Source organism: Corvus moneduloides, chromosome 5, assembly GCF_009650955.1.
Source record: "Corvus moneduloides isolate bCorMon1 chromosome 5, bCorMon1.pri, whole genome shotgun sequence".
NCBI lineage: Eukaryota > Metazoa > Chordata > Aves > Passeriformes > Corvidae > Corvus > Corvus moneduloides.
Genome location: NC_045480.1, coordinates 40,832,415 through 40,954,310, shown reverse-complemented (window position 1 = coordinate 40,954,310; position 121,896 = coordinate 40,832,415). Strand labels below are relative to the sequence as shown.

The 121,896-nt window shown below is 38.9% G+C and overlaps 1 protein-coding gene and 2 long non-coding RNA genes across 8 annotated transcripts; 2 read left to right on the top strand and 1 right to left on the bottom strand.

The window, feature by feature from the left end:
- Positions 1 to 428: 428 nt before the first annotated feature.
- On the bottom strand, positions 429 to 91,169 carry RAP1GDS1 (Rap1 GTPase-GDP dissociation stimulator 1). Of its 6 annotated transcripts, none has more exons than XM_032110145.1 (15): positions 90,988 to 91,169; positions 59,045 to 59,152; positions 44,373 to 44,495; positions 39,273 to 39,398; positions 26,416 to 26,562; positions 18,489 to 18,617; positions 16,006 to 16,131; positions 13,315 to 13,458; positions 12,924 to 13,055; positions 12,383 to 12,517; positions 10,698 to 10,823; positions 9,586 to 9,725; positions 6,579 to 6,705; positions 5,188 to 5,316; positions 429 to 1,096 (listed from the first exon to the last, which is right to left on the bottom strand). In XM_032110145.1, exons 1-15 carry the CDS (start codon positions 90,989 to 90,991, stop codon positions 969 to 971), a joined length of 1,824 nt encoding a protein of 607 aa, XP_031966036.1. In that variant the 5' UTR covers positions 90,992 to 91,169; the 3' UTR covers positions 429 to 968. The 6 variants fall into 6 exon arrangements, with proteins under 6 accessions (XP_031966036.1, XP_031966035.1, XP_031966038.1 ...); XM_032110144.1 differs by lacking the exon at positions 90,988 to 91,169 and adding an exon at positions 59,365 to 59,395; XM_032110147.1 differs by lacking the exons at positions 26,416 to 26,562; positions 90,988 to 91,169 and adding an exon at positions 59,365 to 59,395.
- Positions 31,873 to 32,503, top strand: LOC116444607. Its single transcript, XR_004240402.1, has 2 exons — positions 31,873 to 32,163; positions 32,271 to 32,503. It is a non-coding gene; the product is annotated as an uncharacterized LOC116444607 (long non-coding RNA).
- LOC116444605 lies at positions 68,759 to 83,783 on the top strand. The gene is made up of 5 exons (XR_004240401.1): positions 68,759 to 68,846; positions 69,209 to 69,328; positions 71,202 to 71,473; positions 77,494 to 77,600; positions 83,324 to 83,783. It is a non-coding gene; the product is annotated as an uncharacterized LOC116444605 (long non-coding RNA).
- Positions 91,170 to 121,896: the final 30,727 nt, after the last annotated feature.

Sequence of the window (121,896 nt, the reverse complement as noted above, 5' to 3'; positions counted from 1 at the left end):
TGGCAGTTTTCCATCTCCCTTACCTAGGAAAGGAGAAAAAAGGAAGACTCTTGCATCTTCTGTTTCTCACTTGATGGGCTTCTGTTGAACAGCTGCCGCAAGATATGCCTTTAAAAATCCATCTATAAAACCCCCCAGTAAACAAAGAAGCAATCCCAAGCAAGCCCAGGAGCACTCATACGTACATGGCTTTATAGGATAAGGATTGTATCATGCATTGCTGCTAAAATGCATGATTGTTACGCCACACAGTGCCTCTGTGTGAGCACACACAGTGAAAGTGGTTGGAATAGTTCCTTTGTATCCACTCAGCCGAAAGGCAGTGATTGCATTGGGCCAGAGCCAGGAACAAAAACAACTCCTCACCAGTGCATGATGGTGCAGTCGCGGCTTCTGCGTGGGATTAGAAAAAAGGACAAACCACAGGGTAAAGTGAGAGCACTGAAATTTTTATTTATTACCTCTAGGTACCACGAGTTTGACATTAATAGGCAAGACCAGTGAATGAGCAGCAGTACATTGCATTCAAACCTGAATCTCCAAAGCACCAAAAACTGAGCTAGATTTACTTCTTAATCCTATAGTCAGCACACTAGTCTGGACTTGCTGCATCTCGTATCGTCCCTAATTTAGTAGTACATTATTATGCAGTTAGGGGGCATGAGGAAAGAGTCAGTTGTGTAGTACCACTTCTACGTCATCATAGGACTACAACATGCACATTCTACTATGTGGCCCAAGCAACAAGAATACAAGTAGAACAGTTACGGGTGGAGACAGGTTCATGTTAACACCACCTATGAATTTGTAGAAACCTTTTTGGACGGGTACCTACAGCAGTTCATCAATTTGTGTGGGAACGTTACACGCATGCACAAGTGATACAGTGGAAAACATAGCAGGAGCGGCAGCAGGACGGAGGACAAAGGTGAAATCTGTGATGGGATGCACTGGAAACAAGACCTTCCTCAGCTTTCTACAGCAAGTCTCTGCTCTGTTAGCGAGGCCTGCTGGGCAACAGTTTTGTTCTCATGGCTGCGGAGTTTTGATACGACTTCTAGAAATGCCATGCTCTGCACTTCCTTTTGAAGAGGTTCTGGAAAAGGAAATATTAAAAGAAACAGTGCTTTGTATGAGACAGGCAGAAGAACAGAAAACTGTGAGAAACTTTTCTAGTAAACCCTGTACACACAAGCACGTAGCTGTGTGTCCACAAAATCTGGTTATTTTTGAATTGCTTTTTGAGGATGGAGAGAAAACTTTTCAGGGCCTCCAGCACACACAGACTCCATGGATTTCAGGTAATGATGAAGCTGCTGCATAGCAGTTAAGAATATCCACCTGGATTACCTTTCAAAACAGATGCTTAGGAAGTATTTTTAGTGAAAACATTTTTTTGGTTTATTCTTTAAATTACCCTGCCCAAGTGAGCTGGCTGTGACAGGCTCACTGCATCATTTGTGTCAACTCTTACTGGTTGTATGGGAGTGTGAGATGGGTCCTTAATGGATGTGTCACCACCTGGTCACTGCCTGCTATCCCTTTATAGCTCAGCTCTGAAGTTAATACAAACACAACACGCAGAGTATTGCCCAGTGCTGTGCATGTAGATGTAGTGTTTATGTTCTACGCAAAACTAGGAGACACTGTCTGATGATTCGGATCCTGGACTGCCTGTTATTTTTTGTATTAATTAAGAGAGTTTGGCAGCAACTCATGAAATTGAGCAATTTTGTAAGAAATTTGACGGGTTTTCTCAAAGACCTGTACTCTGAACATCTCTCAGTTTTGATCTAAAACAGTTGGTTTTGGTTTATGCCACTCTAGTGAAATCCCACTCAGCAACAAATACTTGCATATAATTTTGCTTTCCATGTGCTGCTGGGGGCTTAATCTCTTGAACTTCTCAGGAGAAAACCCAACCACCTGTTTCAGATAGCTACGCTTTATGCTGTGCTATTTACTTTTTTTTTAATAGCAAACTTGGCATTCGTTCCCATCCCTACCTACTTTCTGGTTCACATGTTTTCAGTTTCATGCAGTTTAACCCCTACCATGTAAGAGCTGGAACCTCTCATGCTGCTGTGCACCTGGGAATGTGTATGTACAGAGTGATGTCAGTGAAGTTGTTGGGGTGGTCATGCTATGTAAGCACTTCCTGCTTTCTCCTGAGATACCAACATCTTTAAGCAGGCATTTCACTGTGCTTTACAGTGGCTGATAACATCCAGTTTCATGGAGACTTTTGCCTACAGAAGACTGTGCTAGCTATGAATGCTGTGCTTGGGTAATTCTTCCATTTTCCATTGTCCTCATTTTTCTTTCCCTACCCATTCACTCAGTTGCAAGAGGAACTTCCAGATGCAAAGAATCACATAAAAATAGGCATCTATTAACTGTTTAACACCATCTGAAGTTGAGCAAAGGCAAATGTGGAGTTCGGCACCTGGGGAAGAATAACCCCAGGCACCAGCACAGGCTGGGGGCTGATCTGGGGAAAGCAGCTTTGTGGAGAAGGATGTGGTGGACAACAAGCTGTCCATGAGCCAGCAGTGCCCTTGTAGCCAAGAAGGCCATCAGTATTCTGGGGTGCAGTAGCACGAACACGGACAGCAGGTCAAGGGATCCTCTGCTCAGTCCTGATAAAGCGACATCTGGAGTGCTTTGTCCAGTTCTGGGCTCCTCAGTACAAGAGAGACGTGGAGCTCCTGGAGTGGGTCCAGTGGAGGGCAGCAAAGATGATTAGATTAAGGGACTGAAACATCTCTCACAAGGAAAGGCTGAGGGAGCTGAGCCTGTTCAGCCTTGAGAAGAGATGTCAGGGACGGAAACTTATCAATGTCTACGAGTATCTGAAGGGAGGGTGCGAAGAGGACAGAACCAGGCTCTGCTCAGCGATGCCAAGCACTGGGACAAGAAGCAATGCACAGGAAGTTCCACCTGAACAGGAGGAAGAACTTTACTGTGCAGGTGACTGAACACTGGAACAGATTGCCCAGAGAGTTTCTGGAGTCTTCCTCACTGGAACTTTCTGGATCCAATCCTGTGCCATGTGCTCTAGAGTGGCTCTGCTTTAGCAGGGAGGTTGGACCACTGTGGTCCCTTCCAACCTGACCCGTTCTGTAAACCTGTGAACACACAGGTGTTGGCAACATCAAGTTAAATGTGATGCCAGATACCCCATAACAAAGCATAGTAACAACAGCAGTCATGGGAGAATTAAACTAAACCAATAGGTAAACCACTGGAACTGGTTCTAGGCCTTATCAAACTATACTGGGGTCAGCTACTTTAAAAAGAACTGCACAGGTCTGTTCACAGTAGAATAAGGAAACATGCAAATGCTCACAGCATGGAGATGGTAATGAAAAGAGTTTAGAGGCAACAGAGCTAGGAGAGGTGTACTTTAGTATTTCCCCATGTAAAGAACAACCGGTTCCTTGATCCTCTTCTCCTTGATTAAAGTAAAAATAACCTCCCCCAACTAAAAAGTCCTCCCTAAACTTAGAAGTTAATACCAGGGTTGCTTAGTTGTTAATCTCGTGTCCTTACTGATTTTACACAGGTCTGTTCATAAGGAAGCAGGACAGAACACGGGGTCAGTCAAATGCTGGGCCTTACCTTCCCAGCTGCATAATGCAGTAACACGCTGCTGTCCGTTCTCTGAGAGCAGGGTAAGGAGCCTTATGCCTAGGCAAAGCTTACAGTGTGGTGGCAGACTAAACTCTGCCATTTGGATAGCCATAAAATACCCCCCTAAGATAAGACTGGTCTGTACCCTGGTGGACTAGAGAGACAGGTATTTGACTTTAAATAACTCTGTCAGTCTTGCAGGTGACAAGATTCAGGAAGGGAAGATGCAACTGTCAGGCAGATTTTCTGAAGATGATTATTTTAGCTGGAAACAGTGGAAATAAAGATCAAGACAGTGAGGCTGACTGTGAAGCTTTGGCAAAAGGCTTCTGCTCTAAAATGAATGGATAATCCCAAGCATGAAATGGCTCAAGAAGGTTGTGAGTAACAACTAAGTTTACATGTCTTAACATTAAAGTGAGTGCTTACTGGGAGCTGAGGTTTGTTAGCACATTTTGAGCACAATCTTTGCACACTGAGATGCATATACTCTCTAAAACCGAGTATTTGTTCCTATAAAATGGCAGGAATACAATATGCACTTGCATGGATGTACAGGTCTTCAAAATTACACTTGCAGTAGGCATGGTGAACTCTGTTTAAGGAAAAAAGCATCTTTGTTTACAGAGACGGCACATGTTTAACTGTGGTAACTTTTAATCTATTAATTGAATTGCTGTAAACTCATCTGTGGAGTACCTTCATGTATTTCAAACTTGACAAGTTGTGCAGGTAGGCTCTGAGTTTCCACCTTTCTGTAATAATTCCAGTTCTTTGTCATCTTAGTTGTCTGTAACTACCTAAAACCTTTATGGAATGAAATTTGTTCTCCCTCCACAGATCCAATCTTTCTTAAAGAACTGAAGAAATGTAGCAACTTCTTGAAACCTTGAATGAAATTTCCCTGTGACACCTAGCTCTTTTTTGTTTTGTGGTTTGTTTCTGGTTTTTTGCCCATACGCATGTGGGAAGTTGGAATATCAAACCACAGCCTGCTCCAACAGCCTGTAAACAGCCTGACCTATAGCAGAGGGTGAGCTCAGAGAGATGAGAGTTTACAGTGTCCAGCACTGATGTGTGTTAGTGCACACTGTGCCTGGTGGGCTGAGCATGTGAGGGCTGTTGAGGGAAGGAGTCTTTTCTAGCAACATAAATGTAAGGATGCTTCCTAAAGCGCCATCACACATCAATTACAGGGAACTTGCAGCTAGAAATGAAAATAAAGTTCTTGTTATCTGCATATTTGCAAAGACAACTTGATACTGTACAGTTTTAAATGCTTCTCCTTTCTTTCCTGTCAAAGTTTGAGCTAGCTACATCCTACAGAAGCCAGGGGCAAGTTTCTGCAGTTAATATCCAAAACTGAGTTAACAGCCTCATCCTTGACACTACAGATAGACACTATAGAGTCATAGTGAACAGAACCTTTCTGTCTACATCCATTGTTGACAGAGAACCAGTCGCACTGTGTTTGCACATGCTCTGTGTTCAGCTGTAGGAGAGAACTATATTGCATACATAAATCTTGGGAAGCAGCCTCTCCTGAATACTCACCAGATCCTATAAGAGCACAGATCAGCACCATGGAGTTATATTTTATTTCTGGAGCGCTTCTGTCGTCTGAGAGCAGTCTGTGTAGAATCTGAACAAGCTGAGCATTTTCAAGATCCTTTTCAGCAGTGACTGAAATACAAGTGAAAATGTTTAAGTCTGGAAGTGCCACTTGCTTTGACGCTACCATGTGTTATCCCTTTACTGAAACATGATCTCTCACCAGAGTGAGAGTGAGGCTGTGGTACATAACTCATGGGTCTAAAACTCGAGCACATACTTGATGGTATGAGGACAGGAATCACAGCTCTTGCTATAAAAATGTGAAGTCATCTAACTGCTTGAAAGGACAGTCACAGAGTTTAATGATGAAATCCAGTCTTAATGTGCAGTAAGCTGATGATGGACAAGCCATGAGGCTTTCTAGCCATTTAGGCCAACACCTGGAATACTTCAGCTTTCAAGACTTCCATTGCCTGAATTTGCTTTTGGAAATTCTGTCTGAGTAAATATAGATTGTGTAGTTCTTGATTCCATGGTAGAGGGAGCTCTGGGTTCACTATAAAGGCTGTGGAAAACTTTTCAAGATCTCCATTTGAGTTACTACATCTGTAGCTTTCCAAGATACATGTATTGAATTTGGGCTCAACCTTTAAAATCCTGAAGACAAGACAAAGAGATGATTCATGTGAATAGGAACATCTTTCCTTTTATTTAAAACAATTCCTTGATGTATTGGCAGTGATTCAAAAGTTGAGCAGAGCATTCCTGGAGTACACAGTGGCAAGAGAAGTCAAGAACAAAAATATGTAAGGTAGTTTGTTTAGTTCCTTAGTTAATAAGCAAGCAAATAGGATAAACAAAACCTCTGTTGAGCATTTACTCTCCTGTTTGAAAAGCTGAAGTGCTACAAATGCAGGTCAAGACACGTAATCATGTCTGCCTTCATATGGCAGTTCTTGCACTTACTTTTGTGAAATTTAATGAAGACATGTTGGGGGCATTAACGACCTCTGTGTATTCTCTAGTTCTTCCTTACTAGATAAGCGCTCTCAAAGGCGATTAACATTCCAGTGTAGGAATGGGGTCAGGTCATATAATCTAAGGTACATTTATTTGCCTTCTGGGTTTTACTCCAAATCTGAAAGTGGAGGGCCTTTCTAGATCATACCATCACCTACCAGAATGATGGAGCAGATCCCATATAACCAGCACTCTCCAGTTTCCTGCATAACATGATGGCCTGCCTGTACTGCATGAACCACCACATATTTCCGTGCTACTGAAAGGCAGGTGGAAGGAGGAGGCTATCCTCCATTGCATTCTCCCTCTCTGGCTTCTCTTGGGCATGGACTGGAAAGGAAACAGGTGGAGTGAGCTGCTGGGATACTCACCTAACTCTAGAGCCGCTATCAATGCCAGTGCAACAAGAGCTTCGTTTTGCATTATTACATGTTCGCTGGTCGCCATGGTTACTAAATGCTTGATGCCACCGCTCTGTACAATGGTCCTAATTACATCCTAAAATAAATAATGCAAAGATGAAAAAATTCTGCATTGCATACAAACTGTATTAAATAAGGGAACTGTCAGGGATGCTGTTATCTTTGGGTAAGGGTACTCGTTGGCTTTATGCACATAGAATCACTTTATACATCAGTGTACACACATGTAGGCCTACACATTACCTGTTACAACTGCAGAGCAGTAAGGTACAGTGTGTTAAACCAAGGCAGGGAACCCCATGACTAAGTTAAGACACACATAATGAACTCTTTTCCAGGTTATACAGTGTAACTCAAGTTCTCATGCTGTGCCATCAATCACCAAATAATTAGGGGTTCAAAGTGTCCAACAAACTATATACTTAGGGTAAGGAAACTCAGTTGTAATTGTTATTAAATCCTTCATCTCTCTCCATGAATTTTCAGAGTTTCTTCAAAATGTTCAGAGAGGTGAGATCACAAATATTACACCTTACTATGCAACAGAAATGGTGTACATGAAAAGCTGTTTAGACATGGACGAGAAAATGAGCAGTGGTCTCTTATTATGGAATTTTTCTTCAAATACAAAACAGGTAAGGAAAGGGTAGGTATGGGATACCAATGTGTTGTTTCCTGTTTTAAATCCAGTTGTTAAAATGAACTGTTGCGCAGTACTGCTGCCCAGTATCTAGGAACTTAAAATGTCATTTAACTGGGTTAAATGTGTCCAAAGCAGATAAAAAATACACAGCGGGGATTCTGTTTTCAAGTCTAAAATTTGATCTGACTTACGTGACAAGGGATAAATAAAGATTTCTGGTCTCTACAGGTATTTGTTAGTTATAATTTCAAAAGTGGTTGTGCACATCATGTTTTCACCATCTTATGTCCCAAAAATACTTGCAAAATGTTTGCCTGAAAAATCATGTAACTTGGCAAGCTGAAAGGAAACTGTTCAAGGAAATGTGGATTGGGTTTTATTATTTTTTATTTGTCCTGTGAGTGCACAAAGGTTTGAAATAGCATTTATTTCTTGAAACAAGAATCTATTTTTTTTATCTGTATGTTAAAAAGAACCACCATTTGTTTAATACCATTTAAAACACACCCCCCTTTCTAACACCAGCCACAAGCCAAAATTGATAAACTGACGTGTGTTGAGAATGAACTATTTTCTCAGTTCTTGCGCAGGCTTTGCAGTGGTGCTGTTTATGCAAGGAAACAGACACAATATAATCATAATCCTTGAAAACAAAAATATTTTTAGATAATCATACTGAAGATACTAGCGGCCCAAAGTATAGCCTAATGACCCAAGAATATCATATTTAAAACCTTTTTTTTTTCCTAAATCACATAATGTATGCAAGCATTTAAGTATTTTTATTTTTCTGTACTTTAAATGATGTATTTTATTATTTGTGATTTTCTGCTGGAACTCCAAAGTAGTTTTGGGAGTGAGACAATCTGGGAACTGCTAAGTTCTATTTGAATTGGTGTGGAATTTTGGCTATATAAGTCTTAAGAACCAATCAGTGTCTTTGGCATCAAGATTTTTTATTTTGTAGGTGAACATCACCCTTTAAAAGGCAGTACCAAATAGATGACAGCCATCATGTTTGGTGCTAGTGTGGCTGAAATCACAGGTACCTACTCTGGTTTTTTTAAAATGACTAAAACTGACTGTTGCCTTTGTAAATATTACCCCAAAGCATTTAAAACTAAAAGCCAAAATCAAACCTGATCTTCTGTTAAGAGCCATACAGCCGTATTCATATTCAAACCTAGAGGGCAGCAAAAGCTTAAAAAACCCCACCCTTTCAGCTGTGTTATCCTCTTCCTGTTAAATTTCCTCTGAATACATGCACCACACAAAAATTAATTCACCTGTGATAATGCTGTTAATTTTTGCCTTAATATCTATTTGTATAGTAGTGTCTCCATATTTAGAACTGAATTCTGTTTTCCTACAGAGAATATTTATTAAATCTCACGTCTGTGGTGGTGTTTGCCATCCGTGCATGCATGTTGGGGACTGTGGGGAGGGGGGCAGAAAAAGTGAGAACTCAGAGTAAGTGAACCCTGATCAGTTTTAGAGGCTGAAATGGAGAATGGGTATTAGACAGACAGTGATATTAGAAATCAGCAAAGATTTAAATCCCTGTAAGGCCTGTTCATTTGTTCTTGGAGAGGCTCAATATAGATCAAGCCCCTACGATGTTTTTCACTTCATAAATGCCATGGATGAATGAAGACGTCACTGTTACAGTCTGAGTTCTCCAAATCACACTTGCTATTTAAGCTCAGTAATGCAGCCGGTGTTCATATCAGTGAACATGCTAAAGGAAGTCTGAGCCTGAAATAGCCTGTCTCCAGAGGAGATGTTTGTCCTTTATAAGGCTGCTTTGTCTAATACTCTGCTGAACAAGAGTGATGGACCTGGACTGCTTAGGTAAAGATATTGATTGATGTGAAGGTGATGGGAGGGGCAGATTAATTTTTCTTAATGTCATACCTTTTGCCATATACAAGTAAGCTTTTGTTAGAATTTGGAATACATTATCATTTCTAATGATCCATCAGAATCTTAAAACTCTGAAATATGCTGTATGAAGAGTAGGGAGACAGACTATTTCTGGATCTCAATTTTATATAAATATATAGCAAGATCCTAACAACTGAGTTCACTGATTCTTCATATATAGCATCATTAAAACAGAGAATGCAGCATGCTGAGCTTCTGCAGGATACATTAAAAATAAAAATGAGTCAAGCCTTGGGCAGAGGAGATGTAACACAAGAATACCCAAGCTGGCTCGCTAGAAGGATTGTAAGCTGGAGGGTTGGCTACCAACAGCAAGTGCACAGGTAACTCTTAGTTCTGACAAGCTGACCTTTTTCTCCACTAACTTACTTTTGATTTGCTGTGTCGTATAAGTGCAGAAAGTAGTCTGTTGGACTCTCCCATCACACCTGCGTGATCCTTGGCTTCACACCACTCCACCAATCGTTCCACCAGTTTTACATTTTTGCCCAGCTGTTCAGCTGCTTCTGCTACATGATGCCGGAGCCAACAACACAACAAAAAGGTTGTCACTTTTTTTAAGCAAGTGCTAGAAAAACAAGCTGAAAGTTACTAACTAGGAGGAGTTAGAAGAACTTCACTAGCTTGCACTACCAGTGGGAGAAGTCAAGGTTGCATTGAAGCAAGTAAAGCCAGTCAAAATGGAAAAAAAAAAAATCCAGAAAAACATTCATAATCTAGTTTTTGAAGCAATTTATCAGCCCAGTTAATGAAGCTCGTGCATTGATTAAGAGCAGGGAACATAAGATGATGTCACATCCCCAGCTAAGCTGTGAGCTAGGTCAAAAATTTAAAATCAGGCAGGACTGCTGCCAGAAGGGAGCACTGTGGTCAGTTAGATTGTTTGATAGACTGTAAGTCATGAAAGTTTCTTCAATAAATTTCTATTTCACATCTAATAGCTTTGCTAAAACTAGAATGGATCTTTTGAAAAAATCTGTAGGACTGAGTGAAAAACAAACACACAGCTAATTTAACTCATGAACTACTTCTGGTTTTTAGCAGACTCCTGATTTTATAAATCCTCATCCTGGAACAAAGTGTTAACTAAAAGGTGCTTTTTCTTTCTGAAATTGCAGTCTATCAATTAATAGAGTATTATCCTGTTCCAAGGACCAAGGTACAGCCAGAGAATACAGTAAGTGAACAGCAAAATAGGAGTGGTAGCTTAAAACACTCACGCCTCAACACATACTTGTAATGTGTAAAGAAGTTCAAAAGTAAATAAGCATTTGACACCTGTTTGGAGGGTTTCTGGTAGTCAGTTTAGGAGTTCTGAAAAAAAATCAACCCACATTCCTCTCCTTTTGTATATGTATTAGATTTATTCCATGACTGCAGGAATGAATTTAAAAAAACTCTGCTTCTTTTAAGAATCTTGGCAGCATATCACAGACTGAACCAAAGAGAATCACTTAACATAGAGAACAGTTTATTTTTACCTTGTGCATCTATTAACATTCTTAATGTTCCCAGCAGCTTGAACTGAACGGGGGGCATCTCCGATCTGAGAAATTTCAATACAGCTTCTGCAACACCAGCTGATAGCATCTTAGCCTTATTTACAACTGCATGAATAAAGAACAGGGATTGATCTCAAAAACATTTCTGGAAGATGCAGTTTATTTCTGAGCTGGTCTTGAAGCAAATTTTCAGACATGGTTTGAAAAAGAGGTTGTGAGCACAGATTTCAGGAACAGTGTGCGCTGGTGATACTGTGTTGTGGAAAAATGTCACGGTTCCTGTGAAATCAAGTGCTTTTTCCTAGCATGCACATCTAATTTTCAGTTCAGCTTGAGCACCAACTAAGGGCTAGACTCCTCCCCTTGGTCTAGGAAAGGCATCTTCCACAAAGTGCACAGGCAGAAGTCCAAGCTAATACTTGCACCCCCAAATATGAGGAAACTTCTCTGAGTCCCAATCACACTCTTCTATTTCTCACAGGCAAAGGAACTAAAGCTTCTAATTAGCAGAATAACCTCTTACCCAGTTCCAATACTTCATACAAACAACACTGTGGCCTGACATGTCTGGAGTTTGTAGTCTTTTGTTGCCTCCTTCCCCCCTCCAACCTCTCCTTCATCCCTTCCACTAGTCCATGTTCTCCACTTCCACAGAGCTCTGTGAAATACATTTAAGGCGCAAACCTTGCCCAATAGTGTACTTGGAAAAAAGTCTTATTAGGTATTTGAAATCGTGTTTTGACACACAGCTCATCACTGAGGTCAGTTCTTACTTGCTCATTTCTTTCTAACGATGTACAGCGAAGGTTATGTAGGTCTCTGGCAGACACCCTTCAGCATAGGCTACAGGGAAGCTGACTGATGGAAGTGAAAAGAATGACTCACCTGAGAAAGGTAAGCAAATGGAATACTGCTAAAGCTGAGTGGGTTCAGTTATGTATGCATGACCATTTCTAAAAGTTACTATTTGTCAAAACTGAAAATAGTAAAATAAGGTTAAATGGATGAAAGACTTATTTTTGGCTCGGCACAAAAGAGCATACATAAGTGTTGCAGATTTGCTTTGTTTTGTGCATGTGCTACCTTTACACTTGGTAATCAAAACTCATACAAATTAAGTTATTAAAAATGACAAAATTACATTCAGCTTACTGCCAAGAAACAGTAACTAACTGCAGTAGGCTGGCTATTCTGACAGTCTACCTCCGGCTCTAATTTGGTAATTTTCAAAGTCTTAAGTAAGATACAGTGTTTTAACGAAGTGGGCACTGTTCTCTGGTGGGGACCCTCAGCTGTGAGACAGATTGCAAATGAAGGAACCAAAAAGAAAAGTAAATATGCAGTGCTCTGGACAAAAAGGGTTGAGAAATCATATTCAAGGCCTCCTCAGTTCCTTGCCAATTACAAGGCGGTCTGCCCTTTGGTGGGGGATGCTGTGGGATCAAAGTGGTAAGGAACAGTCACTATGCCTGTGATGTATTCAGAACTGCTTGTCACAACTGCTGTGCAACAGACACAAAAGCAGCGATGGGTCAGAATGAAAAGCAGCAGTCTGACCTGCCTCTAGGACTGTCAGTGAGTTCTCCCACCCACATTCCCTGGGGGTTACAGTGGGAGGACAGAATTTCACCTTTATGCAGTTAGCAATGCAAAGAGAGGCTTACCAGGAATAGCCAGGTTTCTGAGAGCACTCAGTGCAGCGTGCTGCACAGTCACATTTCCATCCTCCACATGTCTGTCTAGCAGATCCATCAGCTTTTGAACTATGCCATTATCCACCATATGGATGCAGTTTCCGTCTGTGCGAGATGTAACAAGTCACTTGTGAAGGGAAGATTATTACTAAGATTTTTACAATAGCTTCTTATGAATGGAAGGGTTATTTCCTTGGTCCTTTCTAGATTTCATTGTTGAGAATTTGATCACTATCATCTGTAAGAATTGCAGTGCTCATGATAAACTTACAAGAGTGATAGAAGAAACACTGAAGAAGTCAGAGATCCCTTATACCTCTCTACAAATGCAAAATAAGATTTTTAAAGTAGGCTTAATACTTCTGAGGATTATAAAGTTTAAAACTACTCATGTTTCTGTGTAACTCAACAGCAGCTTTACTGCAACACAATTCTTGTTTGCAGCTGTACAGCTAGAGCATGATAGAGGGGCACACATAAAATTACATAAGCTATTATGGCATGTTCTTACCATTTCTGGCAAAATTTGCAATAGCCAGTGCTCCTGCAAGCTGTAGCTGATGACTGTTGGAAGGAATCCATGAAAGTACTCTTTGGAACACACTGCCTTTTCCTCCTTCAAATAACTTTTGCATGGATTCATCTGGGGTAAAAAGCAGAGAGAGTCAGCAAGCCGAAGGGTTTGTTAGGGGAACTTCTATATTTGTGAAGCTCTGCTGGTTCCACTACAATTAATCCAGTCCTGCAATGAGGGACAAAATCTGACCTGTTAAATATTTGTCTGGTGGGTAGCAGGTCCTCTAGGTTATTTAGAAAATTAATAAATAGTGAAATTCAGCAGCCAAACAGCATTACAAGTATCTGCTGTTGCTTTGCAGAACATAGTGGCAGCCCATACTTACCTCCAAGCAACAATAGAACCATAAGATCAGACGCTGTTTTAAGCTCTGCAATATCATCCTCTTTGTCACTGTCCACAGTCTTCTGGACGATCTCAAGTAAGCACTCCACCAAACCTGCTTCAACCAGCTGCAGTTTAATGACATCTGGAAAATAGCGTGGATAACAGGAGTCAGAATCAGGATTTTACATGCATCTATCATACACACATGCAGGACAGACTGTAAGAAATAGTGATGTCAGTGTTTTCACTGACAACTTGTGTACATAAAACTGCAATTTCCTTATTTGAAATTCTTATGGCCAACTTCTGTTATTATTCATCTAACAGGCTTTCCCTGGCTCTGGACTGCCTTTAGAGCTGAAGGTATATGGAGCTCTTCACTTCTAAAAATGAGGATATTTCTCTGTAGCAAACTTCTGGCACCTCAGTCATGGCACAGCAGACTCATAAGGACTGTGCTGTGTTCACACTTTCCAAACACAGACAGTATATCTGCCATTTGTTCAAAAGTCTGCAGGAGGAATGCAGAAAGGCCAAATCCAAAAGGTTCGGTTGGCAGAGAAGTTTGTTCTGGAAACTGATGAGGCAAACTAATTTCTTAGTTGTTATTCAAAACAAGGCTTGAGAAGGTAATAAATTTTTTTTTCAGATGATATAGAATCTGGGAACAATATTTTTTCTTTTGTTTCTAAAATAACAAAATACTTAACAGATCTTTCCCTTGGAGTTTCCTTTACATGCCTAAACTCCCTTTCTGTTAAGAGGGAATGGCAGGCTGTCTTATGCTATGTTAGGTCTTTTCACACCTGGAAGTGATTCCAGTAGATTTTGCATGCTGATTTTGAAAAACAGTTACAAAGCTCTGCAGAAGTGTGCAAAAGAAGTGGATCTCTCTCAGTTTTCTACATGAAATAGTGTTTTAACAAAAAGGTGTTTAACGCAGGTTAAAGTATTTTTTGGCCAGGGCTTTGGAAATATGTTTTTCACACAGTTTACAAGCCACATTTGGGAGAGGAAGTGTGTTCTACCTCGGGTGAAGGATGTGTCTGACTCTCAGGTTCCTGGTGTCACTAGGCTTTTTGCCTGAGTGAAATCTATTGTTCCTCTAAGAGCAGCTGACCTTCTCATGAACTTTGTAAGGAAATGCAAAATCTCCAGTTGGGATTTTTTTTTAAATAGGCCCTTTTGCACTGAGGTGCTTTTAAAAATACAGAATTCCCTTAGCTACAGAATACTGGGTTGCAGATGTTCTGTGATTAGAAATTGAAATTGCTACACCAGCATGCTTAATCAACAACTGAATTACAAAAAAAGCTTAAAACACTCTAACCACCAAAATCTAGACTCTGCAAATACTTCATTTAGATGTTTTTCCCTTCTGACCTATTGCTAATTATCTACAATCAAAAGCACCTAAACAGTACCAGCAAAGTGAACTCATTTAAGTATGCCTTGAATCCACAGTGGAAATGTTCCTCTCAACATGGAAGCATCTGAGCCAGGGTCAGCCAGCAGCAGTGAATTTCTCAAATCTTATTGAAACTAAAAACATACTCTAAGAAAAATTAAGCATTTGAACTGACATATGTCAAACACAAAAATTTCAACCCTATTCCGTATCAGCCTCTGAGGATGGAACTATCTTAGAGGAAATAGCTAATTATTATATAATAAATTAAAATATTTTGGAAAAAGATGGGCATTTTTAGAACTGAAAAAGAGGAATTGATTTTCCATGCCACTTAAAAGTCAAAGTAGCTTTTTAAATGGAAGTGAAAGTTTATCCTGACCTATACTATGTAAAACAGACACACACACAGTGTGTATGTACAACAGAGCAGAATGAAACATAAATCTGAGTCTGCAGTCCTATCTAACAATTTATTGAATTAAAACAAGCTTTAATGCTTTGGTGGTTAAAACAAGGTTAGAGAGCCATCAAATAACTGTGATGTCTTCCCTACACAACTGCTTCCCACATCAGTCCAACTCGACCTGTTAACTCCTTTCTTTATTTCCATTAAGTGCAAATGATACATTGTACAAGCCACCTTTGTCTGATCCTTTGGGAGGAACATCCTGGAGGGGGTGATCAGGTGCACATCAATTCCTGCTCTGGCTTGAGCAGCGAGTCAAACTCCCAGGGGCTGCTGGGGGCTACGTAAGATATGCCACCAAACACCCAAATTAAATTCATATAATCTCTCAATGAACAGTAAGGGCAGAGTGTTTAGCCCTTAGCTCTGCAATTGACATGCCCCTAGCAAAAATAATGTCCACAGGAAATGGAACAGCCACGGGCTCTGCAATTCCAGGAAATTATGTCCTGGTGCTCCAATGGTCTACGAACACTTGAGCCAGTATTTGCAGACAAATGTTGTGAAGCCCTCTAAAAAGCAGCTTTTTGATATTCCCGCTGTGGGCACAGGGCAATAAAATATAACATAATTGTATACAGAGTGAATCAGTGATGGAATTACCATCAACAATGTCCTGGCTCCTGTCATATGCTCAACAATTAAGATCTATTCACTTGCATGAAACTACAATCACAAGGATCAGCCATGGTGGCTTTGGAATGAGGCAGCTCGTTACTCTGCATTTAGTGCCTGAAAAAGATACTGATATACTGGAATACAGAATACACATAAGAGAATGAGTAAAAGAGTAAGAAAAAAAGAATTCTCACCATTTTCTGCTAGGGGGGCCAAAACTTCAAAAATCATCTCTTTTTTATCATGCTCTATTTGCTTCTTGAACAGTTTCACAAGCTCTTCAGCAATGTTCGTGTAGGCAAACTGCTCCTTACTTGACTCTGTGAAGCAAAAGGAGAAAATCAGCATAAAGTAAACAAACCACATCAAAAGGTAGAACTTCTTTTTCTCTTTGTTACCAGGTTTATTCAGTAAGATGACTAACTGCTATTTACAGACAAGAGCAATAGACTCATGCTTGTCACAAAATGAAAAGATAAATGTCTAACACTTTAAATGTGCTGACCTGAATTAATTATGGTTAAGGCTGTTAAAAATATATTATTATATTATTCAAGACTGCTGGGTCTGGTTTTGCCCAACAAAATGTAAGGTAGCTATAGAAACAGTAATAATACAAAAATAATAAGTCTTTGACTTCCCTCATCTTAACAGAAAGAAAGTTATATACCTGCCCCAGCAGGTTATATACTGCCTTTGCTATGGGAGAGATAAAGATTTGCACCAAATGCTTTAATATTTACAGGGTTTCATGATGGTGACATTTCTTTTGAAATCTGTGTGTGGCTGTTGCTGGGCTGTCTCATACTGCACAGATACAGCATAAAGCAGCTTTACAGATGGGTGAGATTCCTACCAGATTAGCCAGCAGATCTTCACATGTACATTCAACAAAAGCATCTTTTATTCCATTGCCTGTATCATAGTCCTCCTCACTGGCAGTATTACAGAGGATGCAGGTGGTAGGGCTGGTGTTCTGCGTTCTCCAGTTGCCACCTCCTGAGGGCCATCTGTAGTTAGAAAACCTTCCAGCACCTTTGCTATTGCTCTGATGGATGGGATTACTTTACTGTAGAATTGACCCCAAGGACTCGGGGAAAGTATGAACTGCAGTCCTAGACACTTTTGTGCACATTGTGTGTCATTATTGTTTTCTCTCACTATGCATGGTTGCATTGTATATTCTATGGGGATTTTTGATCCTTCCAGTATTTTAGCAGATCCATCACTGGTTTGTGCCCTGCTTTGACACACAGTAACAGTCATATAATGCTTTTCAAATCTGTGCAATGTTGTTGTCTCATAAGTGATGAAAAATGACAACCTCACAAAAAAATTCCCTGAAGTTACAAGGCAAAAATAAAATAATACAGTTACAATGTGATGGACTAAACTATTGCTTAAGAAAGAATAAAGTATTACAAAGTAAATTAATTTTGTGCCAGTCTTAAAGAACGAGCACCTTTTCAGTGTATACGAACTGGAAGGGAAGCAGCTGCTCTTGTGTTTCTTTCCCACAGTTCTCATTACTCAACAAGACAGAGCTGGATCTTTCCAAAGAGGGAAAGGAAATTCTCAGTGAGGCTACCATTTATTACATTTAATATCATTATGGTTTTGGTTGCATTTAAGCACTAGAACTTTCAGTGTATGACTCTTATACTTTCTGCTGTGCAGACTCAGTATATAGTGCCCATCTTGAAGACCTCTGATCTGTTGATTTCTTTAGTGCTACCTTGATGGCTCTTTCTGTTGTTGATTTGTTAAGACTTGTCTGCTGTAAATAAATGTGTTACGTGTATGATCAGACTAAACTAGGTAACATAATACTTTCTCTGGCCTGAAAATCTATGAACTCAGGCCACCAAATACTACAAACTCAGAGATATATTCTTCATATTTTGAACTGCTGAATGTTCTTAGAAATATAAGATGATATCCTAAGTGCTATGTATTATTTCCTCCAGTGCAAAAAAACCCCAACTCGTAAGACTAGAATTTCACCAAATAGGTTGGCAAAAGAACAGCAATATAAACCACAAAAGTTAATAAAACACAGGCCATAACAACCTGTTGATTTACACATGGACAAATTCCAATGAAAACTGATCCACTTGCAAAGACATTGGATCAAAGCAGGGCCACAAACTTCAATTTAAATGAAGTTGTAACTAAAATTAACATCTATTCATGATTTGTACATGGAGGTATTTAAACTAGAACACGTTAAAATTCTACACCTAAAATAACACTGTATATGCAGATTAATGAACTGTGCATGCCTCAGTTTCATTCAGAGATTTTCATGAGCCAAATTTAATCCTGATAAAACTTTGTGGAGCTACACCAGGATACAACATTTATATTATTAATAAATAATTCACATTAAGTAGCAGTGCTATGGAAATACTGTTCAGATGATTTAAAATGTGCTTAGTTGCACCGAAGCACAGTAACATAAAACATAAGGCTGAATTAAGTACCCAAATAAATTTCACTTACTGAAGGGGGAAAAAAAAAAGAGACAACTATATATTCTAGAGAAAATAAGCAAAAATTTCTTGTCTGTTATTATTGAATGTACCAAAAGGACTTGAATGAGCTTTTGCTAGGCTTTAACTAAGACTTAACATTATGAAAACTGGATGTAAATTTGAGAATAGTATCATGGACTTACCGAGTTCTGCTAAATTGCCAAATGCAACAAGGCACATTTCTGTCAGAGCTGCATTTTGGCAATGAATACCCAACAATTTCACTAACGTAGGAATAACACCCATATTGATAAGCTGTGACTGCAAGGTATCTACATAAAAAAAGAGTACAACAGTGAGTTAGCATTTCTCTTCATAGTTCTGTTCTTTTAACCAAAAAAGCATTTTTCACACAAAGCAACTTCTAAGCTAAGCAGCATTAAAATGTCTGTCTCCTCTACTCTTCAAACTAGGATTTGGTCCAGATTTGAGATATGGACTCATAATTCTCCTTGTCCCTGGCAATGGAATGTATTCCCAGAAATATTCCTTCCTGATCTGGTCATAGGGTATAGTGAATTATGCAGCTACTGACAATTTTGTGGTTATCAGGTTCCTAATACATGTCAGATTTGATTCTGGGCTCACTGAGACTAGCTGACTGAAATTGACCTGAACTAGGTCAGTGAAATAATGATTTATCTGAGATCTTTTTGTATATACTCTTTTTAAAATTAAAGATCAAAACTGGAAAATTAAAATCAGAATGAATATAAACTGGCACTGAAATAAACATGAAAAGTTTTATAAACACAGGAAGTCACAATGTAGATTATGAGGAGCTTGAGAAAAAAGAAAGTTTAATAAAGACAAAAAATGGAAGGTTTAAGAAAAGTCCTTAGAAGCCATTCTGATCATTTCTTGCATAGGATGAAAGCTTACAGTATTTACAAGTAAGAAAAGTATTGCTCCTAGGTGTCTGCAAATAGAAAGATGCTTTGATGGTTAGGCAGAAACATGACTGGTTTAAAAGATTATTTATAACAGTATTTCCTCTTACACATTTTACCTATAACATAGCAAAGAAGAAAAACATTGTTTCACAGTGAATAGAATGAAGCAGACATAAACACACCAGATGTTGTTTAGTAATTTTCCTAAGCATCTTTTTTCCTTTGTTTCTAAAGGAATTCAACTATGTTTAAATGTTACAGACTCAAAAGACAAGGAAGGATCCAAAGCCCAGTGAAGTCAAGAGAATTGTATTACTTCATTTAGCTTTTGGTCAAGCCCTATCGGGGAATTCTGAGGGGTTTTTTGTGGGTTTTTGTTTGTTTGTTTTTTGCTGTAGTTTTCTTGTTAAGGAATTTATTCTAGGCAACTGAAATCAGTTGGAGTTCTTATATCTGTGGCATCAGAGCCATAAAAATTTGCAGATTTTTACAGGGAGATAAAAACATATGACATCTGAAGTTTAGCAAATTTAGAATCATCTCATGCTCTTGAAAAACTCTGTGCCCTCAAAATTCTGCCAAGCATGTTTGAAATTTTCATATAATGAAAATTATTATATGATTCCAAAATATTTAGCTCATTTGTATTCAGTATAAAATAATTTGATAATAATTATGAATTTGGTATACTAAGTAAATAGCATAGTTATTACAGGTTATTGGGGATGAGCAGGAATCCTTATGGCTTGACATCTTTAATAAAACTGTATTACTTACCAGTAACTGAATTTCCTTTTTTGGGGGGAGGGATTACCTCTTCCACAGATTCGTGGTCTTTAGTGAAATTTATGAGAACGCCATGTCAGACACCAAAGAGCTGTTGAAGTTGTCAAATTTCAGGTAAGTACAAATTGTACTAGCGCATGCATTGAATGCCATTTTACCTCTGGCAGATGTGTGAGTCACTACTACACCCTCCTACTTCATTCCAAACTGACTGTAAAAATCTGTCTTTCAGTAGGAAAACTGGGGAGAGGGGGAGATGGAATGGTTCTATAGAGAAAATTATTGTGTAGGAGAACTCAAGTTACTGGTAAATAATCTGTTTTTGTCCTTGGCTTGTAATTGTCCCCTGCAAACACTTAAAAATTCTGAAGGAAAACTGGTCGTCATGGAGAGTGGGAGAACAAAGACACAAACCACAAATGCCATAGAAAATTATGTGGAAAGAAATTGCTTTGTTACTAGACGATACCTTTAGTCACTCTAAAAGTCGCTTTATCCAACTTTAACGGATAAAGAGACAATCTCTATGGACTTCATTCCAACATCAGAAGCCTAAACTCTCCATTTTGAGCAGGGTTTTTTTCTGCTGTCTCTTTCTTAACACAAAATATATAAAAAGCATGGAGGAGATGAGTGGAAAAAGGGAAACCACATAATCTTTGAAAGGAAATAGGAATCTTAAGAGCCAAATAGAAAGATATATTGTTGATCAAGAGAGCACAGAGTGCACTGACTAAAGGACCTCTAGAATTTCCAAATTAAAAAAAGAGGAAAGAGCCCCATATTCTAAGAAAGAACAATTGTACTGGGTCAAAAGTCAGATATTATACCAGACTCCATACCAGTCTGATTTTTCCAGAGTAGAAGGATGGCACCTGAGTACAGGAATTATCTATCTACAGTGGTAAGAATGGCATTACAAGAATTGTCAATAAAGTAAACATTGCCTTAACAGCAGTAAGTGCTAATTTAAAATTTATAAATTTTCTCGTTTCACAAAGACAGGGCAACCCTGTGAGTCACAAAACTGCACAGGAAGCAAGACCCTTGAAAATAAAAGGCTGCCAGCAGCTATTTGCTGTGTTTATACTTAAGCCTGGGCTTGCCATAAAAATTCTGGACCTGACATTTACATATGTAATTATCACCGATAGGAGGCTCATTCTCTAGCGAAGTCTATTAAGCAATTTAAGATAAAGCATTAGGCATCTCACTGGTACGGAGACCTACAGCACTTTTTAGTTCAGATAAATTAAAAACATCTAAATGGTTCAGTCTCACTCTCTCTGTGCCCTAGGAAAGACCTCAGACTGGGTAGCTCGGGCTGTGTATCTTGGCCTTTCACTGCAGAAAGTGTTAATGCCCTACTATAGCAGGAGACAAATTTGGGGAAACATGCATCCACCCTACAATCAGTTGTCTGACACAGGACTAAAGTGAGCCATGACGCCAGGCAACGTCGTGTTTAAGGATGGAACGGCACTTCTATCCACTTCCTAAGCAGAACTTTATGCACAGCAAGCAGGAAGCATGAAAAACTGAATGCCTCTTCTGAATTTATGACTTAGAGCCACATTTTACACTGCTATCACATGTTGCACTATGCCTGTGTGTTCTTTTGGGGTGAAAAGCACTGACAGTGATGCTGTACAGATGCATATACAGGTAGATAAAAGGCAATCAATACATGCGCCAGCACAAAGAATTACCTACCTAAAACTTGAATTTCAATGGCTCCATGTCCTTCGGTGACACACATGGAAACTCCAAAGAGTAAGATCTGAGGAGAATATTCCAAATTGAGAACTTTATTGGGGGCATTTTAGTTAAAAACGCTAATTTAGGTTAATTTCATTATTTTGAAAAGAATTTCAGAAAACAACTCATCATTTGTGTCCCATCAGTAGTTGTGATTATAATGCTGAAGGAAAATTAGTTTTGCACAAATTGATGGCATAATTTCATACCCTAGAGAAACCTGCTTGCAATCCCCACAGCTATGTTAAATCATGACATCTCATAAAAGTGATTGTATGGATTATCTCACTATGGTAAGGAACATACTTTTGATCTGCTCTTACATACTTTAGGTTACTTTGCATTTAAGTATATTTAGGTCTTGAAAGCATGCTAGGCATCTCTAGCTGTGATGTAAATGAAACAAAAACCAAGACAAGCATGAAAATTAGCAAAGGTAAGTCTTAGGAGGAAGCATTACTGAAGTATTGCTGTCAGACCATAATAATGGTGCCATAAATCTCCCATTCATTTCTTGTGTATTTACATAGCTTCTGCAGATGGTCAACAGTGCACATCAGACCCCAACATTCATTCCAGTTGCTAAGTTTTGTGAGAATAAGAAAACAGTTGTATGATTTAACATCAGGATGTCACATTTTACAAAGGTACTGAAGGCAAGACAATCTCAACAGACTGAATTTACTGTGAAATGAAATGAGGCAGCAATCTATAAACATAATTATTTTTATCTACGTATATATGCTCACATATATAAATGTATGTATACTTTCACACATGCACACTGTATCCAGTTAACTTCTGATCTCCAGTTTGACTACCTAATAAGCCAATTGGCCTAGTTCTTCCATAATTTCTCCGTTTCTTTAAAAAGCCTTCATGGTTTGTTTTAGAGGTCTTAAGAGACAATTTGTTACCTTACAGACTGATCCCATTAACTTGCAAATAGTCTTGGCTCACAGGATTATGAGATCTGCAGAATAACCACTCATATTTCTAACTCTTTTACGTGAGTGTTTGCATATGATTGTTAATTTTATTAGATTAGTTATTAGTTTTCCCCTCTTTATCCAAGCCTGCTTTGCTTCTTGCTCTTAAGCAGATTAACGGCTACACAGAAGCTAATAACTGAAAGCAGGGATGAGCTATTTGTGTCTGATTGAATTTGGGTAGTAAAACACAATTATGACAAGAGGGTCAAGATAACCTGGCTGAAGGCAAAGGGACATTTTGCATCAGAAAAAACCCTCTCGTTTCTAGCAATGGAATTAAATATCAACACTTTTTTTTAAAGCTTAAAAGAACTGCAAGAAATGCCAAAGTTTGAGTTTGTTGTCTTAACAATTGTAGTTACTAATGAAATGATAAGATACCAAGGAAGCAAAGAAAGAATTGAGACAGTAAGCAAAAATAATTCCTGAACACAAGCAGATGACACAAGAACCTTGTAAAAGGAATCCTAGTTTTAAAGCTTAGACAACAGTGTTATGACTGGAGTTAAAATTGCAAGCTGAGTATCCAGAATCAGGATGAGATACAAGAATGCCCCATTAATTTGCTCCGTTTAGGAAAAGGAAATCTTACTTGTAGCTGCTCCTTAGTTGCCTTTTTTGTAAAACTCATGTGTGATAAATCCCTTGAAGTACTCAAGATTGAGTCTCTCATGTTAAAAAAATAAGGCAGTTGGTAGTTACTAATAACGAAGTAGTAGCTATTGGAAAAAGAGGGCAATGACAAATTAGCTGACCGGGAATGACAAATTGTTTAGAATCAAATAAAACAATTTATATACTCTTTTGATCATAAAATGCTAATGACTGGAAAATATTAGGGTGTTCACAGATAATTAGATGCAACTAAGAACCAACTGTGCTCTAATGGTCCTTAAGTGGATAGCTAGTACAAATTAGAAGAGTGCAAGTCATTAAGAGGAAGTAAAGAAATCTTCCAAGTCCCCACCTGTAACTTTTTAACATGGCATGCCAAGCTGGAAAAGATTATAGAAACATGCAAAGAGAAGGTAGAAGTGCTATTCCAAAGACTGAAACACTTCCTCCTAACCTAATATTTTTTCTTTTATTTTTGTCTAATTGGTTTCCATAACTACAGACAAAGAAATCTGACTCTAGGCTGCAATCCCATACTCCTCATCCTTCAGCAAAACCAATGCAGTATTTGCCTTCTTTGTAAGTAGCTGGGATCAAACCTTTGCAAGTAAATCCCGAAAATGGTAATCACTAAGCTGTGAGCACAATTAACTGTCAGGGCAGTCTCAGTTTTCATGTTTAACAGGTCAGCAAAGAACTGTATTTAGTCAGAATATTATTCACCTGCTGGGGCAATGCATGGAAGTAAGTGGTTGTCTCGGGCTCCTAGTTGACATTGACTGCTGTCCTGAAAATTTATCATGGCCCACAGGTGATATTTTTAGATCAGCTCACAATTATGGTCCAATTGTACTCATGACCCTTAAAACAAAACTGGCAAGACAGGTCAACTACCTGTTTCTCCATTCACATGCTACCGTATGGTCACTGAGTTTTCTTCTGAAAATTTAGTCCTCTAAATCACTTTTCTTTTTTTTTAATATTGATTTGGCATACTATTTGGGGTTTAATTCAATTAATTGCCCCAGTCCGTGAGCAAATTCACAATGGAACTAGAGGACACAAATCTTACACAGACTACCCATGAATGCTGGGCCAAACACGAGCTGGGTTCCTACAAACAGGACCCTTCCTCATGGAGACAACCAAGCGTGTGGGGTAAGGTGGAGGTTTGGTAAAGCCCCAGCACTCCTCCCTGATGTGATGGTAGAACACGGGGCTGGTAAGCACCCAGATCCAAGAGCTGGGAATATTCCGGCATTTCTCACTTCTGACATTGCTTCAGTGGCTTCTGTGAATAGTGTATGTCTGAGATGAAAGATGTCCTCTAGCAGAGAAGAGAGCAGCTAGTGAATCCTGCTGGCTGTCACTGAACCACACAACTGCTTTATTGATTGCATCAGAATAAGCTATCTTACTAGATGGAATGAGTCATTTATTCAACGTTCATAAAATTTAAGCTGTTCTGAAGCTGCTTGTTTGGGAGATTTATCTTGTAATTAGTTTTCCTAGAGAAGATCTGCTTGGTCACTGAAGCAAAACTGATAACAGTATCTCTACACATCACTTTTGGACTTGCCTGTCTTGAGCTACCAAGTATACTGTATGCTTATTAGTCTTAATTAATACAGAGGGTAGCTTAGAGGTGAGAATATCTAATTTCCTCCAAATACTGCAACAAAGAAAGTACTGAATTAACACTATGAAATGTAATAAATCTGATACTCATGCAATGTGGTCAAGCAAAACAGTTCTTGGAAACTATATGAAATAAAAGAACTAGAAAGTTGCTATTTAAAGATGGGAGAAGTACTGTAAACAAGAATTCTTAGATAATGAAAAGAGGAGGAAAAGAACCCAATGTAAGAACAAGAGAAAGAGATGAGACACGTACAACAGTTATATTTGGAGCTGGATGAGTAACACAAAGAGCTGAGATCTCCAGAGAGATGGCACAGAAAACACACATAGTAACTATGCTAGAAGAGATAAAGCAGATCAAAAATGTATACAGTGAAGCCTATGGACCATCCTGAAAAGTAGGAAAGTTTTGGGGACATAGGAATGGAAAGTGAGTTACAGCAAATGCTGTCTTTCAGGAAATGGTAAGTAACTAATCAAAAAGATATTTCTTCCTAAGATAAAACACTGCAATTCAGGAAATGGGCATGATTGAAGACAATGTAATTACTAACTATTTGTAATCTGTGCCATTGCAAGTCAGGAGAACAGCCTCTCTGTAGCCTTCCTAACATAGTCCAATTTTCTTCACGTTTTGAAAACTTGAAAATGTGCGAATGTTGTAAATACACTTTGGCACATTAAAGCACTTGTGTGCAGAAGCAAGCTAGGTACTAGGGTGTACAACTAATGTAGAATGGTATTGTGTTACTCTCAGTGGTCAAGGGTTTCTCATTTTATATACTCTCGTGTTTTTATCCCAGTCCCTAAACATTTCCAATTAATGGGACAATGAACATAAACTTATAATTTGTAGACACAGAACAGTGTTGAACATACCTATAAATGATTCCCTATTTATCTTAGAACAATGTAATACACGGTTTTATACACATTTCACAAGGAGAAAAATTATTAACTGTTTGGCATTTATACCCTTAACTAATTAACAACACTGCATGTCTGCAACAAATTAGTCTTAAGATGTTATTTGATACCAATGAGAAAGAGAGGACTTAATGTAGCCTTCTAATTAACTTCTATAAATGTGTATGATACACCTTTATGCTTTGCTTTTAGACAAAGAAGTAAATTCCAGATGCTGATCTTAAAACTATACAATTTATGTTATATGGAATTGTGTCAGGAATATATCTAGTATTTTTGGGAATATAATTTTACTGAAACAGAAAATTGTATACGTGAATTGAGGTCCCTGATCTCTTCAAGAATAACTTAGTGTTAAGCATCCACAATGTAAACCTACAGACGACTTTAACTTTTTATCTTTTTTTGTTGGGGTTGTTCTCCTGGTAGACATAAAGCAAATTTTCGGTGTTGTTTACCATTCTCATTGCTATAGTTCATCAGCATGCCACAAAAGACAGTCAAGAGCTTCTCACTGGCTGGATCTGTTTTACTGCACAGTGACCTTAAATGGTCTACTACAATATGTGCACCACCTGCATGGTCAACTGCGTTCCTGCCCTCATCTGTAAAACAAAGAATTACATTAAAAAAAAAAATGAAACCAAACCCCACCGTCGAATCCCGAACGTAACAGTAATCATACAAAATGAAGCTTTTAAACAGAGTGAAGTTATTCCTCCAGTGTTGTCAAATTCGCCTAGAGAGATGATCGAGGGCCAGCTTTTAGTGCAACAGAGCTAGGAGAGTGAAAACACCTACAAAAAACCAGATTAACCACCTAGCACTAATACCTTTGTAAAGAAGTTCAGTGTTTGAGGCAGAGCTGCTGGAGCTGATAAATAATATTCTGAAGATACACTGAGTTTTGCCAGAGGGAGGTACTGAGCACTTGACATAGCCTAGCTCATATGCAGGTAAATTACTCTTGCTGTTATGCAGATCAAGAAATTGCAATACAGAAAATAAATTGCTTGGGTTACTTAAAAAGGGGAATAAAACAGACAAAGCAGACAGAGGTTCTAGTTCCGAGTGGCAACTGTTCATGCATGCACTCTGCCACACAGCATGTTCTCTGTACTTCTATAGCTGAAATTTAATACCACTATCAGATTCTTTCTGTATGCCTAAAAGAAAAACTTGATCTGCATCTATAATAGACTACAACTTTCTGAAGGGTTGTAAATAATAGATCATAAGCTTTGTATGGAACTCTTTCCATATAACAAATCAGATTTGACGCAACAGTGTAGGAATAAAGGAAAAATAAGCCTTCTATTACAGTAATCATCAATACTGCTTCCTTCCCCAGCAGGCAGTAAGCAATAGACAACAGTCAATAAACTAAATTCTGGGGCTTCCAAAAGGAGAGATTTCCATGTGAGCTACCACTGGACTCAGCTGGAAAATCTGGATGAAAACAAAAGCTTGGGGGGGCAAGGAGGAGGCAATCACTAAAGTTTTGCAATATAAAGAACTCCAAACCCTCTCCTCCATTTTTAAAATTCTTTCCTCAAAGCAAATCTCCTCTTTTCTTTGTTATTCACCATTCCACCATCACTCCTCTCTCTCCCCATTGTATGTGGAGGTCAAGCTACCAAAGTTTTCGTCATTCTGCAACGTATTCAGCATGAAACCCAAGGCTGTACACATTTATAATACAATCTTCCACTGTAAAGTGTTTCAGAGCTCTGCAAAAAGAAGCTTCTAAATCTTCCAATTCTTGTTAATACTATTTATGAACTATATATACCCCTTATACTATATATAAAAAACCAGGATTCTAATATTGCATATAGGGACTTTAGAAAATTTGTCGAATGGAGCTGAAGGAAGGGTAATTCTTGCCAGGTCTTAACTTAAAATTATTACCAAAGCAGCAAGAGTTTTGCAGAATAAATTCACTGCCACGACTGTTTCCACCTTGGACAGGATCAGGATATCAGAAAACTGTGTTTCGCTGCAGGCATGTCTATCTCATTTTGAAAAAGGAGAAACTGTGATCTAGTTAATAGTTAAATTCAAGGTAGGACTCTGTGCCAAGGAACAACTGTTAAAAAAAGGACAAATAGAAAAGAAATCACTCACATCCTTGATGTCATAACAAACATAGCTATAATGCTGAAACAAAAGGAAGTCCTACATCAAAATATAATAAAACAATATAATCAGGTGTTTAGACTCAGTGCTTACATCTACCAAATCAGCAGAGAATAGAAAGTAATTTGGGTTGGAATATTCAAGCATTCTGCTTTATGTATCCTTTTCTGGTATTTTTTAATTAGAAAATTTATGCAAATACATGATTTTGTATTTGACTCACCTGTTCTTTGAGTCAAAACAGGTGTGCAAAATGAAACAATCACTGATTCTGGATCAGATGGACTGAATGTGGTTCTCAAATTTCTATAATGCAACTGAAATCAACAAACTAAGATGATAAATTCAGGTAAGAATCACATGTCAAGCTCAACCCTGTGTCCTGATGTTGAAGAACAACATGTAAAATATGTAAGCAAAGAATAATATAAAGGTAGAGTTGGGTGATGGTTTGGAAGCAAGTGTTAAAACACTAAAAAAAAAAGTTACAAGCCAACTTCCTTACCTGGACAGAATTTGGCAGAACTCTACTGAAAATTACTGTGGGATGGTATTTTACAACAAATCTAAGTAATATATCCTTTAAATTCCCTTATCTCTAGTTTGTCAAAGAAGTTATATATTAAAAACTGCTGTATAGTCTCTCACTTCAAATACATGACAAACTCTTATCCACACAATGTTTTTGTTAGGTAAACAGATAACCAGCTTCTGCTGTACAGACAGAAAAAGTAAAAGCAGGAAGATTCAGAGACAAATCTCACTCCAAGAAATGTCTGTCTTTATGGTATACTCAAAAAGTTAGGTACAAAGGAACCTCAGGATCCCTCCCAAGAAGGCAGCAGGCTGTGAGTGCCAGCCTTTGACAGGACTACATAGGATGGCAGACTTGTAAAGGAGATGCCATAACTGAGTTTGTTACTCTCCCTCTTTCCCATGCTGGAGCTCACCCTGCATGGCTGCTTCTCTGCCCTAGGCAGCTGAGTGAAGAACAGACCTGAGTGAATGTTATAATTAGGATCTGCTACTGCCTTCTTCACCCAAGAGGATTAACTCAGCTCATTAGTGCAGGGCCACAAAGAATCCTGTGCCAGATGTAGGAGGAAAACCCTGAAGGTCCTGCCTACCCACTGCCAGCACTGCTGTGACACTCCACTGCATCCCCAAGCAGAAAGTGTAGTCCTGACTCAGAATGCTTGATGTGCGTTTCACCAACTCGCTTCTCACTACTCCTCTGTCACTAAGGACCAGATTTTGCACACAAGAATACTCATCAAACTCCAAATCATTTACAGTCAAAACAAGCCCACAGCATGTTGCTGCGTCTTGTTCTCAATCCAACTATTACCTTGCAGTTCAGCAGCTCTAGGAACTCCCACATTTAGCATGCTTCCAAGCCTCCCAGAAGCTGTGTTCAATTATTTTTCCTGTGACCTTTTTAAATACACATTTGCTATTCCTAAGAGAACAATGATTGAACAGTTTAATGAGAGCATTCACATTTCTGCTTCAAAATGCTTCACTGCAGCTCACAAAGGGCAATGCTGTTGTATAGCTTTTTTAAAGTACATGTAATACTGTCTAAAGATGCCAGAATGATAACCCAAGAAACCAGGAGGATTTTTTCCCTATAAAATGTACAGTAAGATTTACTACAGAGTGAGTTATTACTTCCACAGTGTTCTTTAGCCCAATTCAACACAACTGTCTCTAAGAATTAGGACAGTCCCTTTTTCTATACTGAGTTGCTCAAAGGAGTTTCATGCAAAAAAAGGGTTTAAGTGGATTGTCAAATTACTGTGACTGTTCACATTCCCTCTATGAATAGGTTTGTCAAATCTTCCTGTTGCTCAATCATGCCCAAAGTCAACAACCAAACTTTTTTTAGTGTGCGTGATTGTTAGATGTTTACAATGTAGCACTTAGAGTAGTTTCAGTTTGCTTTTCCCAAGCCATTTGCATCAGTTTCCCTTGAGTTTTTGTCCCTAATTCTCCAAGTCCTAAAACAAATCACTAAGTCACAAAATGCTAACAAGAAAAAATCTAAATTGGGAAAAAAGGGCTGTGCCATAGTAGAAGGAGATATTGGAAAATATGTAGGCTTTAAAAATACACCAATTTCTCAGTAATTTCAGATAATCTGCTAGAAAACAATTTGATGGCATTTCTTAAAAATAATCTTTTGGGCTTTAAGTATCAGATTTATACTTTGAAATGTTCTGGTTTTGTCTTGCAACTGGAAACCTGAATTATCCTTTCCCCAATTCATGTCCTGCCAAAGTTTATTGGTGTAAATAGTTGCATTGATATAAATGGTGCAAGTCAGGGAGGGAAAGGAAGATCTGCATTATCAAGGTCCCTCATTTGCATAAACCAAATTGCCAAGACAGCAAATTTGGGTGACATGGGAAAAATATAGTATTTATTTTAAAATTCTTTTTACTTGTGTAATGATCAAATCATTTAAGTGACATACTGCCATTTTACTTTAATTACTTCATCTTTATTGCATTTGGGTACAATACTGCATTTTTTGACCAAATATTGCTTAGATTAGACCAGTGCTTTACAGATAACTCTTTCTTGTTTATCTTAATTAAAAAAGATGAACTCATTTACATTAGCCCAAGTTGGGGGGTGAGGCTTTTCTGTCTATATGTTCTATTTCTGTTTTCCCCTGTTTTTTTAATTAGGTCTTCTTCGAAGGCTTTTGTGGTGAGGCACTCATTTGCTCCTGCTGCTTATTTTTTCACCTGAAACCATAATCATCTGTGATAGCAAACCGGCTTCTGCAACGAAATTATGATGTGACAGAATATTACCAACATGTGTAAGGAAAAAACTGCAGGAGTAGAACTCCAAAGGAAAAAACATCCTGGTCACATGTGGAAAAAATAGAGAAAATATTCAAAAACAATGGCAAACCCTGAGCTAGTGTAAATGACATTATCTATGTAGACACTAGGAAAAACACTGCCACTTACATAAACTGGGAGTTTACCTTTTTTTTTCCTGTCTGAACACTGTAAGATTAAAACTTTTTATTAAATGCTGTCATTCAGTTTTAACACTTGACTCTACTTTTTATCCTGGTTAGTGTAGGCTTTTTAGTCACTGCCCCGTCAGCTCTCTGACTGAATGACTACAGACTACAACCCTGTTACACAACATATAGTAGCATTTAATTAATTTTATTTTTCAAGGAAAGTAAGCTTCATGTGATTATACTACACTACTATTATTTGCTGCTTTTTCCATGTCTTCTGTGCACTTGTCTAAAAGGGACATTACATAGCAATACTGTATTTTGAGATTCATGTTTTAATAATTTGAAAGAATTTTTGGGATTGCTCTATCTTGTACTGAAACTTCCCTTTCCTTTATTAATTCCTTGAGGAATTATAAGACTGATTACCAGAAGTACAGTTTTGTTTTATTTGCTTACTGATTAAAATCAATCAATATAACCTTAAAAGTTTTGCTTCATGAAGAAAAAAAACCAATCTTGAATTAGTTATGCTTGCTTCAGAGATAAACAGAATTGTCCTGTAGCCAGTTCATCTTAAAATGCTGGCAGCTATCCTTAGCCCAAAGGGTAAGCATTGAGGATACTGTTTCATAAGTTATTCCTTTAGAATAATTGCTAGAATGATAAACATGTAAACAGTAAAGTAGAAACACTAGCACAACATTGTCTTTTAATACAGCCCCTTCAAGGACTGAAAATAGGTAGAGTTGATCTTTTTGGATAAAATTGTTGCCAGCAATTTTTTTGGCTAATGACAACTGCTGCAGCAGTGTACTTGGCCCTCTTATGCAACTAGTTTATTCTAACAAACAAATACAATTCTTAAATGTATCCAAATAAAGATCTAGGGACGTTTTTGGTAGACTCTTCATAACACGTTCAATGTGTGGACCACAGGATATCAATGCCAACAAGCCCTAATCTCTTTCATGATTTCTTTTGTCTACAGAGTCAGGAGCTTGGCAGAACATTTGAAGGGGAAGGTAAAGTGTGCCAGTATTGTAATTTCCCTAATGCTATGCTGAGGCAGCAGTCAAATGTAAGCTGGATTCAAGACCACCATTTAATTTCAATAAAATTTGCTTATTTGTCATATTCCTCTTATGTCAGATAAATACAAGAAAAAACATGTGTTTCTGATTTCAGACAAAAGAACAGTGATGAATTTACTGCTCAAGACTTCAATAATTCACTTCCAGTCAAATGCTACTAGTGGATCTGAGATTCCAATAGAGCAGCAACAATGTTTTTATCAGCAACAAGACGTACAATACTACCAGACTCAGTATTGGCAAGTCATTTGTTCTGGATTCCAAGGATACTTCAGTGTGTAATTAAAATGTAGTAATTACTGTTACCGAATTCTATTTGAAATTAAAGAAGCCAACTAGAAAGAGAATGTTCTACTTAGATATACTAAAGTCAGGTAAAGGTCCTCAAAGCTGAATGTAGCACTTCCCTTTGCCTTCCTTTTCATATGCAATATGCTTACAGCAGACTCTTCTCTTGATTTTGTAACTCTGTGAAACTCCTTAGCAATTCCATTGCAGTCAAACAAATTACTCTAGTAACGAGAGCGTAAGTCAGAGCTGAAGCCAGCTTAGTATTTCATACAGCATGAAATAAATCATGGAAGCCAATTACATGGTAAAACAGCAGCCAGTTTTTCTACACTGGTAAATAGGCATTTATAGCATCTCATGCTATTAACAGAACAGACCTGCACACCACAATTAATTTAGAATTCCTACTCCCAGGCCTGCAGTGCAATGTTGTCTCAGCTTCAAACTCTCCAAAAAGAAGAAGGGTGCGAAGTGAGCATGGCATGGTCACAGTCTGGTGCAGAACAGGGGTATGCTGCTGGCTGCTGCTCAAAGGAGTTTGGCAAGAGGCTGAGCCTGGTACTGTGTGACAGTGATGCTGCTATCTGAAGGAGCCTGAATGAGCTGTGGGTCTCCACCAAAGCAGCCAGAGGAGCAGTCTCAGAAAGTGTGAAACTCATGGGGATTTGGAGTAGGCTGGGAAAAGCCCAAGAAGGAAAAAGTAAAACAGAACCAAAAGAATTCACCATAAAGCGTATTTGTGGATTCTACTAGGGTACTTTTCTTTCTCTACTAGAAAAAGAAAGAAAATTATTCCAAGAATTGAAAAAGTAGTAAGTGGACCTGGGATCTAGGAACAGCTGAGGCAAGTCCTGGGTTTGGAGTCAGTGCTACTTATCCCTAATAATGAAGCCTAGGAGGAGCCTAGCCTGAGAATGAGAATTCATGGGTTTTGCATCACCTCTCAAATGGCTTTTTTCTGATGCTCTAGAAAGATTTCCTCATCATTCTGATTCCATTTAGGCCAGCTGTAAAATAAGGAATTAGAATAATATTGTTTAACAGCTTCCTAAGAACATTGATGATTAATTGCTAGTAAGAACTCAATATTACTGAGGAAGTATATGTTGGAATACATACACTCTAGTTTCTAGCTGATGCAATACTTGTGTGCAGAGCCTTGGAAAAAAACCTGCACTATTCAAGGACTTCTAAACTAAAAATGCTATGGTTTTCTAAGACTGTGACATGCCTCAGAGAGGACAGATCTAAAGGTAAAACACTATTACTGTACAATCAAAACCTTGAATTTGAATTCTCTGCAAGCAAAACACTCAGTTTTCAAGCAACAATTTAAGGACTCTGGTCTTAATTCCATGGTACTTCTTGGGAAACAGCTTAGTAGGTGGCATTTGCATTTGGTAGGATCTAGTACAATGGTAAGTGAAAAATTGTGGTAAGATGCTGCCTAGCTGCATGAATCAGGGTGACCTTCATAAAAAGGATTAGCCAGTAGTGTGCCATTATCAACAGCAGTTGTGTTCTAGGATTCTGCTGGTTTTCCATGTGGTAATGAAAAAGGTTATGCCATTTTTTGAAGAAAACTGAATTTGACTTCTTTCCAGTATGGTTTAAGTGTCTGATTTTCTCCTGTAGATCCTGAAAATAATCCTGTCTCCTGAGAGAACGTAACTGTACAACTGAGCAGTTTCTTTCTTTTTACTTAGCCTTTCTTAGAAGATCCCTGCAAGAGATCTGTACATTCTTATAAGACAGGCAGCTGAGTTTACAGAATTTATAGCATGTATAAGATCTTTTTAACAAAAAGTGATAAAATGTACATGTTCTGAAGTGGAGGCTGAGATGAAGAGGGATCTGGTTTTATGTGAAAGGCCACATAGCTGAAATTCAGCTAGGAGTCTTGCCATCAATACAAGCAAGTGTGCATAGATAACAAAGAATGTACAGCTTGGGAAATGAGAAAAGGACCCAATAAATCTCCTGCTGAGAACAGTAGATAAGCAGCTGTCAGAGGAGAGCCATTATAGAATGAGCTGGCATTTCTAGCTTCTTTCCAACTCTGTAAGATATTTATATACCAAGTATGGTTGCTAAGAACGTGTACCCAAGCTGGTGGTTTCATGAAGAAACAGGGCTGTGGTACAAAAAGAACTAACTTCTGGATTCCCCAAGGAGGTCTCTAAGCACTACCATTAATATGTATATTATGGAGGGGCAGAATGGGAAATTTTTAACTTCCATTACAAGATATATGGAGAGTTTACCTCCCTTTGCTAGCTTTCAGAATATGTGAATGCTCTAAACAGCAAGAAGGAATTATTTTCTAATGGATAAGAGCCTAATCTAATCCCAACTGAAGTCAATCAGAATGACTCCCTCTAGTTTGTAGGGCTACTGAATCAGGCTCTAAATATCCCAGCCTTTTACTTCCTCTTAGAATTATTACTTTCATAGCATAACTATGGCAGCCTCCATCATGTGCACAATGCTTTATAAAAACACAGGAAAGTACTTTGGCCACCAGAACTGAAGTATCTAACAAGTCACCTGTGGAAAGATCACTGAGATTAATATAGCGTGTGCATCACAAACTTCAAGATAAAAAATATTGTGAGGCTATTATTAGCTAAGAAAATAATACTAATTTAATATAGCATCATCTTCCATTGAAATACTTGATAAAATTTATTTGGTTGGTGTGATCTTTCATCTAGACAAACTGCACTGGTATGGGGGGCTGTCAGAGTAGGACAGAGACCTGGCTACAGACAGGTTTTGTCTTTCTCCCACATTGTCTTGTTGGTCTTGCAAGAAAGTAGGCCTAAGTTGAAAATTGTAGCCTCAGTCTCCCTGTCCCCCATGCACTTGATCAGCCACATGAGTCAAGTCATCAGACTCTTCCCAGTCTACTGTGAAAAAAGCCACCATACAGAGCCGAGGGGCGTACTAATCACCAGGGTGTTCATTATGTGATCACGAGGTGCAATTTGGATAATGCTTTTCTTTAACTTAATACCCCAATGGCCAGAGCTGATGGCAGCAAACAATTCTTAGGCTTTATCTACAGCAGAATTAGCCATTCTGCACTGAAGTAAGACACTGCTTTTTGCCGCAAAAACCATATTAAACATAACCTTTTCCAAACAACGGAGATGAGATCTTTATGCTGCATGTGGAGCCAAGGTGTAGGGAGAACTCAGAAGTATCCCTTATTTGTAATGTCTGTACCTCTGTAATATCCCTTAATGAACAAACTTATTAAAGAAACAGCACTGGGGAGAACAACAGGAGGGGATGGACAGACAGACAGTAGAAAGGTACCTTGAGTTTGACTCATGGCTAAAGAGTGGTGAAGCAGCTGGGATAGCTGTTATGCCCTGACTGGAAAATGCCTAAGTATTTAGCTTTGATTATAAGCAAAACCACATAACTGGTGGTTAAAAGGAAAGAATGGGCTAGGAGCTTTGCATCTAATAATACAGTTCTGATAAAATTCTGCCATGAGTGAGGCTGAGGACTCTGTTGTCTGGGGATTCGGAAGTACAAGCAGCTGTACTTGGTACAGGCTGTAGATACAGTGGGGGAGAAAGCAGGAGGGAGAAGAGGAGATACCATGTCTCCATTTCTTTACTTTGCACTTTCTGCTTTGATGAAAATTTGGGGGCTGAGGTGCATGTGCATGGATAAAGCATGTAGAACAATTACAGGCTGTACAGGAACACGCAGTAATATATCTGTTCTTAAATTGTAGGGCTGCACTGAACAGTCTGCATACAGTTGCTTCTGACAGTCTACAATTCATTACTTCTGGCTTAAAATCTTTTTATCAGCCTCAATTGTTTCTTTCATCTCTACATACAAGAGGAAGGCTGGGAGACCAAAAGCCTCATCAGTACTAACAAAGCTTCCTTCAAGTCTGCTCTGCAATTATATTTGCCTGTATTCTTGATGTTCAGAGATTCACATAACACAAATTTCTTCAAAACAAATACTTCAAAAAGGATGCTCTCAAGGCTGCTTGGTATAAGTTTGACCTAGTTTTTCCCCTTTAACTGTTTATGTAATGCATTTAATTCTCTGTATTTTCTTCCATGCTCAAATAGGTGATTAAGTAGTGTTTTAGAGGGCTAGCACTGATGAGCACCCAGACAATAACATGTCTACCTCAAACCTAACAGACAAGAAAAACTGTCAGTAAGTCAACAGGTTTTCATCTCTTGTTTTCTGTGAGGAAATGCACCTGTTCAGTGAGGTCTTTGGCCAGGTGCAATTCCTCTTTTATCTCATGGAAGGTACTAAACCTCTTTCAGCACAGGGACTTAGTAATGAATTACCTTTCCATAGCAGCTGTGTTCCAGGAGTAGCCACTCCTGAACTTAGGTGGAAATGGTCTTGCCTTCATGTAGCAACTCTGGGATCTGTGAACACTGAGGAACCACTGCCATCTTCCTTTAATTTGGAAAAACAATTCAGGCAATCCTTCTCTTCAAGGCCAGTTTTAAGGGGCTTTCCCTGCAGAAGCAGCTGTTTGTCCCACAACTTTCATCCTGCACCATGCTAGCTTCTCTCAGAAATAGAGACCTGATTAACTCATTTTGGCACAAGCTGTCACTAAACGAAGTGATGCACGCTTGCTGGGATGAAATATAGGACAATTGGGGCCTTCAATAAATAGAAATGTTGCTATGAGCCATCCAATATGGGCTTTAATGCACGGTCTCAGCCTAACACTGATTTAGAATTTAAAGATATTCCTCATTGCTGCATGTTATAGTTACATGGGCAGTAGAAGTACAAAAAAAGCTCATGTATATGGAAAAATATAGTTACTGATGTATTTCAAGTTCTTATACAAATCACAATTACTAGAAGGGTAACAGCTGCTTTTTTTTCAATTGAAAAGAAAAACTACTATCGATATGAAACATTTTTAATTAGAACTACTGGCCTCCACATCTTGTCTTTGCTATACTTTATATCTCCTTGTTAGGGAAAACCAATAGAAAAAAATTGAAATATATCAAATTTTCTAGTAATAATCATAGTGAAAGTATTTGTCCTAAATAAGAATTTAGGATAGAGTACATAACTATTTAATAATTACACATTAACATAGAAAAATGTCAGATAGGGTGGATGTGACAACAAAGCACTGTAAATAGCCTCTTCTACTCAAATCCAATATGCTAACCTTGATTTTTGCCACATTGTATTACACTTTACTTATTAATTTTATTCAAATACACAGGGAAGCTAGTGACTCTCCTCCCACAGGAGGACATGACACACAGAACACATCACTGCCCACTGTAGATTTTATCAGTGCCAGCTTTGCTCCACAGAAGGACAACACAAGGTGAGTAATACAGTTTTCTGTACAGGATAAATCCTGCACTGTAAAAGCCAGCAGTAGTCCACAAAACCTCACACTACAAAACCATTTCTGTGTGTCCTTACCGTATTTCATAAAAAAATGTGGGATGAACAGCGACATGAACAGTTACAGAGATTTTACTTATATGAAATAAACCAGTGCACCTGAGTGCGACCTCGATCTCATACATAATCCTGAAACAGAATATAGTAAATAAATTATGTTATAGGAAGCTTAACAGCTGCTATTTGAAGTTTCCATGGGGAAGCAGCTGTTCAGTTGATTGGTCACCTTAAAGAAAATCCTAAATGAAAGAATTATACATTAACATCCTCAAGCAGTAGTTGTTTGTAACTGGAAATGCCAATATACGATTAACTTCCCTGAGGTCAAAGGCAAGGTAATTTAAAACAACATAAAATGTAAATTTCTTAACTCGGATGAGAAAAAGTAGCAAGGAGAAAGGCTACAGTCAGTATTCATACAGCAGAACTTTTGGTAAATGCAACATAGTATGCAGAAAAATTCTCACTATATAAAATAAGGCATTAACTCTCAGGACAACAAAATGATTTTACAATTTCATCTCACTTCCCATCTGCAGACATCCATAGGCTTCTAATTCCTTCATGTGCATTAAAACATGTTCCTGGTGTCTCTGCTTCTGCACCATATTTATTGTGCACTGACTTTTTTCAAAATTTTAAAGTAAGAGATAATGAGGCTGCATTTTCAAAACACTGCAACCGCTGGTTTGGTTTTGCAGATGACACAGGCATGCATGTAATCAGCACATGGAATCCCAACTGCATTTCAAAACTCAATTGCTTCTCAGTGTAAAAATTCATTGTGCCCATAAAAAGCTAAAAAACCTCACCAACCTCCTCCCGCCACCACCCTTGACTACCAAAAATAATAATAGGTAATCCTGGAGCAATTGATTGGCCACATAAGAATTTTGAGAATCAGCAACATAACTCAGGCATCATTCCAGCCACATATGCAGCTCTGCACAGATTTTAGACTGGTTAGAATATGAATATTCCCTTCTGACTCTGTTCCCTTCCAACACATTCTGTTTAAGGAAAAATTAACTGTTCAGTGCCTCTGCATATGTAGCATCTGCTCCTTGAAAACCTAGTTCATTACGTTTGAGAAAACCCCTCAAAAAAACCAAGCCCAGGATCAGAAAGCCTTCCAATTCTTATATCCAACTGTATCACAATATTGAAGAGGTGTTTTATTCTTTCTGTCACAAAAGCATTATGCAAGTGTGATGTTCAATTTTCCCATACAATCAGAAGAATCGTGGGGTAAATAAAAACCGAGAAAAGAGGAAAATGACCCCCCAGGACACAACAGACGGAACACCAAAACATTCCCTCCCTTCCACAGGAGCATGTACAAAATACAGCAGATTTCAACACTCACGGCTATCGTAGCATATATTGCCCAGGGCACGGCCTGTTTGAAGCAATACTTCCTGGTCTTTGCAGTTTAACAGCTGCACCAAGGGAGGGATCAACCCAGCATCCACACAGGGGTTCCGCATGAATTCTGCCAATAAAGCAAAGCCTATTAATGCAAGGCCAGCTATTTCCAGTTTCATCAATTCCAGCTACACTGGCCTGGCAACTGGGCCTTTTGTGTGCCTAAACACGTGCACAGACAAACAGTGTAAATTCTCATGCAAGTTTCTAGAGAATAAGCCCAAGTCAGGATTTGGGCTTAATTCTTTCCATTATTTGCTAATTTAGAAGGAATTAAGGGTATTTAATTGACTTCCATGGAAACTAATTTAACACAGTTCAGACTAACCATATTTTTAGCATCACAAAGAAGTGCTGAAAAGAACAGTGAATTCACAACAAATTCAACATAAACTAGAATTACTAAATAACACAAAAGATGACTTAAAACTAGTATTCTAGAGCAGCATTTTTTTTCTCTCTATTCCCTTAATTAGAGTTCTGGAAAAGCTTTTGCTTTAAAAGAATTTTTAAAAAATTAATTAAAGCTCAGTAACAGGCTTTTATTTGGAAGGTGAAGAAAGGAATGGAAAAAGAGAATGAGAAATACAAGAGTTTATGTGAACCCAAAGGCCTGTAGTTTTCCACAATCTAACACTGCCTACCATGGGAGGAAAGGTAGAGGATCCATCCACTGCAAGTTCTCTGCCCTTCCCTCCTGCTATGCCACAGAGAACCAAGGAATTATTTCACATCTGTGTAAGTCATAGAGAACTATCCCGGTGTTAGAGACATAAAGGGATGTTCTCCACAAGGAGATATAGCTAGGCAGGCATTGTGCTGTACATTTTAAAAAGCAGTTTTATAGAAGGAACCACCTGATACACCAGTGTTACTTTACAGTTTACTACAGAGCACCCTTTAGAGATGTAGTATTGTAAGGCAAATGGTCAGCATGCTTTTGATTTGTTCTGAACTACAAATTATCACAGACTCAGAGAGTGGGTAAGATTGGAAGGGACCGCAATGGCTCATCTGGTCCAACCTTCCTGCTTAAGCAATGTCATCCCAGAACACATGGCACAGGATTGCATCCAGATAGTTCTTGGATATCTGCAGTGAAAGAGACTCCACAACCCCTCTGGGCAATCTGTTGCAGTGCTCGGTCACCTGCACAGTAAAGAAGTTCTTCATACACTGGTAAGGGTCCCTCTCTGTTGTCTCCTCTCGAGGCTGAACAGGCCCAGCTCCCTCAGCCTTTCCTCATAAGAGATGCTCCAGTCCCCTCATCGCTCTTGTGGCCTCTGCTGAACCTGCCCCAGGAGCTCCATGTCCCTCTTGTGCTGAGGAGCCCAGAACTGGACACAGTAATCAGGATGCAGTCTCAGCAGGGCTGAGTAGAGGGGCAAGTTATGTCACTTTCTGAACCTAAACAATATTGGATCTTTCAGAGTGAGTTTACCTTTGTGTTACTTAGTCATTTATGAGACAGAATGAACCAGTGTGTACAATCCCCCTAAAAACAGACAAGAAAATTTCTCTGATTCTGGATCAACAGAACTCCTCATGGCAAAAAGACTTCATACAATGCTTGTAGTACAAATACATCTTCTTAAGTACTCCTGTTGTTGCACCTATTACAATGTTCTTTGATGTTTCAGTAGCTACAAAATCTAGTCTCTTTTGTATTTAATCCTGCAGTGTTGTTTTAGCTAAAGAATTGTCAGAGGTAAGCAATTCTCATGTGATGATAAACTCTGATACATCAACAAGCAGATTACGAAGAATCAGCAGTATCTATACACTTGCACAGGTCCAAGGGAAGACAGTTGTGAGCACAATTAGCCCACCTTCATGAAGTACTGGAACATTTTAGAACTGTGGCCAGATGCTACAGTGTGATAGATGGTGACACTATCCATTGTAATGAATGTAACAAATATCAGATACATCTGGTCTTTAAAACTGGTCTTGCCATGTCCTTGTAATGTTCAGTCTATTTCTTTATTACCGACTTTCAACTTCATTGCAATATTTATTTACTAGACGTATTTAGTTTCTTCCTCTGTATTCTCTGTCCCCTCAGCCTCTTCCTCCCAATTGCCTGTAAAAACTCTTCTCTGTTCCTCAGCTACCCCTGCATCACTTTCCTTTACACCCACTAATTTACCAGTCTCTACATCATCAAAGTCAGATTTTTTTTTCTCCTAGTCTGTATCAGGAAATGAAACTTGTTCTCTCCTAAAAGACTGAGAGATTTCAGTCTGTTCTGCTGTTTGTTTAGGTTCTTCCTCACATGGTAAAAAGGAGTAAGAAACCCTTCCTCCACTCTCCCTCCATTTGGAGTGAGCAGAAGCTTTTCTGCAACAAAATCGTTGGTCAATATGCTGAGCAAACCTGTATTTATCAAGGTCATGTAAGAGCAAGAAGTAAAAGAATTGGTGCCATATGTATCAAAATAGATCTGTGAAACAGGAACAAAAATATGGTAACTGCAACTACTTTTGCAGCTGATACTACACAGAGGTAATAGAAGAATGAGAAAGTGATTGACAACATAGTCTTTAAAAGGTTTACACTAGCCTGGGAGAGAAATGAAGCAGATCCTTTGAAGGAAACAGTGAAGAATCGCTTAAGAAGTTAGGAGGAGAACCACTGAGGACAGAGTAACATAAACCGAGAGAACAAGATTTTGAAAGAGAAATGGAACTGTGTTGTAGTACTACAGACTGTGAAGACGATGTTCTCTCATTCCTGCACGTGGTAAAGACTAAAAACCTTGGAAGAAGGTGTAAAAGGTCTACAGTGGAGAGAGAAACTCCACATAGCAAGTGCATCTGAGCCTTCATGATGCTCACATGATGGCTGTAGTTGGAGAGACGTATGTGACTAAAGGGAGTTTTGTATGTTTGGATGTTTAAAATAGGAGAGACAAATTTGAGCTCAAGCTGGGAGGAGGAAGAGTCATGTGAGCAGAAGAGGTGAAACAGCAAGAGCATGAAGAGGTGAAAAGGAAGAGATGAAACAAGACAAAACCACTAAGGCAAGTAGAGAGATTCGATGTGGTCAGATGTGTTTGTGTGTAAGATCATATGAGGGGAACGTGAGAGGAAAACAAGAAGTGGGGAAGGAAAAGATGCTCTTTTATCAGTAACGCCCAAAATCAGAGGCTCTGCTCCCAGCTCTGGCAGTAGTGCATGGCATGACCACTCAGAGAATGGGTTTAATGCCTACTATCCATAGAATGTTGATAACACAAATTTCTCAAAGGGCCCTGAAGTTTGTTGAAAACAGGTACAGTATAAGCATTAAACTCTTGCATTTTTATGCAATAAAACAAAGAAAACAATAGAATTCAAATGAAGTATTCCCCACTATCCTGCTTAAGTAACTATTTCAACAGAGTTAGAAACCAATGAGAAATACCCAGATGATCTCAGTCTTGAAAGCACTGGGCACCTTAAATAATTTCTGAATATCTCCACTTTAACCTTGGCTGACAGAGGTCCCAGTTATACCCGCAAATGACCCTAAGAAAAAGACAAAAACTATTTTGTATGATGAACCAGGTAAAATGTCAGCTTTTCTGAGAGTGTACATAAATCATCCGTTTAAAACCTGTCAGGAAAAAGGACACATTAGAAACTATTCAGACATTTCATGTGTTATTTCACATTTGAAATATACTGGCTAAAATGCGCCATAAGAGAGTCTTTGAGGAAACAATACATAGTAATCAGTTTAGCTACTGTGAACATTGATTTTATTCATAACTTTTCCCCCCTTGGGTAGGAGCTAAAAGGACCAACTGTGAGGACACATGGTTGACAGTGATGTTCTACATGTACTTGTTATGAATTCATTAGGTACAGAAAAAAAAAGCCTGTGATACATTTGCCTAAATCTCTATCATTCTGAAACATTTCTAAATTTAAATTTCTATGTACATATTTTTTACTGGCTCTTTATCTAAATAATTTTAACACTTAGAAACTAAACATATATCTTTTCTCATTAATGTTGTTTCTGAATAACCATATATAGCTCTGTCTCAAAACCAGCAAACTGGGTGGAGGTCACCATGGGGGTATCAGTAAGAAGCTGTAGTTTTGTGATTCCACAGAAAAGGTGGAAAAGGAATGTGAAAGTAGTCAGCAAGAATGTAGCCCTTTCCCTGAAGAGGCATCAGCAGGAGATGGAGGGGGATAAGGCTGCCAGGACAGCAGTTAAGGGACATCGTACTCTTCTCTGTCTGGCCTGCAGGGAAGGAAAGTCCAAAATGGAATCTGTGCCTCTTAGGCTGGGACAGCAGCAAGTCCAGGAATGAGAAAAGTCAGCCACATACATCCTCTACCCTCATCACAGGGTCTGCCAATAATGTCTGCCTGCAAGTATGAGGCCATTCTTCTGAGCTCAAAATATGCAGGTATTTGGTGAGGTTAATGATAATCCTGTCTAAAGAAAAATTTAAATAGTTTGTTTATTATCTCCTATGTTATATTACATACTGTATGTATATAATCCATACCAAAATGGACCTGATTCTTATTTGGGACTTACTCTAACACAGATAATGCTCTTTAGGTAGGACTAATTGGTTTCAGTGTGGTATCAAAGGCCTCATAATGGTAATAATCTTATGAAAAATCTCAGACCAAAGAAATTATCTACTATCCTTTAACCACTGTATAGATCCTACTGCTATAACTATGGGCACTATGCATAACTGGCTGCACACATTGTGCATGTCTCTTTCTACATGCTGTTCATATAGAAATGCATTTCACCAGTGGTGGGCTATTTCTGCCCAGTAAATTACGTTACTGTCTTAAAAACTAAACAGCATGAAAGTAAGAGTAAAAAAAATTCCAGCAGCCAAATGCTGTTTTGATTGTATTAAAAAGTAGAGAAAAAAAATTAGGCAAAACAAAAAGAGTGAAAGGGAGGGACATGAAAGGTGTCTAAGCTATAAAATGAAAACATAAATGAAGTAAAACATACTGACAAGTGAGGTGAAAAACTGAAGATGTTCCAGCAGAAAAGTTCTTGTAGAAAACCTCACCATTTCTGGCTACTTCTGCTATGATGTTAGCTACTTTTGCTGTGCAGGAAGATTGTGGCATCAACAGACTCGCGAACACCTGAAGAACTCCACTTTTCTGGATTTTTTCACTTGTCTCCGTATCTGAAAAACACATCACACAAAAATGACTAGTGCATCAAATTATTTTGGGGAAGAACAGAATAAAAAGAAGAAGGGAAGTCTTCTCAAAAGTAATTATGAAAGTCATTATTTCCCATATAAGAAGACAGGTGTTATTTCAGTAACAATACTTATTTTATCTGATGTACTCATAGAATACTTTGCCATTTCAAATCAATTGATCTTTATAAGGTGACTGCTATATAAGTATATACAGATAAATACTCACGCTTACATGGGGAAAATACTGGAGAGACTGGTAGAAAGACTAAAGGTCATAAACTGATATGCAGCAGATGAAGGTATTATATAAAAGTCAAGGAATGACACTGCGAAGAGATGTATTACTGGAAATGTTCAAGGAATGATGGGGGAAGTCCTTACAGTTTAGGGTACAGCTTAATGCAGTGTAGGAATCAGAAACTGGAGAAGAGGGAGAGCTAAGATGATCCTAGTTCTAGACTTCTCTTGCACTCACTTAAATATCTTCTGTTACTCAGTAGTTTCAGTATAGCCTCAGTAGAAGTGAAAGGGAAAAACACTGAGTTTCCTGTAGCAGGTATCAAATATTCGTGACAAAAGCTCTCCCACTTCTGTACGTAATAAGAGGAATTGTGCAGCTGCTCCCTGACAGGGCCCCACCTAACATTGCTGGCCAACAGCTCTGTAACAAACTGAAAACCAACATTGGTTCAACTGCAGTTAAAGACAAGGTACTAGATGCCATGACATATTTTCTAATGCTTTAGAAATGGCTTATTTGAGATGAATATTAGTGTGACATACTAATAGTATGACTAGATGGCAGCTATCATTTTAGAAAGCAGCATGACTCCTTAAGCCATTTATAAGGGAAGTTATTTGCATTCTTCAGAGTTTACTGTGAGATGCTCCAATTGTTGACTTTTGCAAAGCAGAACAAATCCATCTGAACGCACTTTGCAACCACTCTTTGGCTGTGCTTCACTTGTGAATTGATAACGACATACCACACCCTCTCTCCTCTTCCTCCTCCCTTTCCTTACTCTCAGGGCTGCAACTGAACTCCCAGCTGCCTCTGGGAGTGGGAGAGATCCACTCAAGCTGCCCCTGAACAGAAGCCAGCACAAGCCCGGCAGATGTGACTCACATTGGTTTTGTGGCTCACACACAGTATGTACATGCTTCAGTGTCTCAGAGTTCGTTATGTCTACATGACAGAAAACAGACTAAAAAGTGAAAACTTCAAGTCTGGATTGCAGTTATGGCTCCCATTTCTGTATATAATTCCAATTTGGGATGTTTGGGTAGGACCACTCAGCTGCAATATGTTGGTGATGACATCTGATTACAAACAGATTTGGTATCAATAAAGATTAACCTTAACATCTCATGCATAATATAAATGCTAATTATTATTAACTGTTTGCAATCTAGTTAACTGGAATTTTTAAAATACACTGAAAAAACCTCTCAAAAGATATAATGCAAAGGAGCTTATGGATCATTTGGAAGCTTTTATAAACTGACATATAGCATGTACTTAGCAGCAATATTTTCCAATGGATATAGGCACGCAAAATGAAAGTTTGAATTTAGAGAAAATCATAGCAGGACTAAAGACTGGTCCAGACATCTTAGATATCTATTAAGGAAGAGCCTCTCTCACCTTTAAGTTCAAAACTCAAAGTACAGAATTCAAAATGCAAAATATGGGTATGTGTGAACCTGTATTAGTAGGCAGGAGACATAAATGCATTTTCTCCTGTCACACTGCTGAGATATACAGTATCCAGTTGTATTTTTTTGGTCTGTAGTTTGATGGACTCATTACTGCGCAAAGCATAAATTACATAAGTACAACTAAATATATCCTGCAAGAAGTGGGAAAATAAAATTAAGTGCTTCTCCGGGCAAGTTGTGTGCAGCAGATACACCCTGATTTATTTTATTAAGAAAAGCAACTGAGCGCCAATGAAAGCATAGCCCTAACAGACCTCTCAGAAATTGGGAAATCAGCTGGGATCACGCAGATGGAAACTGACCAATGACTTGTTCTTACTCTGAAGCAGTAGAGGAGGCACACCTGCATATATTCATCCTTTGAAACCGACATCCTAATGTTTCTTGTTAGCCAGCTGGGTATCAATGTCAAACTTTTGCTAGTCATAAAAGAGGGAAGAGTAATTCATTTAACCAGCAGTGAGTGCAGAACACCCCTGCTTCTACTCTGCCCTGGGTGAACGCTCAAGCATCATTATTTGGGGAAAAGCACATTACTCTGGCATGAGGCAGAAGAATTACTCTCAGCCCACAGCGCTCTCTGAGGCATTTTTGCCAGGAATTGCCTTAGGTGTAAAAAATGCCACAGGGTGCTTCAGCTTGTCTACTCCAAGTCTAAGTAAGCACTGCTCTTCCTCTGCAGAACACATACAATTTACACTTGGTGTAATACACAAATTAATTCAGTTTCAAAATAGATGACAGCATGACACAAAATCTTTGCAAGTAGTTTATAGTAGATCCTCCATATAAGGCATCCTAAGAGAATGTGCCAGGAAAATTACTCTTCCATCCTCATGCACATTACTCTATTTTGTATCTGCAAAATAAATACATTTTTTTTCCAGGGATTCTGTGTTCGTCATATTAAAGTTCTAATAAAGAAGGTGGGAAAAAAAAAATGTACTGTAATATACAAATTAATTTCTTAAGTCACATATAATTAGCAGATATTTTTGTTATAGGAAACCAATCTTTCTGGAGTTTTGAAATGCTTAAACAGGGAAGGGTATTGTTAAATATAGCATTTTTGCTCAGTATTTTTTATATTCTTTCAAAGGAGGAAGGCAAATGATGCACAGGGCTGCCCTGCAAAGTCCAGAGGAAGATCTTCAACCACCCTTCACCTGTCTGCAGAGTCAACTGTACGCTCAGTTCAGGTACTAAGTGTTAAAATGCATGTCTGTAGATGAGAATACCAAGGTGGAGGTCTTGAGGATGATTTCAGCACAGCTATAGATATATAAGCATTGCTTATAGTGCCTAAATGGGACAATTGTTTCACTTGCAAGACACAAGCAGTCCAGTGTGTGACTCTCCTTTGTGCTCAGCTTCATATAATATGTGTCCTGTATAAATACCTAAAACATACAGGGACATAGGAACAGAAATGCAGGGAAGTGTGTGTCGTGTTATTCTTTGGAGTGGGCAATAGATTGTCAGGTTTATGTAGCAGTACTTTCACTATGATTATAAAAATCATCAGTTGTTTTTGATTCTGCAGAACCTGAGAGACTGGGAGACCACACACATCAATGCTGCCAAAGTGCTGGTACCCCTACCACTGCCTGGCTCTAGGAGAAATAATGTAGAGTTTGCTGAGAGTTAGAAACTGCTAGTGGCTTCAGCATCGGCAACTCTCAACTCTTGCCTTTATTTGTTCTCTTCAGAGGCTGGAAAAAGCCCACCTGGCTTCCTGTCTCTCTGTGTGTATGCACTAAAGAGGTATTATTTATTAAGGATATCAATCTTCTGCATACTAGTTTCATTCTGGGCTTCCTTGTAAATTATTAAGAGGCTAAATTATTTTGAAAACTTATTTCAGTTGTCATCTTTTAAATTGCTATATCAATTGTAGTTGGAGCATGTAAACCCAAAAAATTTCTCCAGGAACAAGAAAGACCTAGGCAAATCTCTACCACATATTCTCCTCCTGTGCTTTCTATACTGGCCAAAAAAGAAATCACAGACAATATTCCTTTAGCAGAATGGCACCCCCTTTAAATCCATTAAATTTGTGTCTGAAAGAAACCTAGCAATCTAGATAGCCTGACATTAGGGTGCCATATCTGAAAATCCTTTTGCTATCTGTGATTTCAAATACTTTCTTTCAAAGCCTGATTTTCAGTCTGCTTACACCAGCCCACCCCTAGAGCTGTCCCCTGTCTTAAAGCAAAGAAGCTATAGGACTGTAACAATGCTGCATTAAAAACAGCCCTTTTGCACACAGTCTAATACAGCATCACTGGAGGGGAAAACCCTCTAAGGTTAAGCCTGCTGCTTTAGATGTCTCCTTGTATCACTAGATATCAAGACAAAGGTATGTCAGATCACATAGTGTCAAAATCTTATTAATGTCATAGCTGAGTGATTAAAATGTCAATATGCTTGCTTTTTGTGGTTTTTGCAGTGCCTGAAGTCAGAATAGTTAAGGGTGTGGGCAGGAAAATCTTTAATGCCACAGATCAGAGCTGGTGAGCTGAGCACCATGGCTATCAGACTGGTTAATTAAGTAGCAGAAATCATAGGAAAAAAATCGAATGTGTTTAGAATTAAATTCTACACTCTTTTCCCTCTCAGCTCTATTTCCTCTGAAATTTCACTTCCCTTTGTTCACTCTTTTCTCCTCTCTGTATTATTTTGTCCACCTTCGAATGAAAGAAAAGGCAGAAAGGGGGGAGGGAAAGGCAAGGCATATCTATCAGCAGTGCCTTGCTAGCAGAAGAAAGCTAGAGGCTCACCATTCCTACTCCCTATGAACAATGAGTTTAAGTTACACTATTATTAGTAACCCGACAGTAGTGGGGGCTAGCACTGCAATAATTCCCATGTTGTGGAGCTTCACATCACAGAATTATAAATAAACAGCTTTGTGAGGGTCCCCTTTATTAAGCAAACCATGTTTGCCATGTACTCTTTTGAAAAATGCATGTCTTTCCAACTGCAAAGATGTTTTATAAACCTACTGAAACTACTGCAGAAAATTACCTTGCTTGATAATGTTCCTCCTACATGTACTCTCATCAGAAAAAGAAAGATGAACACATGAATAAATAATGATGAACCACATATATCATGAAAGGAAACTTCCATCTGCTCTTTCAGGAGGCAGAAGGGAAGAGAAGGAAGGGAACAAGGATATCTTTCGAACTAGCACATGCTCCTAACCACCACAATAAGAGGGTTCATGTGACCAAGCATAAGCACTGATGCTCTCTCCATATACAGCCTCCCTCATGAAACATTGTCCCTCTCTCCGCAGCCTCCTACTGTATTTTTCAAACCACAAAATGAAGATTTTAGTCTGGCTACAAAAGCACAAAAAGTGAGTTGTAAAAAACCTCAGAGAAACAAATTATATGCTCTCATGAAACAAAGAATGCACCACTGATAAGGATGTTTTGCTTAACAAACCTTAACCAAAGAGTCTGTTCTAATTATTAAGAGTTATTTTTATGTTTTTTATGGGGGGGGGGGGGGTGGAGGGGGGGGGAAATGTCCTTTAATAATAATAATTTCTGGATAAAAATAACTGTATACATTTGATTTCTTTTTGGCATGCTCCTCCTCACACAAGGAAATCCCCAAAATCTGCTTGCTCACTTATCCTTCAAATTAGACACCTATGAGGCAAGGAGGGAGGATTCTTCCTTAGCCATACAAATGTTTCCATCATGGTGTTTGCTCTGTTTTGTCTCTGTCAGCAGCTACAGGGCAACTTCAATTCCTATTTTTAATGGAGACACTACACAGATGTTTGTAATTAAAATCTCAGCTCTAACAAGGAAGGAAGGACAGATGGAGAAACAGATTTATCAATCAACTAGCTGCATGAGACTCGATGATTAAATTCTCCAAAAGCTACATCCAAAGTATAAAAGTGAATTTCAGGATGAGATTCTACGCATTGGATAGCCTGTTGCAGGTACCAATAGAAGTAAAAAATACGTGACATCTTTGCCTTCAATGAAGAAAAATGCACACCAATACTTCCACGAATAGGTCACAGCACAAGGCAGCATATTAAAGTTAGGCAGCTTGGAACCCCTGAGTTCCTGAACTGGATCTGGTTCCGAGCCCTGGCACATAGCTGGTGGATTTATCCAAGCTGTTCCCCTCCTCCCCCTTTCTGACTCACCCTCTCCAGGATGTAACCACTTCAGTAGCAAGGTTGCTGAAAGAGTTTGATGTCAGTGCCTGAGCTGCCAAGTTTGTTGTTTGGCGTCTTAATACAAATGTCATACACTCACATCTTTGTGTTTTGTATTCAGCCATTCTGACATTTTCCCCTGCCTCCTCTCTTACTTGTACTGACTGAACTTAGTACAGGTCCCAGGGTGAAGGGTATTCTCAAGCTTTAGTTTTTCAAAATGTATAACAAATGTTAGTCCCATGGAGTAAAATCCTTTTTCCAAATTTGGTTTAGTTTATTAACATCAAATCAAATTTGAAAGCTGATAATTTTATATGCAGGAAATGGAAATGTTTCATGTTCCTTTTAAGCAATCTCTTAAGAGTGCTCTTAAGTGAGCTGAAATGCCTGCTGTGAAATTCCACCCTTTGCTTATTGAAAGAGTACATCTATACAAAAAGGAATTCTTTAATCTACTGGTATTTTCAGTGAGCTTTGCTATCAGAGTAGCTTCAAGAAAACCTGATCTAAAAAAGATCACATTTTTAAGTTATAAGGGACTGGGGCAAAGCTAAGAATGAAACTGCAGACCTGAAATTGTGAATTACATGATCTCTAAATATAATCTTTTTGGTAAAAAGTAGGCGTTTTCCTTTGCATTTTTGAAATGCAATACAGAAGCAAAAGAAAAGGCCTGCCTTCTGAAAATGCAATACAGAGGCAATCTAAAAAAAAAGATGTGTCAATTCTATTATCTGGAATTGCTATTCACTGATGCCTTCCGCAAAGAAAAAAAATGTAATAGTTAATCTTTATTTGACACATTGTGTATTCAGTGAATAGCACTTGGAATTTAACACTTGGATAAACATTTAGCTATCTGGCACTAACTAAATACATCACTATTAAGGGGAATTTATGTAAAATATAATCCCACTAAGCAGCAGTGATTACCATTCAGTATCATTAGGGTAACCCAGTTTACTGGGAAATAGTCCAACAAAAAGCAGTCACCTTGATTTAGTATAGTTATACTATAATAATATATTATATACAGCACTTAATGAAGAAACATTTCTGGATGATGTGTGTACAATATCATGACAAGGCAACAGCCCATGAGCCAAGATGCAAAAAACATCCTTCTTCAGCAAAAAGAAGGAACACTTTATAACACAGTATTTGAGCCAAAACTCCCTCTTAAAAAATATTCATCAGGATCCCCAAAGTTTAGCAGGCCATTTGACTAGAAATCTTTGCAGGTAAGCTTAATGGCCTGCGATGGGCTTGACTGACTGAACTGGCCCAACTCAGTTTGAACCCCTGGCTCTTTTACAAGAGATGATCTGTGTCAGAAGCAGACTAGAGATTCTTGCTGGTCTGAAATGGGGGGTTTTGGTTTGACTGCTTCCTAGCAGCCACTCAGGTACCTGCATTTAGCTTGTTCTTTTTTCTGTCAAAAATTTTATCTTTATATCTGTTTCTCCCTTCTGCTATTTCTCTCCTTCCTCTAAAATAAAAATCTTACATTCCACTGTGTTCCTTGTTACTAATCTGCTTAGTTTTATTTCTTCCTTTTTCATTTCTACTCCCTCTCCCTCCTTCGGTTCGAATAGATATTAAATGCATTATGCCCACTCCACTGAAGTCCAAAGATGCTGAATCAAGATTTAGTAGTAGCTAAACAGACACTAGTTCGTATCTCCAATATGTAAAGAAAACAAGTCCTACAAGGTACTGCGGGTAGCTTAGTGCTACTCTTAATATTTTTGTAGTCTCCAAGCCAAATCAGGAATAATAATAAAGTCCTAAAATCTTTGTCATAGGCTAAGGACACCATCTTCCTAAAGAATACTTTAATCTCAGCAGAGAGCCATAAATTTCAGTAGACAGTTAGCAATGATACTGTTTCGTTTTTATCTTATTGGAGGAGGATGTTCTAGCTTTCATCTGCATATTACCTTTTCATGGATAATGCCATAAATGTCTGTTGCTTGTTTGAATGTCCAGGCTGAGACACTTACATGTCAGGACTAACATGCAGGCCCATGCCTGCTGGGTCTGAGTATACATCCATGGGTGGCCCCCTTCTCCTTCCAAGATCACAGGTGGGAGACATCTAACAGGGTACGCTGGAGAGCACACCCGAGGAGGATCAAAAATCCTCCTGGAAGAAAGACAGCTGCTAAGAACAAAGGGTGATGCTAAAGATCAAAGAGGAATAAGAAAGCAAGGAAATGCTATTTGTCAGTGAACTTAATTCTACTAGTTACCAGTTGTTTTAATAGGCCACTAATCCAATTAGTACCATTGCCTACTCCATTGGTTGTGCTAAGCTCTCTTGATGTGCTTATGCACTGCCTTGTGTTGTCACAGCTTATGTTTGTAAAGTGTGTTAAAGCTGCAGGGATGCTGAAAGCTCTTTTTTTATTTATATGAAACAAGTGTGGCTAGAAGTTAGAGGGTCAGAATAGGGCCTGTAGACAGTTACTGTTTTAAGCTTTAATACTATGCAAGCATTCACATTCAGGAAAGCATTGTTTGTTGGCCACAATCTGCATGAAATGACAGTCGCATCATTTTATTCTGCTCAAAGAGTTTCTCCAAAACAGAGAAAGGTTAGTGTGCTGATGTTTAGGAACATTTTTGCTTGAGCAAGCTCTGAAATGTGGAGCTTTTTCTCTGTGCTCCATTCCATGAAAGGGAATGGAGAAAGCTTAAGATGTCTAGCCAATGGGAAAAAATGAAGTGATTTCAGTTGTTTGTGCCTTAGAATAACTCTGCTATGACAAAAGGTTCTACAACTTAATTTTTTCTATGTTTGGGGCAGGAAGATAGATATTTCCATGCTAAATGTGAGAGGGCTGTGGAAACAAAAGACGAAATGAATGCTTCTTAATCCTCTGTGTACTAAAGAGGTACAAGGCTTCACTGAATCAGATAGCACTTAGTGTTACCAGTTAAGCAGACAGCTGCCTACCTGATGCTGCAATCAATAAATAGGAGTACGAACACTATCAAGAATGTCCAAAAACTAAATAGATAAAAATAGGCAAAGCTCGATTTTTCTGCTACAAATCAAAGGCACTAATAGGTTCAATAATACATTTTAAAATTTCAGGTTTTTTTTTAGTTGAGCTCTGAATTAAAGCATTATAAATGTCTAAACTCTCCATGATTTTTCTGCTCCAGTAGAGGAACTGTTCCATCTTCTATGGCCAGTAAAGATCAGGAAAAGGAACATCAAGTATAAGAAGCACGAGTACTAACTAAATTCAACAACATATGGAAGCCACGGCTATGAAGAACAGAATAAAATTAATTTCCAACTCAAATATAACCTCTGTGTAAACATATGGTTGTGAGAACTGGAAACCCACCAAAATAATTAAAGAGAGAAACTAGATGCCTGTGAAAACAGGTGCCTACCAAAGATTCAGGGCATTCGATGAAAAGTTTCACCACTGAGGAAGGAATGTGAGAAATCTGCTGTCCCTGCAGATATCCAAGATTTTCTTAAGCACTCCAGATGCTATTACATGCTCCTCTGGGGTGCCATCAGATACATTTCAGAAAACCCACTGGTGACTTTCAAGAGAAAAACTGAACAAGAAGCTTTAGGTAGGGGGGATGAGCCCATGGTCCTTACACCATAACGCTGGAAGAGCAGGAAGTGATGGCAAAGGCTTACTACAAGTTGCTCAAGGAATTTGTAACAATGTTATTTTCTCTAATACAACACAGCCAGTATATGTATTCTAAACAAAGAAGGCTCCAGCATACAGCCAAAATACCTTCTGGGGAAAAGCAAAATACTATTAAGAAACTGTGTGCATTATGGGAAGAAAAACGACATGCTAAAGTAGCCTTTGAATAATGCTGAGATCTCCAGTTTCAAGCATGAATTTAAGATTTTCATGTGTCATGTGATGGTTCTTTGAGTAACCAGGTATCAGCAAAGCTCAACAAGCAGGAAACAGGGCATCTTAGCCAGCCACATCTTTAAGGTAAGGTGCATTATTTCAAATCTTTCCAATGTTTCTAAATCCTTTTCAAAACTGGGACCTTGCCCTCTTGCTTAAGCTTTTCTTTATTGCTGTGATTTTGCTTAACCATTTTTACACACAAACATGTAAACTCATTCTTAGTTTCCTAAAAAGTATATGTAAAAAAATACTTCAAGTGCCAGCCTTTGCACTTCAACTACATGTCAGACATTTTCAGAGCCAGGTGCTGAAATCTGGGATTAGTGGGCATTTTCAGCCTCTTACACTGAGTACAGCAGAGCCAAAAATACCATTCTGATTTTTCAGATTTCTCATTTATCAAAACTGGGTTATTTATGTCTGCTATAACTTCTTGTATCTGAAACACAGCATGTCTGCACTAGCAGTAACTTTTTGTTGTTGTTAGTGCAATAATTATGTCCCAGAGAGCCTGCTGTTTAAAAGAAAACCTCTATTTCCTTTTTGCTTTCTTTCTCTCTGGCAGTCCTTTCTTGTGGACCTCTACCTGGGGATCCTAGGATATGTGCACTTTTTTGATAAGCATAGTATTTATGAAATGGCTCTTAACAGGTATAAATTCATGTACGCTGATTGAAAATGGTGGCCAATATGTTTTCTCTTGTAATTCCTTATACAAGACAATTAACCAATTATTCCCAATATCAAATAGTAGTACATACCCATATTTTTCTTTGGGTGCAAGATACAAAATAAAGCAATTATACTTCAGAATATGCTTCATTCCAGAAATGTAAGCATAAGATCTTTCAAATTACTTCTCTTCAGTACGTGTCTTACTTATTCTTTTGAGCAGGTTTGTGCCTTTTCTGACTGTTATGATCATTCTACACTCCTTCCAGTCTGCTTCCAGATCAGCAAAATTCTTTCTAGACAATAACACAGCAATCCATGTCTGTACAGAATTAATCCAGATTCTATGGAGCAGACAATGGAGTAACTTGTTTTAATGCATAGTTGTTAAAAGAAAACGCATGCAATACATGACTTTCACCTCTTCATTGAATCTGGTTTTTGCTGCTAATAATGCTTATGGATCATGTACCCCAGCCTTTCCTTAAAAACCTGAACTATGCGAAGTTTAGCAGATGGTAAGCGCTTGCAGGTGGAGAGAGATCACGTATTTGTGTTTTTCTTTCAGAAGCAAGGTGGACAGCATCTCAGCTTATGTGAATGAGGTAGATCCACAGAGGTGAAAGGAGATCTTACACTACCTGTGAATCACAACTAATGTTACTGCAACCTTACGGCTCCAAAGTCCCCAGATATTCCAGTCAACTTCACTGGGAATGCTGAGGGAACTCCACACAAGATGAGGTATGTCATTATTCTAAAGCATTTCTAATGCATGTTTATGTCTTATTCTTCTGTCATTGTTGTCTCTTTCATCTTAACCTCCTCAGTTTTCTCTAGTGCCACAAGCTAGACCATATATGACTGGCCTCAGACAGAAGTGCTGGTGACAGACAAGAACTAAAATATCTGCATAAATAGGAATATTTATTGGAAATAAATAGGAATATATATTGGAAATATACATTTCCAAACAATGCCTCCTAAGGAAACATCTGTGCAGGATTTTCAGATGATTTTTCAGACCCAGATCTCAGATGTGGAGAGCTATGCAATTTTCTCCTAGACAAACTGTAGTTAAAACAATTTGAATTTGGCTTGCCAAATATTTGCCAGCAGTTATCACACTCAGCTGAATATTTGCCTCACCCTCCTGTAGTATAGCATATGTGTGTGCATGCACCTTAATTTGACTGGTGTGACAAATGGCAGAATAGCTCCTAAAGTCAGGCAGGAGGTATCATGTTCCAGGGCATTACACCTGTCTAGGATTATCAACAGATCAGCTTTGAGAAGGAGAGTGAAAACCAAAAGAAAACACAGCAGGTTGCATAGAAAGAAACAAAAAGTTACAATATTCATCATACCTTTGTCATCTCTTTCTATACCGCAGAAAAGATGAGAAGAAAGTAATGTTTTAACATAATGAAGATTTAAAGGATTGTATGCAGAGTAAATGGAACTGTAATTTTCACTGTATTCTTAGAGACTAGAGAATTTAACTGACGTTTCTGCAGCAGCCACAAGCCTATGTTGCATGCAGATAGCAATTAAAAACAGCGTAATGGTCACTGAAACATTCATGTGTACATGCAGTATGCAAAACTGAAGCTGTCCTTTGCTGAAAATCTCAGTTTGTTGTAGTAACATGGGGTTTAACTACTGATTTTGGCTGGCAGTAGATGGGAGTGGGTTGCATTCGCATATTAGTAATGTACTAAATTTTATATAAGATAAAATAATATTTTTATCTTAATGCAGTGAATAAAACTTTAACTTCTGTGATTTACAATACTACCATGAACTCCCAACAAAATCACAGCGCTATAAAATTCTCTTAAAATATTCCTTGCATGGCTTTTTTTCTCTCACATTAATATGATGATTTACTGAGCTATAATCTAAATGTATACTTCCTTAATTTAATCATACACATGGAAATATGCTAAAAGAGAGCACAAAAATTATTTGCAAAATATTATTTAAATTATCTCTACATTACAATTAACAGGTACTTTAATATAAACAATTTTTTCATTTCTAATTATTCTTGTATAATTATTTATACACAGACACAAAGGTACAGTGTATCTCATAACGAGGTATCATGAATATGGTAATATACCCTGTAACTAAAAATCAATCAGTCAAATCCATATTAAGATGTTAACTGGATGGATGAGAGCTATGAAAAGGTGTTTAGAAAGCTGCTTCTGTATCTATTTGTTGAATCAATCTATTATATGCAATTTACCTCGGTTTCTGAAGTCTTTTGAATGTACTGCTATTCTCATAAAATTATCTCAAGCCAGAAGTCTGTTCCCCAGATCATCAGACAACCTTGAGAACTAAATCCTGGTGTCCAAAGAAACGTGGCAAAACTTAGGTATGGAAGTGTCCAGTTCCCTTGAAACAGAATTGATATTCTAGTTCCTAAATTACCAGCAAACTGTTTAAAAAACCTGTCCTATCTGATCCATCTAATTTTCAGTGCATTATTTTAGTTGCCCTCAATCTTGGGCAAATGTAAATATGTGCAGATATATATCATGCAGCAGCTCAGCAGGGCTATATCCATGTTACTGACTTAGACACAAAGATCATGGGAAACTGTGGAGAGAATAAATTTTCTAGAACTACCCCAAAGACAGAGGTCAAAATCCTAATAATCTGTTTATCTGATATGGCAGCTACAAATCTAGAAAAGAAAAGATTTTGGAAGGAAGAGCAAAGCCCTAGACTGAGACAGAAGAGAGTCATCTGGTTGCACAGAAGCATCAGTTAGTTTGATGTTGTGCTGGTTTGTTACATCAGTAAAATTATTTTGCATCTGCCAGACTTCTTCTGTGACACAGCTGTGTCACCTTCATAGGCAAAAATAGCAAACTCTGCTATTTACACAAGTAAGTTGCCACTTTTCATACGATCTTTTTAGTACTTATTGTTTAAGCATTAGACTTAAAAGTAGTGGAAATAAATCCAGTTGGAGGTTGGATTAAAGTATTGGATATACCTTATAAATAAATCCATAATAAAAATGATTCAGCATCTTCAAGAAATGGTTTATCTAAACCCCAAAGATTTTATTACGTTCTGGCTGATATAGCCTTCTAAAATAATGAGAATTAAAACCAGACTACTACTAAAGTAGACACTGTTATAATTCATTTTTGACTTGATCTGGATGGTGCTTATACTCAGTTGTGAAAAACCTCATGTGAAGTATTTTAGACCAACTAATCCAAAAGACTTTGATTTGTAGAGTACCATCATGTGAAATAAAACCAAGACCTAGTAATAGTATGTACTAGTGTATTGCTATTTCCAAAGAACTAACTTTTTTTAAATAAATAATTTTTAATCATGGCTTGTACCTATCCTGAGAAGTTTTTCAACCTGAAACTGTACACATTTTTCTTCTGGCATGATCTGAAGCACTAAGAAAGTTAAACTCAGAAAAGTCTTATAAACTGTCATCTTCATTTACCTTATCTTTCTGTCTACTGGGAGTGGGGACAAGCATTCTAAAGTTTGCGGTGAAAATGACATCTTGTTCCATTCTGATATTATTTTCACCATAATATATATCAAACTTGGACCATCTTTGGATATCCAGCCTAGTTCTGCTAACTGAAACTCCTGGAATTAAGAAATCTGTGATCAGAAGTGTGAGGAGAAATATATTACAAATGGGAAACTATGCTCTTTCAACCAGAATTAGCAAGCAGCTCCCTTATTGTTCCCTCCATCTTGTCAAGCTTATTTCTCCATCCGTGTTCCTTTTTTCTTGAATAATCAATTCAAAAAATAATTGTGCTACTTCATCTTGGAAAAAGGAATGGACCACAGCTGTTCCAAATATTCAGGTATTTACCTGTCATTGTGTTTGTTGCTACTAGAATGTTACAGACATATGGGTTAAAAACCCACAAAACTCAAGAGAGCCAATCTAGCAGCCTACTGCTTGAGTCAGTCTTTCTACCACATTTTAATTCGCTGATCTCATATGATTTAAAATTTGAAAGGTCCATACAACTTACTGTTTTGTGCCAGAGCTTGAAGCAGACAGTCCAAGCATCCCTCCAAGCTATCTGCTGTGCTGTCAGTGGATGTTATCTTCAGCTTTTTCAGGGCTTCACTTAAATTATCTGCTTGACAAAAGAAAAAAGAAAAAAAGAAATCAGTGTCCTCATCAATTGGGTAACAACACTATGGTCTTGAATGTAAATAGTTGGTATACAGTAAACAGTTCCTGTATCAATGAAGAAGACATGTATGGGCTGTGTACTGAGGATACAAAAAGCCAGGAGTAAAAGCTTATTATTTTAATTATTACATTAAATTTCAAATTTATATATACATTTATCATTTTGCATCTGAGAACAGGATATCACAGCAGTTGCTTTATGAAATGCCACTGAACAGCAATTTATCCATCAGTATTTTCTCAGCCTTGCTGGTACAGAAAACCAGCAGCCATTTCTTTGCTTCTCCCCTTGTGCGTGGGAATAAAATAGAATGGAAATAAGCATATCTTAATCTTCTTCCTCAACAGAGGCAAAGTGATTGAAAATGCCAATTTCTGCATGCTGTGTAGGCTTCCATCTTGACTATTCACAGATGCCTAGTGCTAAGCTCACAGCCTTTTAAGAATTATGCCATTTTCCACCACAATGTTGCAAGCATCATTCTTAATATGAATTGTGTTAACTCTTTAAATTCAACTGAACCATAAAAACAGATGGCATCTTCTTGAAATAAGAAAGTTCCGTTGTGGATTTCAGGTAGTTAACTCTTCCCTCTTTAAAAAAAACCCACCACCACCCAAATGCAAATGACACTACATCATTCTCAAAGGACACCTATCTTCCCAGTAAAGGCTGGGGTAGTATGATCGTGACCATTTTGAGGATTCTATCTACTCAAGAGCAAGGTTTAAGTGCTGGCAGCTGCCGCCTGAGCCTCTGGTAAGCCCACTGATGACTAACCTCACTCTGAATGGACTATTCTTCTAAAAATGAGTGCTGATTCAGTTTCCATGCCAACTCTGACAGTAAGGAGAAAGTGTTACTCAAAACAAATAATGTTAAGTAGTGTCTCACTGTCTTTTATTCCCAGTGGCTGATCAAAGAGCCTTGAAGCAAGCCCAACACAGCCATAGGTGGAGTTTCTTTCCAGTGCATCACTGGTATCTTCTGAGCCTGACTGGCAGCCAGTGCTGCCTTAGAGCTTCACACCAGTGTAGGAAGCCTCCTTCATAGGTGAGCTGGCACCTGCTGTGCTTTGCCTCCTCCTCACTTGCCTACATATGGGATGGTGCAAAGGAAAGGAGTGGAGACACAACAGGCATCTCATGAAGAGGGCAGAATCTCACTCCTGGAGCTGCTTTGCTTCTCAGCCAAAGCTGTGGCTTTTGTTCCACCTCCAGTTTTTATTAGCATATGCTTTTGTAGTTCAATATCCCATAGAGATAAAGGTAAGGTACTTAATTTTGAAGTGCTCAGTATTTATATATGAAATTGATTATATGTCTCTATGACGAGGCAGTTATTTTGTCTATTCAGTGATTAACATGTTCTTAGCAAAACTACTATAGCCAGGAGTGTCAGTAGTCCTAAATGCAGACAGCCAGCAGCGTGCTGGCAACTCTGCAAAAGCCTTTTGGGCAACCACACTTGGTTGTGGCTCCTCGAGATCTTAAAAAGCTTCCTCCCTACTACCTCCTCACTATGCTGAACTGCCACCTTCTGGAACAAGCTATCAGGGAAAAAAACCCTAAATTTTATTCCCCCTCATACATTACTCTCTAGCAGGGTTACTGCAGCACTTTTTTTCAATCACATTTAGCCTACATAAAGTTGAACATGCACTGCAAAGTCTCATTGCTTAAAAACATTATTCAGGAGGTAGCAGTGTCAATTGTCACAGGTGCAGGGTACTCAATGACCAGCCCCAGTACTACAATTAACATTGTGCATTCCACCTCCTCTTATCCCTTCTTCACCTGCCTCCTTCTCATATTCTTCTCTTCAGTTTTCTGCTAATACAGCACTAATTCTCTTCCCTCCTTACAGGCATCTCATCTCCTTGTATATTCACACACTTAACTTTGAAGCTATAGCAACACTTACAGTAAGAAGACTCAATCTACTATATATATAAAAAGCAAGGGTTCCTATAATCTGGAGAAAAAGAAAATGCAAAGATAAGAAATTCACTTCACACCAGATTTTGCAGACTGTGAACTGAGGCTATTGTCAGAGAGCACACCCAGACTTTACTTCTCTCTTACATCCATCTTCTACTTCACTTGTGCTCAATAAACCCCAAGATCCCACTTATTACTTCATTCTTCTGAGCAGAGATGAGTGCTTTATATCAAATACTTGTTACTTCTTTCACCCCATGCCACATCAGAACCTGCAATAGTGTTAGGAAAGTCTCCCTAGCCTATTTTCCTACCTCTTCTTTCTGTTCAGTGCCATGGGAAGTTTTCCTTGGGAAACTCCACTATTCTAATACTACACAATTACAGATGATATGCAAAATTATGCATGTTGGGCAAAATTGTCCAAATGTGACTATCCAAATATTTCATTCCCTAGGACAAACAGCTCAATTTTTCATGGTACCAAGCATGTGCACATCCCACTGACATACACGGACATTTAACTGCAACTTTAGACACACTTCAACTATCAGTGGGCACTTGCGGCAATGGTACATATGTGGCCACACTACTTTTAAAGTATCTTATGAAACTATGTTGCACCGTGTGCCAAACTGCCATTCCACTAGGTATACTTGGGTGCTGTGAGTATTTTTAAAATAACATAACAGTAGAGATTAATTTAGCAACCATATGCATAAAATGTGCTTTGAAAATAAATTACAATAATCCTTGATTTTCTAATAAGCCTACAACTCTAAACTTCTTGCAGCTTGATACTTAATCAAACTGTGCTAAAGAAGAAAACAAAATAGGAATACTGTAGAAACAACAGATCTCTTGACACAATGTCAGAAGGCCAAGAGCACAGAGGGAAGAAACCATCCTTCAAGAAAGAACTTATTTGCTCACTTTGGTTTTTTCTGTCCTAGTCCATCTCCTTTCTAAACTGACTTAATACCTTGAAAGAGACAGTTACTTTTGAAACCCAAGAATCTTGGACATGTGCAAACACATCTTCAGCAGATTCAGAGGTTTGGTTATCTTTTTAATCTTTTTTTCTTTCTCGTCCTGAAAAGAACAAACCCTTATAGCCCGAGATGACATTGACAGGGATATTCAGAGAGAAGTGCTGTAGTGTTTCAGAGGGCTCTCACCATATAATCACACAAGGCTTCCCGACTCCTGCTGTTTCACAGTTGTCCTAAACCCATCATTTAGGGAAGAAGCTGCAAACGCTTCTCTTCCAACTACAAAACTCCCTGTTGTTTTCTTGTGATCATCTCCTGCTTACTTTTGTGTGTCTTCCTCTCCATCTATAGAGGCTGTTTCCAGGCTTGCAGCTGCACAGGCTAATCAGATTCTCGGCAATAAAACCCCATCGAATAAAAGCAATATAAGGAATTTTTTTGGCTGAGTATCCGAGAAACATGAATAGGTACATTTTGTCAACATGCAAGTCATGTGAAAGCTCACATTACTTAGGAAGATCTAAGGGGGCAAGATTACGATGGTAGAGGTAAAAATTGGCTAGTAATGTCCCTGTGGTACAGCTGATCAACAACGTGGTATCATGTGTGTTTGTGAGGCATCAAGTCTGAAGTTCAACAAAAGTATCAACTATTTTGTTGATGACCCTAAGCAGGGAGTCCCTCATACTTACATCTGGCTTACCATATTGCTTTCAGAAAAATTAGTTATTTTATCCGGACAAAAAGCTCTGAATCCCACAGACCTTGATCCTATATGTTATATAGGATCTATAGACCTATATCCTAATGTTACAAACTGGTAAGTTAGGAAGTAGAGTCTGCCAAGAGCTGTCACACCTGTCTGGCCCCTTCCACCTACGGTTGCATTTTATTTTCACCAATAACTACTCCTGCACAAACACTCATAAAAATGAGGCAGTTTAAATACTTTGATTGCCCACATTGCTTTTTGGTAGCACAGTATTACTACTATCTCTTGCAGCCTTTTGCTATCTCTCGTGCAGGCATTTTTATGGAGAAAATTAGTCAGAAACTAACATTAGTGAATGTTTTAATACTCCATTTCATTTCACTGTACTCTTTTTCTGACAGCTTTTCTGTGACTCATTCCTATTTGCAGTCACTGATTTGTTTTATACAGAAGAACTGTTCTTTCATCTAGTAAAAATCTGGTAGTTGATCAGGGCCACAGAAGTGGTGGTTAAACTGCAAAAAGTTTGACAAGGTACCCAACAGTCTTTCTAGTAATGCAGCTTCTAAGGGTAAGAACCAACTCGCCAATTTTGCTCTAAGTCCACAGCATCTTCACCCAAATCACAGGAAAAGCCCTATTTCCAAGAGTGATGTTAATAAAATATTTAGAATGTCTTAGCTGAGTACTTAGACGGTCAGCTTTTGTCTAGACTGTTTTTCATATAACATTTTTTCCAGTATAGATATTTTCTCTACAAAATTAAGACTTTGAACATATCATTAACATTGACTGTATCTTTTGACTGACACTTTGTAGACTGTTGTTATTAAAGAGTCCATTACATTATACATGCAACTTAACAGATAAGGAATTCAAAATTAATAGATAATGGAATGAGACATACTGAAACATGCTGATCAGATAAAAAAAAGAAGTTTGAGCAGTCCTGCTATTGCAGGGATGGTGGCTGTATTAACATCTGACCATTTGGAGTCTGTTCTACTGCCTTTCAGGAAACAATGAGATGTCAAACTGAGCAGAAGGAATGGTGCCATTTTATGGGTCTCCTTGTGTTATAATAGCATAAATGTCTTGAAAATATAAGTGCATACATGCACATGGGCTAGACTGCAGAAACCACTTAATTTTCTTGTACAGACTTGAACTTACTAGAATTTCAGTCCCAACTAACCCATAGGGGCAACCCACCCCAGGTTCACCACAGTTGTTTTTGACAAAAAGTGTATTCTGAGGTGATATTATATGAGAATCTGACACAAAGATCAGACACATAACCCATTTGGGTGAGATTTATGTATTTGGCCTGAATTACTTTTTGCAGCAGAAAGCCCAGCAGGCTGGTGACATCTGTAGCACAACTTTGGTCTTTAATGACCCCAGATGCTACTTCCCCAAAGAAAACAGAAGACTGGCACAAAATTATGAGAGCCCTTTAGCTTCCAGGATATTGAACAAGCTGGCAAAAATGTACAGGTCCCTTTTGAACCTATATAAACTGAGACACTTCCTCTTGGATAATTTTTCAGAAGATACCTACTCGCATACAAATGTTCACATTGACATGCAAAATACTCCAAATACAGAGTTTGAGGACAGAAGAATCTTGTTCTCACATTTAGCCCATTGCAAAGAAATACTCCATCCCCTCCTGTCTTTGTAGCAGCTGCCCTCAAGTGTTCCCAAGTGTACAATGTTTTCTGTCAAACCACCCAAACCCATCATTAGAGACAACTATTTGCTCCTAGCCCATCCAGGAAATTTTTAAACCTGGCATCTAATCAGGAGGTACCTATATGCTGTCAGAGGGCAGCAATGAAGAACTAGTTTTTGATTAGTAATGTCAGAAGACCTGGTACAGGCAGACAAGATCAACATCTTAATCAGGAAATAACTTTTTTGAAAAAAAAAGAGGCCTGTTTCAGTCCTACCATGTTCACTGAGGTGGGTTAACGCTTTTTTCCCAACAAATTTTCTAGTTCCAGGGATATAATGATGGATCATTAACTGCAGGGCTCCTTCTGCAACCTGTTTTTTACGTAGGTACATTTGCTCTACTTTTCTAGCATAGTAACTAATTTTAATGAGAGTGTCTATTTTTGACAGCAGTTCAGCTGCTTCATTCTTAAACACTTTCTGAATCTTAGATATAGGCCATCTGGTCTTAGAGACTTGTTACTCTTTCATTTATCCACTTGCTTCTGCATCTGTTCTTCTGACATGGGGCTTCATTTTTATTACCTGAAAGTACTGACACACAATGACTCACTGCCACCTGAGCACTAAACTACCTAATTAGTTTTGGTAATTATCAGGTCAGCCTATACACACAAACAGCTACTTAGTCAATCCGTATTGAAAATCAGGATAGAAACCTAAACAAAGGGGCATCAGCCAGCAGTTGGTACACTTGGAATCTCTTGCCAATGCAGAATTTTCTGTTTGCTTTTTATTCCCCCCCGGAGGACATTTGATATCTTTGAAACTAATTTCATGTATTATTTTTACTGTAGTCTCAGACAAACAGTAGATTCTAATATAAAAAATATATTTACACTATGGCAAGGTACATGGATCTGTAGCTGTTGCTATTGGCTTCTGCTCGTTAATGATCCTCTATTACTTAAATCATGACTTGCAAAGGCTGGACTGTAAGAATGACATTTCAGAAGATTTTGCAGAACCTTGGAAGATTTTTTTCTCTTTCCTAGGAAAACGTGGTACAGATTTAGGTATCTTTATATTTCATAATTAAACACTGCAGATCTGGAATTATCTTAAGTTCTAAAGAAACCAATCAAAATTCAGTGAAATCAACATAACTTTACTGCTTAAAAAAAAGTCCTAGAAGATTTTGCTTAAAATCAGTCCTAGAAGAATTAAACAGATTTTTTTCATTTAATAGAAAATGCTTGATAAAGGGAATCTGTAGTGGATCAATTTCATTTAAAAAAATCACCTAATGATAGAAAAAGGAATAATTTCAAATAATTAGGCTCTCAGTTTATGGAAAGACCTTTTCTGGTACTCCATTACTAGCAGTAGTTGGAAAAACCATCAAGATGGCTACCAATTTGTAAAGAATTACAACTTAACTGACAAGACTGTATTTGCACATTGTATTTTTGTATAGCTTTTTTCCTCCAGGTGCCTGATCTTCACTGAGTCATATTACCAAAATGGTTTTAAACAACACACAGAGTTCCAGAATTAAATCAACCCACATATATTTCACCATGTAAAATATTTACCATACAATACAGTGCATGCCAGGATGTACACATGAAGAATACTGTTTCATCCAAGGGACACCTCTCTCTTTCAGGACAAATGTTCTGTCAAAGAACAGCTGAATGTCTTCTCATATCCTCCTTCTTGGCAAGTGGTTCTCCTTTTATTTACCAGATACTACGAAAAAATGCAGGATTGCTTCCTTTCCCACTGGCAATTATAAAGTTACTATCATTACATTATGTCATCATGCTTCAAAGATATGAATGTGCTTGCTTTCAGAAGGCATTTATAAAGTACAAGGAAAGGAATGCACTGTGTAAGTGAATGGGAGAACTGAAAATTTAGGGTTAAAAGTATCTGCGTGGGAAGTGGGGTTTCCAACATGAGATTTTCAGGTTCCAGAATTACTGCACACTCTGGATTCTCTAGGAGTCTTCAGATGCAGGTAGAGATTACACTCAGCACTTCTATAAAGCAGACCACAACACACCATGGGCAGGTATTGGGAAAGCGTCAGGTATCACATGGGGCAGAAGGGAATCCAGTTCTTCGTGGGAACACTCATCCATAAATGCTTCTCTATACATGCCCACCCCGCTTAGTTTATGACACGGGTTCAAAGTACTGCAACATAAAAGGCAAGAGAAGGTCTCCTCTACCAGATTATTCTGGATTACTGCCCTCCCTATGCACAGAATGAAAAAAATTTAGTGGAGGAAAAACAACAGGACCAAAATGACTACTGTTACTTCAGACAATAGCTCAAACCTGTTTCTTGTTCATGCTAAAACAAAAACTCTTCAAGCAAGTTAAAATGGACAGCCTAAAGTAGACACTTGGAATAGAATATAGCTCTTTCTGAAGAGTCAGTAAATGACTGAAACAGGATCTAGGAAAAAAAGGAGTAACCTAAATACAAATCAAATCTATCATTCCCTACAATGCTCTATTACATATAACCACCATATGGAGCAGTACAGAAGAGACAAGCTGCATGTCTGCATGTGTCTATGCATGCACACACACACACACACACAGAGCTAGCAGGACTTGCATCTCTCTACCGGCTCTTTTTTGATTTATTTTAGGTGGTTTATTATGTTCTTTTGTCTTCTTTTCCTTTTTTGCTCTTCCAGGTAATTTCTGCCTGAAGCGCTTTTAATCTAGTAAGAGTCACTTTGTCAAGCCAACACAGCAAGAACAGAGAACAGGTGCTAGAAAACAAACAGAAGAAAATCAAACGACACAAAACAGTACAGTCTAGAAACAGCACATTTAAAACTAAATGTATCAAGCTTTTTCAGCTTTATCTTTTCTTTGAGATCATCTTTGCTTACACTACTGTGTCTAACCTTTTCTGACTGTATCTACTCTAAAAGTCTTGATCCTAATGTGACTCAAGTTAGCTGACTAAAAATGCCAATCTAGACATTACACAAACAAATAAGAGGAAAACACCTTCCTAAAGAGCTTTTTAATTTTTAAAAAAATTATTTCCCTTACTATATTAGAACACTGATTTCTTTTGTTGCATAATTTAACAAGGCTGCCAATTCTCTGCACTTTTTCCAAGTTCTATACAAAATATGGCTTATTAAGCAACAAAATAACCCATAGGTAATGCCAGAAGTTAGCCTGAGCGGACATTTGTAGGACATTACAATGTGGGACAACAATTTATACTTGAAGTATACATTCCGAATCAATCTAACAAGCTTACTTACTCTACTGTTAGCTTTTTGGATAAACAAGTTAAAATTACTTTTTCTTCTTACTGAGCCTAAAAAGAAAAACAAATACATAAATAAATAAATTAAAATCAGGCAATACAAAGGTGAGAATACAAAGTTCTAGGACTGAGAAAAATTCTCTTTGAGTTCACAAGCTCTGGTTCTAGTCTTTGGCCTACCCTCTGCAAGAGAGTGCATATCAACTGTACGAGTACACAGTGCAATATCTGTCATAACTATACCTATGATACCAGCTTGAGTTACTGAACAAATACAGGATTTGATTCTGTATAAAGCCCTCAGGCACATCTTTCACCAGCAACAGTGAAAATTTTGTCTGGGTAAGATACCCAGGCTCAAAATTGGTACTGCTAGCTCTAATTGTATGTCACATCAGTGTTCTTCTGTCAGATGTTATGAAATACTGATCTCTGACTACACAGCACTCTTCTAGCTATCATGAGTTCCCTGAAAATCTTAAATATGGAAACACACACCTGAAAGGAATAGGGTGAACCATGAGACCACAGAATGTTACAGATTTTGTTTCTTTTCTTTTAAGCTGTCTGGTTTGAAGGTCACAGAATCATGGGCTCATTAAAGCTGAAGAAGACCTCCAAGATCATCAGCTCCACCCTCTGACTGAACACCACCATGCCCACTAAAACATATTGAAAAGTGCCACATCCACTCATTTTCTTCCAGGGATGGTGACTTTACCACTTCTCTGGGGAGCCTTTTCTTGCTTCCAGTGAAGAAATTTTTCCTAATATCCAACCTGAGCCTCCTCAGGACAACTTGAGGCCATTTCCCCTTGTCCCAGTTACCTAGCAGAGGCCAACCCCCACCTTGCTACAACCTCCTTTCAGGGAGTTGTAGAGAGTGATATGGTCTCCTCTCATTCTTTTCTCCAGACTGAACAACCTCAGGTCCTTCAGCTGCTCCCTGTAGGACTAACGATCATCCTGTGATTTACTGGAGACAATTGAGATTCTCGGTTTTCAGGTATTTCTTACTGACAATAAATAAATCCATGATGATGCCAGAAAAGGAGGAGTCACATAAATTCACATGGTCTTAATACATTTACCAGGATTCTTAAATGGAAATTTGACATCACTACTGTCAGTGGTTACTGATATCAGTAATTTTTTAATACTTTGTTATTTTTTGTTCTTTTTTATAAAATACATTCTTTAAGTCTATTTTTCAGAAAGCCTGCTTCTAAGTTCTGCTTTTAATATGACCACAAATTGTATATAAATTTATGTATAAATTGTATATAAAAACGCCTTTCTGAGATTCACTAAAAAGTTGTGATACTTAAATTACCATACATCTCATAACTCTTCTTATCTACCTTACAGAAATGACAACCTCTGAAGCAGTCTTCATCTTTGCATTAAGGGAAGGTATATGTGTAATTTTGTGTAGTAGGAAAGTACATCAAGCTTTCTGACACATCCTCTACAGGCGTTTCAAAAATAGTAAGTTAAGAAACAAAATCTCAGCCCTTGTCCTGCCGGCTGTTAATAAAATTCCATCTGGTCACTTAGGAGCTGTGCCAACATTACCACACAAAGAGCTTTTAAGCTGTTTGAATGTTCAAGAGTCATTTAACAGCTTTTTTATTTACCTTTTTTTTTTTGTCAAATATGCACCTAATAGTATACAGATGGCTAGGTTCTAACAAGTTTACTTGTATGCAATCTTGAAACTAACCTTGAAAATAAACTGCTGAGGTTTTGTTTTGGGGTGTTGCTTGGGTTATACTTTTTTTCTAACATTTAGGATTGTTCAGTCTACTGCTGCTCCAAGTTCCTTATTAGGCAAATACAAAGTGAAAGTGAAAACTTGGTGCCTGGTTTTTCTAAAACAGCAAACATAGTAAGAATCTGCTCAGCCTGCTCAGAGCCAACAGAATGGGAGTAGGGGACAGGGAGCTGAAGTCTCAGTAGACAGCAAGCAAAAGAAATGTTCACTGACAAAAATCTTCACAGGGAAAGAAATCCCAAGAACCACTGTGGGCAATGAGAGAGACTTCAGCAGCAGATGGAGACTATTCTCAGTGTATATTATCTGTGTATCTTTCAGTGCCAAAATCAGTTCTAGATTTATTCTCTCGACGTTGTGATAAATGGTGTGTACTTAATACAGAAAAATAAATTTCACACTGTAATTTATATTCAAATTTGTATTGGAAAACCAAAATTGGTTTGCAAAATAACCCCACCCCCATTAAAAAAAACCTTCTGAGTGACCTGATCTAGCTTCAAAGTTACCCAGCTTGTCACAGGAGGCTCTATTAGGTGATGTCCCCAGTGACTTCATTTTTTGTGTGAAGCTATTAGTCCATGTGATGAGCCTGTGAAAATCATAAACACGTAACACTGAATTTGCTTGGCCTGGTCTATTGCCTTCAACTATCATTGTAATAGCCAAATTATCAGGGAGGATTCCAAATGTTGCAAGACTTGCTGGGGTAATGTTGGTCATTCACTTCTGCGTAATACTGACCCAAAAGGGACAGGTGAAGCAACACTGAATGGTCTACCAGACTGTCAGCTCAAGGATCAATCATCTGGGATGTGAGAAATGCACAGTCAGACAAGAATGCTATTTCAGTTACAAGAAGTGGTTTAGCAATGCTCTCTCCTCATCCCTATCCCTCGACATCTTTTAACTGAATCAAGTATAAAATCCGTAAGTTAAGTGAATCAATTTGTATCTTAAATCTCTGTAGGATAAGCACTCAGTATACATGTAAGGGTCCAATTCTGTCACTATTTAATGATGGGTAACTGAGTAGTCTTACACATCTGCTTAAACTCTAAGGTCCTGACATGCAATGAGATAATAAAGGGAATAAACCAGTAAAAATATAGAGTATTTTTACTGTTGTTTTAATTAATTTGTGGGCAATTCAACCAAATGAAGTTTTGGAAAGGATCTGACTAGAAAGATCTTGGCTTTGACTTTCTCTTTCAATTCTTTACTCTGGACTTAATTAAAACAAGCTACTCCAATCTTCAAAGCTATAACATATATGATTAGAACCCAAAGAGCAATCTACTACAGAAAATAAAATGGGTCTGAGCAGTGGAAAATAGAGACTAATCTAGGAAAAGCGGTGAAGATTTGAGGAAAGACTAGTATAGATCTAAGAACATAACGATGTTTCTACTTATATTCTGTGTGATGTATTTTTGTTTTCTTTAATGCTATATTTTTAAAGGTATCTTGGCACCTTAAATAAAGATGTAATTGAAATACATAATTTATGGGATCTCCTTTGTACTCCTGGTCTGAAATCTTAGATTTTGATCAGTTAATAACTTGAATTTCCCGATCCTTTTCCAGGCAAAGAAATTGTCTTGTTTGTTGGACCTTCAAGCAGCTCATTTTAAATTCAAGGTTGATCAGAACACTCTAGCAACCCATTTTCTCCTAGTCCAGCTATCAACTTGAGTTTCTTTGTGGCAGCTGCTACCACAGCGTCTGGTGCTGAAAGAGCCCCCTTTGCATGTCAGCTCTGAGAGAAACCTTTCTGACGTCCGACACAGAACAGATATCAGATATTGAAAAGCTTGAGGGCTCACACAACACAGTTCAGTGAAACCTCAGCAAGGAAAGTAAGTATTTACCCTGATAGAATTATAAAGGTCATTTGTTTAACACAGAAATATAAATATAAAATAAATTTTAAAAGGTAGCAATTAAATTAGCTCAGCAGTTCCTAATTAAAAAGACATAAGGCATTCTCTTATGCAACAACACTCATGCAAGTTCCATTTTCCTTCTTGACAAGACACATATCCTAAACCAGCTGATCTACTACACTCATCCCCGCAGCTATCTTTTTATGGAAACATACAGTTTCCCCCAGTTCTCTATCCCAGCAGAAGGCTGAATTGCAGCCTCTGCATCTTGTCAGACTGGGGGACTTCACAATGATGTTTCAAAGGGTACATATGCCTTAGATATAAAGTCTTAATAGTTGTTTATGTTGGTCACAGAGGACTTCAAAATTTGTGTTTAATTTGGTTTTATTTATTTTTCCCCAAATTACCCAGAAAGTCCCTACTTTTAATTACAAACTGCATGATAATTACAAGCCTATTTTTAATTACAAACATGCATGAAAGTTTTAGCCCTGAAAATACACTGAATTTGATGAGTATGTACAAGTAAGTTCCTAATGGAAGCGACCTGCCATTTGTATTATTGTTAGGTTTTTAGTGAAAGTTTCTTAGAAACAGGTTGCCTGCAAATCTAGTAAGTGCCTCTCAACCCTTTTATTTACATATGTCTTACAATTAAACAGTCATATGGTTATAAGTACTTGTTTGCCTGCATTATCCTGCCTAATGCTACTTTCGTCAAAGCATTTTTGTCCCAAGGAGGAAAGAGAGGAAAGACTATCAAATAAAAATGCACTGTTCCACCTGAACACACAACTGTTAAAACCTGTAATTGAAAAATTCCCTTTGACCACCGAAGGGCCAATAGACGTATGACAGTCTCCTCATGCCTTGGAGAAAAAGGCTTTTAATGTTCTCTAATGTTGATGAAGGATACAAAGGAAATTAAGTCCGTTTTGGAAAGCCTTGCTTCTTGGCTGGTGAAATGCCACTAAATCCTGCAATTTAGCAGTTTAGCAAAAATTACTAAAACGGCGCCAAATCAACAATATGCACTTTGTAGGCAGATTGCAGTGCCCACATATCACAAACTGAAGGCTACATTGTCAGCATCATTCGTCTATAAGCTTTTAGGACCAAAATGTACTCTAGAGTTTTTAGTCTGCTTTTATAGATATCATGTATGGTTTTAAACCTGGTATTACTAAGATTAACAGACATCTGTGGTTAATCCTTCTAGAGATAAATAGTTGCCTATTAATGCAGTTATTTATTTTTACCTAGGAATCCATAGGGTATAGAGCATCAATAAAAACACTACAGTGATAGGAGCAGCTCAGATCCTCTCTAAAGGAGAAGGATTCAAGTGAGTTTTCATGTAAGACTGACATAAAAGCAGAATCAGATAGCAAAATTAAAATGGTGCACAAACTGCTCAATATAACCCTATTCTAAATAAAGATTTCCACAAAACCCACTAGTATTCGGCATGACTGCTGTAGTTACAAGTGATCATTAACCTCTGCACAGCCTTTAAGAGCTTTATTTAGTAAAATTCATAGAAGAGTGACAATGCAGTAAACATGACACTGATGTTCTGAGGCAGCACATTACAGTACATGGGCACAGCTGGGTAAATCACAGTCTGAATGTTACAGCCCTCAAGTATTACTTCAAATCACTATGAAGAACATTTGAATGAGTGAGACAATGCAATAGGTATCCACTGAAAATATGGTTTTGAAAAGAGAAAATCTGACAGTGCAAATCAGGGCTAAAAATCTCCAAAAGAAAAGGCTACTTTCTATGTCTTAAATCTCAGAACTCTTAATTAAACTATTAATCCCCCATTCAATCAACTGTGTTTGGGCAACATCCCAAAAACAAGTGAAATGCTCCCAAGAGACACATATTTACAGGAAGCTCAATAAAAAAGGCAAGTAAGACTTTTTTTCTTTTCAAAAAGAACTATATCTTTTAAAGACAAAAGATTTCTGCAAAATGCCACTTGCTACATTAAATTGCAAGTCATTTGCTTCCCCCACAAGCAGGATCTGACTGTGTGCAAAGCGAAGGAGTGCTTTGCTTTCACCGCTTAATAACCATCTCTCAGACTAGGTAAAGAGTCATATTGACAGAAACTGAAAGGACTCGGGTTCCGCACACAATGTGCAGGTCTGAAGGATGAAGGGCAGATGGGAAGTACAAAGTCCTTGGGATACATTTCACAAGGGATGCAAGGATCTGTGTCAATTTGTTACAGCTGCATGTGCTATGTCCCCAAATCAAGAATGCCCACTGTACTCTCAGAGACATTTATCCCTCTGATGACCACGAACATCTTGACTGATCCTTAAATCACAGGGGAGGAAACAAATCAGCTTTATATGCAGAGATGACTGCAGGAAGCCTACCTCCCACGGACTCATTCACCAGACATCAGATTCTGGAGAAATATAACCTTTTTTCCTTTTAAGTTTCACATGCATTTTGCTTAAGCCCAAATCCAAAACTCCTAGTTCTCTCAGGCAGCTTAATAACCAAATTCATACATTAGTCTTATTGGTATCTCTGAGGGTATGGCTCTTCTAGGCCCTGCTTCAAATGTGCCCTGTACGCACAGGCAACAAAGGAATATTTGGGAGAAAGATTCTAACACAAAGCACATGGCAAAAATGTGAAAGTGCCTTTTGCACATTAGCGTGAACATAAAAACAAACCAAGTGCTATTCTCTACCTGAAAGGATTTAAACAAAATTTCTCCAAAACATACTCAAATCAGATTTTTGTATTTTTCATGTGAGCACTGAAACACCTCTTACTTCTTCTGTTGAGATATATTTCATATTGGATGGGGCTTGAGTAACCTGTTCTAGTGAAAAGTGTCCCTGCCCATGGCAGAGGGCTTGGAACTAGATGACCTTTGGTGTCCCTTCCAACCCAGCCAATTCTATAATTCTATATTAAACAGTCATTGCATAAAACAAATTAATAGTCACAGGAAAAAGTGCTGGAACGAAAACCCTTCACCTTTTACAAAATATGCCTTAACTAACAGGCTATGAACACATACCACTATTAGGTCTTATATCCTGGTTGATTTGAGGGTACAGCTTCAATTTCAGGCAGAGGAGAAGCTCGGACTTTTGGAGCTCTTTGCTGCATAAACACGTGCCTGTCCCAAGGAAGGCAAAGGTGGTAACCCAGTTGTGTCTCTTCCTCCATTCTCATTTGAAACGAAAAAAGGTTTCAAACTTTCTTAGAAAACAGGCAGGCATCCAGCTCTAAGAAATAATTTCAAGCCCTGGGCTTAAGGCAGAAATCATGCTGATCAGAAAATGGCATGCATATTAATTACGGGTGATTTCCCACTGAGCTTGGTGGTTCATCCTATTCTGAATTCTCCAAGCACTTTTTATTTACACAGCCAGAACTCTTGGCTCAGGTTTCTGAATGCCACACTGGAAACCACCCCAAACATACGCATAATGCAGTCTGCCCCTAACCAGGCATCTATAGAGAAACTGCCAATGCAGTATTTCAGGATATTCATAGTATTTATTTTATACAGACTCTTAGGAGGACTGAGCTACTGATCAGCTGCCAGTCCTTTTGCCAATAGGAATGAAAGAAGCAGTGATACTTCAGAAGGAAGACAGAGAACAGCAGTCAAAACACAGCATGATTTTTTTGACCAGCTCCTGCATGTAGCGAGGATGTTGCAGCCTTCGGCATAACTGAGTGCACTTAAGAGTTATTTATGGACTGCTAAATAGTCAAGTGGTACTAAGAATCTTTGCAATGGTCTGTCAATAGTCTGAAAAACTTCAACAATGTGCCCTAGCCCATCCTCCACTTGGCATCTTGCACCAAACATTAAGGAACAGCACAATCCTTTCTATATCGTATGTTTAGTGTTTACAGCAAGGAAATTTGTCTCGTTCAGCATATAAAACTCCCACAGATGCCAGCCACAAAGGGACCACAGTGGAGGTAAGAATCCCTCTCCTACTAAGTTTCATGGTTGTTTTCTTTTTCCTGAAACTTTATGTTCGCCATTATAATTGGTCCTTTGAAAGTGGAAGAAAGAGGAAGAAGAGAAAACAATAGTTCAGAAGTTGTCACATTTCTTTTACACAAGGGGTAAAAACTTAGAGATGTTTCATGGAGTAAATGTGCACATTATGCATTAGCCAAAAGCTGTTGTCAATTTTAATTACCGTAGATATGCTGATATTTTAATGAATAAATGAATAAAAGAAAAGGATGTTTCTGTATCAGCAGGCATAGAGCAAAGCAGCTTTGTTGCTGACCATATCCTATTTACTCCCAGAAGCTGCACATAAGAATAAAAATTTAAGAGTATTATCATGTGTAATATTCTTCCTTTCCATTTTATTAACACATAAAAGCATCACATGAAATGTTATTGAGATAATATTAATTAATGCAGTAATCAATTGATCCTTAAAGCAATATTTATCAGGAAAATTGATAATTCAGCAATACGAACAAGATAAAAAAAAAGAAGTCTTTCTCCTTCCTCATGTTGCTTTGAGCCAAGCAGCTAGGCACAATGAATAGTAGTTTGGTTACTGGTGATAATTTCAAATCTGAGATAAACCAGCAGAAAGGACACGCTTAGTTCCTTCTATATCTCATCTAGGTATCAGAACTTCTCAGACTAAGCACTCCCCCAGTCTAAATCAGCACTTTCATGTGTAACCAGAGCCAGACTCCTCTATAGAAAAGAGTAGAGGAAAGCCCAGAGAGAGGGAACTAAAAACTACTAGAGCTGAAAAATCTAAAATATCCTAGGAAACACATCTGGTCACCACCACCCTTTTCTACTGAAGTTTGTCTTCCCTGTGAATAGCATCCACTGTGATAATCTCTTGAAAAACAGTGCAGTTATGTCCCACTAGAGAAGTATTAAATGCCTCTATCAAAAGGAATTATTCTCTGATCTAGTTGAGCAGAACTTTTGATTGTCCTACAGGTCTACACCATAGGTGCTCTAGAAGGATAAAAACCAGAAGACACTACCAAGTAACTTTGCAAGGATAGATTCATCTGTCTTGTAAAGCTTCCTTTTGCTCCAGGTTGATAAAAATTTACTACCTAAGCTAAAAAAATAAATTAGTAATAATACACAAGTAAAACCACGATGTGTTGGGATAAATGAACCTAATTTAGGTAGAGGCTTTTACCTCTCTAGTTAATAGAGATGTGGCCCATGACAGACAGACTATGGATATGACTGAACTGTGGGATTCAGGAGAGCTTGTAAGTGCATGTTCTGGCTCATCGTATTTCATGCCAGAGAAGGCTCAAGGTATGCACTCTCCTCTGCTTAGCTGGAAAGGAATATGGTCATGTCATAGAATCATAGAAACAGCACTGAAAGCTGTACTAAAATCCAAAAAGATTACATCAATGACATGTAGACAGAGCAGGAGATCAGTAGGGCTTTCATGAGAAAAGCTGGGAGATCTGGACCCATCCGTTTCTCATTAATTGCTGCTGCAAGTCAATCTCAATGCATTTCTCATCAGCTAAATAAGTAATGTAGCACAGAAAGAGCTGAAATCCTATTTAGGCTACACCTGATAATCCATCTTTCATCCCCAGTGTGATTCTGCAGAATTAAGTCTGTTGGGTGTGTACAAACAAAGGTCTGCCATCCTCTAACCACTTGCATTAACTTGTAGTAACTTGTAGTAACTTGTGTTCACTTGTAACTATGGTCACTATAGGGCACTAGCAGTAACTAAGCAACACTCCTATGGAATTTTTCAAGTATACAGACTTTAACTTTCCTGTATAAATAAATAGGTTTTGTATTTTACATATAATAAATAAATTAACTTTATTTTTCCTGGAGTTATCAAGAAGTCAAACATAAATCTACCAGCCTTATTCAGACTGGCCGAACAGCAGATCTTGAGTATGCACTTTGTGCTTGAAACCAGTATAGCCTGAAGGCAGATATGCATTTGTAATCTTTGCAGACAACACTGAATCTGGAGGAACAGCTGGCATACCGAAGAGGAGTCCAGAGGCACTGTCCAGAAGCCTGAGGACTGGATCAACAAAAGTCTCCTCAAGTTCAACAGGGGTAAGTGTCAAATTCTGCAGCTACAGCAGAATAACCCCAAGCACCAGTGCAGGCTGGGAACAGACTGCTGTGAAGATCTAGGGGTTACAGGGAATGCCAAGTAAAACATGAGGCAGCAGCATGTTCCCAAAGTAAATAAAGCAAACTATACTTTGGTTACATTAGGAGCGTGACCAGCAGATCGAGGCTCTGCTTGATGCCTGCAAGGATTTGTGTCTCCCCCAATTCCATGTCTGGTTCTGTGTGTACCAGAACAAGGACACTGAAAAACCGGGCAGAGCTATCAAGGTTGTCATGCTCTCACAACTCGTGATGTGTAAGAGGTTGGGGGCCTCTTTAGTCTGGCAAAGAGGAGGCTAAGGGGGAAGCCTGAAACTACCTGAAGGGATGCTACAGAAACTAGAGAGGCTTCAAGTAGTAGCTAGACTAAGTCATAGCTGACCTGGTTCAACTGCCTCAAAATCCTTCCAAATGATGGTTCTGTATTTCTTCTACAATTCCATGAACCTGTTTCAAATTTCAGCTCAAAACACTTTCACTGTTTCTACCACAGTGTCTCCAAGTAGGATGTGCAGGTATGTCTAAGTCTTGCTGTGTCACAAATGTAACTGCTTGGTCCTTCTAAAAATTAGCAGAGCACAGATTGGAAAATTCCTCATCTGACTATTCCTGCTCTCTAACTTTCATTTAGCACATCTTTTCCTTTTCTTTCCGAACAGATTAAGTACCCTTTTGCCCTACAAAACAGGTAGCAGTTTGGAGCTCATGAAGAAAAGGTCTCAAACACAAGTAAAAATTCTCCTTTTACATCTAAAATTATTTCACTTCACTTGCTAACAGACTGTTAATTTTTATTATGAGATTCTTCTATGGCACTTACTCAACAGTATATGTAGTTTTGGTACTGCCTGAACTCCCATGGATACAAAGGTGGACTGTGATTGTCAAGTACCAGGCAAGCTAAGTTGTACTACTGGGAAAAAGCAACTTGGTGACTATGATGTAAAATTATCTTGGCTTGGTAAGTCCCTCATATTACTCCAGAAGGATCTGAGCACAACTTTGAAGAACAGGGAAGAGGGACTCCCTTTCACTGTGGTCTTCAGTTGTAAAGGTAAAATAAAAGGAGCTTGAATGAGGCTTGATTTCTGTTACAATGTTTTAATATTGAGGGAAGATTACTAATTATTTACATATTTGAAGAGAAAAAGAATGCATTAAAAATGTGAATTCAGGTTTTGAAAAAAACCCTCAGAATTTGTGAGATGACAGTGTACATGAGACAAATGGAACAGAAGTACCACAGAGGCTATTTTGTGAACTGTTTACTAGTAGAGTTGCAAAAGTATATTAACTCTCCACATTCCTATTAAAGCAAGCATTAGGAACTTCACAGCTTATTAATTGTTAGGAGGGGATGCATATATAATGAAATAATACCTAGAAACTTTATATTTTGAAGTGAGTAAGGAGTTTTGGTCTGAACACAGGCCTTTGAAAATGCTGAATTAAACTCTAGCTGTCGTTATGACACATTTTGCACCTTGATATCTCTTTTAATGACACAATGTCACATTAGAAAACGACATTTTAGGAGAAAATGCTTTCATATGTATCAAACCAGTATTTCTTTTGCATGGCCTGCCTTTCATTTGTTATGTTACTTGTTTAGTTTTACATTTCAAAGTTCAATTAATTGTTTTCACTTAATTTCTATTTCCCTATCTGGGTCAATCATGACCTTTTGCAATGTGCTAGCTTTAAATCCTGCACAAGAATGGGAGTAGAAAGAAAGACAACTTTTTACAATCCACTGTCTTGGTCTTGTTGTTTTCCCTTTTTTAAAGAAACAGATGGGAGGGGGCTAAATTTAATCTTGGTTTTATTTACTTGCTCCACTTTTTATGGAATTAAACACTATCTTCACTCTTACAATTAAAAGGTTATTTAGATGAATTAATATTTATAGATACCTCTTCAGAGGACATTTTTTTTTTACAACAGAGCTGAGTGCTCTTATCTTTTCAGCAGCTGTTTGTCACCCATTGCTGGCATGTCTACATTTTCTCTCTAATACACGAGAAGTCAGATTTTCTCATCTTTATCTGACAACATGATACACTGAAAGGACTTGTCATTTGAGAATACAAGTAATTCCCCTGTGCCACAAATTCTACAGTGTGCTAAACATCTGCAACTTTTTCTGACTCCCACAGATGTGAGTCACCGCAAAAAAAACCCCCCTCCGTCTGTAGATCATAAAGCCATTAATTCTACTAAACCATGATGGGTATTTAAACATGAAACTTCACCAAGTCATTTCAAATATGAAGGCACCACGTGCCATTTTAATATGCATCACTTTATTACCTATTATCCTATGACCATATATGCTCAGACAGAATATAAAAGCTACAATTTGGCCCAAATATCATCTCAAATCAAATATGCAGTCTCTTTATGCATAATACAAGCAATGGGGAACTGAGGCTGTAATCTGACTACACTGACGTTTCAGCAGCAAAGCTGGTTTCAACAGATTACCTTTTCTAAATGCTCTGCAACCAGGTCATTTAAGGCATTGCAATACAGCATCATTTAAGTCTACAACACACACGTAAACCTGTCATTTGATAGAGTTTGCTGTATTCAATTTGAAGAAGTCGTGTCTCAGCACTGAATATAAGTTTTACTTTCATTAAATTAATGCCTCAGTGCCTCTTTATAAGCTCTGTTTAGCATGCAGATCTTTCATGTCAAAGCAACTGCACTTTTTTGTCTGATGGTTTTACACTACCCTTGCATTACATTAGATGAAGCAGCAGAAACATCTAGAATGAAAAGATTGAGATGATATGCTGAATTCTGGGAACAAATTATTTCCTCAAATACAGAGCAGAATAGTATGCTCGCCTATCTAACAAGCAGAACTGGGCTTCTAAACTTGAACAGAGCCTTGGAAAGTTAGAACATAACACCAAAGTCCAACACCAACACATGCTACACGATCAAAGCTCGAGTGGTACAGAATCTGTTACATAAACGCAGCACCAGAGTGGACATCACAGCCCCATTCTGGTTGTTCTTTGAGATGCTGACAAGAGAGTGTTAAAACATAAATATTTTCATTCCAAATTGTGACCAAACTCAGAAGAGGCCTTTTTGTAATAAAGCTGCTTTTGCAAGAAGTCAGGGAGCTAAAAGATATTAAAAAATCAGGGGCTTGCAAGAATTTCTGAGTTTTCAAGTTTAATATCTACTCCTTGAACTCAGATTTACATCTCTGCCCAAAGAGCGTCTAATCTTAATCTGGAAGCAGGCTCCTCAGCATATTTCTGATTGTAAGAAATAGACTTCTGGTGATGGGGAAAAAAAAATAACAGGCTCATCTATATATTTTTTAAGAAATAAAAAGGGTCAAGCAGAAAAGCCTTGTGTTTCAAAAAATCTGCCAAAACGAAGTCATTTTTAAAATGTGCCTATTGACCAGCCTTCAAAAATCCAGCAAGTTCTTTATGTACAGCCAAAGATGCTGTTTTGTTGATGACAACTTCTGATTTTAGAAATAAAGCAGTTTAAATCGTTGCTAAGAGTATGTTCACTTCCAAGAGATACCTCACTGCTGTGATCACTGAAGTACAGAAAACTGTTCAGAAGTGGCAGAGCTAAAAGTGGGCTAAAAACAATCCAGTAGTCCACAGCTGTTGCTTTTTATCAGAAAGCCTATACGATACCAATTTAAAGAAAAAAAGGAAAACATCAAACAGGCCACCCCTTGCTAAACTGAAGTGCTGCATTATCTAGGGCATTTCTCTCTCCAGCCATCTGTTTTGAGCTGGGTGCATGCACTGAACTCAAATTTTATGTTCACAAGAGAACTCTACCACTTTCCTCCTGAGACTGCATGAGAAGACTTAAATTCTACCTTGTTCTCAACAGCAAAAAAAAAGAACCATGATACCTTGTAAAGGGAGAAGTTATGGCCTCCATAGCTAAGCAAGCACTTCAGATCATGTCTGGGATGATGCTGCATTCCGAAGAAATCTACTGACTTGCTTTTTGCTAGTTTCCATCATTCCTGCCTTCGGAGAAGTGTCCACACTAATATATGTGTGATTAGAAGCATAATGTGTAAAAGTCTTGCAAAGAGAAATTCCTAACATTTTCTGGGACTATCAGGAAGCATCAAAAGTCATCACCTAATGTTTACAAAGTGAATTTTATTCTGAAAATGCAGTATTTCCTTTTTCCCTATGCTGCTATAAGATACAACAAAGGTCACTGTATGTCAATTAATAGCTTATGGCACTGTGCTCACAGTTCCTTTTACAGGAGGATGTTCTAACATGATGATCTCCATGTTAAATTGGTTTCTCCTTTGATATAACAAATTATGTAAACTACATAATTCCATCAATTTGAAAGAAAAATCAAGTTTACCAAATAGTTTTATCTGTCATCAAATACAGCTCTTTCTTCATTTAGCGAGTTCCTTCAGAGGCTATGTATTAGTATAGCACCATATCTAGGAATAAAAGACATGTTAAAAGTGCTTCTGATGGTCAAAATCAGTCCAATGTCTGCATTCCTCCCCCAGCTGTTAAACTGGGGAGCCAATATTACTATTCCATGAAAGGATGGAGTGACACATGCCATTTTACATGCTTTCACCAAAATAGGACAGTTTAAGCTGTACTACAGCCAAGTCAAAAAGCAGGAGCCCAATGACTTCAGTGGTACTCAGTGTGGGCTTTGTGGGGGTACAAGAATGCTGTATAAATAGCACTTACACAAATAGGGCTCAATTCTGTACAGTTTCTTTCCTACAAGATACATTCTTTCATATAGTCTCACTTCTTGTACATTAGGCAAAACTGAAGCATGATTTTAAGCTGGTTGTAAATAACTAGCTATTTAACTAAAGAGAAGAACATTTAAAAAAACCAAAACACTTCAGCTCTTGAAATTACAAAGCTGAGCACCAGTTTTTCAATTCCTTCCTTAACAAAGATGGTGAAAAGGGTATATGGTAAAAGAAGCTGTCACGTATTTAACTAATAAAGAGATAGGAGGGAAGATGGAAAAGAGTACATAACTGGAAGAAGATGATGTAGAAAACTGGGCAATGAAATAAAGAAGTCTGAAGGAATAGGAAAGCTGTGAAAAGAGAGTACAAAGAGTAAAAAAAGAGTATTAGGCAAAACAGAAAAGAATTGAATAAATACATGTAAGTCAGCTACAGGTATGTGGGCTTTGCCTGGAAAGTGCACACTTTATTTTGGGCACTACTGCACATAAATGTATTGCTTACTATCTTTGATTCAACTGAAGCACTATCTTGCTGTAAATGGATGATGGGATTTTCATTGCAAAAGCTTAAAAAAACCCAAAACAGAGCCAACCCTCCTGCCTCCCAAACCTGCTTGGTTCCTGTCAGCAACTCCTTACATACATGTTCCTCCTCTTTCTCTCAATCACCAATGCTTTCCTGCTTTTCCTGTAATTCCATATGGCAGGAGCCAGGATGTCTATATATTCTCCCTGAGCTTCGCAAAGAAACGGGTAAGAAAGCCTGGCAGGCTTTGCAGGATGAGAGCAAATTTGTATTTGTATAAAGTGTATTAACGGATTTCTAAATTAATTTGATTCTACCAGACATCTTTACAACAAATGTGTTCACAGACTGGTTTTCTGTTCTCATTGTCCTTTTTTTCCTCCCACAGAACAACACCCTGATCCTAAAATCAGTTCAACACATAAGCAAGGAAGAGGAAGGAGGAAAAATTGTGGCTCCCAGTCACTTAAGGGAGAAGGAAAAAAAGAGAGAACAGTAAGTGTGAAAATGCCTCATAACTGTTACACTGCTACTGCCACTCCTCTTGATGGTCAGGTTCACTCGCTGCATTTCCTCGTAACTGGCTCACTGAAGTTCAAGGCAGGGTGTCTTAGATGTAACAGGGCTCTACCATGACCAGCGCTCCAGTGATGTCCATTGTGCACCCTGAAGGACTGCTGAAGGAAGTGGTAAGATATAGAAGATGCTATCACCAAGTACAGCAGACTCAGAAGACTGACTTCAGTCAGTTCCACCAAAGGCCCAGGAGGGGTAAGTTAAACGTTCTGTGGACAGGGAAGATTTAGGTAAGAAAGATGTGTACAATCCTGCTTTGGTTTAAAAACCCTTTTCTCTTCCCATGCTTTGTTCCTGCTGTCAAGATAAAACAGCATTTTGATTTAAGGAATAGTTCCAAAGCCTTCATGTAGCAAAAGTAGCTATTTGGCAGTACTGAACTCAAGCTTTGCCTGCAGGGTACTGGGTGCTGTTGACAGTGAACACAACGGGATTTCTCCACAGAAAAGGGATACTGGAATGAACTTAGCAAGGCTAAAGGAAGGAGAAGGTATGCTGCTGGTCCTGTAAATAGTGGCATGTACTTGTAAGGTTGTATTTAAGGCTAGAAAAGTTAAAATAGTCTAATTAAAGTCACTGGACTGTCATACTCAACATCAAAGACAGGAAGCATTTCTAAATATGCTCCCAAGAGGAGTTCCCAGCTGCTGGAGAGCAAGGCACCCTCAGCAACAGGCAGAGCTCCCCAGCCAAACACTTCACTCACCCTAGAGATTATAAAGGCTTGCAGATGTTTATGTTGTCTGATTTTGATATTTATGTAAAAGATCTAGGCTAGCAGCATTTTCAGCTTCCATTCACAGAAGTAATTCATATGGTACAATTTTAGTTGCCAGGCTGTGTATAATTAAGGCCAAAAGGGGTAGAACAGAGTTTGCAAAGTGCTGAGTATAAGAGCTCTCTTCCAAGTGTGGACCTCAAATGTACAGAAGACAGGACGAGAGAGAGAGGAGTACTCCGTTGTACATGGTGTTCTTTCTGGACTGACATATTCTAGAGGTAGAGGCAATTACTGAAAGGTAAAGAAGGCAATAAGAACAGGGTTTTCAACTGCAGGTTTTGTACCCTGATGCTCCATGCTAGTACCTCATGAAGGCCATAAATGTACAGGCAGCCGACAGTGAAAATGAGAACTCAAGACTACCACAAGATGCTGTCACCTCCCCAGATCTCCCAAGCACAACCCTGTTCCCCACAGGCTCATTGGCAGCCCTGACAAATTTCTAAAAGGTTTTGTTCAATTCTCATCACATCATCCATCCTATAATGCTTAGCTGCTCTCCTCCATCAATCCCAGTCTTCTCAGTCTCCATCTCTCTGTTCAGTCTTACTTCCAAACACATTTGCAGAGCATAGGCAGGAAGCCTGAAAGAAAAGCTGCTATTCACCAGGTGAGTTTAAAGTACCTGATTAACTGGATTTAATCAGATACTGAAAAGACTTGTAAAACCTGAGACAACTGATAGGAAGGGTCAACAAAAAATTTGAATTATACACAAGTTTTGCATACGTCTTCAAAATCATTGTGTCTGTCCAGCTGGTAAGTATCAGTGGACAGAACCAACTAATGAATTCAAACACTGATTAACTTTCATGAACCTCCCTGAGTTATCACGAACACAATGGGCAGCTCAGTGTTTTGATAAAACCTCAGAACTGACAAATGCCTCAGATGTTCCTATAACACACAACTAGGAGGCAGTAAGCTTGTAAGAGCTGTTAAGTATGAAGGAAATGGGACCTACTGTTGAAATGGATCACTAAAAATTTTCCTGTATGAGAGTGTGATTTTTAATTTTATTTTCCCTGATTTTTTGAACGTGTAAGTATGATTTTTATAATAGGTTTCTGTCTGACCTAGAATGAGAAATCATGAAAGCACTTCATTTATTTTAAACTGCAGAGTTTAATACAACTTTATACATGCATCCACACTGTCAATTTATGCATACTGTTAATTTCAGCTACTTCAGACATACATACATTTATTCACTGACATTTCTTATCATAATTTGTGAAGATGTATCTGAAAGTGCTTCATGTCAGGGATATTTCTAAGACACATGCCTTGCCCGTGCCCACTTAAACTTGTACAGTTAAGGCATGCTTTATTTATTTGCAAGTCCCAAAGCATCATGTACTAAATTCTGTCCTCTACCTGGAGATAAAATGAGCAGCAGTTATCTGGTTTATAGATTTGACAAATTCTTCTGGGCATCTGCCAACTTTGTAATCTACTTGAACTATAGCTTAAGAACCATATGAGATAACCAGGGTTTCTGCACCACTTCAAAGCTCCCTAAGCCAGAGCCATGCAGTTCTCAGGCTGAATAAACGTCGCCAGGCTCTGTGCACAGCTTTGAGGCTCCTTGAACCACAGCCACTTGTTCCAGAGGGTTTACAAATTCTATTAGGCATATCTGGAGCACACAAATTCTAATTCACATCAGCTATGTTTCTGCACTAAAAGGAGCTTCAACATTCAGAAATACATGGCTTTTAACTACCATTTTACTCTACCAAAACAAATTTCATTTGGTTGCCATTATAAAAAAAAAAATCTGTAAACAGAAACAATTTTTTATACCATATTTAACAAAAAGAGGCCCTGGGAGATTCTCCTTGCAGTGAAAGTTGCTACTTATACAATTCCTTAGTAGGAAAAGCTCCTTGTCTAATTAAAATTCAAACGGTCATTAAAAAAATTCTCCATTAGCTGGAGAACACATATTAACATTTTAAGACACCTAATTTCCAGAATCTTAGATGTAGTTCCTAATCTATTTTAATCTGGCAACACATTAGAATCTGAAACTTAATGCCTTCAACAGTATCAAGACAGCAGGAATGCTCATTTTCTCAAGAACAGCATGTGAACAGACCCAGGTGGACTAGTCAACAGTGAAAAGTGGGTTTTCTCTTACATAAGTAACTAGGTCAGTCTAATGCCCCTTTGTTATCCTAAATCATGAACTTCATCCTGTGGCAGAGTTAAGAAAGGATAACAACCAACCTCCTTTACAGATGCCACAGAAGAATCTCCATAGCCTTCTCTCCCGTCAAACATTAATGACATTATTTTCCCTTTTGTTGAACAAATACTTATTTATGCTAATCTCTTCTTTTTGTTTCATGTATTTGCATATAATTAAATTCTGAGAACTCCGAGAAATAATTCAGCTTTACTTGAAAAAGATGGAAAACCATTACAAGTCTTCTCAAGGACTGTCAGCAGCATACAACTGGTACTATTAAAAATAAAAACCAAATAGAAAGTAATAATTATCTGATTTTATTTACATTATCCCAGCTATTTTCTTTATATTTTGGAGAGGGACATGGAGTAGAACTCCTTCTTTCTTCCTCCTATTTCTGTCCTCTGTTGTTCTATTCATCCATCTTTAGTTCTAGTATTTCTCTCCCTTCATGCATTTCCCTAAAGGGATTTTTGTTCCCTTCTATTCTTGTCTTGGTAGCTTTCTCATTTCCATTATTACTGCTTTTGTTTCCTTCAGGTTTCAGCTGTTCTTCTGCCCTTTCCTCTTTCCACTTTTAGTTTGATGCCACAGAAAGCCAGACATTCCTCACAGACTTCTGAAACTAACTCTGAATCTTCTGTTCTCAGGAAACATACTTGTGAATTAAGCCTTTAACCTAAACACAAAATTGATTGGTTTCAGCCTCACACAGCAACAGAAGATCACAAATACTGGCCTGATCACAGGAACAGTTATTCATTGAGGAAGGTCAGTCAGAAGCAACCTAACCCTTCTGGCTGCTTCAGCAGCACACTTCAAGGAACATTACTGAAGCAAGAGATGCAGTCTAAAAGCAGCTTCCTCTCTGTTTATGTTTTAAAGAGAAGACTTTTGCCAAAAGCAGCCTCATTTTTTCAAAAATGCTAACACAACCCTTTATACTGGCTTAAACTGGTGTATTCCGATTGGCTAGAACTAATATGCTGCTGGTGTTAAAAGTCTCATTGTTTTAGCAAAAACTTTAAAAGAATTACAAATTATCTTCTTGCGCAATTGACGTAACTCTTCTCCAAGCAGTTTGTCAGACTTGCATTTCATGTAAGAAAACTTGCAAAAGAGTTCAAGATGGAAGACTTTTTCTCTATTAATTTTCATTTGTGTCATCTGAAGCTACTGATTACACTTTTTTTGATCAAAAGCATGTTGACCTACTCTATCTTCCCAGAAGCAATATTGGACACAGCCATGCCTGAAGCTTTACATCCTCCTGCCTTCTCTATTTCATGAACCATCATCCTGAAGACAGGCACTGGTTTGTTACACCCTGCTCTGTGGTTCAGTTTGAATTCAGTGTTTTACAACCAGCAGGCTGGTTGCATGTGCTAATTCTTCAGGAAAAGTGGGAGAGAAAATTGAGTATATCTGGGAGGAGAGCAGTAATAGAAATCTTTGTTCTGACAAGTGAACGGACAGTACTAAAACAAATCCATGTACATTACAGACTGGGAATCTTACATATTTTTGTCACCGAGCCTTTAATGTTAGGTATTGTAAAGAGAGCCTAGCAGGCTGATTTTGCAGTTTGTTGCCCAACTAAACACTTAAGTTAGAGCAGAGGCTGCCTTCCATTTCCTGCTAACAAAACCAGGACTCTCAAAATGGAAGAAGGTTTTTATGAGCTTTCACTATTACAGACTGTAACTAACACTTCAAACAAAGTGATAAGTACCGTAAAACAAATGTATGCTGTATTTGTATTCTGCATACAAACTCCCACACGTGGTGTTTTTCCATCTTTTGGGCTCAATGGATTACTGCTGAGTGTTTAAATTGTTACAGAGCTCCTCATTTTTATTTTATTAATTTACATCCAAGGAATAATTGCACCCTGCTTACAATAACTTCCATAGGCCACTGCTCTAAAACGGAAAGATTTTCTTGGATACAGTGTGACTGCATGAGTTTACCGGTTGTGTTTTTTGAGGTTAAAAACAAGAATCAACTGAGGAAAGGGACCATTCATTGTGAAACTGAAGCATTACATTAGTAACTGAAAAGTAGAAGCCTGTAAGTGTTTTTATAACAACAGAAATAAAACGGTGGTGGTGCACACACCAACTAAAGTATTGAAAGTTCTCTACTGCCAAAACTGCTTAAGGCAACCTACCTCTCAAAGCCAGACGTTGAATAGTGTTTACACTCTACTCAGACACAGCTTTACAAACTACGAATGCAAGCAACAGAAGTTACAATTTTGGAAAGAACCTGTGTCAGTGAGAGGAAACAGCTATCCTTCAGGAGGAGACAACTGCCATGATAATGTCTTCAGAGGAACACACACATGGAAACAGTGTAGCAGAAGAGATATTTCTATACTATAAAGATAATACAGATCCATGTGTACATAAGTATTTTTAACTACAGAAATCTTTTGATCGGACTTAGAATATATCTGCTTGGGCTTCCATGTTATATCTTTAGTATACAAAACCAGTTAATACTACGCCAACCTTCATAAATACAGAACAGACCATATGTTTAGCCGTAAGATATCACTGCACTCTCTGCCACAAACACTTGTTTGTTGAGCACGATTTCTGGAAAGATATAAAAGCCATTGGAAGAACAAATTCATCCTTGATTTAATTCTAAGGATTTTCAGCTTTTATGCTATGTGTTACCAAAAAGAAAGCTAAAACCTGAATGAGGGCATCTACTGCATTAACTGTATAAGCTTAAACACAGATCTTAGACATGAAAAATCATTACAGTTGTCAGCCAAGGTGAAACTGATTTCAATCCTTGTCACTCACAAGAGCTGCTGCAGAAACTACTTAGAGTTTGCTCTGATTTTAGAGACAGTGGAATCAGACCCTGATACATGAAGAACAAAAAAAGCCCAAAAACACCCCTCCTTGGTATTTTCACAAGTAATCTCGCTGGGCAATTACAGACAGGTGCTGACAGATTCTACAGGAAAATTATTTCAGTCTTCCTGAAAGTATAATTATAACTACTCTTTTGCAGCAAGACGTAGCAGATTCCCAAGCTATTTACAAACTTGCCTGGAACTGAAGTGTAGTTTCCTCTAAAAAGGAGTGATGTGCTCATTCTGCACCAGCTTTTCTGAGCAGGTTTCAGCTGATGCCCTGAAGTTATTATTTCTGGAAGCCAAAATAGCTACAACTAGACTTTGACCAGAATGATGAGATTAATAGTCTTACTCTGTGAACGGAGACAGGAAGCACAGGCAAACTATATTTTGTTATTTTGCCTTTTCAACCCTCATTAAGAAGAGATTTTCACTACATCGTTAAGAGTTTTAACTAATTCTGATGAAATCTAATAGTTATTCCTCGTGTCTGACCCTGGAAGCTTCTAGCTTGAACCATTCTCCAAAGGTTTCCCAGTGCTTTAAAGGAGTTAAATAAGCACTTAACCTCATTTGACAACCAGAAAAACTGAGGCATGGCAACTGCTTCCTTCCATAGAAACTTCTAGTTAGAAGTGAAAGATGCATGTGATCGTCAAAGAAACTACTGATATACCTAAGGCCACAGGAAATGCTGATGTCAAATCCCCGCGCCCAATTCAGGAGCTGCCACCTCCTTAGCCTGGTTGTAAACCACAGTTCCTTGCCCTCTGGACCCGCAACCTTGATCCCACCATCACGTTTGGCAGACTGGCTGGGTCTTTGGCAGCTCAACGTGGGCACCTCCTACCCATCCCTAGGATCTACATTACAGCCAGATTTCTGGAAAATCTGTTGTATGGTGGCTTTTCATACCGGGAGAGCTGTAGCTTTGTGCAAGAGGATGAGGTGGAGGAGGCAAGAGAAATTCACCAGCAGCTCTGTTAAGAAAACCCAAATACCATGCTTCCTGGTCTCGTGCGGTATTTGATGGACACTCCATACAAGCGCCAATCAGCGTGAAACTACTAATTTATAATCTTAAGACAAAAAAGGCAGAGGTAACATGGCTGCATTTCTAGGCACGATTAATGCTCTGAAAGACGGAGAAATACGAGGACCCTTGTCTTCCTCAAACAATGAGCGGAGATTATAAAACAATCTAAACGTACTACCCCAACCTGTCTCCATTATGCAAACAGTAACTGGGAAAGCGTTCTGGGGGTGCCTTACATAACTCCTTGCTCTGAGTCCCCCTTGGCACCCGGGGAGTTGATCTTCCCCCTAACCCCAAACGCAGCCCCAGCTCCGCGAGTGCCGTGCGGGAGCTCCCCGGGCTGGGCGCGGGCGGCAGCAGCGCAGTGGCAGCCGCGGAAACTTTGCGCCGCAGGGGCCGCGGCAGCGCCGGGGGAACCGGGGGGGCTCGGCAGAGCCCCGAGCCTCCTCCCCGGTACTGGGAGGGAGGCAACCGATGGGAAAGTTGCACCAGCCACCTCTTCCCGCCCCGCCGGAGACGAGGGGGCGGCGGCCTCCGGGGACAGAGGGGTGGCGGCAGGAGCCGCACAGCGCGGGGCTGGGGCGACTTACCCATGGTGCCGCCGCGGCGGCCTCCTCCTCCTGCTGCTGCTGCTGCTGCTGCTCCTGCAGCCGCCGCCTCTCCGCCGGCGCGGAGGGAGGCGCCGGAGGCGTGTGCGCGGAGCGGGGCGCGGCGCGGAGCCTGCGTGCGGCGGGCTATGAGTCAGGGCAGCACATCCGGGCACGGCCGGCAGACACCCCGCCCGACAGCCCGCCCGCCCGGCAGCACCGAGCCGCCGCCGCCGCCGGGGAAGGGCGGGAGCCGCGCAGGGAGAAAGGAGGCGGCGCGGGGCCGGCGGCAGCGCCCCCGGCTGGGGAGGAGGCGGCGGCGGGGCAGGTCCCGCTGGCAGCGGCGGCTGCCGCCCCTCGGGCCTCCTTTGTTACAGGGGCTGGGGTGGGGCCGCCCGCCGGGTACTGGGGGCGGCTGCGGGGGACGGAGGGGGAGCGGGTGCGGCGTGGTGCGCCTTGCGCATCCCAGCACATCCCCGCACCACCGTCACTGTGCGCCGTTCCTCGGTCCGCGAGGAACGTGGGGTGGTTTAAACACGGCGAGCGCCGTGTTTAAGTTCATATTAGTTATATGGACTCAAAGGAGGAGCGTTTTGCAAGAAGGAGGGGATTATGCTGGATGGATAAGGGGGGTTTTTTTTAGGTGGTCTGTGTGAGGAAAAGGATCGGTGGAGGAAGCGGCAGGTGATGTCCAAGTGCTGCACGTTTTGCTGAACCAACATGACAGGTTTTACACCCGAAACTGAAAGGCACAAGGTAGTTCGGTGTGGAAGGCATTTTTAACAAGGAAACGGATGTCTGTGCTCAGTGGTCCCGGTTCCTTTCTGCCCTCGGGTGTTCAGTATCCGTAAAGTAAGGAACAATACGGAACTGTTTGCTGTTACAGTTCTCATAGCACTTTCACCGGGAAACATTTGAGGGGGAAGGAGATGTTGAATTGAGTAGCTTTTGTGGCATTTTCCAGTTCTTCCCATGGTCATGTATTCATGGTTTTACCGGAGCAAATCCTAAAGTACGGTTACATAGAGTAGGATCACAGAGCGTTTTAAGAGGAGTTTGCTTGCTGTATAGAAGTGGATGGGCCAGGGACAATTCTGATTAGTGATGCAAAAAAAAAAAGTTTCAGTTGAATCATCCCCCACAGTGGCTTCACAAGTGACACCAGTAGTCCCTCTCACCAGCAGTCAGCAGCTGCCAGGGATTTCCTCTCTGGAACAGGTCCCGGGAGCTTTCATGCCTGTAAAAGGGCAGTGTGATGTGACAAGCAAAGAATAATTCATCAGTCTTTCTGCAGAGCACAGACTGAACATGTTGGGGTTTATCCATTTACCTTGGTGTAGCTGTATGATTCACCACCTCTTTCCTTAGGACATAGCAGAATTTTGTAGTTGACTTCAGCAGGGTTAACCACTGTCCCAGTATGCAGAACTTGGCGCTGAAGATACGTGATTTTATGATCAACTGATACTGCAAATTAGTATGTTTTTATAATGGCTAGACAACTCCACCAGTCTCGTTACTGTTTTCATTGCACTGAGACTGCAGAAAATTCAAGCCAGAACATGTTGGTTTTTTAACTGCAGGGTTTATCTAATTCAGTACTTTTAAAAACACAGGGTTACTTAAATGAGTCTAAGAGGTGAAAAGCTGTATTTTTTTCTGCTTTCATCTATTTTTAAATCTTGTCTGAAATTCGTCTTTGTCCTATGTTTTTACCTCCTTATTTCTTTCACTCAACAATAAATTTTGCTTTGGCTTTTTAACTGTGTCCCAAATGTTTCCTCTAATTGTCCGGGGAAAAAGTCAATGAAATTCTCTCCTTACTGATCTGTCTTTGAGGGATCATGGAAGAGATATTCCACATATTATTTCATGTGGGATCAGTCCCACCTAGGATAGACTGGAGAAACCTGTAAAATGCTGAGGTTTCTCTAGTTTACTTACATCTCCTAACTGAAATGCACATGTATACCTTTGCAAGACCCAGAAAGACAGGACCATTACCTGCTCCAAGAAAGGATTTGGAGGACAGTCACTTCTAAAGAGGTCTGCTTTCAAAAACACCGCCAGAAAGAGACTACAGAATGTCTTTGATTGTAATTTATTTCAGTGGATTGAAAAGAACTGTACAAAACTAGGGAGACCTTTTTTTCTTTTGACTTATTAATTCTAGAACAGAAAGAGAAAGCTCCAAAGAAGCTGATGACTTGATTTTTGTCAATCCCTTAATTAGGTACAAGTTTACAACAGAACAAAGGGGTGTTGTTAAAAAAAATCCAAATCAAGTCCTGCCATTCTTACAGTTGAATGCAAGGTCATCTATGTATGGCTACACATGGAATAGTTCAAAAGGGAGTGGTATTCTCACGAGAGGAATGTTCATCTCCAAGAGACTACATAGAAGAATTTTGGGCCCTTAGGCTTAGATAACATATGTGTAGAAGATAATACACAAAATCAGTGTGCTGGTTTTTTTAAAGTGGTCAGCACCTGTGAAGTGTGGTCCAGTGATACCCGTGAGAATATCTCATTAAAAACAATGAAATTAGGATGCTCCTGATGTATTCATGAAGGAAAAAATTAATTAAAATCCAAGTTTTTGAGAAAAACTGGCAACTAGAAGTAATGTATGGAATTACTGGTGAGATTTGCAGTAGAAATTGGGAAGAAACCTCTACAAGTGTGTTCTGTGGATTTCAGAAGATGTTGAATTTTGACAGTGGTGGAAAGACTGAAAGATTCCTTCATAAAAATATCCTTTAGAACAGCTTATCACTGCTTTTTTTGTGCACTTCTAATGCGGCTGTGAAATTTGAGTTGTAGACTGTGGATGCTAAAAAGCAGGAGCAGAAGAATTTTCCAGCTGCCAAAGCATTTTGTGAAGTTTTCCTTTCTCATGCTTTAGCTGCGAAACAGTGAAAGACAGTTTTGTAAACTATTTGCAGGTGCAGGCTGTTGTGAGAATGCAGTGGGTATTGTTTTGGTTCACTGAAGAAAATATTTTGAAATAGGCGTCGTAGCATTCAGCTAATCACTCTGGGAGGTGTATGGTCAAGCAGCCAATAATGTCATTTCTCTATCGTGAACCAAGTTATATAAACGAGGTGATAATTAATTAAATAATCCCCTTCATCCTGGACCTGAATTCAGGTCATGATTATCACTGTCCCTGGGGACAACAGCAACAGTAGACTACAGAAGTTAGGAAGTTATTAATAAGTGCTTTCTCTGCACTCTCAAACATTGACTGTGTTTGCTGTCCTGCAAGGAAATGGAACATTTTCTTTGACCAAGTGACCTTCCAATGCTTACTGCTTCATGAATTTTCTTTCTCAGATCTTATACCAATTTCAAATTCTCAGCACATCTCCTTGAAAATCTTCTCGCATACGTTATATCGTTTAATTTGGCACAAAGGCGTGTGTAAGGAATATATTTTAAATTGCCTCTGTACTGATGCTAGAAGGCAACAGGAGCATGCTGGGAAACTCAAATACATAAGGAAATACGATATGCTACTGTAATTTAGTGGAGTTCGCACCATCTGATGGGAATGGGCTGTCAGAACTTGTTCCGTCAGTCATGAAGGGCAAAGAAAGCAAAAGTGTGGGGAGCACTTAACCCCGTTAGAGGCACAGACAACCTTTTGAATCCTGGCACCCTGAGAAATCTCCGTTCTTGTAAAACTAGAGGTGGAAATAGTGCAGGGCTATCTGGGAGCTTGCACATGGAAAATAGGACAAGCTACTTCTAGAGACCTTCCTGTGGTATGTGAATGGGGAGATGATAAAAGTGTGCAGAGGGAAGAGTATTGCCAAGGGATGAGTGGCAAGTGGCTGGTAGACTTCTCTCTGGAGGTATGGTGCCTCACATGTTCCATGGGATAAGAACAGTTATTGTTTCAGAAGCGAACACCTTACCTTCTTCTATGATAACTCGTTCATGCTCCCTTATCTGCTGTGTAAGTGTTCATTATAAAGCCTTTCTTGTAAGTTGAAATTAGAAAAAGCCAACCTAAGGTACTCTTTCTATCTGTGAGTGCAATTTAAATACAAGAATGGCTGACCTGGGAAAGTGAAATCTGAGAAACTAACTAGTTTTTTAATCCCAAACTTTAAAAAAACAAAGCTTTAATCTATCTGAAGAAAAAAAGCCTGCATCTGAGTTTGTATGCATTGTGTATCATGCTGCAAGACTGCAGCAACCCTTTCTGGCCTAAAAATTTGGGGCTTTTTCAGTGAGCAGTCTCCATGTGTATTGGGGACAGTAAAAATGGCATATGATGTCTGGTACATTCATAACACATGAAGTTATAGTAGTTGTAGGTTTGACTCACACTTCAGAGCTGAGAGAGATTTCCTGTATAGTCAAGAAAGAATTTCTTCCTCCTTCCCCTCAAATTCAACTAGACAGTTGTATTATTTTTTATTTGCTTGCTAGGGTTTTGTATTTGTTATGTCTTTTTCTACAAACCTCAAGAAGATATAGGAGAGCAACTGGAGGGTAAAATTTTTCTAAGATTATTTAGTCTGTTTGAAATCTGTCTGCATGACCTAATCATAAGATCTGGACTTGGGAAGGACTTTGCTTCCAGGTGAGATTGGTAGGGGTCTCGCCAATATTTGCTTTTCCCTTCACTATGGAGGTGGTTTGCCAGCTGGACTCCTGTCTGTAAATCTCACCTAACCAGCACCCAGTCATGCAGCTGTCTTGGGTAGGAGAACTTGGTGGTTGCTGTTCCTCAGTGATGGCACACAGCTGAATTTGGCTAAATCCCGATGGGGTTCAGGTGAGTAAAGTCAGACTAATTATGAAACATCTAGGTTAAATTGTCGGCCCAATGGCCTCTTCTGGCATTGTGTTAAGGAAGAAATTCAAGACAGCTGTGAGACAAAAAGTTGAAAAGGATGAAGGGGTTTTCTGGTTTATATTCCTGCTCAAGGTGGGTGAGAATTCAACTTTCCTCAGCAAATTTAAATACCGTAAAATGAGAAGAGTTAAAATATTCACCAAAAAGGGGGATGGTCTACAGACATCTCCAGCTTATCTCTAAGTATATTCTTCCCCTGACTGACTATCTCATGATTTTAATAATATTCCTACTTAAATCAGAGGTGTGCAAGATAAACAGGAAAAAAAAAAAAAGTTTTATTGATTCACATTGCTATTTCTGAGTAAGTGCTATCCTGTTCTTGTGTAAAGGCTTATTTGGGGGTTGTTAGATGTACAAAGCCATTATACAGTGCTCTTTATTTTTAATTGTATACCTTTAGTATACAATTGTATACCTTTAGTTTCTTCATTTGTGTAAATTACATGGACTTAACCTAGTGAAGGGACTATATCTGCAGCAGAGTTTGCTATAGTGAGTTTTATTTTAGTAGTATGAAGCGTTTTGTACTTAAATATTATTTAGTACTGCATAAACAATACTCTTCCATTAGGATAATTATGCCCTATTTATTTCTCTGCTTCCCTTAATTTCTCTAAGGCAATTAAAAGTAAGCTCTGTAAGTAATTTCTAAATTGTGGAAACTACTTTAGATGTGATAATACCGATGGAAATAATTTGAATTCTACCTGAGCAATAATAATTGCAATAGCAAAGCTGTAGCTGAGTAATGCTACTGTGTTTGAACGTTAGTAATGCCTCAACTACAAGATTACAATACAAGGAAAAGAACATTTTAAGGCAGAGTCACAAAAAAAATCTACTTTGAAATATCACCTTTTTACTTCCTAGGTGGTATGGGCAAGTTGCTTTGGTCTGTGATTGTATGGTTTTGAGCGTGCCCATTCAACAATTGAATGGACAGTGATCTGTTGTTTAATGCCTGTATTTTGCCAGAATCAAATAGCCAAAAACCCCAAAAGTCCAAGAAAAATCCTACTATCCCTCAGGGCTAGACAAAATGCTGCAGAGTTTTAACAACATCAGTAAGCTTTCAGAATGTAAATAAGACATTACAGCAATTTATACGCCAGCCTTTCTTATTTAAATCTTTCTGCCATTTTTCATCACTGCAATTCAGTGAGCTTGGGCTTCCCTGGTGCTCTTTCTTTATTTTGGCTCTGTTTGCTTTGTCCCTGTCAGGAAAAAATTTTGCCACACCTGATGACTGAACTAATTCTGATTGAAGTTAGGGAATGAATAATGTATTTGCCAGATAACTCTCTTCAGAGGAATTTGCAACTCTGAGGCAGTGACTTGCCTCATTATTGCCCACAACATGCTAGTGTTAATCTGGAGAAAGGAATATCCAACTGCCTGGACTGTGTCCTGTTAAAGCCTGTCTTCAGTTGAGGCAGATAAAGTATGAACTCTGTAGTTTATTTCATTTTTGGTTCCTTAGTATAGAAATTCAGATTATATCTTAAGGTAGCAAAAATTGTTTAGTATGTTTTTACGTGAAGGACCCTGTATGTTTTGTGGTTCCTTAACTGTTAAACTGGCTATAGTTTTCCTTGAATTTCATAAAAATAGCTTCTACTCAATATATCATCTATCCATCCTCACATATATTTAATGTATATGTCTATATACGTGCACAAAAATATGCATACATACATAGCTATTTCTGGGATATCTTAAAAGTATGAGTTGCATATGAACTGTAAAAAAGGGGTTTTTTGCATTTGTAGGAGCCTGAAATAATAACTTTGAATACCACAGACAAAATCCTTAGGCTTGCATTTTTCTATGCTACAGAATCATTTTCCCAAATAAGTTACAGTCTTCACATTCCTGTTGAAGACAGCATTTTGCTGCAGCTGCATGCTTTCCTCCTTTCTGGTTTTTTTTGTGGGATTTTTTTTTTCTTTCTATGCCTTGAGCTACTGCAAGTCATATTTCTCTGACTGAATTCCAGAATGTAAATAATTAGTTGCATCTTGTTTGCTCTGGGTCTTGGAGGTAGAGCCCCCTCTACAACTAGACAACTCTGGATACAACCTGGTGATTGAAGTAACTTTCCAAGTTGTCATTTTTTCCCAGGCAAGTTCTCAAAATTCATGATGTATTTGAGATACTGCAAGAAACTTAGCCTGCAATAACATCTGTCATTTCTATAGCTCCAATCATGCAGTTGGGCAAATCTGAGAAGACTGAATTTTCAGATAGATGTTGCGTTCTGGTCTGAGCTGCTCGCTCTCATGTTTCTTTTTTTTTTTTTTATTATTTTTAATTTCCTTAGACCATACAGCTGAAGAAAGTTGGGGCGGGAAAGCACCTTATGCTGTGAAAGTGATTAATGTGTACCAGCAAAAGCAGGGGATGTGTCTGTGTGTGTGTAAAACGTGCATGATGGAGCTATAACTGTAAGTGCTGCTTTAGGCAGTGAAGATGCTGGTCTTCATGAAGGGATGAGTAAGTGTCTCAGATTGTGAATTTTGAATTTATTTTTTAGTGTTGAAGTCTAGGTACCAACAATGATATTAACAGTAAAACCCATGATCATTATAGCATTAAGAATAAACTGTGGCAATTCTATAGAAAGATATTGTCTTCCAAAACTAGAATTGGGGAAAATCTGCACCTAGGCAGCAGCAGTGGGGCCGTTATCTCCTCTGAATATTTTAGCAAGTGCTTAGCAAGCTTGCCTGTTCACTGAGGCTGAGAATTTCAGAAAGGCAATTCTGAGACACTCAAATGCCCACAAGAGCTACTTTCAAGATGTTGAAGCATTTCACCCTGTCTGGCACTGCTTGAAAAGTTAGATCTAGATGTTTGATTCTCCAGATTTCTTGGGATTTGCATCCACAGAGAGCTTTATGTCTCAAAATGTTGGTATCAGTTTCTCCTTCCTTAATGACCTTTGCTTTTCCTCAAAAAGGGCATTAATCTACATATACAGTAGTAGGACATCTCAAAAGTTGTCAAATGTGCTCAACTAGCTTCACTGAGCCAGGTTTATCACTTCTTATTTTTTGCCTTCCTAAGGTTTGGTCCATGTTAAAAACTAAACATAAGGATATTCCAGGCTCAAAAAATATTTTTACTTTCCCCAGTGGGACTAGAAATACAAAAAAAGTATTGTTAAAAATCATGCCTATGGGAGCATGTTCAGTTGCCTTTGGGTTGTGTATAAGGCTTGTGTATTATGTCTTGTTTTCCTTGGGAAAGATGGAAATTTCAATACAACAAGCAGAAGAATAATACAGGGCATCAAGATTGCTGATGAATGTGAAAGAGGTGTTGCTTAGTCTGGAATCTTTGAGATGATATTTGAAAGGGCTGTGAGGATGATTTAGCTTGGTGGATGATGGTTCCGAGATACAGCAGTGGCTTGGTAGCTGATGCAGCAGTTGGACTAGGAAGGAACTAAGGAGTAAGACAGACTATGAAGAGTTAACAATTGTAGTGCAAAATTACACTTGAGATCAAGAAAAAAAGATTATTATCTGTTATACTCCAGGTTATGGGAGAAAGCTAATCTGATACATCAGGAGAAAAGAATGCAATAGAGAGACTAAAAAAATCTGACACTTAGAAAGCATGATAGACAAGGATTTGTGGTCAGCAGTAGTGTTCTGACATGTAGGGAAAGCTGCTAATCTAGGAGATATCCAGGCTATAGCAGCATTAAGAGAGGATCAGATCATAGGCAGAATTGAATGCCAGTGCAATTAGAAATTCAGACACCCTTTAATATTTCCATGCCTTCATTATCTCCTGAACAAGCTACTAAAACAAAATAGAAAAAAGAAGTAAATTAAAATAATTCAAAGCCATACTGTCAAATCATTTAAAGATTATTTTAATCAGTATTGTAGTCTGTGTAACTCCTTGTATGAAAGCCTCAAAATTGGTATAACATAAGGAGGTTCAAGAACAGAAAGTTTCATTGTTCTTGTCCTTACTGAGAAGACTATTGTGGGACAGATGGGAGACTGTGACAGATTTACATTCTGATTCCATGTGTAAGAACTTGGACCTTGTTTTCCAGGAACTGTACAGGTGTGCTCCCAATATTTGGGACAACTCCTAGGCATGCTGTGTATGAGCATTTAACAGTGTAGATGTAGACTATGTATTGTACGGGTGCACTTGTCTTTACAGTCACAGCTTTATTTCTAAAAACTGCTAGATATGTGCTTTTCCTAATAACAGGTATTAATGTACTGGTTTTACTCATCAGGCTTTCTAATTTTAAGAGCTGATTCCAAGCTGCCCTATTTCAGTGCTGTGTATCTCTGATAGCATGTTTTTCCCTCTACCTGTGTTAATTTAGCCTGTCAGGCATTGTGACACACTGCAAGACTGTGCGGGTACTTGTCATGGCAGTAAACTTTATCCCAGACGCTGCAAGTGGGGGTGGAAGTCACAACAAAGGTAATTACCACCCATCTTGATCTTCGGGCAATGGAGCTTGTGGTTAGGAGTGATTTCCCTCGGGGGAGAAGTGGGAGGTAGGAGTCAGCAGTGCTGACTCGGTGCGCTCTGAATGGTTTTTGGCATGGTGAGGAGAGCTGCAGCAGCACAGGACCTGCAATCGGTAAGAGGAAATACAGCCCATCAGCAAGAGCGGGGACACACTGAAGCTGGAGGGGAGTTGATGGGAGGGAGAGCAAATAAAGAAGATTTTAAAGGGAGAGTTTTATAAGAGGTGTGTTACATTTTAGCCTCACAAAGATAATTTTTATTTAAATGGCAGTTTTCCAGTACTATCTACTAGTGCCTCTGTGTTAGAGCCCTGAGCTCCCCATCACCTCAAATGATACTGTGGTTTGCCTGTTGATAGTTACTGTATAAAACAGTCTTTTATTTGATATTAGTCTGAATTCAAGGATACCCATATATGTACCCATATCTTAGTATTTTTAGTTATAAGGACCTCTGGAGTTGAAACAAAAACACTGTTGTCAACAACAAACTGAGAGGCCTTTGAAAAATTAGCTTTGAAGTCTTAAACTTCTTGCTGCAGGGCTGACTACAGCTGCACCACTTGCACTTCTTGATGGCAAGAACTGCAGGAATGTTTAAGTGAAAGAAAGGGTTTCAAGTAATCTTATTGCTGCTTTGTATTGCTGAATTTTGAATTTTTTGATGCTACATTTGAGGTTGTGTCCTTTTTCTTTGTATATGAAACTGCTAACTCCCCAAGCTTTAAAATTTAAATCAGCTTAAGATCTCTTAATTAACAGCCCCCAAGCCTATTTTTTTTCACAAACCTAATTATTAAATCAAAAATTAGCAGCAAAAAAATTTTAAAAATAATAATAAGTCATGAACCAGTGTAGTTAAAATGGCTATTTGCTTCTCTGTTTCCTTTGATGTGTTTGTCCTGTATGAGTCTTTACTGACTGTTTTATTAGAGGAAGTTTTCTAAGCTCCTGTGAATGTTATCGTAAGTGGTGGCCCCAGTGAGACTGCTGCTTAGTGAAAGCATATTTCCCTCCTTTCTCGGGTTTGCATTAGTGATGATGAGTTTCTGGAGCTTTCAGAGCTCTTGCCAGAAAGATAGGGCTATCGTGTCTCTGCTGTTGTTGTTCATTATAGTCACCACTGCTTGGTGATGTGCCAGGAATAGTTCAGGGATTAGCTGGAGCTGGGCCTGTGGGTACACCTGTGTATTATGCTAACATTGTGAAAAGAGTGGACTTGGAGGTGTAATTCACAAGTACATTCAAGTGAAGTACGTGGAAATAAAAGCTGCAAATCTCACCTGCAAATTACACGGAGATGTAGGTCTGAAAGAACTGAAAACTCCTCTGCTGCAAAACACTTGCTTAAAATTGTGTTGTTGGAGAGCTGTGCCTACCTCATTGTGTAGAGAGACAACCTCACCTTTTTGTTCCCTTTTCTTCTCCTGTCCCTGCTTGCCTGGCCCCTTGTACTGGCTTGTATAACATTGTAGTTTTCCTAGTTCGCCTCCTCTGCAGAGACCGTAGGGCTGTGTGTTTTGCAGGGAAGCCTCTTCTCTTCTTTGTGCTTGTCTGACTCCAGGTGACCTCTGTGTTTCCTCTAGGACTAACAATGAGACCCGAGCCTTAATCGAAGCAGCTGTGTGTTCTGACAACATCAATGCTCACCCAAGTCTAAGCTGAGCCTCCTAGAGGCTCATACACAGACTCCTGTGGGATCCAAGGCCATCAAAATTCAGCATTACAAACAGCTTATCTACATAAAGTATCTGGAATTGAGAGCAAACAATAACCAGTGAATGGTATAGTGATAGCTTGTTCCCTGACAAATTGGAAGGCTTGCAAGTCAAAAGTCCTTGGGTGATTTTACAGGAGGGAACAAACATAAATAACTGGAGCCTTCAATAACTGTTACTTCTGCCTCAGAGTTTCAATGGAATATTTAATCCATTTTCCCTTGATACCTTACTCTACCAAAGTAGAAGCATTATTTATTAAGATGGTTGTCAGAGTGCCTAAAATAAGGGAATAATGTACTGCGGTTCCTTGTAGGCTCTTGGACCCCTAGGTCTTTATTCTGACTGAAAAATTCTGCTGTTCCTTAGGTTGCTTATTTTAGTGGATTTTTTTTTTTGTTATTGTTCTTGTTCTGCAGGGCAGGTAGGATGTAATCACTTCAAAATTAACAACAACAAAAAAATCTTAGATAATATTTTAGCGGAAGTTGAGCATTTCCAAAGCTTCAAACTTTGGGGAGCTGAAGCTGCCTCTCCAAGAGCACAGCTCTTTTCCTCTGGGTCAGGCTTTTGTTCTCAAAGAAGATGAGTCAAACCCTGCTAACTGGCTTTATAGAACTCTGAGCTCTAGGAATTCTGCTGTCGTGGACTTTTTTGCAGAGCTTTTTATTTCCCAGGCAAAAACTCATTTGCATTATGGTATTGTTATGTGTTTTCCTTTGATCTCCTACTTTGGATTTCTAACACTGAGTACTATTTTTTTTACTTGCAAATTTGCATTGCCCCAGGATATGAGAGGTTTGTTTGAACTCATTTAATTGGCCAGTGATGTGAAAAATGATCCTTTTCTATATTGAAAACGAGCTCAAATAACCCCTTCATGGAGTTCTTATAACCTACCTTAACTTTTCATGCATTTTTACTGACTCAGATTTATCTTGTGTGGAAGGAGCATGAACTGTTCTAATCTTTTCCATGTTTGCTGCCATGATCTTTGGGTTTACAAGACATCACCATAAAAATATAGAAAAATCAAAAGATAATTAGCCATGCTTTCCAGGGTTCTTATTTCAGCAAAAAAGATACAATTCTAATTAAATCAAAGGAGATAATCTGAGTAGATATGATGTGCCTAAGAATAAAATGGCGTTTGCTTTTAAAGTTTGCTTTCATGCTGATTTATATTGTAATTTTGGAGAGGTTGCCTTTTATTTACACTGAGGCTTTTGGACAAGAAATAAAAAATACCTTTTTATTCTTTGTAAAGCCTGAATTCAAGAGTCTAACCTGAAGTGTATGAAACCTGCATGACTGGTCTTAAAAAAGAAGATGCTTTATTACGATATTTTTATCAGCATTCATGACGTCTTAAAATTGCTTGTTGATATTTAGAATGTTAGGAGGAAACTAGAAGTATATAAATTAAACTTGACATTTTATACTGAAATTATAAATACATTGAATTATAGACTGTTTCTTCTATCAACTTTATCAACACTTGTAGGTTTCCTACCATCTCCTTTGTCTTGCCCCACTGCAGAATCCTTGCCTGTGACATTTTACTCTGTTCACAATTGCCAAGCACTGCAACCAGAGGTTGCACATGTCCTTTTAGTCCTATTTAAGAGGAACTTGTCTCTGCCTTGTAGGTGGGAGGGTGTTATCTTGAGATTATGAGGAAAAGATGGCAATTTACTTGGCTTCCATGCTGTTCAGAATCTTTAGCTCCTGCTTTTTTTTCTTCCCACTCTTTCTCTACTCCAACTTAAACCATACACAAGAAATAAACTTAGTTATATATATTTTATTTTTTGAAAATAATCTTCAGGTATAGCTGGTCTGTATGATCCTAAGTGGTTTAACCAATGTGCTCAGGGAAGACTGAATGCATAGATTTGCTGTTGGATCTTCTTGTAGCAGTTGTTTAGACTGAGTTACTGCAGGTTGAAACTTGAGAGGAACTTTATAACGACACAGGTGGCTACATGCATTGTGGTATGCCTGCTATCTTGGTTTTTTTGAGACTACTAGGCCTCTGAGGTTGTGTTTTGTTGTTGAAAATAATAGTTAATCTTACTTCCTACTCTTCAGTGCAGTTGCTGAGTTATAGTAGTTTCATTCTGTTGGGTAAGAACTGTGATAATTTTTCATCATGTAGGCTTAAATATCTTTAAGGCATGTTCAATGAGCAAAATCGTGATGAACAAGTCTGAGGAAAAAACTTACTCTTAACTCCTGAAATATGTAGGGAACTTATGCTATTTCACTGTGTAGTTTAGAGCTAAATTAAGATAAGAGGGATGGCCAATGTTTATTCTAATTTTTGCCTTCTAAAACTCATCAAAGTTTATATGTTTGGTCAGTTGTAGGGCTCTTGGTGATCTTGACTGTATTCCCCTTGCCTTGCTGCCTGGCTGCCCTGTCAAGGCACACATAAAAGAGATTATTTTTGAGGGGTTTGCAAAGCATTCAACAGAGGTTCTGTATAGCAGAATTAACTTGTCATGCTTGGGATTTCTAAAGTGACATTCCAGATTGAAACTGAGACTGTCACTTGCATCTCATCACAGATAGTGCAAGAAAATAATTACAGAGGAAAAAGAGCAGACAGACAGCGTTCCAGGCATTTTATGCTGTCTGCCTCTATTTTAGGGTGAACGTGCACCATAGATAGGAGTATCCACACTGGGAGGGATGTATGCAATGCCCTGTCTCCTTTTAATTTTCTTTGGAGGAAGAAAATCCAGGCCTATAGATTCAGGTTATTAAATTACCATCTTTCATGTTCTAGTTCTCAGAGTTTATTGAATAAGAAATACTCCCGAAAACAAGCACAAGAATTGTTGTGGTTTTGCTGGTTTTTCTGCACATGATTTATATTTGGAGCAATCTAAAATAAATAGTTGCAAAAGATTTACAGGAGGTTAGTCTTCAAGCTGTTCTAAGGATGGCCTACTCACAAGTACTTGCAGCCTGAGAGCTATCCAGAAACAGATTCAGCAAACATTTTGCATGTAATCCCCAGTAAAACTTCTCAGTCTTTTATTTCAATGTGTTTTCTGTACTGCTGCAAATACCTTTAACACCATAGGTGATATGTTTCAATTAAATATATCTGTTCATGTTCTCACTTCTATTATTGTTCTAAATCTATCGAGTCTTAATCAATCTGAACATATTATTTTAATTTTTTTCTTTTTATGTAAGTGGTGTATTTTCCCCAATGTACCACATAAAGTATCCTATTAAAATCTAGAGCTGGACATAAATAAGACATCAAATATGACTTCAAGTTGATAAAAACCAGCAAAATACCAATTGCTTTCATATTTGTTCTTGGTTAAAGGGGAAAAAGGATAAAAGAGCTACCACAGGATACCAGTTCAATGCAAGCTCCTGGTGTGGACAGGTTACATTCACACCCTTGTTGAGTTCTGGAATAGCTCCTCTTTGCAGGCGAGCCCTCAGATCAGTTGACAGGAATGATGTCTCATCAATGTATGTGTGCATATCTAGATTAAGGGTACACGTTGTTGGAGCTGACAGGAATGTCAGGCTCTTTAGATTCCCAGAAATTCTCTAAGCCTGACAGATATGAGGCTGGTGTTGGCTGAATACATTGAGATAATTTTTCACAAAAGATGAGTCATTCCTCTTCCTATATGAACTAGTACCTCTTCCAGCATCTGAATTTACAATTCCTCTGCGAGATGGTTTTTTAAAATGATTTACAATTCAGAGACAGAGCTGTATTATACTACCTAACAAACCCTTAAATGCAAGAGCATGCCATACTTTTGAGACATACAGAGAATTTTTCATTTAGAAAAACCCACTAAAGTCTTACCAAGTGTTACCAAAGACATATATTGAGATGCAAATATATCTATTGGAAGAAATTCTGTTATTCTTCTGGGCAGAGACAGAATACCTATCAAAGCATGGCTAAACCTTGGACAGTGTTGTGTTCTGTAGCTGAGGGAAAGGATGTTTGTCCTGGTCTAATTGCTTCATTTAAGTTAGATCTTACCCAAAACATTAAAGAGCAGATCCTAATATAGTGTCATGCTATGGGTTTAGTAAAAAAAGATATAATTTTTTATTTCTTTAAAGATAAAACTGGCATACTGATAAAATCCTGAGTGTGGAAGGAATTTTATAAGGAATACTTTAAACATATATAACTAGCAGTAGCTGTCACCTTTATGCAGACATCAGTGTGTCAGTAAAATAGGTATTGTTTAATTATATCAATTGCATGTTAGTATGTATACCCACTTTTCTTTCTCAAATTTGGTTCAAGTAGTCATTTAGGCCAGATTTGCACTACAAAATTTTGCTGGCATAGCTGTTGGTACTTCTACTGAATGGTTGATAGCCACTGATTTCCTTTAATCTTTTATTCATAATAATCCTTCTCTTTGTATACAGTTGCCAATAAAATATTCTTTCAAGTAAAAGACCCTGGAAGTCTGAGATCTACCTGCTGGAGCAGAAATAGATACTAATGAGCTTGGTGAGGGAAACAGACTTGTGCCTCATGAGAGATTGTCAGGGAAATTAAATGGACTGGGCATGAGATTTTAGGCACAGGCAGAGCATAATTACAGCCCTCAGACAGTACTGAGGAAATGTTTGACTACTGCATCTAGGATTGAGAAGGAAAGGGATCTAGAAGATATCAAGCACCCTGGTACTGATGATAACGGAGACAATTTTCATTGAATACTTAGGCAGTAATTGCTGAAATTGAGTGTTTTGGTGGAAGCAATAGTTGTAAGCTAACGGGTTGTGTAACAGTTCTGTTGTGTCAGTACTAAGTACAGTTTAATATTTACTAGTTGAGTGTAAATTTTCTGCCAACATTAGTTTTGATTACAGGCATTGGAACTGGATGTTGCCCTGGCATAGATACAATCCTTCTGTATGTGTGTTTTTGTATCTCTTTTGCTGCATCTGGTCCTTAGTTAAAGCAGCACAAAAATCTGCACGGACAAGATGGAAATGAAAAATAAGTATAAACAAACATCAACAAAAAATTATTTCAAAATGCAGCTTGCTGTTCTTCCTGAGCCTACTTACATTAACCTGATCCATTAGCAGCAAAGGGTTAAACAAGCAGAAAGTGACAAAACCCAACTATTTTAGTCTTTTCAGTCTTTCTACTTTAGTGAAACAAGGGAATAAATATGGGCTGGGTTTTCCACTTCTTTCCGTCTAGCCTGTAATCAAGTATCTGCTTTTTTCTTTTGCAATGGATAAAATGGGGCTTAAGAGACTTCAGTTAAGAGGGACATGTGCATTAGTCCAGGGCTTTATCTACTCTTAGGTTGTCAAATATACAGATCCTTGATAATACCTACTCTTTAGCATCTCACTGATGTCTTGATCTGTTTCCAGCATGAAAATTCAAGCTGTAAGATGTCTCTTAGTGGTTAGATCTTATTTAGGATCTCTACATAACTATGGTTGCCCATGTTCAGGAAAGGCAAATTGAAATTTGCTTTACAGGAAAATGGGGTCTCTATATTAAAAGTGGAGTATGACCTGCACTGTTGCAAATAGATGGCAATTGGCCAACACATCTCCTAATTTATCAATATCAGAAAGGTGAGGTACTCAGTTTTTGAGTGCTTTGTAGTTTGTGGTGTTATAGGAATCATAGGCAATTAGAATTCAATTAGTTCCTTCCAATGTCTAATACCTTGTGGCACTGATCCAGACGAGAGCTAGTCCTTAGACCAGTGCAATATTTCTTTGTTTGGGAACGCTTAGTTTGGCGTTGTGTGGTTGTGGTGTGTGGGGTTTTGTTACTGTTTGTTTGAAGATTTATCTGACACCAAACAGAAGGGCTGCCCTGCAGATGAGCAGCCTCTGCCTTGTGCCAGACAGGAGGCAGCCTTACAGGTGCCTTAGCAGCAGCATCGCAGCCGAGGCATGATGCAGAGTTTATGGAATGACTTCTACATTCTCCAGCTACCAGCAGAGAGGGAATTGGCAGGTAAAGAAGGTGTGGATGTATCCTAGTAACTTTGGGCTGTGGCTTTGTGTGCCGATGCCCTCCACAGCCAGCCTGCTGCTCAGGTACTATGTTAGTGACAGGCAGGAGGCAGGTATTTGGACAGGTAGATGTCCACTTGGGCAATAGTGGACCTTGCTAACCCCATCCCTGTTCTTCAGTAACCTCTAAAGGCCATAACATATGAAACAATGAAAGTGCTACCTGAGGCACTCAACCTACACAGACACCCTATGATTTTCTCCATTAGATGAAGGCTAAATTTTGGTGTGCTGGTGTCAGAGTAAGAGAGCTTCCAGGAAGAAGGATACTGAGGTGATATTCCCAGTAAGCCCAAACAGAACTGCTACAGAGATGCTGAGAGGACTGAAAGGCGCAAAAAAAAAAAAAAAAAAAGCTATAAGAAGTCTAAGAAATGAGACAGAAAATTAGAGATTTTGAAAAATGAATTAATAATATTCTTTCCCAGTCTCTTCTGGGAGACCTCCAATGTTTTGTCAGGGGAGATAAAAACTCTGTTGAGCCCACAATTTAAAGTGTCTGAGTGGATGTGGAAGCCAAATCACAGAGCTCTCTGTCTGTAAGAGCAAGACAGATTGACGAGGTGCTCAGTGACCTGGCTGTCATGACCCAGAAAGTTTTCCAGGAAATAAAGGAGACATGGAAGCTGCTGATCAACTTGGAAAATGCTGAGATAAGATGCTGTAAGTAGTGCAGGACCTAAATAATTAGCTTGCAAACAAAGAAAAAGTTTTAGCACTGCTTTCTGCATAACATGTGCTGAACATCCAAAGGGCTTAGGTAAGCAAGGGTGTAAAATAAGAGCAGTCTGGGAAAATATCCTATGTGCAGAAGGCAGAGCCAAGAAATTGGATTGCCTCAGTTTAAATAACATTATCTTTGTAGAGAGAACTCCTTGTGATGATTATTTTACTATGATGGACGAAAAGAGGAATTTGGGTAGACAGCTTAAGTAACCCACCTCTGAGGATGCTGCAGAGTTTACTTGCAGGAAAAGAAATCTCATCATCCAAAGCTCAGACAAGTCTGTAATCAGCGCCTTAGAACTACTCATCCATCTCAGTTGGCCAAGAGACACTTGAGAACTGGAAAGAAAGAAAAAAGAAATTTCATTTGGACTGTTAGAGGTATGAGATGATATTTGTTCCTTACCTAGCCAAAACCCCATGAGGCATTCTAGAGTAAATTGGTAGCATGCCAGTTTCTTGTTCATTGGAATTTAAGGCTCAAGATAAAAAGCCCCAGCATAAGACAAAGCAACTGCTAGTGAGCGTACTAAAGAAGAATGTTTTGTCTGTGCGAATACTGATGTGATATGGCCTTGCTTGAGAGAGTCTGAAAGCTAGTGCGCTCTAATACCTGGGCTAGAGGGCTGTTTTACAAAATAGTTAGAAGTTCTGCCATAAGGAGTCAAAAATATTGTAACAGTACCTAGGATGTTCTGTTGTTTGAATTCTTCATTGCACTTGGGATTCTGATTTACAAATATTTGATTCTAAGTAGGTAAAAAAAAAAGATTAAAATATTAGCCATTCTAGCTCTTTCCTCAAGTCAGCAGAGAAATCAAAGGATGAGAATATGTTAACTGCTGTTTCTATTGATGACATGCTCAACTGTCAACAGTGTGCCAGACTATAATCTCTTACACCTGCTCTCAGCTTCTGAGAGTAGCAAAGCAATAGTGTAACTTTGCAAACAAAAAAAAGCCCTAGCTAATTCAGGTATTGAGTGTTGAAACGTAGAGACCAAAGAATGTTGCAGATTTGGCCAAGAGCCAAAGCTTGAAACCTTGCCCAGGTTTCCTCTGGTCTCTCACCAGGCAGCTGAGATGCATGAATATGACTTCCCTAGTAATCAGATTTTTATAAAGACCTGATTATCTTGGTTGCAGTGATGGATCTAAGGTGACTGCAGGCTTTTGCACATGCACCTGATATGTAAAGCCTTTGATACAGCATAGAGCCCCAAGGAACGTGCCACTTAGGCACATGGTAAGAAATTAGCTTGAAAGAGAGACATATGAGCTTTCATTCCATAATTGTTCTGCTGAATGCATGCCAGCCCAGCAAAACACCTTCCCTAGAGTTCAGTTTCCTTTTGGGAGCAGGCTGAAGACTGCTTTCAGTTCTCTGATGAGATGGTAGTGTTAGCTTGCACAAGGAGGTGCTGGAAGCTTGGTCTGTTCTGGTGGTTTGGAGAAGGAAGGAGCCACGTGGGGGAGGAAGTTTGAAGGTGTTACAGAGTATGAGGACTCCCTGATTCATTGTGTGTAATGTCAAAGCCAAAATAGCCTTTGGGTACTTGAGGGAAATTCAGCAGCTAAAACTGCCCATGCAAGTTCTGGGTTGAGATCATTAACACAGACCTTGTACAGTGCTGATAGGATGCCTGTCAGCTTCTGGGGCTTTAGGGCAAGCAGTAAGTAACATCTGATGAATTGTGACACAATATGCATGGTTCATACACTAACCTTTCCATTTCCAGAGGCCTTGCAGAAGGCCCAGTGAATCTAAGCCGTATCTACTTCGCTAACTGAGCTAGTTGTGAGCTAGAATTGCAAAGCTGGGATGAAACTGCATTATGTGGGAGCAGGCACCAGGAAGCAATTGTGGGCTTCATTCAAGATGAATTCAAGTGCATGGACGTCCTTCCTAAAAGCTAAATGGAAGAGACAGATTACATTATTGAATAAGATGGCTAAAAACTCAAAAGTCTTTGCCTGGGATCCTCTGTCATGAATGCTTATGTGGGAGGAATGGAAACAGTCTGAGAAGAAGAAAACAGACTCCTGGACAGGCTAGTTGCAGCTGTTGTCCATGGTAAGTTAGGCACAGAAGGTAACCAAAAATCAGAAAAAGTAAACAAGAAGTAGAGAAGAACTGAACGTCAAGGCATATTTAATCACTGGGACACTCATCTCCTTCCCAAGTTTAAAATTGCTTTCTTTTTATGCTTGAATTTGAAAAGGTTTTGTAGGTTTGGTTTTTTTATTTATAAAATATGAAGTGGAACTAAGTTGGATATGTTTCTGAAGATGTTTGAGAAATCCATACATTTTGCTGAAAACTAAATAACTGAAACAAATCCAACAGCTGAGAGTATGATTTGAGGTCAAAATCGAAAGTATCCAGAAAAGCTTTTATCATATGAAGTCAGCCGCCTGGCAAAATGTTTTTATTTTGCGAAAAATATCAATAATTCAGAAAATATTTGTAAAAGTTTGATCTCATGTCAGGGGAAACATTTACACATTATATTTTTCCAAGCATAACAGTAGAAGTGTGCAGTGTTGTTTAGCATTTTGGGAACAATCTTTACTTCTATAAGTGCGGATTGGACTTACCAGTCACTACTCCAATTTGACACTTGAACTGCCTTTATAAGTGTTTAAAACAAAATAAATATTCCTTTCCCACTCATCAGTAACCTTCAGGCGTGTAGGTTGTATCTTAAATTCTGTGCCTTTATCCTTGTTTACAAAGCAGGTATTTTAGCAGCATATATAGACCTTAGCTAAGGGTCTTTCATTCCCTGAAGAATTTACATTTCTGGAAGTGTTATGATGGTGTGTCTGCCTTTCCACGTATTTTTTGTACATATATTAGTGGAATATCAGTGTATATTATTTGGCAAGTGTTCTGTCATATCCACAGTGCATTAACAGTTTTATTTCTGTATTTATTAATATTGAAGTGAGATTTGCTTGGGGGAGATCTGACTTAAATTGAAAGACAAAAGGAGGATTTAATGTTATTTTCCAGAGGAAGGAAAGGGATGGAAGTAAATAAATGTGGGCAGGGCAAAACCTAGGAGCTCAGAAGGACAATGTCAGCCTTTTGCCATTCCACTGGATTCACCCTAATTCTGTTTCCACTTTTCTTCCAGACTCTTTTGCCATTAGATGTGCATGTGACTGCTAGCTGGAACACACTGAAAGATTTTTTGAGCCTCACAAGCCCTCATCCACAGGGATCAGGCAAGTTGTGCTGACTTGCTGTTTCTTTCCTGTTGCTTTTTCAGAAAAGTAATGTCTAATGTGACTTTTGCCTGTAGTTAAGGGCTGAATTACCAAACGGTGCTATACATTCACAAATGGGAATGAGAAGCTCATTTACAAATGAGGTGGAGGTGGGGCTCATGCACCTGAAAAAGAGTCTCCTAAAGTGCTGTTCGTGTATTAGGGGGGAAAGAGGGGGGAGTTATGGAATGCAGCTGTAGAGCCTATAGAGCCTGCACTGTAAAATGCCTACATTGCTTGCCTCTGAGTTCACAATACAGCTGGCATGCTATCAAATATCCCAAAGGGGATTAGCAGTGGGATTTTTGTAAAAGCCTCTCTGTATAATAACTAGTGCTTTTTAAAAAATACAAATGTGTCTGACACTAAGTGGAGGGGAAGAACCTAACAAAGCCCCAGTTGTGCAAGTCCTATTTCAGTTATGTACATGTCTTTGCAGGACAAAGAAGAAATACTGGGTTTTGCTGATGCAGATGTTGCTTCTAGAGATGGGTCACAGCTTTCTACCTTATACTCCAATTAGTTTTTCACTTTTGTGGTCTTAGTTTCCAATTTTTTTTGTGTTCTTTTTCCTCTTGTAATCACTTTTTGCTTAGCTTTGGACTCTCTCTTTTCCCTTCACCCCTGACATGCTGATCTAATTTCTAAAAGCTTTGAGAAATATGTACCTGTGAAGTCCTTTCACCTTGACCTCTTGCTGCCTGCTGCTGGAAGTGCAGTTCCACGTGGCATCTGTACATTCCACCTGGCTTTATGGTTACCATGGAAACCAGCCACGGGCTGCATAAAGCCACGGATGAGACAAGGAAGAAGGGATAAGCCTTTTAGTTCCTAAAATAGAACAGTAAGTGTAGGACTGAGAACAAATCTCACTCTAATTGTCCAGGACACACACAGAGCCAGGTATGAATTCTGGTGGTGCTATAGAGTTTGATGGTATTTTAAGAGGGGAAAGTCTTGGTCTCTTTTGCATTTGTGCAGGCTTGTGCAAGGGTCTTTTTTGGCTTGGTGAACAGGATTGAATTCAGCTTGCTTCAGTTCTGAGAAAAAAATCCAATCTTTCCTTTGAAAGCAGGTGATCCTAAGTCTCCTGCATCTTTAGAGTGTGGGTAATTGTTTTCAGCTGGGTGATGTGCATGTTGAGCACAGGTATTCTGTGCTGGTGGCAATTTATAGAGGTGGTGTGAATGATCACATAACTTGTGAGTTGAAGATACAGGCTGAGGAAAGCTGTAGCCTGGCAAACCTGCAGCTGGTGAATGTAACAGCAACTCAGACATCCAAGCTCAGGCTCAGCAATACGTGCTGACCGTGGGTGGGATCTTGGGTGCCACTGAAGCGATACCTCTGCGTGCCCAGAACACTGAGGAGCTGCAAGCTTGAGTCATTTTCCTTCTGTCTCTTGTCTTGCTCTTGGGTTTGTGTTTCTCCAGTGGTAAGCAGTTATTAGTAAAAGGCCTGCTTTGGATTTACTAAAGGCTCAGTTTGGTAACTTCAAGATTTAGCAGGAGACAGATTTAATTATTTAGTTATTTAATTTATTTAGTCGAGGATTTGTGGATGCCCATTTAGCAGAAGATTTAATGAGCAAAAGGCTCTACTTCCTTCACTGATTTCTTGATGGAAGGTGATAAAGGGCAAGCATGGCCCAGGCACCATATACACCCACAAAGGGTGTTACAGGCAGACCCAAGCAACCACAATTGCTCTTAAAGCCAACCAAAAATTATGGGACTGTACCACTGTGGGCCTGAGCTAAGGCTGATGCTGGAACTTTAGGAGGGCTTGTTATTTCAGGGCTGTTGTGAGGCTTACTGCAGCCACATGGCTTTGGCCACTGCAAAATAAGGATGGAACTGCTGAGTCTGCTGGTTTGTCTCACTGACAGTGTGTGATGCTGCTTTTTTTCCAAGCCAGGCAGCTGTTCAGTGGCAACTGGCGTAAGAACACTGTGCTCTCAGTTCCCACAGTCTGCTGAACAGTTGTCAAGGGGAAGCTGACTTCTGTTAAGACTTTTGACTGTATTTGAGTCAGGAATGGCTTTGGATCCCATTACCTGTTCTTTGTAACTGCTGGTGCTAGATCCTGATCTCATTCATAGTTATGAATATGGAATTGTGCATTGATTTTATCATGCTTGCTTTTCACCTCGTGGCATTATGAATGAGACAAGACTGACTTTCCCATCCTCCCTATACTATTCAACCTTGCTAAAATCTTCCATATTATATTTGTGTAGCCTCCATGATATGCTTCAGTGGGTCTTATTCAAGCTAATAAAACTCAGTAGTAGTTGTATTTTCCAGAATAGATTTATTTTTCTTTTAGAATTACTATGGTTTTAACATAATAAAGAAAAATTCCAGCATCCTGAATACAGTAACTATTAAAACCCGCCATTTTAATATATTTTATCTGTTTTGTAAGACTGTAGAACTTAATTTGAAAGAGAAGTTTCTCAGCTGTCAGGTGAAAAAAGTGCCACCAGTTTATTAACAAAGGAAAGTTTACAAGTGAGATGAGGTTTCTCTGATGACACTTTTATATTGTCAGTATTGTCAGTGTTTGCTTTTCTGGTTCCTAATGAAAACAACAGACAGAACATACTAAACTCAGCTACCTGTGTAGATTATGCTGTTTAGGCAGCTTCATTTGAGCAGGTTGGGCTTGTTGCAGTCTTGGATGCCAATAAGCATTTTTTTTTCTTATTAAATATGAATCCATTTTCAGTACTGCTTATGAGAGACTCCATGGTATATAGTCGCCGAGCATTATTTTTAGCAATGCTCATGTGATATGAAAATAGCAAAAACCCCTGCAATTCTTTTTCACGTGCATGGTTGAATACAAAGGGCATAATTAGGAACTTTGAACTAATAAAAATGTATCCATGGCTGATAGTGTTTAATGTTCTGCTTCTTGAGATAGCTGTTGGAATTTGTTTCCAAAGGACAAGCCTGCTGTAATGATGTTCTGTAGCAGAAGATGGCTGCTCTTCACAAAGCCACCTTTTAACCAGCTCCCCTTGAGGAAGGCTTCAGCTGATAGCAAAGATACATAAATGCACACACTATATGTGTTAATGGAAAATACTAAGCAGTCAAAGGCAACCTCCAAAGCATTTCATATGTAATAATCACCCCTTTGGAGAGAATTACAATATGTAATGTGTTTATATTACATGGTGTGAAAGCTGAGAACATCTCCTGAACCACAGCTGTAATATAATGCCTTTTGTTTATAACATTTTTTTCTTTCATAGACTCATTGATTGGGAAAACAACCTTTGAAACAAGCAAACAATGAAAACTCAAACCCTGCTTCTTTAGCTTTTTTCCCCACTCTAGAAATTCAACATTCAGCTTCAGCGAGTAACACAACATGCTACCTTTCACAACCTCCGCAGAGTATCTTAGATGTTGTGCAATTGTTACTAGCATGTTGTGGCAGCATGAAGTGCAAATCTGGGACCACACTCATCAAAAGAACTTGCTTATTTTAGAACTTATTCTGGTGATGGCATTGACATTTTTCCACCTGCCGAAGTCTTTGTATTTTTCGTGTGTATGAACTCAACTGCATGGCGAATTTAATCCTGAGTTTGTTGACTTGGATGCAATTGAAATACATAGAAATAATGATAAATAGAAAACTTGCATGAGAAATTGGAGGACAGTATTAGAACTAGGGAAAACAATTGGAACAAGTATGTCTTTATACCAGACCTGTCCTCGACCAGACCAGCATTTCCTTTTCTCCAGACAAACACTACACATGCAATTTATCCATTCAGTAACCTAATTGGTAACATTAGTTTCAGCTGCAATGGGAAAAGAAAATTAATCAAAAGATCTCACAGCAGATTGGAAGAAGATAATGTGAGCAGAGTGAGGTCTGAGCTGCAGAAAGAATTCTGGTGGAGAGCTATGGCTAGATATTTTCACATGACAGGCTTGAAAAATGAAACAGATGCTGAATTTGTAGCAGGATCTAGAAAGAAATGCTAGGGTAAGGAGAATCATCTCTTGGGAATACTCCAAACAAAAAAACATCTGGCCCAGGATTAGAAATCTGGACTATTTCATCTGCATTATCTTAAAACATTTATAATTTATTCTTTTGGTGATTTGATGATCTTCAGCTTCCCTGATCAGTGTTTCTTTCGTAATAAGCCATTTTTCCTGTCTCATTCCTCCCCTGCTTTATTATTTTTTTTTTTTTTTAATTTTAAATGTACTTATCTCTCTCTGCTACATTGTCTTTAACCAGCATCTTTGTGTAGTGCAATTCAGAGTAGATTAAATTCAGAGTCTACATGATCCTAGGTGCATCGGAATCAGTAATACAGCTTTATTAAAGCACCTTTTCACGCTGCTCGGGCACCTCTTTTAAATATATTTAGTGCTTTTTATTTTAAATTTTTATTATAAAAGTTTCTATTTACATGCTTTTATTTCTACAAGTTTTATACAACACTCTTAACTGGGAAACTTTCCTTCATGTCTAATAACTCTCTCTGATACTGAATTTGAAGCCTGGGACTTCACCCAAAATACAACTACTTTTTATTTCTTTATTCTGGTATTTTGGCAAACTTTATATCTGTTAGTTTCATGCTGTGAAATCAGTTTTCTATGGGAATGTCTGTGTGAATCTTCTAAATTTTCCCTGGAGACAAGAAATGCTTCTGTTTTTATTGGCTTACTCTCCTTATGAGATTTTTATATCACAGCAGTTTCTTTCCAGCCTCAGGTACATGCCTATATATGACTACATCCAGTTCAAAGGATGATACCAGAAGAAGAGAGGAGCAGAAGTCTGCAGTTCTTGTTGCACAAAGCCTTCTCCAGAAATGATTGGAGAAGCAGAGGCTTCCATACGCTGAATGCCTGACTGAGCATGTTTGACCGGGGGGGTCACTTGATATATCCATCACATAGGTATTGAGGGACTCTCTCCACGTTAACCCTTTTGCTGCCAAGTACTTACAACTGAGCAATTCAGAGGAGGGACAGACGTGCTGTTTGGACTATCAGATCCTATTTATCCATCTGACTGGTGGGAACTCCTGCAGGCAGAGCTGAAACCCTCAGCATCAGCCCATCCTGCTGATCGTGCCCTAAGCAGGTGTGAGTCTTCTGCTTCCTTGCTAATGTTGGCTGTGGTCAGTCTTATTCTCTGCAGCTGTGAATCCAAGATCATGACTGAGCATGACTTTGCTCAGTAATGTATAACTCATTTATACACAAAGCTGGAAATAGTTGTTTCAAACACTTACTTAGAACGAGCTCCCCTGTGCTGCTCAGTTTGGATGCTGTCCCTGTCAGCAGGACTTGCATAAGGGGACTGACTTCCCTCCTCCAGCCTCCCCATCAGGGCTCCTAAGCAATGGGGACTGCACCGTGTTTGGGTGAAGGAGCAGATGGGAAAATAGACTGCTGAGAAAAAGAGGAGAGTTGGAATTAATTAGAGGCCTTTAGCAACCCGTGAGAGCTTATCTTGAAATTGGTAGCTTCATTATCTAAATACCAAACACCAACCTTCCCATTCCAGATTCCTGAAAACTCTTCTGTGTTTCCTGCCCTAAATGCTGATGCCATCACATATGATTTTCTCTGACTCCTAATAATGCTGGAGGCACAACAGCCAGGGGATCTGCTTGCTGAGGTTGAGATCCCCAATTATCATTCCAGGCTGCTGCCTGTCTGCAAGACAAGAGCTGTGGATGAGGCTCACAGAGCTGCAAATCTTCAGAGTGGGACAGAGTGTGCACGAGGAAGTGCTGGCATGTGAGGCATATCTCTGACTCATCACTGAAGAGATTGCCCAGGGAGCCTCAGTTACAACAGGGAGATTGGTGGCTCATACTGCAGAATTACACTCTCTTTCTTCTCTTGAGCAGAATTACACTCCATTTCTTCTTCTCTTGAGCACTGCAGGGCTCTGAGCCAAGTTGGCCATTGGAGCAGATATGGGTTGCAAAGGTAAGTTCAGGGGTTGTGTTCAGAAAACTTGCAAAGCAGATGAATGGATGCTTGAGTGGGTCCATCTCCTGTGAATCCTCTTCTAGCTGTTGTTTAAGAGTATAGAAATCTGGCAGAAAATGACCCCCCCTTGCTTTCCAGATGGTCCTCCGAGATCAGAGGGGCTGGTGTGGCTGGTCTTAATTTCTGGTAAATCTGGTCGCATTCAGTAAGATCCCAGATGCACAAATCTTGTGGGCCACACTGTAAGTCTGGTCACATTTGCTATCACAGATGCACAAATAGTGCAGTTTTTTGGAGCAGCAGGTTATGGATTACTGTAAGATTGATGGAGATAAATTCACCAGACCTGCAAAATATAAATGGGTAGCGCTGTGTACGAGTGGTCCTGGGTATACTCCAATGCAGTCAGAGACAAAATCTTGTCAAAGAGGCTCCCTGCTTTGGGCAGGAGAGAGGAGCAAGTTGATGTCTGGAAGGTGAGGTTGTATTGTCATCTTCTGCCACTGAGGATTTCAAATGCCCATTTATACTTCTGGCAGAAGTGGAGGTGAAACTTTAGTCGAAATACCCTGTTATTGGCATCATAAATGGGAGGGGGGAGGCAGCCATCTGATGTGTAAATGAGGGATATGGGGAGTTACCAAGAGAGCGATTACACAGTCTGGAGTTTGTGCACAGGTAGGACAGAACCCTGATGTGTTAGTGTGTCACTCCCTCTTCCACCAGTTCCAGACATAAGGGTCCTCCCACCTGATAACCGATCAATCAGCAGGCCATCATGCCCACTGTCATGCCAACATAATCCCTTCACCACATAATCTCTCAGCATATCTGACGGAAAGCCCTTCACTACTTATCTCATGGTATATCTCATGGTTTTAGGCTTTCTTCCTACACTGCAAAACACATTTAAACCTTTAAACTACATTTAAAGCACAGGATGAGACAGATTAGTCCCATCCGTTCGGAAGGGGATACAGTATGGCCTTAACTTGGCATTCCAACCTGACCTGTCCTAGGCAGAGGGTGCTGACCTGCCTATGGCTGCAGCTGAGGTCAGTGCAGCTGTGTGCGCTCTCAGGCACTGGGAGCAGAAGGCACCGTGAGTTAGCACTGCTCAGCTGACGTGCAAAAACATGAAAAGGTGGTGGGCTGAGTGTGTGGCTGAACCCTGAGATTTGCATGAGCTTAAAACCATAAAATGCAATTACTCTCTGGGGATTCATTTACAACCAGTTTCAGTTTGTGATCAGATGAGGCCATGTGACAATGTCCTTACTGTACCTTGTCATCTTCTTTTCCTTCTGGAAAACTGCCTTTCCTGAAGTATTTCTACTTTAGTTGTCTCCTTGAATGTCAGGATATGTCATTTTAGGGCAATCTGTCATTTAACTTCAGCAGTGTTGCACAGAGTCTCTTAACAGCACTTCTGGGCCTGCTTCAGTGGATTGTGATAATGTGGTAGATATCAAATAGAAAAGGATCCTGGAGTGGATGAAGGGTGTTGTGGCCATTGGTTAATGAGATATTTGGGATTATGTTTTCAAGTAAAGTGTTGGGAATTAAAGAGAGAGTGAGTATTCAAGGGCATTTTATCTACTGGGAGTGTTTAAACCTGGAAATACACAGTATTGATAACACAGCAGGATTAAAGTTTGGTGCATCAGATTCAGCACAAATTTGGTTGTCATCTAGAGGCTAGAGCACAAAGTCCTTAAGCAGCAGTTAATTCTCTTATTTGGAGGCTCTCTGCTTGCTGACTGCTAAATTCCAAATACTGGCTGGCAATTGTCTGTTTAGAGCACTGTCTATTCTTAAATCTCCCTTCTGAACGGCTGCCTGGCTCCCTGCTGCAGTACTGGGTCTGGCTCACTGGACAGCTGACTGAACTCTGCACTGGAATCAGCAGGACCAGGTGCATTCACTACATACTCCAAACATGGAGTGGCTTGGGGATCTGGCCTTTTGGGCCAGAATTAGTAGACATATTTTTAACGCAAATTGTTTTTTCAGCTGAATATAGGTATTGTTCTTCTAAATCCAAGGGTTTGCTAAGTCTAACTGGAGTTAGGTTAGTTAGCAGTCAGGTCATGTGTGTTAAAATAGGACCATGCTGAGGGTTGCTCGCAGCCTGCCATTTCTCATCGCTAGGCTGACTGGGGAATGTCTTCAGTCTGGTTGCTCGCAAAGAGCAGAGCACCATTGATCCTTCTCCTCCCTGCATCAGTCTCTCTCACTTTATTTTCTTTTTTTTCCTGTAATGCACCTAGCACCAAATAAAAAAAAGGGAAGTTGTAGTCACTGGAGCAGTATTGATGCTGTCGTTGCCTTCCTAACAAGGACACAGAGCCCTGTGCTGCCTGCAGTCATGTCACAGATTAATTAACACCAGACAGCCCAGTCCTGTGTCCTCACAGCAGAGCTGCCCTCCAGACTGTGCTCCAAAGTGGACAGGAAGGTGCTACCATGGCATGAAAAACAGCTGGGGGTAAGGAGGGAGAATCTGTGGCGCTGGCTTGGGTTTGCCCTTGTTTTCAAGGCAAAACAGTAGGACTGCGTGGCCATGCAAAGGCAGTACCCAATGACAGGGACTCTGGGGACAAGTGATCTTTTTGGTGATGCATTCAGAGGACTCCTGGTGGAGGGCTCCTGAGGGGTGTGAGAGGAGGAAGAGAGGCAGAAACACTGGTTAAGGGGCTGGTTTATAATTATACAACAGCTTGTGACATTTTCTGTGTAAGTCGACATACAGTAGATCTCAAGGGGAAACGAACAGACCCGTAAAGTTTTTTGTAGGCCAGCCCAAATAAAGGACAATGCCTGAATATAACTAGCTCATTGCAGGCATTTCTCTGTCAGGTGTGGAATGTCCAAATATCATGAATGCTATAATAAAAGTGAGTTAATAAGGCAATAAATGGCAATGATGAAGTCCCTGTTTGATTTCAGAAAAAAAAATAAAACCCTATTTCTATTTCACTTAGGATGGCTGAAGGCCCCTTCACTGTTCCCTCTATCTGCTTCATCTCAGGTTTATTTGAGCAATACGTCATCACTCCCCCCATGAGACATCCCTGGTATCTGCAAGCTCTGCAGACCTCCTAAAGGCCTGCTGAGGCTGTACTGCCTCCCAGGGCATATTTATTCTGTACCATATCTTACAGTAAATGCCTGGAAACCAGCATTTTAAACAAAAATAAAAACCAAAACACCCTAGGCAAAAGGGACCTTAACTGTGAAAATGAAATTAATGTCAGTGAATCGAACAGAATCATCCAGGCTTGGTTCATTCGGAAGTGCCATAATCCCTTCCTCACTTCTGCATGCACATGTGCTTCATACAGCGGGGACTTTAGATACATGGATTTATTTCCTGTGCCCATTCATCTGCCCAGTCACAGCTACATGAAAGGAGAGACGAGGCTAAGGGATAAGATGCTACTGGAGAGGTGGAGAAAGGAAGCAGGGGTATGCAGGGAAATCCTCTGGATAGTTGCCGATTTACATGGAAGGTCTGAAATTGAGACAAAGCAAAGGGAGTTCTTCCTAAACAAACAGATGGGCTGGTCTTTCATTGTGGCCTTTATTCACAGTTTCCTTCTGAAGCCTTTCGTATGAATGAGGTAGAAGGACACACTGTTAAAGTGGGTCAGGGAGAGGTGAAGAGTTGCAATCAGCTGTAAAGCCCAGCAGATGCAATTCCTTTGAAGAGCATTGTGATAGTGATTTCGGTCCAGCAGTTGAACCCCCGTTGTATTTTCAAAGCTG

Excerpts from the sequence above, each read along its gene's own strand:
- RAP1GDS1 (XM_032110144.1), bottom strand. Across the intron at positions 18,618-26,415 it reads GAACTATAGCAATGAGAATG|ATACCTTGCAGTCACAGCTT; the intron begins GTAAACAACACC and ends TTTTTTATGTAG. Across the intron at positions 10,824-12,382 it reads CAGAAACCTGGCTATTCCTG|TTGTAAATAAGGCTAAGATG; the intron begins GTAAGCCTCTCT and ends TTATTCATGCAG.